Source organism: Mus caroli, unplaced genomic scaffold, assembly GCF_978045245.1.
Source record: "Mus caroli unplaced genomic scaffold, Mus_caroli_1 scaffold_14, whole genome shotgun sequence".
Lineage (NCBI taxonomy): Eukaryota > Metazoa > Chordata > Mammalia > Rodentia > Muridae > Mus > Mus caroli.
The window spans coordinates 8,285,097-8,429,275 of NW_028227269.1; the positions used below are offsets into that span (position 1 = coordinate 8,285,097).

General features: G+C 43.2%; 1 protein-coding gene across 11 annotated transcripts; it reads right to left on the reverse strand.

Annotated features, from left to right (window-relative positions):
• Positions 1 to 34,468: 34,468 nt before the first annotated feature.
• Kcns3 (potassium voltage-gated channel modifier subfamily S member 3) lies at positions 34,469 to 97,415 on the reverse strand. Of its 11 annotated transcripts, none has more exons than XM_085830198.1 (5): positions 96,442 to 96,902; positions 92,091 to 92,240; positions 63,585 to 63,688; positions 61,842 to 62,032; positions 34,469 to 36,485 (listed from the first exon to the last, which is right to left on the reverse strand). In XM_085830198.1, the coding sequence occupies exon 5, from the start codon at positions 36,424 to 36,426 to the stop codon at positions 34,951 to 34,953; it is 1,476 nt and encodes a 491-aa protein (XP_085686324.1). In that variant the 5' UTR covers positions 36,427 to 36,485; positions 61,842 to 62,032; positions 63,585 to 63,688; positions 92,091 to 92,240; positions 96,442 to 96,902; the 3' UTR covers positions 34,469 to 34,950. The 11 variants fall into 11 exon arrangements, with proteins under 11 accessions (XP_085686324.1, XP_085686325.1, XP_085686326.1 ...); XM_085830199.1 differs by lacking the exon at positions 96,442 to 96,902 and adding an exon at positions 95,766 to 95,936; XM_085830200.1 differs by lacking the exon at positions 96,442 to 96,902 and adding an exon at positions 93,421 to 93,440.
• Between the last annotated feature and the right edge of the window lie 46,764 nt (positions 97,416 to 144,179).

A 144,179-nucleotide genomic window follows, 5' to 3' on the forward strand; every position in this document is an offset into this window, starting at 1 on the left:
ACCCCCTGGAGCTCGTGTCTCTAGCTGCATATGTAGCAGAAGATGGTCTAGTCAGCTGTCATTGGGAACAGAGGCCCCTTGGTCTTGCAAACTTTATATGCTCCAGTACAGGGGAACACCATGCCCAAGAAGTGGGAGTTGGTGGGTAGGAGAGTAGGGTGGGGAGGGTATGGGGGACTTTCGGTATAGTATTTGAAATGTAAATGAAGAAAATACTTAATAAAAAATTGGGGGAAAAAATCTTTATTTCCTAATAAGTGTAATGTAATAGAACATCTAATCAAATGACCCACAACAGATGATGTGTTGAAGTATAGAATTACCACCTATGAGCTCTCAGCTTTACGGAATGTGGACTCCAACCTAGAGGACAGAGCATTCTAGTCCTGAGTTGTAGCCTCCCTGAGCCCTGAAGCAGGCTGATCAGACATTGACCTTGCTACCACTGAGAAGGAGATTACCTAGGGTTGGCGTCTAAGACCTAGATGGCTCCTTTGTTCTGCCACCTGCCACTGCTCTCTCCAAGACACTGCTACCCACTGAGAAGCCCCTGAGATATTCCGGAGGAACATCCTGTTGTGCATATCACCTACAGGCTGGCTCCAGAGACCAAGAATGGACTGGCAGGGGATGGGCCTTCCCCTTTTATAAGCACACTCTCTTAGTAAACTTGAACAGAATCATGTCTTGGTCTCCATTAATCTCTCGCCATCTAAGTCTCTTTCAGCCCCAGCCTGCCTCCCTGGTGTAGCAGGTTCAAGTGGCATACAACACTGAGTCACAGGGGAATGTGAGCTAAACATCCTACTGTAACTTCTTCCAACAAACCACTCCTCTTCCCTTTACCATGCCCTCAGTCCACATGCAAGCTCAGGAGTCAGGATCACCATACTACATCTGCTTTTTAATTACAACAGAGAGAGATCTGTGAAGCAAAGGATCATACCAGTGTTTGCCTTCAGGCCTCTAGTCTAGCACTGATGGCATGCAGGTAACAGGTCCTTCATTACACCTGTGGTTTTCACTATCAGCCAACATTCAAATAATCTTTTCTGCAAACTTGTCATTGATTCATTGTGACACTGGCCATGCTCAGGGAGCTGGCTGGTATCCTTGCTAGCTGCTATAAAGCACAAAACACTCTTCAAGAAACTGACAAGCTGATTAAAAGAAAAAAGCTTATAGAAACCCATAAATATATTTTAATAAATATTTACTAAATGCATGTTGATGCTAAATATTGCACATAGTCTGAGGATTAAGGTGTATAAAATAGGATGTCTTATGGTTGATTTTGGTGGGATGGAATACCACAACCAAATCAACATGGGAAAAAAGGGAGTTAAATTGATTTCATAGCATTGTTCATCATTGAAAGAAATCAGAGCAGGAACTCAAACAGAGCAGGAGCTCAAACAGAGCAGGAACTTGGAGGCAGGAACTGATGCAGTAGCCATGGAGGGGTGCTGCTTACTGGCTTGCTCCTCATGATTTGTACATCCTGCTTTCTTAAAGAACCCAGGATCACCAGCCCAAGGGACTTATTTTTTTATTAGATATTTTCTTTATTTACATTTCAAATTTTATCTCATGTCCCCTCCAAAAGCCTCCCTATCCCATCCCATCCCCCTCCCACACACCCAGCTACTAACCCACCCACTCCTGCTTTCCTGTACTGGCATTCCCCTACACTGGAGCCCTTCACAGGACCAAGGTCCTCTCCTCTCACTGATGTCCCACAATACCATCCTCTGCTACATATGCAGCTGGAGCCATGAGTCCCTCCATGTGTGCTCTTTGGTAGGTGGTTTAGTCTCTAGGAGCTCTGTGGGTACTGGTTGGTTCATATTGTTGTTCCTTCTATGGGGCTGCAAACCCCTTCAGCTCCTTGGGTCCTTTCTTTAGCTCCTCCATTGGGGACCCTGTGCTCAGTCCCATGGATGGCTGTGTACATTCACCTCTGTATTTGTCAGGCACTGGCAGAGCCTCTCAGGAGACAGTTTTATCAGGCTCCTGTCAGCAAGCACTTATTGGCATCCACAATAGTGTCTCAGTTTGGTAACTGTATATGGGTTGGATCCCCAGGTGGGACAGTCACTGGATGGCCTTTCCTTCAGTTTCTGCCCCAAACATTGTCTCTGTATCTCCTCCCATGGGTAGTCTGGGTGTTGCTCCCATCAATCACTAATTAAGAAAATTCCCTATAGGCTTGCCTACAGCCCAGTCTTATGGAGTCATTTTCTTAATTGAGGTTCCCTCCTCTCAGATGACTTTAGCTTGTGTCAAATTGACATAAAACCATCCAGCACATAGGGGGAAACTGACACCAACAATATGTGAATAAGATCTGTGTGAATAAAGCACTTGCCTGTGGATATGGTCATGATATTGTCAGGAGTGGTAATAAATTATAACAAAAGTACAAAAGCACTTATTGATTGGTTATGTGCCTTATAGAAAACATACTAATTGTTTTATATCCACAATAACTTTATAAGTGATAATATGATTATCTCATGTTATTGCGAAAACTAGTGCAGAGAGCAATAACTTTCTCAAGGTCACTCATATCAAGTAGAATGGAAAGAATCTAGTAGGTTAGAAATATTTAGGATGTGAAGAAAATGGGAGCAGGGACGCGTCCTTAGAAAAGGTGACATTGCTAATTCTTGCAGAATAGAGGATTGCAGAAGAGGAAGAAGGTAGAAGCTACATCACTGGCAAAGGCTCTGAGGAAGGAGGGGATGTGTAACACTCAAACTGAACTGTCATAGACTGGAATTCAGGGGAAGTGCATGCAAAGGAAAATGTAGAAAGATGTGCAAGAACATAGGGGACAGAGTTCCAAATCTGTATTGCACTTGGGAGTATGGACATTTGATCGCAGAGGGAGAGAAGAAATACCCATTCCACGGACAACTTTTTGTTGTTGTTAAACACTGGTCTCCACTCAAAGATCTCTCCCTACCCTCTTCTCATTTCCATATACCTGATAATGCCATTTTTCATTTGATTAATAAACTCCTCTCCTTGTTCGATCAGGCTTTAAGAGATTCTCGGAAGTGGTCACAATCCCAAATATTTGCTCACTTTAAAGTGAGTTGAGAGCTTGTCATTTTAATTAAAATTCAAAGAGTTTAAAATAATAAAAACTGTACATTGGACAAATACCATATATATAAAGTTAAAGGCTAAATTATGGGATGGAGCTCCCTAAAAGGAATTGCATTTATTGAAAAGATGATGGAAATAAAGATGAAGAAGAGAAAAAAGATGAAGATGAAGACAAAGAAGGTCATAGTATTTGGCTACAAGCACTTTAGAAAAGCAACTCAGAGCTCCCACTAGAGACAATCCATGCAACTGACACACCCAAGATGCTCTGTTTGCAACATGGGGTTTATGTCATTCTAGGTCTCTTTCCCCATCACCAGAAACCATGATATGGAATTGTTCACTGGTCTTACTGGGCATAGGCTCTCTATTGTGCCTAACCTGTGTATCCAACCGATTGCCTTTCTATTGAATTTTCCACATACGCAGTTGGGGGCTGCTACTCACATGGTCACCAAGTATCTTCATATAAGCCCAATCAACTTTGTACACAATTGCTCTTTAATCTATAATAAAAGAAGAGCTAATTAAAGGCCACTGTGTCATCTTGTAAGTAGACCAATTGGGGTGAGAAGAAGAAGCCAGTTTGAGACAGAAGTCTGCACATGGTCTAATCAGTTAAAAGGAAGAGCATTAAAAAAATAAAAATAAAAATAAATAAAAGGAAGAGCATTAAAAAGCATTAATAATAAAAAACAATAATAAAAGCAAGTGATCTGTTAAGCTAAAATTTTCAAATAATTACAGATAAAATCCAGCTCTCTGTATGGTAGAACACTTCTGCTGTAGTCCTGCCCCTTCTGTGTCACTGAGGTGCCCAGCTGATCTCAGTGGGATATAGTGTCTGTCTTTTTCAGTTTGGTAAGCATCACTGACCTAAGACAATTATCAGAAAGCATCCCTGTATGCCATTATCTCCTGAGTAGTGTCCTCCCAAACTCAAGAAATACTCCATACTGATCATTGGGTTTCTGAAGATGTACTCAAGAGCTTCAGAGGACATTCCATATCACTGGAAGGAGAGATTAAACATGGATTGATCCAACTATGTTGTGAGCCATGGAACTCATTTTGTGGGTTGGAAATGGAGCCTCCACTGCAAAAGAATGGGCAGGTAGGAGATGACATGAAGAGGAAAATAATAGTTGTGTGGATTAAAATAAAATAAAGCCAGTGTTCTTCAGTAGTTTATACCCATGATGTCCTAATATTTGTGACTACAGTGTTCATGGCCTATGAAGAACCAAGGCAAACATCAACGTCTGAAAAACATTTCAAATGATTCCACTCTTTTTTTTAAGGGATTGAAGCTAAGCACTCGCATATGCTAGGCAAGATTTCTATCACTGGACTATATCCTCAGCAATATTCTTACTAGGTTGTCCAAGCTGCCTTTGAATTCATATTGTGGTCCACCCTGGCCTTAGAGTTAGGGTACTTCTGCCTCAATCTGTCAAGTACCTGGGATTTCAGACCTGCACTATGAGACCCAATTCAAATAACTCCCAAATATCCAAAATTCTCTCTCTCAGTTTCTCCCTCCCTCCCTCCCTCCCTCCCTCTCCCTCTCCCTCTCCCTCTCCCTCTCCCTCTCCCTCTCCCTCTCCCTCTCCCTCTCCCTCTCCCTCTCTCTCTCCCTCTCCCTCTCCCCCCCCTCTCTCTCTCTCTCCCTCCCTCCCTCTCTCCCTCCCATTTGCAAATTACCTTAAAAAAAATAAGTGTCCCTTCCACCTCTCCTCTCCTGACCACCACTCTCCATTCCTCACTACAGATTTTTAGAGTAAAGAAAAACTTCCAGGCAGCAGATTGGAAGGTGGGTGTCATACTAGGATGCCAACAGCAGATTTTCATCTGCGAGGAAGAGGTCTGAACACTTCTAAGTTAATCACTTCTATCCTTTCCCATCCTTGCTTAATTAAGTACTAACTGAATAGCAGAAGAGTAAGTGCTGTGGGAATTCTAAAAGGAAATATCAGTGGAACTGAAAATGCTCAGTGACTTGTGCTACTAGTTCTACTTCAATCAAAATTTCTCAGCAAGTAAAAATATGGGCCACTGTAGGGGTCCTATGGAAGCCTAATACTACAGAAGCTTCCTAAAATATATCCATATGTGAAGGCTAAAATATATCCATACATGAAGGCTATCTAAGTGAAGTCACCAAAGAACGGAGGAGACAGAATACCCACTGAACAGTTCTCACCAAGAAATGAAGCTCCCAATATAATAAAGTATATCTAACTGAGTTGTTGGCCAAAGAGGTCCCATAGGAATGCTCAAACAACCCAGATTATTGATTACCAAGACTATTGATTGCTTTCCACAAACTGATGGTAAAGCCATATTGCTGAATACAACATCGACATAAATCATTGAACATGAAGTGAAGCTGATGTCTTCCGAGAGCCTTCCTCCCTACAAGCCAGTGCTCATAGTACTAGAAAGTAGTACTGGAAGGTACTCTGCATGATACCAAGGGAGAAAGGCAAACATCAACCCAAACACTTAAATCAATGATGGTAAGATGCCTGCAAGATATGCTGGTATAATAGTGGCACAACTTTTGAAGCACAACCAACCAATATCTTGTTTTCATTAAGCTCTACCTCAGAAGATGGAATCCATACCTGCTACAATTCAGATGTCCAAGACCCTGAGACCAGATAGGCCATAGACTTGAAGAAAAATCAAGTACTATTTTTCTGTTAAAGGAACATAGCAAAAAATTGACTCCTAATGATGTTCTGCTATACTTCTAGGTCAGTATCTTGCTCAGCCATCATCAGGGAAGATCTCCCCTGCAGCATATGAGAATAAATAAAGAGACCTACAGCTAGACAATTCACAGAGAGTGAGAGAACTTGCAACAGTCAGTCCTGAATGGGGCATCTCCAGCAAATCTCACCCCTCAGGGCTCAAGGAAGGGGAAGCAGAAAGAGTATAAGAGTCAGAGGGGATGGATGGAAGGCACCAATGAAACAAGACCTTCTAAACACAGCAAGGCCCATGCACATATGAACTCACAGAAACTGTGACAACATGCACAGGCCTGTACAGGTCAGAACCAGATGGGGTAGAGATGAGAGGAGATGGGAAGCCCCCAACCCTTGTGGGACCGTAAAAGGCAGTCTGTGTTCTGGTCAAGCGAGACTTAATCTGGAGACCCAGTAGAAAATTCTACAAGGGACGGAACAATGAGCTATGTCCCCAGACACCACAAGCCCTCAACTCTATCATCCTATGACTACCAGTCATGTCGACAATGTCCCAAGCCACTGGTATTCTGGCTACAACCAGGTAAGCTCCTCCCCACAGTTACCTGGCAACAGCAAGGTAGCCCTGCCCACTATAAAAGGGGTTGATTGGCCCCTCCTCTCTCTCTTGCTAGCCCTCTTGTTCCCTCTCTTACCCTCCCTTCTCCCCTCTCTCCACGTGGCCATGGCCAGCCTCTACTTCTCTACCTTTTCTCTCTCTGTGTTTTTTACAATAAAGGTCTAAAACCATAGACTGCCTCCTTTCATCTAGACTCGCCATGCTAGAGCAATAGAATAGGCCTTCCCCTAAAGAGCCATGCTAATCTCTCGCAGGAAGGCCTCTCAGTGTTTTTGGCCTCCAGGCTAGACCAAAGACTCTTGTCCGCATGGAAACCGCCCAGCATCTTCTCCCCTGCCCCTTTTCCCTTCAACCTGGGGCAGACCGAGCCATCTCCGGGGCCCCAACCCATTCTCAGCTATTCCACAGTGTCCAGCAACATCCTGTGATGCCCAAGAGCTAGAACCTGTCATCCCTGGCTTCTGTGAGGCCCAGGGACTCCAGACTGCTCCCTCTCCATCCCCACAGACTGGTGTTCCATGGCCAGATGCCCACACAGACAGAGTGGAGAGCATGCAGCTTTCCCCCGCATGGGGCAGTCTCCCACATCGGCCTGCCCAGAGCCCTGGAGCTCTGTCAGGATGCTGGTCATCTCTCCTACTCCCTATATTCCCCCCACAACCGGTGCCCAACCCAGAGACTATCTCCAATTGACAGTTACTTTTTGAATGAAAGATTAGTTTTCGCTAGCGAAGTCTCACTGGGGATATAAACCATTCTTAAGGTTTATACATTCCCAGTAGTAGATGGCCACCACAAAACAAGCTCAATGCATTTTTAGAGGTTTGGGTAGTTTGCTTTTGGTTTTGTTTTTATCTGATAATGTTTTGTCAGGGCATTTTTTTTCTTTTTCCTTCTTTTCTATCTTTTTCTCGCTCTCTTTCTTTTTTTCTTTCATTACACCTTACAGGCTCTTTGCATATATATGATGGCTTTCAGTTTTGTGTTATGGGATTCTTGTTTGTGTGAAGCACATGTCTGTGCATCTATGTGTGTGTGCTATGCTTTCACTTTGACTCTTTTTCTTCTGTTTGTTTTATCCTCTCTCAATTTGTTTGATTTTGTTTTATCTTACTTTTTATTTGTTTGTTTTTGTTTATTCTGTAGATGTCTGCTTGTTTTCTAAGGACAGAAAGGATGTGGACTTAGATGGGAGGGAAAGGAGGGATTTGAAGGATTTGGAGGGACTGTAATCAGAATATAACATGAAAAAAATCTATTTTCAGTAAAAGAAAAGTAGAAAAAAATTCTAGTTAGGAAATATTTTATATTTGAATTATACACATACTCAGGTAAAATCACTTTGTTTCTGATGCTATAAAACCTTGAATATTAAATTGCTTATTTCTTACACTAGATGATACACAATAAAATATCAAACTGTCATAATGACTCCATAAGAAATTACTTTCATGTATTATTTATTTGATTAGCACTAAGACTATATTTACATATATTCTACTGTGTATTATTTTATTTATTACTGACAAGACAAAAAAACCACATTAGAAACACCCCTATCTGAAGATAACTAGTTTAGAGAAACTAGGTCATGGTGCCAGAACTAGAAAAGTAACCCAGTCGTCTGAATGTTAATCTCCAACGTCCTAGTTGGGGGTTCTATAAAACACAATGACCATAAGCAAATTAGGAAGGAAGAGGTTTATGTTGCTTACATATCCACATCACAGTCTATAATCAAAAAAGTCAGGACAGGAACGAAAGCAGAAGCCATGGAAGAGCACTGGTTACCAGCTTGCACAGTCTGATTTCTATATCATGTAGGACCAACTGCCCAGGGATGGCACTTCTTCCAATGAACTGGGACCACACCCATCAGTCTTTAATCACCAAAATGCACAACATCTTTGCCTGCAAGCAAATCTTTATAGAGGCATTTTCTCAGTTAAGAGTCCCATTTCCCAAATGTTTCTAGCTTGTCTGTCAAGTTGAGGTAAAACTAATCAACACATTCAGCTTTGAGGACTCCTAGCTGTTAGATATGGCTTCCTTTATACCACCCACCTAGTTTTGATCCATACACTAGAAAAAATGTTCATGAAGCACCAGGGTCATGACTTCAGCAGCAGTAGGCGTCAAATATGCCTTTCATGAATGGAGCCAGATATATGACCAGGAAATGGTTTACATCAGTTACCTGCTGTAGCTCTCCAAGCACCCTTTTGGCTTCTGTATCAATGGTACCAAGGATATGAACTTTTTTACCAAAAATAAGAAAAGTAGAGTATGGGAGTAGAGAGATGACTCAGTCAGTAAAGTGCTTGGTTTGGAAGCTTGAGGACCTGAATCCAGTCCTAGCACCTACCTAAAAAGCCAAGCATCATGCTGTGAATGTATAACCCCTGTGCTGGGAGCCTTAAGGCTCTCTAGCCAGACAATGCAGCCTAAATAGCAAGTGCCAGGTCTAAGCAGAAAGCCCTGACTTATGAAACAAGATAGACAGCTCCTGGGGAATGGAAGCCAAGCTTGAGCTCCTGCCTTCATGTGCATACATGTCTTCACACCTCCTATGCACAAAAATATACATTTTAAACACACACGCACACAGCAGGAAAGGGGTATTCTGAACACTTTTAAAACTTTACATGATAATTCTAGTAGAGAAGCAAATATGAGCAATCCTCATACCCTCAGAAGGCTTCCAGGAAAAAATATTCCTTGTGGTTCCAAACAGCCAGCTGCAGCCCAGACTTACGAATACCTATTCTTTTATTCAGGCACTTAGAAAAGCGCAGGGGGGGGGAGGTTAATAGAGAGAGCAAGACATTCTGCACTGAAAAGCTCACTTCAGGGCATCTAATGAAGAACAGGCTGCTTCAAATATTTAGAGCTGAGCTAAGACACAAAACCCACAACAAGGAGTCCATCAGATGCATCTTCATTTGTCTGTGGCGAGAAACTGCAGTGAGCAGGAAGTAGTTTTCAATTAGCCAGTGGTGCAATACATGCCTGAGCCCTCAGTAATCATCATTCAGAAGCAAATAGGATTTGCCTTAATGGGCAAGATGTCCGTAAAGCCTGTTTGGAACCAAAGCCACATATATTGATGAAGCCACATTCAAGGTTCTGAGGTCATTTGAATGAGAATGAATGTCCCTGCCCCATAGGTTTATATGTTTGCATGCTTAGTCCCCAGCTGAACTGTTTGCAAGGATTAGGAGGTGTGGCCTTGTTGAAGGAGGTGTTTCACTGAAGGTGGACTTGGAGGTTTTAAAAGTCCACACGAGATCCAGTCTCCCCAGTCCACCCTTCACTTTTGCTGCTACTACTGCAGCAGCAGAGGTGGAGACGGTGGCTGCTGCCTAAGTTCTAGATGTAAAACTCTCAGCTAATAGTATTCTAGCACCATCCTGCCTACATGCCCATGCTCCCTGCTATGATGATAATGGACTGATCCTCTGAAACTGTAAGCACAACCCAATTAAATGCATTCTTTTTATAAAAGTTGCCTTGGTTGCGGTGTTTCCTCTCAGCAATAGAATACTAAGACAGGGCCTCTCTACCATCCTGGGCTGGTGATGTCAGGATGCAGAGTCTAAGTTGAAAAGAGCACTGACTGTGGGAGCTTGCTGGAAGCAAAGATCATGCTGGATTAGAGAAGGGGAACGGTGAGGAAGGAGTCAGAGTTAGAAAAAGAGCAGGTACATTGCCCCAAGGAAGCCTTCCTCATTCCCCAGGAAACATTCAATAGTGGATTAACAGAGGCAGAGAAGTGACACCGAAAACCAAATGTCAACACCACATTGCCTCTGAGCCCTCCTGGCTTCGATCACCAGAGCAGAGAAAACCTTCTAATCCATTACCATCTACCTCTACTCACCGAGTTAATAGGAGTATGTCCAATCAGGATCTCCTTTCTAAAAGCCTAGAGACACATAAACTTCTCGACATGTTGTCATAACATAACCAGTATTTCCATAATAAACATGGCCTGTTGCCTCTGCAGATTTTCCATGGGCAGGACACTTTTTACCAAGGACTACTTCACAGCCAGTTAATGCCTCCTTTTAGGTTCTTCTGTTCACAACTGATTTCTGATTTATGCTTGGGAGGAGGGAGAGAGAAGCGCTTGGCCCACTTGAAGCAATGTTTCTCTATGAGTATAATAAGAATAACTGTAGGAGAAGCCAGTCATCTTTGGCAACAGCATTACAGAGTTAATGACAGTCTTTTCATTTTAGGACCTCATAATAAAATCCTGGGCCAGGGGTTGTCAGTAGTAGAATGTTTACAGTCACAGTAAAGAAAATTAGAGCAAACGAAGAAACTGCCCTCTGCCTGGGTTTTTCGGCCCTGAGCCCTCATCCCTGAGGCCACTACTTTCAGGTCTGAGCCCCTTAATGTATTCTAAGCCACACTTCTGAAGAGCAAGCTCACTATATCCTGACTGCCGTGCTGTTTAGATGTTATCTGCCAGCTTATCGCTAATGAGAATAAAGAGACGAGCAGCAGATGTCTGCACACACATTGTCCAGTTTTCAAATATGTGCTGTCACACTTCCAGTTGACTCATTATTCAGTGTTCACATTATAAGAAATATGAGAATGTTATTCGTAGATCAGATAGGCACCAGGATTTCAACTCATTTCCCTGAGAATTTTATATAATTCCTAGAAAACAATTACTTTAGATTTTCCAAAAATATCTACCATACAGTTTCTCTCGTGCTCCAACCTATTCTTCTCAATATCAGATACATCAAGTAATTTATATGTTCCTTTCATATATGTTCTAATGGAGATTAAACAGGAAATAGTCCCCCAGAAGATGCTGGGTATTTAAGGCTTGCTTTCCAGGTGGAGGTACTGTTCAGTGGTCATTCAATCATAAGGGTGATACACTCACTTATCAATGGCTTAAACTCTTAATGAGTTCATGGTTGAATGAGCTACAAGAGGTGGGGCCTAGTTAGAGGAAGTGGGTCATGGGAGCTTATCATGGAAGGCAATATCTTAGACCCTTTCCAATCTTTCATGTTCTCTCCCTGCCACCCTGAGGTGAGAAGCTTTCTTACCCTCCTAGCAATGACAATCTATTTCACTATAGGCATAACAGCAATAGAGGCAGCCACCATGGACTAACACACATTTCTCAAGCCAAAAGCCAACCCGGCCTTTCTTTCTTTCTTTATGTTGATTTTCCTAGGTATTTCGGCATAGAGGTGAAGAAGCTACAGACACATGTGTCATTGCACACGAGTGAACACACTCTTTGGAGTCTCTTCTGAGGTGCTTGTGTCTTCTTCCGTTCCAACTTGGTGCCCTCTGGCCTATGACCTGAATCACATGCCAAGCTTTCTCTACCAAAACATCACTAGGATCACCCTCCATGTTCTTCCTGAGCAATTCAATTGATTTTGGACTTTAAATTGTCTTTATCTTATCTTTATGATTTACTGACACTTTGACTGGTTGTACAGTGGTGAAGTAAAAATTACTTTTTCTCAAAAAGTTAAAGTTACCTAATGTCACTTTCTGTTTTCCCACTAGTGTTGGAGAAATATGTTTTAGGGCTTAGAAGATGGCTCAGGTAAAGTGTAAAGTGATCACTCTTAAAAGTGTGAAGGCCTGAGTTTGGGTCTCGCCATGTACATAAAAGCTGGATGAGTGTGTGTCCCTTGATTGAGAAGCATAGAATGGATAGCTAAGCCAACCAGATCAGCAAGCTCTGGGTTCGATATGGTGTGGAGTGATCCAGAAAAATACCTGATGCCAGCCTCTGTTCTAAATGCTTGCACATACTCATGAATGTACACGCACATACACAGAAACATCCCAGGTACACACATTTACACACCCTCATGGGAACATGCATTTACTGAGAACAGCACACCACACACACACACACACACACACACTAAGTTTTAATTCTTCCTTTTTTATGTAAACTTTTTTTCTTTGGGGAGAAATTCACAGCACCCTGAGACAGTATTTTGCCTCTTAGAAAACTTACATTTTTAAAATTCACAGATTGGGCACTGTGTGACTCTTTAAATATGAATACATATTTGGTCCATTATTTCTAATCAGTTTTTTTTAATTATGTTCTGTTTTCTCCCATCTTCTTTCCTTGTGGCCATTCCATAACATCTGATAGCAGGGAATATACATTGATTTTTTTTTTTAATGTTTTGCTGTTTTGCAACTTTCTGATCCAGTTCACTAAACATTTATCTAAGTTGATCTTCTAAACCTTCAAATGAATTATTAAAAGTTTGCCCATCATAGTTTAAATTTCTCTATAATAAGATGCTAAATAAAAAGGAAGGAAAGAGGAGAGGGGAACTAGGAGAGGTGGGAGAGGAGGAAGAGGAACTCCAGAACATTCTGCACCACTCCCCAGGCTTCTGTATGAGGAATGCCGGAATTGGGGGAGGGGCAAGTGTTGCTCTCTTGATTTCTAAAAGCTAATTCATTGTCTCATAAGCACTACCTTTCTGTCTCCCAAGGGCATGCTTATATGATTTAATTATTGTATATTCATTATACCTAGAGATGGGTTTTATGGCTACATTTTCATCTTGGAGATCCTGTAATTTGACCAAGTTCATATCCTCACTCCCTTTATTCATAGTCATTACTCCCAGAGAGTCCCACTTCTATTTTCATGTCCTAGATAACATGTATGATTACATGTACCTATATGTAAAAAAAAAAATCTCAGACTCAGAACTGAGACAAAACATACCGTATTTGTCTTTCTGAGTCTCAATTTTCTTAATAAGTTCATCTCTAGTTGTACCAATATTCCTTCAGTGGGCATAGTCTTAGTCTTTATCATGGCTAAATAGAACTCCATTATATAGACAAACCAAATTTTTTTTACTCCATTAATTAATGGACACATAGGCCAATTCCATAACTTGGCTATTGTGCATAATATGCCAGTAGACATAAGTGGGCAATTACCTCTGTGCTATATTGTTAAGAGCCTCTTAGGTGCACATCCAGTGTGCTGGCTAGTTTTATGTCAACCTATCACAAGCTAGAGTCATCTGAGTATAGGGTTCCTCAACTGAGAAAATGTTCCATGAGACTGGGCTGTGGGCATGCTAATGGGGCATTTTCTTGATTAGTAATTGATGTGGGAGGGCCTAACCCAATGGGGGGTGACACTATCCTTAGGCAAGTGGTCCTAAGTTCTATTAAAAAAAAAAAAAAAAAAGCAGGCTAAGGGCTGGAGAGATGGTTCAGCGGTTAAGAACACTGACTGCTCTTCCAGAGGTCCCGAGATCAATTCCCAGCAACCACATGGTGGCTCACAACCATCTGTAATGAGATCTGATGCCCTCTTCTGGTGTGTCTGAAGAGGTCGACAGTGTACTCACCTATATGAAATAAATAAATAAATAAATCTTAAAAAGAAAAGAAAAAGACGTCTCATTTACAAGAAAGAAAGAAGGAAGAAAGAAAGAGAAAGAAAGAAAGAAAGAAAGAAAGAAAGAAAGAAAGAAAGAAAGAAAGAAAGAAAGAAAGAAAGAAAGAAAGGAAAAGAGAGAGAGAGGGAGGGAGAGAGGGAGAGGGAGGGAGAGAGAGAGAGAGAGAGAGAGAGAGAGAGAGAGAGAGAGAGAGAGAGAGAGAGAAAGGATGGTAAGCAAATCTTAAGGAATAAGCCAGTAAGCAGCACTCCTCCATGGTCTTGGCATCAGCTCCTGCCCCCAGGTTCAAGCCTGCTTGAAGTCCTGTCCTGACTTCCATCAATGACAGACTGTGATACAGAAATGTAAGCCAAATAAACCCTTTCCTCCCAAACTTGTTTTAGTCCTGGTATTTCTCCATAGCAGTAATATCCCTAACTATGGCATCCAGAAATAGTATATCTAGGTCATATGGTAATTCTAGCTTCAGATATTTTTGAGAACCTTTCCTGCTGTTGACATTCCCACCAGCAGTGTATAAGGTTCCCTTCCCTTCTCATCCTTGCAAACATTTATTGACACCTCTTAACATTACCACCTGGAAGATCACATTTTCTAACCAAGCGTGGGACCTTGGGACACAACTCTCTCACAGCAATAGCTAACAAACAACAAGGCCAGGAAGCCACCTCAAGCCTGACTTATACCATTGCATGATCTCCAGTTCTTGCAGCTGGTGTTGCTGACTCTGCAATATAACTCATCTGCATATCTGTACAGACTGGGATGACTCAGGAAAATTGAAATGTTTTAAATGCACACCCATCTCCACATCCAATGTGAGCTGTCCAGCCCGTTCTTTTATTGTCTCAGTGTGGAGCCTGTGAGGAATGGCAATTATGAGATTTTGAAAGCTCCGCTGGCACGATTAGAATGAAATTCATCTTCCAAACAAAGAAGACACACTTGGTTATGCATACAAATAAAACCTGCACAAAAGCCTGCACTAGCTACCATTTTTCTCCTTGGTAGAGTGTCTGTCTTTTAGAAGTGAAATTTATTTCAAGAGGTAGCAGGCTTGGAAACTTTGTTCTTTCTTAGAAATAGCCTGAGCTCTGGAAAGGAGCAGATAGGGTGATGTGAGGTTGAGAATTACTCATGCTTGTCAGAATAATTACATCTGTTTACTCAATGCCTACTGTGTGCTGGGTGCATTTTCTGTTATATCACTCAATCCTCCCCTATGTCTATGAAATAGGTATTGCCATCCTCACTTCATTAAAAAAATCACAGAAGCATGAAGAGGTAAATTCACTTATCCAAGAAATGTGACCATGATGCAGAACTCACAGGCTGCTGTGATCCCAAGCTGCGCTTTTTGCTTTTTGCCTTTTTTTCCCCAAACATACACAAAACCTTCCTCTAGCATGAACAAGGAGAAGCCTTGGTTGGCATTCCCCACTGTGGAGTACTAAGCCATGGGTTTCTGAAGTTCACAGATGGTAAAGCTGGGCTCTCAGGATCCCTGCATGGACCAATCTGTAAGATCTAGCAGATGGGGCATCTTTGAGAGTGACTTCTTTACAAAAGAAAGCATTTCTAGCAGATTTGAGCTAAGTTGAGCGAGTTGTTCTCTCTGGGTTATGTGGTAAGCACAGGAAAGAGCTCCCAGGCTTGAAGGCTGACAGTCAGACCCCACCTTCACTGTCTATTAGACTTGTGACCTTGAAGAAGGTATTTAACTTTCTTGAGTCTTAGCAGTGTTATGGGAATGATCAATCAATCAACCTAGCAAACAAATCATCTATCCCCAAAAGAAATCCAGAAAAGGAGAGCTTGTGAGTTATACCCACACCACAGGAAGAATATCTTACCCAGACCTACCTATGTGAGTCCCCTTCACAATAGTCATAAATAATATAAAATACGTTGGTGTGATTCTAACTAATGAAGTATGATAAGAACTTCAAGTCTCTAAAGAAAGAAATTGAAGAAGATATCAGAAGATGGAAAGATCGTCCATGCTTATGGATTGGCAGGATTAATATAGTAAAAATGGCTATCCTGCCGAAAGCAATCTACAGATTCAATGCAATTCCCATCAAAATTCGAACTCAATTTTTCACTGAGATAAAAAGGACAATTTGCAAATTCATCTGTAATAATAAAAAACCTAGGATAGTAAAAACTATTCTCAACAATAAAAGAACCTCTGGTGGAATGACCATGCCTGACATTAAGCTGTACTACAGAGCAATTGAATAGGGAACAAAATACCTATGAAAGGAGTTACAAAGTTTGGAGCTAAGACGAAAGGATGGACTATCCAGAGACTACCCCACCTGGGGATCCATCCCATAATCATCCACCAATCCCAGACACTATTGCATATGCCAGCAAGATTTTGATGAAGGGACCCTGGTATAGCTGTCTCATATGAGGCTATGCCAGTGCCTGGCAAACACAGAAGTGGATGCCCACAGTCATCTATAAGATGGAACACAGGGCCCCCAATGGAGAAGCTAGAGAAAAGCACCCAAGGAGCTGAAGGGGTCTGGAACCCTATAGGTGGAACAACAATATGAACTAACCAGTACCCCCAGAGCTCGTGTCTCTAGCTGCATATTTAGCAGAAGATGGCCTAGTCGGCCATCACTGGGAAGAGAGGCCCGTTGGTATTGGTATCCCCAGTACAGGGGAATACCAGGGCCAAGAAGTGGGAGTGGGTGGGTAGGGAAGCAGGGCGGGGTGGGGGGGGGTACAGGGTATAGGGAACTTTCAGGAAAGCATTTGAAATGTATATAAAGAAAATATCTAATAAAAAAAAGTCCCCACACACTCATTAATTCATTCTATCACCATAGGATCACGGATTTAATGTTTTGGTGAGTTATCTCTGAAATCCAAAGCCCAGCTCTGGCAAAAATAATTCAGAATGGCAGTAAAGGGCGGGTAATCTGTCTTTTCCAATTAGGAATGATAAAAACACCTAAGTCACCCTGACTGAGGACACCCTGACCCACCTGTCAACTACATATATTTAAAACTAAGAGCATTGCATTTTGAACAAATCATGTGGGAGAAAAGAAACCCATATTATTCAAATGAAGTATTTCATAGCTTTTATGTTAGCTGTAGGACTGAAAATGCCACAGAACTAGAGGGATTGCATATTGTTTTGATGGTTCAGGCATTTGAATATATAACACAAATAACCTGTGACTTAGAAAAGGACAAGAAATCTCTCAAACACATAAGATGAGACTTTAAAATAATGGAGCTGCTTCCAAGAACATCCATCTCAGACTTGCTTCGGAACCAGTTGTCTAGACAAGTTTACCGTACAATACGCTACAGCAATGTTATGTCTGATAACTGCCTGCTTCCTCTCCACTCTCCCTTCCCACAGAGGAGACTCCCCAAACTCCACTCCCTGGTAAACCACATTCCTCCCTCCAAAATGCACTAGACCCAATTAAATGAAATTTGGGTAGCTATTTCATTCATGGTTTTCCCAATCCAGAGCATGATCATGCCCCACATCTGGTGAGGGCAAATATGCTTTGTTTTATTATTTAACTTTTTACTTTTGGCATAATGTTAAATTGGCAGAAACACTATAAAGTAAATAAACAATCCTTCACCAAGCTTACCTAAATATTAGCATTTTACTAAAGCACAAAAAATATGACTATATATGTGGGAAATTAGCATTGGTACAATATTATTAATTAAACCAGAGGTCGGTGTCTTACTGCTGAAAACTTTATTATGATTAAAAAAAATCAATGCTCATCTTTCAAGCTGCATTTATGAGTGAGTTTGATTTGTCAAACCATAAATAAAGGTAGATAAAGGAAGACAGCTCTATGGGGAATGTGCTTGTTGTGTAAACACGAGAACCTAAGTTCGGAACCCCAACTCCCACATAAAACCCAGGCACCACAGTATATTCCTGTATCCCCATATCCCCAGGACAGGGATGGGAGAGAGACAGACTGATCCCTGGTGGTCACTGGACAGGGAGTCTACACAAGATAGAAAATGCTAGGTTCAGTGAGAGGTGCTCCCTTAAAAATTAAGGTGAAAAGTGACAGTATAAAACACCTAACATTTTTACCTTTGACCGCCACACAGATGCACAGGAACAAGCAAAGACATGTGCATATGTGCACATGCATACATGTGTTCATGGGTATGCTCTCACATGAGTGTGCATGTGTGCACACACACACAAAGAGAGAGAAAGAGAGGAGAGAGAGAGAACAGATATACAGATAGTTATATGTGGTATTGCCAAGTTCTTCACTTGTGACCTGTTCCAAGTGCATTCTACCAGCAGCACTGTAACTACCCTGCCCTTCCTGCTAACGGGATATAGTGTTCCACTTCTTTTTTTTTTTAAGATATTTTCTTTATATACATTTCAAATGCTTTCAAAAGATCCCTATACCCTCCCCCCGGCCTGCTCCCCTACCCACCCACTCTCACTTCTTGGCCCTGGCATTCCCCTGTACTGGGGCATATAAAGTTTGCAATACCAAGGGGCCTCTCTTCCCAGTGACAGCCGACTAGGCCATCTTCTGCTACATATGCAGCTAGAGACATGAGTCTGGGGGTACTGGTTAGTTCATATTGTTGTTCCACCTATAGGGTTGCAGACCCCTTTAGCTCCTTGGATGCTTTCTCTAGATCCTCCATTGGGGGCCCTCTGTTCCATCTTATAGATGACTGTGAGCATCCAATCGCTGTTCATCTGATACATGAGAAGAAGTATTGTGGGATTTCATTTCCATTTCTCTAATCACGAATGAGTTTGTACATTTTTCATCATCTGAGAACCATCTGTCTCACTTTAATTAACATCCTAAGGAAAAGCACAGAAGAGAAACTTGGTCAAAATATCCACTCTCCCCAGCTGCATGTGGGCAGAAAGTATGGATCACAGGTTCTCTGGTCCAAAAGCAGCCATTGTCTTTCTGGTCCTCTGTCTTTGAGCCCTGGAATGCAATCTATAAGGAGACACCAGGCCCCATCCTCTCTCTCGAGAAACTATAAGCATGGTTTAGACTCAAGCTAACCTGGAGTCTTTAAAGCAAATAACCTTTGGGGGGCTCTCAGTTTCTTTCTTTCTAGAATGAAAACAAGTGAAATCTCTCTACTTCATATAAGAATGAATGAGTTAAAGGGATATGAGGCTTCTCCTCAGTGTCCATCCAGCAAGAGACAGCAATGATGTCCTAACCTTAGCAATCTCAAATATTACATTATGCATGTTGCCTCATAGTTCCATGAAGAATGTAGTCTATCACAGTGTAAAATGGTATGGCAGCAGGAATGGGTGTCTGGTTACGTTCTGCATGTAGCACAGAAGATGAATGAACAGGAAGTCAACCCTGGCTACAAAATATCAAAGCTCACCCTAAGTGATCTACTTCCTTCAGCAAGTCTCACCTGCTGAAGGGTCCACAAACTTCCCAATGGTGCCACCATACACTCAAACACATGAGCCTCTATAATGGACCATTTCACACCTAAGCCACAACAAACATACTCAAAAAATACAGTCATTTAAGGAGATTACGTTTCCCTGGGAAAACACGTGACATTTAGATTTGAATTTTGGATGAGCAATTAACTTGAGGTCATAAATACGGCCCATATTGAGTTATCTGAAACTTAAATTTAACTGGCTTGTACTTTACCTAGAAAGTCAAGTAGCAGGCCTCCTCATCTTTCTGAAATTCCCCTGTCCGTTCCTACATAGAAGGTGAGTGTTCAAATTACTATCCACTCTGCAGACCAGTAGACTGGCTAACATCCAAAGACAAGAGGAAAATGAATTATACAGGTAATTGAACCAATTTTTTTTTTGTTTAGAAAACTGCTTCCATGATAAAATGCTTATCAATTGTACCAGGTAGGACTCTTTCAGATGCAAATAATAAAGCTTAATTCAAAGGAAGGCGTCCATAACCACGGTCTTTGTTGTCCAAGGTAAGTAAAGGAGCTAGAGCTGACTCAGATGTGTCAGAGCAAAAAGGTTTAATGATGTCGCACATGTATAATCTCAGCACTTGGGATGTAGAGATAGAAGGATTAGGAGTTCAAAGTTAGCCTTAGCTACATTGCAAGCCTGAGGCCAGCCTGAAACTACATGAAAATGTATCTCTAAAAACCAGCACCAAACAAAATCTGGGTTTTTTTTTTTTTATCCTCCATCTCCTAGCTGTGCTTTTCTCCATCTTGTTTAATGAAAGTTTGTTACTCAGTGAATCCCCCAGTAACGAGAGAGATTCCCATTCTTTTTTTTTAATAGTTTTTTTTTAAAGATTTATTTATTTATTGTATGTAAGTACACTGTAGCTGTCTTCAGACACTCCAGAAGAGGGCGCCAGATCTCATTACGGGTGGTTGTTAGCCACCATGTGGTTGCTGGGATTTGAACTCTGGACCTTTGGAAGAGCAGTCGGGTGCTCTTACCCACTGAGCCATCTCACCAGCCCGAGATTCCCATTCTTAATGATCCAAGAACAACAGAAGGAAAGCATCAATACAGAGCTGTAATGACTCAGTCACGACTGAACTACAGTCTTCTAAATAAAGCAATCCAACCTTGTATCAGGCCACAGGCATCAGAGGATTGAAACCTACCCTCCTTATTCTATCTTCCCAAACTAATGAGGAAACTACATGGGAAAAGATCTTTATAAATCACTGGGCCTTAACAGAAACAAAATGATCTTAAGATTCTATTACTTCTACTAACTGGACTCCAAAGGAATAATAGAAGGAAATGACTGACATCTGTAAAACTCCAAGAAACGAAGCATATATACGTGTCTAAACTCGAGGAAGACACCCTCGCTTTAACAAACACATAACTCTACCGATGTCAGATTTTTCTAAAGTGGCCTTCTCCTAACCTAGCAGTTATATCCTATGAAGATCTATCTGAATGGAAGAATTCTATAATTAATAAATGCTGCAAGCTTGAAATTACTTGCTTTAATGGAGGAAGGGCAGCAAAAAAAATTTCCAAAGACCAGTCATCCCTGAAATCAAACAAATAGCTCAAAGTGATGGCTAGGAATAGAAGCTAGGATAAAGGGAGAGAGACATGCTTCTCACAAGAAAGATTATTGGGAATCCTCAGTACAATCCAGACAAGTGATTCTGGTTTGATTAATGTTTGATGCACAGACATCCCTCTAAAAGATACAAGGCAAGTACCCAGTGGGTTGTTAGTAGATTGCATTTCATTACACGGCCATGATACACAGTGCAAACATAGGAACTCCTGGATTCACCCTGGATCTAGATGCTCAACTCTCCTCTGTTTCTGTACTGGTGAGAACCTGTCCTCTATAGTGGTGTTTAGGATATATGAGATATAAAGCAGGCAAGAGTTGGTCAAAGTTCCTTACACTGGCTGCTCGGAGACATGGAGTGTAAAACATGTGCTTTATAACGAAAAGCTCAGTGATAGGCTTTTGAAGTTAAATAGAAAAAAAAAACCAAAAACTGGGTGAAATCCCAACTTGAGTTACCTCAGCAAAGCATTTAATAAGCTCTGAGGAGCCCTACATGGGTCAGCTTCTGCATGGAGTTCCATTCAAAGGAAATAGAAGCAGAAGCAGGGTAGCATCAAAGAAAGATGCAAGTCTTTAAAGTGAGAGATGAGCACAGAGTTTCTGTAGAAATCCGTCAGCCTAAATGCTTCCCTGAAGAGTTTGTACTGCCCATGGAGGCTCACAGCACTCTCAGCTGCAAATGCCAACCAGCCAGCCAGAGTAAGGATAGAAAGTTAACCACTCCTTAACTGCAAACTGGTTCTGCTCAGTGATCAGGAATGACGGGAGCTAGTAACAAGTCCCTCAGAAAAATGTGTTGCAACTTCCTGACACCCGTGTCTTCAGTGAGCTTGCAAACCAGCCACTCATGAAGTGACCCTCTCATGTGGCTCATTTCAGACATTAACCCATCATGGGTCTATAGAGAGGTCCAAGATCAAGCTGCTGATAGAATCAGAAGGCCACTTTATTAGGTGTCCTCCCATGCCAAAGAGAAATGCAAAGTTCTCTGTCTTCTTACAGAGACATTAATTCTATCATGAGGTCCCTACTCTCCTGAGTTCCATAGGTCCTATCTGTCTCCGAAAGGCCTCACCAACAGCAACATAGTAGCACTGTGAGTCAGGGCTCAAACAGAGGAATTTTTGTAAGTCACAAATACTACATTCATAGACATTAATTTTAATCACATGGTGGCAGACGTGCTTGTTACCCACAAAAGTCCTAACTTAATTTTGAATAGATAAGAATCATTGTAATAGTTTTCACATTTAATGTGTGTGTGTGTTTTGTGCTGTGTTGTGTTGTGTTGTGTATTGTATTGTGTCTGCAACCCCAAGCCTGTACACACATGTGGAGGTCAGAAGACAACCTTGAGTGGCAATCCTGGCCTTTCACTTTGTTTGAGATGGGTTGTTGTTGTTGTTGTTGTTGTTGTTGTTGACTGCTATCACACACAACAGGCTAGGTGAGCTACTGCTCTCAGCTTCTGAGGATTTGAACTCAGATTCTCAGCTTGGCAAGCACTTTACCTACTGACCCATTAGAGCGCTTTTGATTCTTTAACAAGTTTCAAGTTAACAATTTTTAATAAGAGCAAGAAAATTATTTTTAAAGAACCTCATGAATAAAATAGATCTCAAAACCCCAATAGCTGGAGGCAATCACAACATAGGCCTCCCAGAGCATAGATGCTTAGTCCTGGTCACTCAGGGATCAGGATCTGTCGCCTTCATCTGTGTGATGCCCAGAGTAAATTCTTTAATGAATCCCTCTTGAAGCTTTTGTTAGCTCGAAGCATTTGTTTGTTTGTTGATTGGTTTACAACCAAAAGAATCTCAGCAGATACAGAGTGCTTCCTATTCATCCACTGAGACTCTAGGTCTGAGAATGTGAGCAGAACTCATAAGAAGCACAAAAAGAGAAGATCACTTTGCCCTAGGAATTAAGAATATCAAGATCTTGGTTTTTTTCCAAGAAGTGGTGTGACGTCCTATGATATGCCCTCAGTACGTCTCAGGTTCCTCATCTGTGAAATGCTAAATGATTCTGCAAAGCTTTCCAAGTCTGACAGCTTATAATTTTATTTTGAGCTCAGAAAGGGCTGATGGATGTGTTTATTTAAAATTGCTCTGCTGATGTTCCACTCGTACCCTGCAATCCTAGGAAGCTCTGTGCCAACCCTAAGATCCAGCCAGAAACAAAGCAGAGAAACAATCCAGACATCGGCATAGATTTGGAGAGCAGAGTCTGGGCTTCCTCGAGCTGTGCTTCTGCCTCTCGGCCCATGTAATACATGAAGTCATCTAACTGCAAAGGCAAGATCTCAAACAACTTTGTGGAACTTTGGTAAACTGTAGAAGGAACTTCAAGCAGAATTAGTCTACTGGGCATAGGGAAAGACTCCCCTGAAATCTTCTTTATTGAAACTCTCCCTCTCTTTCCCCACATTTAGAAGCAAAAGCTTCTATCCACACTCATTGTCCTCTCAAATGATCTCCTAATTGCATCCCTTCTCCCTGTGCCACACCTAAGCAGTGCCCACCAAAGTCCTTCCTTAGACATAGGATTTTTTCTGATGGTTCTCAATCCAGTTGCCCTCTCCTGATTCCGCATATTTTTTAAAGGTACGATTTCCTGAAATAAATTACATATTAACTCAACCAAAATTTGCCAAGTGTAGTAGTTCGCTTTGTCAACTTGACACAATCTAGAATCATATTGGAAGCGTTTCAGTGAGGAGACTTGTCACAATCAAGTTGGGCTGTGGGTACATGTGGCTTCAGGGGTTATAAGCATGTTTTGATTAATCTAACCAATGTAGGAGGACACGACCTTAAGTTGTCAGTACCTCTCTCAGGAATAAAGTGAATTAAGGCTCTGAGCTCCTCCCTTATCCAAATAGCTAGAGGAGAAGGGGTGGCACTGGAAAAAATGAGAGATACACTTCACAATCAAGCACTAACTCCATTCCATACTTCAGTTACAGTTTAATGACCATAAATGCACATACTCACTATGCATGTGCATAACCACTAGGCTTGAAGGTAAAAGTGATCTCATATACCCCTGACTGCCTATGACTCCCCAGCTGGACCAGTGGTGTCACAGTCTGAGTGTAAAAGGGACAGCTTCTCATCTTGTGAAAGTCAATGAGGGTAGAGGTATTCTCCAAGAACTGGTGTGATTCAGGATGCCACTCTTGGAGGGCCACTTGGATCCCTTCTGGATACAGATCTGTGGCAGGTTAGTATCTGGCTTTAACTGTTGGCTCAGCAATCTGACTGCTGTGTCATTGCTGGTAGAAAAACTAGAGAAACAGACATATGTGACAGCAATTCCTCAGGAATTCCATGAGGTTCTTTGTTCTGAGGTAGGGAGCTTTTCCACAGAGGACACTTGAGTTAGTGAAGTGAGAGAATACTCCAGACTGACAGATACTCAGGTGAGCCTCAGCCTCTCTGTTCTTGCTGGCTATTACACTGAACCACCATTCCATCTACATATCCAACTGATTTCTGTGTTCTCCACATTTGAAGGCAACATTAAAATCTATTCATGCGACTTCCCAAATACTCACAGGATACAGACCAGAACTCGTGCTCACCCATCAGGCCATTATGCTTCACTCACTCCTATTCCCAGGCAGCCACTCAAGCCTGACTCAGAAATGCACTGGCTTCTCCTGCCCAGGTCCTCTGTGTATGCCACTGTCTCTGCCAAGAACATTCCCATTTAACTACCTTTAACTACCTCTTAACTCATATTCTTCTTTAACATCAATTTGTACCTTGCTTCTTGTGGGAAGAAAGGCCATTGCATGTTCTCATATCAACACTGGTCATAAATGAACCACCTCACTTATATTCACAATTCCTTGATGACAGTCCATCTTTCCTGTGAAAAAATTCACGAGAGTAGAGCATGGGGTTTTATTTTGTTGCATAACTCCATTGTTGCACTAATTAGCTCAAGAGGTAAAAAATACAGAGAGAAGGGGAGGAAGGATTGCAATGCAATGGCTGCTACAGTGATGTGAGGAGATGCAACAGAATAAGGAAAAATAGGCAGGGAAGTAAGACCAGTCAATGCAAAGATGCTAGGAGAGACCACAGTGAAGCAGCAGATAGAACATGAATGGCTCTCAAAGCACAGAGGTGATGGTGAGGGCTCAGAAGATGAGTCAGTCATTAAGGGCTTTCCATGCAAACATGAAGACATGAGTTTGAGCCTAAGAAGCTATGACAAAAAGCTGGGCTTGGAAATGTGTGCTATAATCCCAACACTGAGAAATGGAGGCTCCCTGTGGCTGGCTAGTCAGCCAACCTAGCTGAATCAGGATAACAAGAAATCCTGTCTCAAAAACAAAGAAAATTATAACAAAACAATGACACCTGAAATTGTTTCCTAGTATCCACAAGCATGTCCTGGTACCTAACACGCATGTGCACACACATACACATGTATGCAAGAGAATATCCAGGTGATTATAAGACTAGAGCATGATTATTTTACAAGGTTTAATTATTATTCATTATTGTGGTTTCATGTTTTGACCCACCACTGGGATGAGAGAACACCTTTGAGTGCAGATATGCTAGACTGCGTTTACCCTGCACGGCTGTCAGGTGTTGGGCTTGAGGGAAGCACCAATACATAGCTCAGGGGGTGGGAAAATGCAGCCTAAGATGTAGGAGGCCAAAGCTGACTCCTGGGCATCCAGTCACCACTGCAAACCATGAAGAGGAGTCCGGAGTCATAGTCAGGGGTCCATGGGCTTCAATGAGGAGCCCAGGGCTGGGATATGGGGAATTCGGGCTTAGCTCAGAAGAGTCCAGGAGCACAGAGCCCTGTGGAGAGACTTTGGTGGTAAGGGTTTATAGTTGAAGGCTTTTTCCATGGAGGTTCTTGGTGAAAGAGACAGTCCTTGCTTTGAAACTGTTTATTGATTGCTCATAGTGGAAAATGGGTGCATATCACCTCCTCAGGGTGGCCCAGAGATTAAATACTTTTTGCAGGAAGGAATGTTTGTGAAAGGAAAGCTTATTGGCTAAACCCTCAGGGCTGCTAGATACTACATTAGCATGGAGAACTCAGTCACATCCCTATGTGGGTCATGTGACAGGGTCCTGGTTGGAAGCAGGTGGAGCTCCTACTGTCCTCTCAGAGGTTCCCTCTCAGAGATTCCAGCCTTCCAAACCTCTCAACCTTACCAAGTTTCCTGGCAGGGTCCACTGCCCTACAGATTATGTCATCTGCAAATAGGAATAACTTAATGTCTTCCTTTCCTGTTTGAGTTCTTTTATTTATTTTTCTTGGCTTATTACTCTAGCTGAGTCTTTAAGGACTATTTTGAACTAGATCAGAAATATGGGCGTCCTTAGGCTAATTTAAATGAAACACAACAAAATCAAGCACACAGACACAGTATCATTGCTGTACAACTGCCATTCCATATGAGGCACACTGCAAAAGATCAAAAGTCCCTAAAGACCCCTAAAATACTCATCATATTCACTGTCCAGGGTCAAGAGTTTAAGTACAGCTTATGCAATGAAATCTTAGCTGTAAGTGCATTAGTAATAAAATCAGAAGGAAAGTAGCACATGTTGAGCACTGTTAGTCGGCATTATATCACTTTGACAAAATAACTGAGGGGAAATTATTTTGGCTGAATTTCAGAGACCTCAGAAGACAGTCACTTGGTTCTATCAATTTGGACTTTGGTGAGGCATAGCACCATACCAGGGACCATTTGGTGAAAGTAAGCCACTCACCTTGAAGTTGCCAGGAAGGAGGGGAGAGAGAGAGAGAGAGAGAGAGAGAGAGAGAGAGAGAGAGAGAGAGAGAGAGAGAGAGAGAGAGAGAACAGGAAGGAGGTGGAGAGGACACAAAGAGAGAGGAATGAATAAAGAATAAAGACCAAGATACTCTTCAAAAGTGCTCTCTCTGTGATATACTTCCTCCCAGTAACTCCTACCCACTAGAGTTCCCACAGCGTCTCAATAATCCATTCAATTATGAATGTATCAATGGACCAATGCATGAATATCATTAGAGATTTCTGCTGCCCACCAATTCCAATCAAGCCTTTAACTCTTAGGAGAGAGTTTATATTCAAACATAAGAAGTGCCTATTAAGGACTCTTAATATGAATTGCCTTAACTTTGTGAGATAGACTATGATAGTCCACCTTATGAGGTTGAAAAAAAAGGGAAGCTTCAGAAAAGTTAAGTAAATTGATCTTAGCTATAAATCAAAAGAGTAGGAAAATCAGGTCCTGAACCGCCTGATGCCCAAGGCCTGTGTTGTATTTCTGCTTAAATCATGCACATCAGCCTGATAAGCAGCTATTATAAGCTGCTCTCATCGACAGGAGCTGCTCTTTTTTTCACCATTGTCACAGCATGGTCACACTGTAGCCTGTATCATGTTTCTATTGAACAAAAGAGATACTCAGCACTTTTTATGGGGCTTCAGCAGATTGGGCTCGACCCTGCCAGCTGGAGACTGGAAGTGACATAAGAGACTGCTTAGGGTAGATTCACATAGTAATCTAAACTATGGTCACACATACCCTGTTGATTGAGGGAGTGAATGGGAATAGGAATGAGAGACAGATGACTTGTCAAGGCCCAGGGGTGAATGGTAAACAAAAGTCAGGATCTGGATCACACCCAGATCCAAAGGATCCAAGGGACTAGTGAGGAGAAGTTAGCTTTACTCTGTGAACCTTGTAGAGAGTTCTCTTCTATGTGAAGCTGGCCTAGAGACAATGGGACTAGGTAAACATGAGCCCATTCCCACCAAAGGCAACCTGGAGAACCTGAAAAGAGTCCTGAAATCCTACAGACCCCAGCCATGAGGTAACCCTGTGCCTGTCCTGTCTCTCCAGCTTTCATGTATGAGGCAGGAAAGGGGATAAGGACGAGGATTCTGAGCACTCTGACTCTCATGGGTCTTTTTCTCTGTGACACCATGCTTCCTGCACCAAGACCCTTTGCCTCTGGAATCAGCCAAGTTGGCCCAAAGAAGGAAGGAACCATCCAACTCAGGGCCTTGCATTCTGCCTGGCCCAAGATTAGAACTTCACATGCTAGAATTGCAATCTATAGAGAGACTCCACAGCAACAATAGAGTTGCTGACAGAATTTATGAATCCATCATTAGCTCTTCAGAAACAAGGAAGTTATTTCTTACCAGCTCTCAGTAATGAATGTGTGCGCCACACATGCTGACAAACATCTTTCTGAGTTTATAAATACCAGAGCATGTGTCCCTACTCCAATGGGAATAGAGCCTGTTGGACCGCTACAGACATGGTGCAATTGCATCAGCTAATTGCTCCTGGAGAAATAACTCTGTGTGTGCTTCAGTATATGTGGCTTTCGGTACGGTGAACTTCCCAGTAAGATGCACATTCATGTTGGTGACTGGCAGGATTCACTTAAAAGGAAAGTTGTGTTCAAATGGTACACAATGCTTCAGAAACCAAATGTTCTACTTATTGATAATTTTTGTTTGTTTCTAATGATGTACTTGAGTCCACTGGGAATTCAATGTATAGTTGTTTTTCTGTCCTTAAAAGGAAAAAACACAGTCCTGTTGGAAAAAGCTTACTACTAAGTATTTATAGAATACACTAGAAACATGTTCATATCTTCACAACTATGATTCCTTAAGACACTGAAGCAAAAGCTATTCTGACTCTAAATTAAGTGCTTGTCCCATCTTTCAATCTTTTGCCTTTCTAGCTTTTTTTTCAAAAGAAAATTCATTGCAATTCTTTCTAAAGTTTATATTGTATAATGTTATTTATGCTTCTCCTCTTTAGGATTTTACATTTCATAATTTAAAATTTGCACCAGTGCTTTTTCATACAATTAAGCGTCCTAAATTATCTTTGTTTTGATACTTGTAGAAGTTTTGACAGCTCTTGAGCCAGCAAGAGTGCTCACTAAGATGAGCTGACAGGGGCTCTGAATTATAATATGGAAAGCCATTTATGTATTATTACATACTTATATACTGTATGTCAACCACTACACTAGGCACTATAAACAGGCCACGACATCTAATTTCTATCTTATTTCTATGACATGACTGGTATTATCTCCCTATACAAATCAAAAATGGAAGCTCACAGAGGTTAAAGAACTTGCCCATCATATGTGCCCACCAGTGCAACAGTGGCATGGCTATTATAGAGTTAACCAACTGCTTTCTGATTGGATTTGAGGTCTGCCCAACAGGGGCAAACACACACCTGGTACTACAATCCTGGTGCAAAGCCTATGGCTGAGGATATCACAGCCCCTAGAATGTACTACTCAAGCTTTCCTATTAGACAAGCAATCTAACTGATTCTTAAAGGTTTTGCTCTACCTGCAGAATGGTGCTGCTGAAGCTGGATCAGAGAAGCTTCTTTTTGCTTCTCTTGGCAACAGCTGATGTAAAGAGTCACAATCAGTCAAATGTAGAGGATAAGTGACTATTGAGTGCTCAGTCCTAAACAAGACATCTATCTTACAAGGTTCAGAGGGCATCACAGAAAACAGGTTAGAAAGACTTTAAGAGCCAGAGAATGGAGATGGGCCCTATGAAATGCTACCTTCTAGATATGAAATAACCATTACAATCATGAACACATGGATGTGCTTATCTGCACAAAACCTGTACACACACACACACACACATACACACACACATGACACAAAGGTGAAGAGGAGAAACTAGTAAGGGAGATAGGAGAGAGAAAGAAAAGGTGAATAGGGGTTAAAAAAAAGGTAGTGGGAGTAAATATGATCATAATACATTCTACACATGTATGTAATTACCTAAATAAAAAGTAATCTTGTTTTTAAAACAATTCACCCATGACCAAAGACAAAGCAAGTATTAAAATTCAGATTCTCTGATGTAAATACCTGTTCTTATGCACTGCTCCTACTGTTTGTCATTCCCGACTAGGTAGATACACTGTTAATAGCACACTATTAAAATGAAAGCTGCTTAGTGGCTGTGTAACTACTGGGAGTTGTCCGCATCGATGGATGTGGGAGCCCTCAAAGATATCCAGGTCCCAGTCTCTAGTACCGGTGACTGTCACCTTATATCACAAAATGACTGCATATGTGGATGAGATTTTAATGTAGGAATAGCAGCCAAGGGAACCTGACACAGAAAATGTGGGGGCAATGTGGCCGTGGAAGCAGAGACTAGTATGATATGGTGCAAGCCAAAGATGCCTGAAGCTATTGGAAGCTAGAAAAGGCTTTGTTCTCCTAAAGCCTCCAGAAGAACCAGCTCTATTGGCGACTCCATTTTAGTTCCTAGAACTCGAATTCAAAATCAGAAAACAAATTTTCATTCCTTCAAACCACCACATAAGTGGTAACTTGTTACAGCTGTAATAGAAAACACATACTCTTGGGAAAGGTATCAGGCTCTCAACTGAAAATCTGACCTCACTTGGATGTTTATGAAATGGGTGACCTTAATACTTTCTCCCTCCTTTATGAAAACATCATAAATATACTGGGCATCAACTATGAGGCACCCCACACATGTATAAATATGTGCACACACTAAAGACAGTGTGTGTGTGTGTGTGTGTGTGTGTGTGTGTGTGTTCCCAGAGCTGTCATTATGTTCTAGGATGGATTTAGTCTTTGTATTGCTACATGACCATGAGCAACTCATTCTTCCTCACTGTAAAATTTATAGTGATATGGCCCCTGAAGTCCTCTCCAAGCTGCCCCACGCTGTCAAGTTCTGTGACCTTAAACAGTGCTTAACCATCTAAGAGCTCTTTGTCTTTATCGCCGCCCCCCCAGCTCACCCCTCCTCTCTCCCATTCCCCTAAATGTTCTGGCATCCTGCCTGGGAAGGACGAAGTTAACAGATGCTGCAAATGAGCAAGGTTAATCCACCAGTGATGTGTGAACCAAAAAAGCCATGCACCCACGCTTTCTCAGGAAACCTTTCACCTAACCTGGCTACCAGAACTACAAGTGCCTTCGTTCCTGCCACCAGACACAGAGAGATGAACAACCTTTTACAAGCACATTTGACAACTGAAGCTTCAAGGTAGCAAACTCCCAGGACCCCTACAACAGAAGTCAGACCTCAGTTGCTAGGACTCTGCTGGGTGAGAACAAAAGGAAAATTAGTTGGCAAATTAAAACTGGTTCTTATTGGGCATACTTATAAAATAAACGAAGTTGGAAAGAACTTAGACAGCTTGGAGAGAACATAAATTATCAAGTGTGAGAGCCACAAATCCTAGCAATCACCCACACTCTCCAAAAGAGAACACAGGCTCTGATTGCTTCTCACTTCCTGATCATGCAGCTATGAGCAGTGGGGTTAACAAGAAACCCCAGGCTCCCCGTACTCACTTCTCACTAAGATAGCACACATTTGTCTATCCTAATTGTTTGTCTAACCTAAGAGACATTTTTCCCCTAACAGAAGGCAAGCTCACACCACTAAACTGAACCATATTGAAACTGCTGTTATCCTATATAAAAAATAATAGATATTGACAATTCCATATGGTACAAACCACCCTTTTCTAAATGTTAACAAATATTTCTTAACAGTACCATCAATCAACCCTCAAAAAATCCAGCACCAGTCTCCAAGCCCCAAGGCAATGAATAGCACACTGTAACCTTCCAGATGGGAACAACTACAGTACTCCTCAAAAACTGTTGAGTTAAATAGGAAATTAACACAAGATGCAGTACTGAATCAGTACAAAAGTGTCTGAGACCAAATAGTTCAGACAAAACAAGAAGACCAGGCAATCAAAGTTTTGCCCGTACCTACATAGCTGACCCCTACCAGACAAAAAGTGGGTAGGAGGTCAGAGCACCTCAAGGTGAAAGATACCACCACTAAAATTGGATGAGCAAAAGGGAGAGAGAGAAAATGGGTAGAGGTTAGCAAATAGTGTATACCATGGGAGGCAGAGTCTGAGGGAAAGGGAGCTTGCCCATACCAACGCCTACTTTATCCCTCACTGAACTAAGCCAGGCTCAGGACAGCTCTGGTGTCAACTCCTCCAGGAAGCTGTCCCTCTCCCCTTTCTCCTCTCTCAGCCTCCTGTCCCTTTTCTCTCTGCCCCCAGGGTACAGGACTAGGAAGGTGGAAGTCCTTCAGCACAATTCATGGCCTTCCAAATTCCTACTGGCTACGATAAAAACAAGCATAAGGACGCAGGGTTCACAGAGTAGGAACCCCCCCCAAAAAAATAAAATAAAATAAAGAGCAAGTTACAAGGTAACAATCACTCCCGGAAGCAGTCAGCTGAAATGAAACCCAGAGTCATCAACACAAAATCAGACGTCACAGAGCTTGTCTTTCCCGTGCTCCCTGTTCATGTTCACATCCCCACTAGCTTCCTACAAAGTTGGTGTTTAGCCAGGAAGTCCAACCTTCCATAGAAGAGAGGCCTCTGTCTCTGCATGAAAAAGAGGGATCTCTGAGGCCCTTGGGAAAGCCAGGAGTAGCTGCCTGTCACCAGAGCCTCATTGTGTGATGCAGGCAGGGACCGGCATGAAGAGGTATTGAAGCCACAACAGACACTCTGGTTACAGGGTGGCCTCTGCAGGACCTCCCAGGAACACAGACAGAAGCAGTCTCTACTAAGTGCTGACTCAGAATGTCCCCTGAGCTTCTGCCAATTGAAACCTACTCAAATTCCTGAAGAAAGTAGTTTATTCACTGTGTCTACTACTCAGTGTCCCTCGGAGCCTGTTCCAGCTTCACAGTTGTTCTAGAAAAGTCTGTAAACAATGATGTCTGGTTTCTGGATCAGAAAAGGAGAAATACACAAGCCAGGATGCCCCTTTGACTCAGGCACAGGAAAAAATCAAACTCTGACTGCCCTCACTAGCTCCTCTTCTCTTTGGAGGCAGCTGTTCTGTGGTTGCCTCCAATCTACTCTCCTGTGGCAGTTCAGAGGCCAGCTTTGAAGTCTGTCTTCTAGAGTTCAAAACTCAGCTATGTTAAGCATCTTGTGAAGTTACCAAACCATCCTTCCTGCCAACCTCAGCTTCTGCATCTTCAAATGAAGATGGAAATAAACTAAATTCTGAGGAAGTTGCAAGGGATAAATGAGATTATGTCAACAAGCACTCACTGAGGTTGCTTGCACGGTGGCTGCCACGTTTCCTATTATGACAATGTCTGTACATGCAACCTCCAGTTACTTCACTATTAGCTAGGAAATATTGAATAAAACAGGATGCCAACTCCTACTTTCATGCTATAAACTATGTTTACATTTATGATAACATCAAAAAATCATTTTGGTTGAAAAGGTTTTCCCAAATGAGGAGAATTCTGATGACACACTTATGTAATCTACATCAAGCTTAGAAGCAAACTATTTCTTCGTGTCTCTCTCCGATGTCACAGACATCGGAAGAGGAATGAGAAGTGCTATAGGTACTGACAGCCTATAGATAGACTTTCAATGAGATGCATCTCCACACATTAAATGTTGTGCAATAAATCCCTGTGGTTTCTCCATTCCAAAGAGCTCAGGGACCGAACTGGCAACCAACCTGACAGGACCCATTAGCACCTTGCTACATCTCCAAAATGGAGTCTGAGGCAACATTCCCTCCATATAGGATGGAACTGTCCTTTGGCTCTAGCAGTGATTAACATGTCTCCTTTCACGGCCTCGAGTTTCTGTTTTAAAGCAGCTATCCCTCTATGTATGGCAGTTTGGAAATGCTGGCTCATTGTAGATCTGTTGGCACCTTTGCCTCAGAGATTTAGCACTTGCTGCTCTGCATAATAGTCCACATCTGTGTGTTTGTGTATTCCTCTCCTCCACTCACAAAGTAGCTCTTTGCTTGGGAGTGGGAGGGATTTACCCAGGTGTGCATAATTTTCAAGTTTTATCCTGGAAGAACAAATTATGAAATTCAAAGTGTACTGCAAACACACCTAGATGAGGTATACCACTTGTTCATATGTCTCAAATACCTACATAGCTAATCATTTTAATTATTTTACATGAGCCTGAATGGTTCAATTACAGATATGTTCTTCTACCTGCCAACCATAAGCATATACAACAAAAAAGTATCATATCATTGGGCTTATTTGAAGAGAAAAACTCACATACATGCACATGTGTGTGTGTACAGGAGAACATATGTACATATATGTATGTAGATGTCAGAGGACAGATTACTGGGGTATAATTCTTCAGTACCATCTATCTTTGTAAGACAGGGTCTTTCATTGATCGAGATTCACCAAGTAGCCTAGGCTGGCCATCGAATAAGCCCAACTCTGCAATTACACACATGCAACACCATGCCTGACTTTTGTTTTTCACTGAGTATTAAACTCTGGTCACCTTGGGAGCACATTACCAACTGAACTATCACCTAAGGAGCCATGAAAAACTTGTCGATATTCAGACAGAAGCATGTCCTTCTAAGCCAATTGTGAGCATAATGGGATGTACTTACTTGACATAAGAACATAGAAACAAGGCAGTCTCCATACCAAATTAGAAGTTTATTGGGCTCCTAATTCCCATGTCTGGAACATGAACATGGATTTACATGCATTGTCTCATGTTGTAGATCTTACATGCATGTCGTCATCTTCAGTCAGCTGGGCCTCTGCTCTATCATCAGTAATTTATAGTTAGCTCAATGTGAGTGAATGGCAAATATAGAATGATGCGTAAGCCGTAGCAATAAATCCTTCCCAATATCATTTACTTTTTCCCCAAAAAACCATATTACAACTCTCTCTTGTAAAAAATAAATTTCAGAACAAGGCATTTTAATTGATCTCACTGAGAAAAATAAAGATAATTCTATCATTTCAGAATTCAGCAATGAATGTCCAACTATGGCTAAAAGGTACACCCTGAGAATTAAATGATTTATTTGAACAAACCCATTGAGGTTTATAAAGCTGTGTTAACCTAATGTCAGGAAGGGCCACGAGATATCTGTGCTAATGCCCCTGCTCATTTTCCAGTACAGTTCTCCAGGGATGCAGTGTTGTAAGCATCCTCATTGTCGTCGACGCTCGAAGCATCTGTGGAGTCAGGATCACTGACCACGATGCCAATGGAAGACAGACTGGTGATGAAGGCATGTACTTGCTGTGCATAAACGTCCCTAATGTTAAAGTAAGGTAGCTCATGGCACTTCTCCGGTGGGTCCTCACTGCACTGGTCCACTTCCATGTCCTTCTGCTTCTGGTAGTACTTGGAAAACTTGTTGAAGATGATGGTAATGGGAAGGGCTACCACCAAGATTCCACAGATAATGCATGTGCTTGCGATGATTTTCCCAGCTAAGGTGACTGGGTGGGTGTCTCCATAGCCCACTGTGGTCATACTGATAGTGGCCCACCACCAGCAGATGGGGATGCTGGTGAGACTGGACTTGTGTTCATCTTTCTCCACAGAGTAGATCAGCACAGAGAAGATGGAGATGCCCACAGAAAGGAAGAGAAGCAGTAGCCCCACCTCATGGTAACTGTGCCTCAGTGTGGCCCCAAGAGACCGAAGCCCTACAGAGTGCCGGGCGAGCTTCAGAATTCGGAAAATCCTCATGAGCCGAAGGATCTGGACCACCTTGCCCATATTCTCAATGTCCTCACTCTCTTCTTCCTTGGTGTCCACAGCCAACGTGGCATAGAAGGGAATGATAGAGACAAAGTCAATGATGTTCAGAGGGTTTTTCCAGAACTTCTTTTGTGATGGAGCAGCAACCAGCCTGATGGCTAGCTCACCAGTAAACCATGCAATGCAGGCAATCTCCACACCTTCCAGTACAGGGTCATCCACTTCTCCATCCTCGTTCTGGAATTCCGACATGCTGTGAACACACATGGCCACTATGGAAGCCAGCACCACGCTCAAGGAGGAGATGGCAATGAGCTTGGCCGACAGGCAGTAAGCTGGGTTTTCCATTCGAATCCAGATCTTCTTTCGGAGCTGACCAAATCTCAGCTCATCAAACTTCTCCAGCTCTTTCTCAAACAGAGACGATTCTTCAAAGGAGGAGTCTGTGCTCACATCGTTGCTTTTCTGGTCCCAGTCCTTGTCGTGGCTCTCCTCCTTGCGCTCCTGGTACCGACTGCTACAGCAGGAGTCAATGAAGAGCTCATTGATGCCCCAGTACTCGATCTCCTGGCAGAAGGAGAAGACACACAGTTCCTCCATCACGTGCAGCTTCCCTGTGTAATAAAAGTTCAAGACGTATCTGAACAGGGAGGGGTTCCGATCAAAGTAGTACTCTTTATCTGCCACGCTGTAGTCATCACACAGCTCCAGAATGGCCTCCTCAGAGTGGCAGGTAAGCAGCTTCCCCAGTCGTGTGTGAGGGAACCGCAGGAGTGTACTTTGATCCACAGACTGCTTAAAGCCCCCCACGTTCAAGTTGACAAGTTCCTCATCTTGTCCAGGGCGATGGAAAAACTCACCAAACACCATGATGGATTGAGAAGGCAGAGTACTGGCCTGGAAGGGAGACACAGAAGATCACGCTGAACCTGGAGAGAGGACAAGACAATATTAGCCTATGCCCAGTCTTGCCTCATCAGGCTTATTTTTAATCTGCCCTTTGTGGGAGAATGGCCTGACTGCAGGCAGGACAGGAAATGCAAAGACAAGGAGCAAAGCAAAGCAAAATACATTCAAGGTTGTCTCTGTGTATGTAGAGGGGGAGTGTTAGGGGTCAAAATGTGAGCTTAAAAAGCTAATATTAGAAAAGAAGAAAATGGACAATATAATTTCATGAACTCTAAATCCTATTTCTCTAGAAACACTCAAATTTCATCTTCTGCACCTCCCAGATATACATAAATACCCATACACTTAAAAGAAATGCACTTCTGATCACTTAGTCATAGAATTCAAACATATCTAGTCTCAACCATGATGCTCTCAACAAGTCAGCCACTGTCAGGCTTGTAGTTCACTCTTGTCCATCCCAAACTCAGCCATGTTCCCAGAGAGAAAGCTCTTTCCTCTCCTGCACATTTGATTCACAGAGCCTGAGGGCAGCCCTTAAGGTGATTATGGGCTTCACTTTCTGCTCCAGCACTGGGCTCTTTCAGAAGAGCCCATTATTTATATTTGGACAGCGAAACTCGAGAGGATATGATTACCTCACTGTAATTAAGCACCTTATATCTTACAGATGTCACTACATTTTCCAAGATGGGATTTCAGGGAACTAACCACAGAGAAAGAAACTGGACAGGGAAGACCTTTTCAAGTTAAACATACTCTACTTCCTGACACACAAAGTCTCTTCTCCCGTCCTGCCCTCATCGCAGTCTCCTACATCAGCATCACTGAGGAACATCACTACATCAGTGGCCTACACTGGCTGGGCTCGTGGAGTGCTTTTATTTCTGACACTAACCAGATTATATTAGATCCATTCCTCAGAAAACATGTGGTTTGGGGAAGTAAATGTTTCTTTTTTAATTTTTTATATATGTGTGTCACATGTGTACAGGTGCCCTTGGAAACAAGCAGAGGCTAGCGAGAATATAAGACAGTTGTGAGCTGCTATACTATACGTGAATGCTGGGATCTGAGCCACGGTCCTCAACAAGAGCAATATAGCTAACTGGACAGAATGGGAAAGAGAGCTCTCAGCAAAGGACAGCAGAGGTAGGCAGCAGGTCTGTGAAGGGGTGGCTACATATGTCTGAAGAAACTGGATTAGCCAGACTACCAAGAACTGAGCTCCCATGCAGGTCTGACATTTCAACAGAATGCTATGACCTACCATGTTCATGCTGAAGGATCATGTAACTGAGTTACAAGAAAAAGAGTATCGCAGTGTCAGCTTTAGACCCATTTATAGCTATCTTGAGCTCATGCAGCCAGCCGACTGCAGGTTCAACACGCCTAGAAGTAAAGGGTCTTCTCACATGTATTTGTGACCATGACTTAGACCCATTCAGACTCGGCCCTCCATGCTTCAGCATGACTCTGACAATACAAAGCCCTCAGCACACACATAGACTCTTTAATTTAACCTCCAGAACCATGAGTAAAATTAATGATTTTCTTCAAAATTCAAAAACCAATGATAAAATATCAGTTCCACTAAGAGAATAATAAAAGACCTCTACAGGGAAAGACAACAGGAAAAGGGGGTGCCTAGCATCAGAGCAAAACAGGGACTCAAAATGCATGTGGTGGGGATTCTAATAAAGAGAAAGTGTCAAGTGCAGGAGTACACAATGCAAAACTGACAGGACTTGGCACTTCATTCAAGAGAAAAGAGGAAGGTATAGACACGGTAAGGGAGAAGGTGCTTTCTAATCTGCTCATGCTTGTGAAGAATAGCACCACTAAAAGATACAAGGCAAGAAGGAATTGTTCTTCCCTTATGCTGTGGCCAGCAAAGCCAGCAGCAAGAGAAAAGGATCCCTGAGCTGAAATAGAGAGCTACATGATAGGTCACAACCTTAAAACACAGGCCCTGCCATCTACTCCAGACAAAAGTCTACAGTCATAACTAATCCTTGGGTGTTTGCCTCCAAGACACCATGCTTCATGAAGCCGGAGACCAGAGCATGGCTAATGTATCTTCAGTAGATTTGCTGACCTCTTCCAAAAATTCAATTTGCCTCCCTCTGCTGTCTGCTTTTAATTAGGGTTCTTCTTTGAAAGGTCTAAGTCAGAGCTGCTGCCTTGGTCCAAATATTTATGTAATGTCAGGTCTCTGACGGCCAGAGCAGGCTAATGGCACATAGAGTAGGGAAATGTTCCGGGGAGCTGATTCAGCTAAGCTCACACTAAGACTTTAATGGAAGCTGTCTTCGGTGGATTGTTTTTCATCTCAGATATCCCGGAATCCCAGAATGACATAACGTTTCACGATACTACAAGCAAATAAGGGTCTCATAATCAGGGCCAGTAATCTACATCCCCAATCTCACCATAGTGACCTCTCTAAAGAGTACGCTCATCCATGATACCTGTATCCCCACCATGTCCTTTTGCTTTGTCCTCCTGCATTTTCTTTAGTACGCACTGTGAAGGAGAGGTCATTATGAAGTCCATCCATCTGCTCCACAGAGTCACATCATAAAAGCAACACATGTCATAAAACCAAAGATCCCCTCAAGAGGTTTTCAAAACAGAGACAGAAGAAAGCATTGCATTGCTGGATCAGATCCAACACTACAGCTGGAAAGGTAAGTTGGGATGTACAGAGTCAGGACCGGCTTCCTTGATTGCATCTGGTCCACAGCAGCCCACTTGAGAAAGGGAAGGCAACATTTCTACCTTTATGAATTCCAGTAAGAGTCCCTGTGTGCAGACAGTCTTTTTCCAATTGTGGAACATCCTTATATGGTGTGTTTCTCATTCTGGGTTTGGTAGATGAGGAAACAAGGAATCTGAGTGAAGGAATAGAGGCAGAGCCTAAACTGGGCGCTTGGTACTGTCCGTGCTTCAACACCTCACTCACATGGTCACAATCACACGGATACAGTGCGCTGCTGTGCATCATCACTTCCAAGGATGCTGCATTCAGACCAGAATTTATTAAAAACCATTCATTTGCTCCTTTCAGGAAACATTTAGGGAATCACAGGTATAATTCTGTACCACATGATATGGTTCGTGTTTATATACACATACATTTATATACACTCAGATCTCCAGGTCCATGAGTTCCAGACCAGAGGATTCTACCAACCACAAATCAATAATATTCAGGAAAGAAAGCTAATAAGATGCCTTGGTGGGTAAAAGCACTTGCTGCCAAGACTGGCAATGTTTTTTAAAAACCTTGTGACCTACATGGCAGAGAGACTTGACTCCCACAAAGTTGTGTTCTAGCTTCCATACACAAATGATGGCAACTTTGTGCCCACACACATACGTACAATAAATAAACAAGCCTTTTTGAATTTAGAAAAAAAAAATGTATGTACCGACATAATGGGCACAATGAAATATGTTTGAACTTTAAGATCAATTTAAATATATCAACTTGAACACTGTCCATTGGAACAGAAAATGTCAAGAAATATGTTTGACCATGTTGGATTTGTATTTTATGTCACACTAGTATCATGTTTTCTTAACCATGACAATGTCAGCAAGAGGCTGGATTTCAAGACTAAAGAGATGATTCAACAGGTAAAGCACCTGCCTCAAAACTATGAATCCTTGAGTTCAGGTCCCAGCACGCATGCAGAAGCCAGGTGGGCATGGCAGCCCATCTGTAACCCCAACTGCATGGAAAGTGGACACAGGCCATTCCCAAGAGTAACCTAGGTAGACAGACTATCTGAAACAGTGAGCTCAGGGTTCAGCAAGAGATCCTGACTCAATATATAATGGTAAAGCTCCAGAGAGATAGATACTTAACATTAGCCCTAGGATCCATGCACACGTAAGTACACAAGCACTTCCATGGATGTACCACACACACGAACATACATGCACACACATACAAACATACACACACACACACACACACACACACACAGACACACAAATACATACAAAAAAGAAGAAAAGAAGGGAGAAGGAAGGGAAGGACAAAAGAAAAAGGAAAGGAAGCAAGCAAGCAAACAGCTGGCATATGCGGTTTGGTTTGGTTTGGTTTGGTTTGGTTTGGTTTGGTTTGGTTTGGTTTGGTTTGGTTTGGTTTGGTTTGGTATGGTTTGGTTTGGACTGGATTGGTTTTTGAGACAAGGACTCCCTGGCCTCAACTTGCTGTGTTTAGCAAGCTAACATTGAACTCATTGAGATCCATTTGCCTCTGCCTCCTGACAGCTGAAATGAAAGGTCTTTCCAAGAAGGTAAATTGTAGGACCCTTACTTACTACCACATGGACAGGGAAGAAGATACCCCAGAGGCCCAGGTGCCACTAAATTGAGCAGGTATGTGGTGGAGAGATAGGAGAAAAAGAGAAATGGAACATTATGAGCACAATAAAGAGAGGCAGGCCTGGAGACTGGAGGGTAGTGAGAAACATCCCAATGGGAGCAGCCTATGCCGCTACCTGAGACCATGGTGATGCCCCAGCCCACACTGCCACCAAGTACAAAGTCTGGGTCCAAACCTCACAGCAGAGAAAGTCTGCCAATGTCTTCAGCCCATGGTGACATCCCTGGTCTGGGCTGCCACCTGGGACCATGTTGATGTCTGAGAGATGCACAGAGCTGACTCTACTGCTTACAGGCTATAGCACTAGAGACAACAGACCCACACCATACCCAGACAGCACAGCCCCACCTCATTGGCCATGCAGTGACACAGGTAGAGGAGAAATGCGTGCCTCTTGATCTGTGGCAGGTGGGACAGAAGGCCCCATCCCTTGTCTACGCTGATCCCTGAGGGTATGAGAGTGAGAGAGCTGGCCCTGCCCCTCTCCAATTACAGCATGCAGAAGTGCCAGTCTGCCACTCACCTGGGTAGTAGGAGAGCTAGCCCTAGTGGCTTGGATGCAGAAGAGCTGGCAGCCTGACCAACTCAGCTACCACCCAAGCCCAGATCCAGGGCTTTGAGTTGGCCCACCACAATCTACCCTTTCTATAGACTGCAGGAGTATATGAAGGGGCTATTCTGGTGGAACCAAAGCGGCAGGGCATCCATGATATGGAGCAACAACAGGATATCTGAGAGCAGTCCTAGTGAGGATCCAGTATTGATGGGTGTAGCAGAAGCCAGAGGCCTTGAACCGGACCAATGATTCATTGCAATGATCATCTGCAAGTAAAGCTGTTTGGGCAAAAGAGTATATATACTATGTGACCCACTGTGACACACCACAGCGTCCACAGCGAGATCTTGTTTGGTTTGGTTTGGTTTTCTTGGGTGGTTGCAAGGGCAGAAGGCAGATATGGAGAGATGGTGATGAGTGGGGATGGGGTGCATGATGGGAAATTCACAAAGAAGCAATTAAAGAGCCCAAAGAGAAAAGAAAAAAAAGGTAACTTTTATCATTTAAGGATATACAATTTGCTTAATTCTGGCTAACTATATTATAGGACAGTTTAGATACTAATTAAATCAAGAAACAACAGTACTTAATGTAAAAAAAAAAAAAAGAAGAGTAAGATTATCTAATAACTAGGAAAGTGAATTTTGATGTACGATTGGAAATAAAACATAGACTAAGAAACTTAGGAAATTTGTGCACTGAACAAGTGCCGAGCATTCTCTTCTCATTGTTCTCTCAACAATAGGACAACACTATTGACACCTCGCTGACACTGAGTGTGGTGTCACCGATCATATAAGGACCATTTAAAGCATGCAGGCGAACATGCGTGTTATTTATGCACATACTACACCAATGATAAATTACTGAAAATTTATTTATTAAGCACCTCTCCATTTGCAGGTATCTTAGAAACCAAAGGATGACTGTCATTATACAATGTATATATGCACATGTAGATATATATTGAGTCATCCATCTACTAAATATAAGTATGGGTCAAGCTAATTTATGATCCATAAATGGGGAGATTGTTCTGATTCAAAAATTCTAGTTGTGTAAAAGTAATTTTATATGGGGAGAGATATCATAGCAACATAAAAATGAATTATAGAAAAGACTGCTACATATATCACACAGAGGAGGTTTAGTGCACTTAATATATAAAGTGGCTTTTTTTTTTTAAAAGAAGAAAGTGAGCAATGGAAATGTGAGAAATGGACAAGAGATAAGAACAGAGAGTTCATCAAAGAAAACCACAAAGCAGACCAAAGCCAGAAAAACACCACGTTCAACCTTGCTCATGAGGGCATGCGAAAACCACACTGAGTGACATATCACATGACATCTAATGCACACACTCGCAAAAGACCCCAAAGAACATCTACATGGAGTGCCGGCCAGCCGTGAGGAAACAAACCCCTCCACATTGTGTTAGGAATACATAATGAAGGGGAATCCCCTAGGGAGGAGAACTTGGCAATATTTGATGGATTGACATAGGCTATAAACCCTCAGACTTAGTAATCTCTGTTCTAGAAATTTTTCCCCAAAGTTAGACAAGGGAAGCATGTGTATGTAAATGGAAATGACCCCAATGTCCATCAATAGAAAAACAGCTAAAAAATAAAGTGTGATCTATTTTTCTACAAACACACACACAGAGACACACACAGAGACACACATATACCACACACACACCACACACACCACACCACATACACACATCACAAACACACTACGTATATGTGTATATATCTATGTAATGAGATATATACATATGTGTATATGTATACACACATATACATAGAGAGAGAGACAAGAGACAGAGACAGAGACAGAGACAGAGAGAGAGAGAGAGAGAGAGAGAGAGAGAGAGAGAGAGACAGTAAAGGTTTAGGGATATTTGTCCTAAGTGGGAGAGAAAATGCAAAGCATAGAAAGCTGTCAGGAATATGCAGCAATTTTTCTAAGAAAGGTGAAACTAGGATCAGCCAGGGAAGTCACCTGCCACCAAGCCTTACAGTCTGGCTTTGATCCCTGGACACACCTTGTAGAAGAAGAGATATAACTCCTTCACACTGTCCTCTGACAACTCACACAACATATACATACAATAAGCAAATAAATAATTTTTTAATAAATAAATCTAGGGAGCTCTTCCGGTCAGAACAGCACCGGGGTAGCTAGGGCGCAGGGTCGGCTGACACTCGCCAGCTACCCACAACACCCGCCACAGGATCTTAAGACTTCTGGAGAGTGGAACACAGCTTCTGATCCAATCCAATTGCGCGCGGGATCTGAGACTGCATTAGTTAGGGAAGCAGAAAACCGGCCTGAGTAGGGCCACAGGCCTCTTCTGGCCTGACCAGCACAGGGGTAGCTAGAGCACAGGGTCGGCTGACACCCGCCAGCTACCCACCCGCCACAGGATCTTGAGACTTCTGGTGAGTAGAACACAGCTTCTGCTCCAGTCCAATCGCACGGGAACTGAGACTGCTTTGGTTGGGGAGGCAGAAATCCGGCCTGAGTAGGGCCACAAGCCTCATCCGGTCTGACCAGCACCAGGGTAGCTAGAGCACAGGGTCGGCTGACACCCGCCAGCTACCCACGACACCCGCCACAGGATTTTGAGACTTCGGGTGAGTGGAACACAGAGTCTGCTCCACTCTTTAAACAGTGACAACGATAACAACTAACCCCAGAGATTACCAGATGGCAAAAGGTATATGTAATAATCTTACTAACAGAAACCAAGACCACTCACCATCATCAGACCCCAGCACTCCCACTTCGCCCAGTCCAGGGCACCCCAACACACCGGAAAAGCTAGACACGGATCTAAAAGCATATCTCTGATGATGGTAGAGGACATCAAGAAGGACTTTAATAACTCACTTAAAGAATTACAGGAGAACATGGCTAAAGAGTTACAAGTCCTTAAAGAAAAACAGGATAACACAATCAAACAGGTAGAAGTCCTTAAAGAAAAACAGGATAACACAATCAAACAGGTAGAAGTCCTTAAAGAAAAACAGGATAACACAATCAAACAGGTAGAAGTCCTTAAAGAAAAACAGGATAACACAATCAAACAGGTAGAAGTCCTTAAAGAAAAACAGGAAAACACATCCAAACAGATGATGGAAATGAACAAAACCATACTAGACCTAAAAAGGGAAGTAGACACAATAAAGAAAACCCAAAATGAGGCAACACTGGAGATAGAAACCCTAGGAAAAAAATCTGGAACCATAGATACCAGCATCAGCAACAGAATACAAGAGATGGAAGAGAGAATCTCAGGTGCAGAAGATTCCATAGAGAACATCGGCACAACAATCAAGGAAAATGTAAAACGCAAAAAGATCCTAACTCAAAACATCCAAGAAATACAGGACACAATGAGAAGACCAAGCCTACGGATAATAGGAGTGGATGAGAATGAAGATTTTCAACTCAAAGGACCAGCAAACATCTTCAACAAAATTATAGAAGAAAACTTCCCAAATCTAAAGAAAGAGATGCCCATGAACATACAAGAAGCCTACAAAACTCCAAATAGACTGGACCAGAAAAGAAATACCTCCCGACACATAATAATCAGAACAACAAATGCACTAAATAAAGATAGAATACTAAAAGCAGTAAGAGAAAAAGGCCAAGTAACATAAAGGCAAGCCTATCAGAATTACACCAGATTTTTCACCAGAGACTATGAAAGCCAGAAGATCCTGGACAGATGTTATACAGACACTAAAAGAACACAAATTCCAGCCCAGGCTACTATACCCACCCAAACTCTCAATTAACATAGATGGAGAAACCAAAGTATTCCACGACAAAACCAAATTCACACAATATCTCTCCACGAATCTAGCCCTTCAAAGGATAATAACAGGAAAAAACCAATACAACCACAGGAACCACGCCCTAGAAACAACAAGAAGGTAATCCCTCAACAAACCTTAAAGAAGACAGCCACAAGAACAGAATGCCAACTTTAACAACAAAAATAACAGGAAACAACAATTACTTTTCCTTAATATCTCTTAATATCAATGGACTCAACTCCCCGATAAAAAGACATAGACTAACAAACTGGCTACACAAACAAGACCCAACATTTTGCTGCTTACAGGAAACTCATCTCAGAGAAAAAGATAGACACTACCTCAGAATGAAAGGCTGGAAAACAATTTTCCAAGCAAATGGTATGAAGGAACAAGCTGGAGTAGCCATTCTAATATCTGATAAGATTGACTTCCAACCCAAAGTCATCAAAAAAGACAGGGAGGGGCACTTCATACTCATCAAAGGTAAAATCCTCCAAGAGGAACTATCAATCCTGAATATCTATGCTCCAAATACAAAGGCAGCCACATTCATTAGAGAAACTTTAGTAAATCTCAAAGCACACATTGCACCTCATACAATAATAGTGGGAGACTTCAACACTCCACTTTCACCAATGGACAGATCATGGAAACAGAAACTAAACAGGGACACAGTGAAACTAACAGAAGTTATGAATCAAATGGATCTGGCAGATATCTACAGAACATTCTATCCTAAAACAAAAGGATATACCTTCTTCTCAGCACCTCATGATACCTTCTCCAAAATTGACCACATAATTGGTCACAAAACAGGCCTCAACAGATACAAAAATATTGAAATTGTCCCATGCATCCTATCAGATCACCATGGACTAAGGCTGATCTTCAATAACAAAATAAATAATAGAAAGCCAACCTTCACGTGGAAACTGAACAACACTCTTCTCAATGATACCTTGGTCAAGGAAGGAATAAAGAAAGAAATTAAGGACTTTTTAGAGTTCAATGAAAATGAAGCCACAACATACCCAAACTTATGGGACGCAATGAAAGCATTTCTAAGAGGAAAACTCATAGCTCTGAGTGCCTGAAAAAGGAAACTAGAGAGAGCACACATTAGCAGCTTGACAACACACCTAAAAGCACTAGAACAAAAGGAAGAAAATTCACCCAAGAGAAGTAGACGGCAGGAAATAATCAAACTCAGGGGCGAAATCAACCAAGTGGAAACAAGAAGAACTATTCAAAGAATCAACCAATCAAGGAACTGGTTCTTTGAGAAAATCAACAAGATAGATAAACCCTTAGCCAGACTCACTAGAGGGCACAGGGAAAGCATCCTAATTAACAAAATCAGAAATGAAAAAGGAGACATAACAACAGATCCTGAAGACATCCAAAACACCATCAGATCCTTCTACCAAAGGCTATACTCAACAAAACTGGAGAACCTGGATGAAATGGAGAAGTTCCTAGACAGATACCAGGTACCAAAGTTGAATCAAGATCAGGTTAATGATCTAAACAGCCCTATATCCCCCAAAGAAATAGAAGCAGTCATTAATAGTCTCCCAACTAAAAAAAGCCCAGGACCAGATGGGTTTAGTGCAGAGTTCTATCAGACCTTCAAAGAAGATCTAATCCCAGTTCTTCACAAACTATTCCACAAAATAGAAACAGAAGGTACTCTACCCAACTCATTCTATGAAGCCACAATTACTCTGATACCTAAACCACAAAAAGACCCAACAAAGATAGAAAACTTCAGATCAATATCCCTTATGAATATTGATGCAAAAATCCTCAATAAAGTTCTTGCTAACCAAATCCAAGAACACATCAAAACAATCATCCATCCTGACCAAGTAGGTTTCATCCCAGGGATGCAGGGATGGTTCAATATACGGAAATCCATCAACGTAATCCAGTATATAAACAAACTCAAAGACAAAAACCACATGGTCATCTCGTTAGATGCGGAAAAAGCATTTGACAAGATCCAACACCCATTCATGATAAAAGTCTTGGAAAGATCAGGAATTCAAGGCCCATACCTAAACATGATAAAAGCAATCTACAGCAAACCAGTAGCCAACATCAAAGTAAATGGTGAGAAGCTTGAAGCAATCCCTCTAAAATCAGGGACTAGACAAGGCTGTCCACTTTCTCCATACCTATTCAACATTGTACTTGAAGTCCTAGCCAGAGCAATTCGACAACAAAAGGAGATCAAAGGGATACAAATTGGAAAAGATGAAGTCAAAATATCACTTTTTGCAGATGATATGATAGTATATCTAAGTGACCCTAAAAATTCCACCAGAGAACTCCTAAACCTGATAAACAGCTTCGGTGAAGTAGCTGGATATAAAATTAACTCAAACAAATCAATGGCCTTTCTCTACACAAAGAATAAACAGGCTGAGAAAGAAATTAGGGAAACAACACCCTTCTCAATAGTCACAAATAATATAAAATATCTTGGCGTGACTCTAAATAAGGAAGTGAAAGATCTGTATAATAAAAACTTCAAGTCTCTGAAGAAAGAAATTATAGAAGATCTCAGAAGATGGAAAGATCTCCCATGCTCATGGATTGGCAGGATCAACATTGTAAAAATGGATATCTTGCCAAAAGCAATCTATAGATTCAATGCAATCCCCATCAAAATTCCAACTCAATTCTTCAACGAATTAGAAAGTGCAATCTGGCTGGGCGTGGTGGCGCACGCCTTTAATCCCAGCACTCGGGAGGCAGAGGCAGGTTGATGTCTGAGTTCGAGGCCAGCCTGGTCTACAAAGTGAGTGCCAGGACAGCCAGAGCTACACAGAGAAACCCTGTCTTGAAAAACCAAAAAAAAAAAACAAAAACAAAAACAAAAACAGAAAGTGCAATCTGCAAATTCATCTGGAATAACAAAAAACCTAGGATAGCAAAAACTCTTCTCAAGAATAAAAGAACCTCTGGTGGAATCACCATGCCGGACCTAAAGCTTTACTACAAAGCAATTGTGATAAAAAAATTGTGTGGTACTGGTATAGTGACAGACAAATAGACCAATAAAATAGAATTGAAGACCCAGAAATGAACCCACACACCTACGGTCACTTGATCTTCGACAAGGGAGCTAAAAACATCCAGTGGAAGAAAGACAGCATTTTCAACAAATGGTGCTGGCACAACTGGTTGTTAACATGTAGAAGAATGCGAATCGATCCATTCCTATCTCCTTGTACTAAGGTCAAGTCTAAGTGGATCAAGGAACTTCACATAAAACCAGAGACACTGAAACTTATAGAGGAGAAAGTGGGGAAAAGCCTTGAAGATATGGACACAGGGGAAAAATTCTTGAATAGAACAGCAATGGCTTGTGCTGTAAGATCGAGAATTGACAAGTGGCACCTCATGAAACTGCAAAGCTTCTGCAAGGCAAAAGACACCATCAATAAGACAAAAAAACCACCAACAGATTGGGAAAGGATCTTTACCTATCCTAAATCCGATAAGGGACTAATATCCAATATGTATAAAGAACTCAAGAAGGTGGACTCCAGAAAGTCAAATAACCCCATTAAAAAATGGGGCTCAGAACTGAACAAAGAATTCTCACCTGAGGAATACCGAATGGCAGAGAAGCACCTGAAAAAATGTTCAACATCCTTAATCATCAGGGAAATGCAAATCAAAACAACCCTGAGATTCCACCTCACACCAGTCAGAATGGCTAAGATCAAAAATTCAGGTGACAGCAGATGCTGGCGAGGATGTGGAGAAAGAGGAACACTCCTCCATTGTTGGTGGGATTGCAAGCTTGTACAACCACTCTGGAAATCAGTCTGGCGGTTCCTCAGAAAATTGGACATAGTACTACCAGAGGATCCAGCAATACCTCTCCTGGGCATATATCCAGAAGATGTCCCAACCGGTAAAAAGGACACATGCTCCACTATGTTCATAGCAGCCCTATTTATAATAGTCAGAAGCTGGAAAGAACCCAGATGTCCCTCAACAGAGGAATGGATACAGAAATTATGGTACATTTACACAATGGAGTACTACTCAGCTATTAAAAAGAATGAATTTATGAAATTCCTAGCCAAATGGATGGACCTGGAGGGCATCATCTTAAGTGAGGTAACACAATCACAAAGGAACTCACACAATATGTATTCACTGATAAGTGGATATTAGCCCAAAACTTAGGATACCCAAGATATAAGATACAATTTGCTAAACGCATGAAACTCAAGAAGAATGAAGACCAAAATGTGGACACTGTGCCCCTTCTTAGAATTGGGAACAAAACACCCATGGAAGGAGTTACAGAGACAAAGTTTGGAGCTGTGATGAAAGGATGGACCATCTAGAGACTGCCGTATCCAGGGATCCTTCCCATAAGCAGCTTCTAAACGCTGACACCATGGCATACACTAGCAAGATTTTGCTGAAAGGACCCAAATATAGCTGTCTCTTGTGAGACGATGCCAGGGCCTAGCAAACACATAAGTGGATGCTCACAGTCAGCTATTGGATGGATCACAGGGCTCCCAATGGAGAAGCTAGAGAAAGTACCCAAGGAGCTAAAGGGATCTGCAACCCTATAGTTGGAACAACATGATGAACTAACCAGTACCCCGGAGCTCTTGTCTCTAGCTGCATATGTATCGAAAGATGGCCTAGTCGGCCATCACTGGAAAGAGAGGCCCATTGGACTTGCAAACTTTATATGCCCCAATATAGGGGAATGCCAGGGCCAAAAGAATGGGAATGGGTGGGTAGGGAAGTGGGGGCGCTATGGGGGACTTTTGGGATAGCATTGGAAATGTAATTGAGGAAAATATGTAATAAAAAATATTAAAAATTAAAAAAAATAAATAAATCTAGGGAAATTACAGATATATATATATATATACACATACATATATGCACTTTTAATATAAAAAAGAAACATTAGTAATATAAACAAAAAAACCATAACATATCCATAGGGAACAATGTCAGAAAGTGAACTCAGGAACCATGTTAAATTGCCTAATTATAAAAAGTTAAATTAAAATCAAACAGACATTCCTTAACAATTAAGTATTATTGTATCAACCTGGTGGCTTAACCACATGTGGATGGATTACTTCAATGCACTGACTTATACATCCCACCGCTATGCATCCTAGAACAAAAATAAATAGCAACATTAACATATTTTTAGCAATGATAGTTATACATGTATTCTTTTTTAAACTTGTTATTATTTTATGTGTATAGGTGTTTTGCTTGCATGTATGTCTTTGCACCAAGTATGTGTCTGGTGATCCTAGAAGCCAAGGGTGTTGCTTAAAGTTTTCAAAGGCCTATTTTTAATCATGGTTCTTAAATGCTTTAACCTCCCTTCTAGCTCACCACCCTCCAGAAGTAGTGGAAAAGAAAGGTTATTAGGCTGCAGAGGAAGTGGACTTATTTAGAAATTGTTCTTTGTGCACTGTCAGGAAATCAGCAGGTCAGTTTACAGGTCAGCAGCAGCAGCTCGATCTACTCACAAACACGTCATGGATACACCAGCAGTCCAGTTCAGTAGCATCTGGATACCAGCAGTGGTGGCACAAACTAACAGGAACAGCCAGGCCTTAGCCTAATTGGTATAAGACAACAGGAGGGACCAGGGCCACCATGGATGCCAGGAAAAGTTCTTCACCATGCCTCTCTCAAAGTGGAGATCAGCTAAGACTCGAGACCAAGAAGTTCTGCAAAGCTGGCTATGCAAGCAAGCCAAGTTAAGCCAAGTTAAGCCTCAATCATTGTCCAGTGAGTCCTATTTATACTCCTAACAAACATCATGTGTCCTCCATGGGTCTTGATTCAGCATGTGAATCTGTCGTGTGTGTGTGTGTGTGTGTGTGTGTGTGTGTGTGTGTGTGTGTGTGGTTTTTCGAGACAGGGTTTCTCTGTGTAGCCCTGGCTGTCTTGGAACTCACTTTGTAGACCAGGCTGGCCTCTGCCTCCCAAGTGCTGGGATTAAAGGCGTGCATCACCATGCCCGGCTTGTGAGTCTGTCTTAACAAAACTCCATGTGAGTTTGTCTCAGCTGACATCACTCTAGCAATTAGCCTGAGACCTCAGAAGTGCAAGAAGTTACTACCAGCACACCACTAGACTTTTCTTGGTGTATTTTTTTATGGTTTTTGGTGGGACTCTCTATGGAGTTCTGACAAATGGAGCTCAACAATACATGTAAGGTGAACTAATATATGCATGTCCTTAGCTAAAAATCCTTCATCTCATGACCTTTCACGTGCTTGCTTTAATAAATCATCCTTTCACCTGTATCTGCTTCAGGGAAACATTTCTTCCTATGTCTGCCTTAGCGAAATATCCTCTCACACAACTGACTTTCCAGAGAACCCTTAAGTTTCCCCTTCACAGGAGAGTCTTAGAATGGGAATTTCATGGCTGCCAGGAATGAACCCAAGTCCTCTAGAAAAGTGCCAGTGCCCTTAACCACTGGGTTATCTCTAGCCCATATACTTATTCCTAACCTTTTATGAACACATAGGATCAAGCAAAGGAATTGTTATATTAATGTCCTTAAATGTCCCTAAGAGTTTAGGTTCAAAAGAAAAGAAACATGAATATAAGAAGCAAAGAAATTAAATGAAACTCACTGATGCTGAATTTGAATTGGAAATGGCAATCTAGACATACAACTCATTTTTTGCTCATGGAAAGTCTTATTTCTTAGCTCTGTCTACCAAAACAACAACAAAAAGACAATAAAAAACAAACAAACAAACAAAAACAGCCTGAAACAGACGACCATAGGATGGATGATACTTGACCACATCTCTCTTCTTAGAAGTGAGTTGCTTGTTTGCAACCATGCTAGAAGTTCTAATACCCAAGAGTTCTCAGATAAGTCAGTCCCCACTTGGGAATCATCTTCAGCCAAAGGATAGCTGCTTTTCTGAGGTCAGAAACATAGTCTGACTATTCATAAGAGGCCTGTCATAACCCAGCATCTTTTTATACAAAGGTGGTCTGCCCAGCTTGAGAGCTCTGCTACAGCTAAGTGAGGTCTGTGTTTAAATCCCATCAAAGTTCAACACCTCCTTTTGTGAAGCCTCCTTTCCTAACTTCTCCACAGGTGCTGATCCCAAGGATACACAACAAATGCTTGTATATATCTTCCTCTGTCTATTTTAGAGAGTCCATGTAGAGACACCAACTAGAAGTACCCTATTTTAATGAGACTGAAACAAGTAAATAGAACATCTTCCTAAAAGAGAAAGGGTTCCTCGGATGAACAGCCAATTCCCAGACTGGGACAGAAATACACAAGAGGAGCCTGGAATGTCCTTGTATACCAGAAAACAAGGATGCTGTCAAAGACAAGGAAGAGTCAAAAAAGATTCAAAGAAAACTAGGGAAACTAGGAAACAAACTAGAAACAACTACTGAAGAGAAGAAGCAATATACCTCAAAGGGAAAAGAAAAAAATCTGCAACAGATTGTAACATCCCAAACACAATAAAATTCATATGCTCATATCAATGACTCTATGCCTGTGCCCATGTGTATGTTTTATATGCATGCAACTGCACAAGAGTGTACTAGTCAGAGGACAACCTTAAGGCAGGGTCTGTCACTGTTCCTAGAACTCATAGATTCAGCTAGGCTGGCTAGCCAAAGCTCCAAGGATCTGTCTATGTCTACTGCCAACTCAGTGCTGGGATTACAAGAACACACGGCTGCATATGAGCTTTTAAAATAGGTCTAGGGTTTGAACTCAGGTCCTCCTGTTCGCTGCGCATCCTCTTTATTAATAACAAAGGGGCCACAGTAATAATTTTTGAAAGCCAAAGCAGTGCGTGGGCCACTTTCAGAGACTACTAAAGAACCAACTCATTCTGTGAGAGTGAAGAAAACAATCAACTACGTATCCTGCCTTCCTGTGAAGATTATATTTTAGAAAAATAACACACAAGTTAATGAGGGAAATTTTTCTTTATAAAAATATTCCAATAATTTGAAAACACAGCAGTAGAAATAACTAAGTGGCAAAATAGTAATTATTCACATTTAAAAACAAGCTGATATTTTAAAGGTTGAAAATAATAACTGAAAAGGAGTCAATGTGACTATATTGAATGTCACACAAAATAAAATTTAAGATAAAAATTGTTGCCAGAGCCAAAGAACATTTCTAGTAATAAAAATGTCAATCCATCAAGCAAAAGCATAAGCACTATGAACATGCTTAGCAAGAGAGCCAAAAAATACATGATGTAAAAATAATGGCAGAACTCCAGGGAGAAATCATTGGAATTTCAATATCCCACCTTCGATAACATATGGACCAATTATACAATATCCACAGGGAAATAAAGAAGATCCAAACATCATTATAAACCAAGAAGATCTGACAAAGACAGAGCACTCCAGCTAGTGAGAGCATACTCTCTCAAGTGGACATAGACATTCTCTAGTACAGACCAAAAAAGGCTAAGTCATCAAACAGCCTGGATAGATCTTAAAGTATACCAGCCATCTATCATCACTGTAACAAATTACCTGAGGTAATCAACTTAAAAATAGACAAGGTTTGCATCCTGGCTCACTATTTCAAACACTGCAGTGCACATAGGCCCTGTAGTCTTGGGCCAACCTTAAGGGAACCAGGAAACCAAGTCAGTAAACAGGAGGGGTGCGAATATCCTCATCAGTGCACATCCCCAGTGAACTAACTTCCTACCACTGCCTCACTCCTTAAAGATTACATCATCTTTCAGTCATGCCATAACTGAGGACTCCTCCTCAACCTAATACATGGTCTCTAGGAGACATGCAAGATCCAAATTTCAGTAAGAAAACAAAACAAAATATACTAACGTACACCAGCCACAATGCAATAAAATTATACATCAATAACAAGAGAAAATGTCGGAATTTTTTTAATGTGGAAACTAAACCACACTCCTCAAGGACCAGTGATACAAAGAAGAAATGATTTTTAAAAATGCAATAAATAAAGACAAAATTTCCAACTAACAGGGTGTATACAAGAGTGACTTGGAAGTGGAGTCAGCAGTAAAGAGAACCGGCTGCTATTCCCAAAACCTCAGGGTTCAATTCCAGCACCCACATGGCAGCTCACAACTGTCTTACAAAAGCCTAGGGGATCTGACACCTTCCCACAGATATACATGCAGGCAAGGCACCAATGCACATAAAATAAAAATAAATAAATCATTTTAAAACCGTGACTAGGGAAAAAACATACAGAATTATATACCTATGGTCAAAGGCGGGGGTGGGGGGTAGATCTTAAATTAAGAACTGTCTCCCTCAAAGAGGGCCAGGAAAATGAACAGAAATCGGCAGTGGGAGGGAAGGGGACATTTCAAGGGCGTGCCAGAGGCCTGGGAGGAGGGAGGCTCCAGTCTATGGGGTGACTCTTTCTGAGTCTCCTAGCAGTAGGGTACATGGAGCCTGAAGTGGCTACCTCCTGTAGTCAGGCAGGTCGCCTAGTGGAGAGATAAGAACACCAACTCACCTACAAAACCTTCAATTCAAAATCTGTCCTGCCTACAAGACATGCAGGGACAAAGATAGAGCAGAGACAGAATGAATGGCCAACCAATGATCATCCCAAATTGAAACCCATCCTATGGGCAAGAACAAATCCCTCACACTACTAATAATACTGTTGTGCTTGCAGACAGGAGCCTAGCATAACTGTCCTCTGAGAGGTTCCACCCAAACACTAACTGTAACAGATGCAGAGATCCACAGCTAAACATTAGATGGACCTCGGAGAGTCTTGTGGAAGAGTTAGAGGGGATGGATTGAAGGACCCAGAGTGGATAGGGACTCCACAAAAAGACCAACAGAATCAACTAGCCTGGACCCTTTGGGGCTTCCACACTGAACCACCAACCAAAGAGCATACGCAGGCTAGACCTAGGCCCCCTGCACATATATAGCATATATGTAAGTGTTCATGTAGGTCCCCCAGAAACTGGAGAGGGGCCTCTCTGACTCTTTTGCCCACATATAGACACTATCCCCCTAACTGGGCTGCTTTGTTTGGCCTCAGTTGGAGAGGATGTGCCTAGTCCTGCAGTGACTTGAGGTGCCAGGGTTGGTATGGGGTGACGGGGCTCCCCCTTATCGGAGGAAAAGGGAGTGGGGGAGAGGCTATGTAAGAGGGGAATGGGAGGAAAGGGGCTGTGATCAGGATGTAAAGTACATAAATTAATGAAAGAAAAAAGAAAGCTATTTTCATAACTTAAAAAAAAAAGAATTCTCTCCCTCAGAAGCATAGGAAAAAAGAAAAGTTAAGTCCTAATTCTTCTCAAGTTAGAAAATAATGATTAAAGTTGAAATGAATGAAACAGAAAATATGAATAGGGATACAGAAACTTCAGAAGGCCAAAAACTGGACTTTTAAAAAAAAATCAATAAAACTGATCAATCTTCAGCCACATTAACCAAGAAGGAATGGAAGAAAACCCCAATTAGCAAAATCAGCAGTAGAAGGGGCCATGTCACAGAAGTAGAAAGAATTGTAAGAGCATTCTGTGAACAAATTTATACCCGCACATTAGGTAACCTATAACCTAGATAAAGTAGTCAAATTACTAGAATATACAAGTGACAGGTGATGCAAGATGAGAATGAGACTCTTAGTGAATTTTCAAGATACTTAATTTTATAATAAACTTTAAAACTCTGTGCATAAAAAAGTCAAACATCAACAGCTCCACTGGGAAAGCCATCACTGCTTAGTGAGGATCTTCACAATCCTTTCCAAAACCATGAAGAAGAAGACGCCCTTCCCAATTATGCAAAGCTAGTATTCCCTTCATACCAAAACTACGGACAGAAAAGCAAAACAAAACTAAAGATCATTGACCCCATGAATAAAGATGCAAACATAATCCACAAATCACTAGCAAACCAAATCCAGTAACATGTCTTAGTTAGGATTCTATTATTATAATGAAACACCATGAGCACAAGCAACTTGAGGAAGAGTTTACTTCCATCACACTTCCATATAATAGTTCATGCCAAAGACAATGAGGACAGGAACTCAAGCAGGGCAGGAACCTGGCTGCAGAAGGTATTGCGGCAGCCAGAGAGGGGTACTGCTTACTGGCTTGCTCCTCCTGGCTTGCTCAGCCTGCTTTCTTATGGAACCCCAGATCATCAGCTCAGGGATGACACTACCCACAATGGTCTGGACTCTGCCACATTAATCACTAATGTCCTACAGGCTTGCCTACAGACCAGTCTTACAGAGGCATTTTCTCAACTGAGGCTCCTTCCTCTCTGATAGCTCTAGCTTGAATCACGTTGACTAAGACTAGTCAGGACAACATATAAAAGGGGGTCTATACTTTGACTATTCAGGCTTACCTCAAGATGGCTAGATATAGATACAGATATAGATACAGATATAGAGATAGAGAGAGATAGAGATAGAGATAGAGATAGAGATACAGATACAGATACAGATACAGATACAGATACAGATACAGATACAGATACAGATACAGATACAGATACAGATACAGATACAGATACAGATACAGATACAGATAGATCAGTCAGGACATTAAAACCTGCTGCCATAGATATAGTCCATAGAAATACCATTATACATCACATCATCATATATGAACTATCCCCCAACAAATAACACAGGAAGTGCATTAGTGGTCACTTGGAGCTGGAAGGAGAGAAGAGAATTGGGATTGCTAACGCATACAGATTTCTTTTAAGATATTCTGGAATAAGACAGTTAAACAACCTTTTGAGTATAATAAAAACAGAATTATATACTTTAAAGTATAGGTTTTGTAATATATGAAGTATATCTCAGTAAGACTGTTTTTTACTAAGTTTCACCTAATGAGTGAAGAATTAAGCATTAAAATAGTACTGGTGGATTACCAGCTTATAACAAAAGACCTGAACAAAATGTAAAACGTAGTAAGAAATTATATTGATCCAACAATCTTACCTTTATCTTTAGATGACAGATAAATGTAGCTACTACCCTCTCATCAAAAAAGCCTTTGTTGATGCAAATGGAGATGACCACAGAAAACCACAATTGCACACAAAGCAAAGATCCACAAGTCATGGAGATTGCAGTCCCAAAGTATTACACTCCTGTGTCTATGACTGGGAGAAGACTGTGGAAGGTGGAGTGAAAAGATTGTATGAGCCAGAATACTAGGAGGGCTGCTGTAGAACCGTCTCTCCTAGAAATGGCTCCATAAACAAGACTGGAACAATGGTAAAATCAATAGACATGCTAACATGGGAAGGGGAAAGTTTTATGGGCTCCTTCCCCTAGACAAAGATCTACAGGCAACTAGTGACTGCTGGGAGAAGGATTATCCTCCCCCAGGGATGATCCCCTTGCTAGTCATCCAATAAGAGTGGTCAGCCTTGAAACCATATACACACCAAGAATAAGAACAGATCCAGAAGGATATATGTGTGTATATGTGCTTATATACATATATCTATTATATAACAATAATCAAAGAAAGAGAGGCTATAAACTTGAGAGTGGCAGAGGAAACATGGGAGAGATTCACAGGAGGGAATAATGGGAGGAAAGGAAGGGACCAACGTGACATAATTCGATCTCAAATTTAAAACTTTTAAAGACCTGGACAGTGGTTATCAGTGGCTGCCAGATAACCATCAATGGGGAATTTCCTAGCACATAGATCAGAGTCCTATCACCTGTCTCCTTAGCAATGCCCAATGTAACAAAAGAGACACAATGCAAAACATCTCCTGATGGAAGTATAAGAACCATCCCACAGACCTAAATTTGATTGGAGCTGGTCTAGATCTAACTCTGAATTAAAATAAAATAAGAGATTTCAGAAGAACCCGTTCAATGACATCAAAAGGAATGCAAGCAGCAGAACTGAGAAGCCACACAGAGAAAAATGACACAGATCATTAAGAGACATAGAAAACAGAAGCAGGCTATAGATGTTATGTGGATCTTGATTCTAACAAATCTAACAAATCCTTTCATTATTTGCATATGTATTATATCTGCATTTCACATATATGTAAGAACTGACATCAAATACTAATTAGATGTATGATATAAAAGAGTATTAATTTTTCAACTCTTAATATTCTAATTGGAAATATACACTAAAATATTTATAGATAATATTATATAGTTTGGGACTGATTTCTAAAACCAGACAGGGAAGACAATAACAGTGACCATACAAATTGGCCATAGGCTCATCACTGTCAGAGCTGGGAACAGGCTACCTGGGAATTTAATGTATTATTCTATGTTTGTATATGTTAAAATCTCTACCAATAATGACTTAAGAAACCAAGCATAAAAGGTCCTACCTACAATCCTAGAACTTTTGAGACTGATGCTGAGGCAGGAATACTGCAAGGTCAAGGCCAGCTAAGGCCACGTAGCAAGACCCTTTGAGAAAATTTTACTGAACACATTTTTGATCCAACCCACTGTAGTAAATGCTTTTATTTATGCTATGTTTCAACCTTTTATGCTCTGAAATTGACACAGTACCTGAACACTAGTGAGCAATTGAAAAGCGTAACAGAATAAATAATCTCCTTCGTTTAACTAAACAAAGAGATCCCACTGTGACCCTATGCTGGTTAATATTGACTGTCATTTTGACAGGATCTCGGATCACTAAAGAGACAAGCCTCTGAGTATATATCCATGAAGAAGTGTCTGGATCCAGTTCATTCAGGTGGAAAAACACACCCCACAATGTGGGTGGTATCATTCCATAGACTAGAGGTCAGGCCTGCATAAAAAGAATCTAGATGAATAAGCACCAGAATTGACCTCACTTTACTTCCTGACGGCTGACACACTATGACCAGCCACCTCACACCCCTGCCACCATGCCACCCCCACTATGATAGACCATACCTCAAGCCATGGGCCAGACTAAACATTTCCTTCTTTATGCTGATTTTATCAGATATTTTATTGCAGCTGTGCGCAAAGTATCTCACAAAGTCCCCTACTTCAGGCTGAACTACGGAGGCAACCAGCACGGGGCAGGTAAGGTCTTAGAAAACCTGACTTTACATTGTTTCTCCTCAGCTACAGGACCTTGTGTCGGGAGACTTTTCAAACATAGAATGAGCTGGTACCCTGCCTTGGGGATCAAATAACAAGTGAAAAACAAAAACAAAACAAAACAAAACAGAAAGCAACCTTGGAAACAAAACTTTATTAAGAGATTAATACAGTAATTGCGCTTCCCCTCTCTGGCCCTGTTCCCATCTTTATTCTTTCTCCCTCTGACGAGTACAATTGAGTTTATCAGAGTTGTTCCAGTTCCTGCTCTGTGTTTGTGAGTTCTCAAGGACAGGCCCAGAGCCAACACATAGGTTACTTCATAAAGCCTTGTGGATTTGGGTATTTGTTCCAGGCACTAGTGTGGGTGGCTGCTCCTCTCAGGAACCCCAGAGATTTCTGTACTGTTAAACAGTTCATCTCAAGCAGTGTGTGTTCAGGCTTCGTAAGCCAAGTAGCCAGGAAGCTGTCCCATTTATGAAAAGGCTGAGTATCACAGACCATGTGTTCTCAATGAGGAAGGTATAGTCTTGACCCCAAGAGGGGTTTCTAATACTGTGCACACAGCCCATCTCTTATCCCCCTGAGCAGCCATGGTTTTTGCTTTGTGTTGTTGGGTGTGCTTATTTTAATTTTATAAATTGTATTATAAAAACAACTTGCAAACAAATTAAAATCATCAGACACCAAGATTAACCAGAACCAAAATCTATACAACTCATTGAAACTTCTATGCAATTAAAGCAGGTTTGAAAATGGAAGCTGTGGAGTTTCATATTAAATTTTACCCTTTCAGTGTCAAATACACTTTGTGCTCTTACCCACTCCCAAAACCAAAAACTCTATAACAGAATCAGAACTAGAAAAACAGGTAAGTTCATATACCCTTTCATAACTGCACACATTACCGCATTCCCTATTAGTCTTCCTTGCTCTGTTTTCTTCATGTTACCTTGTGTACCCACATGTACATTTTCTTAGGTATATACTTCATAAAGGTTTCTTATACATTATCCATTATCACCTAGATTCTGCATATGAGGGACAATCACTTTTCCACGTGAGCCATGTTGTATGGAGGGATGCTCATATAGATATCTGTAACAGTAAATCTGGCATTCAGGGGAGGGAGTTTTGGAGAATTTGAATGTACTGAGTCAAGTTCATAACTCCCTCTCCTGAACTCTCCTGCTCTGCTCACCTTCTCCAAGAGCCCCTTGTGCCCACTTTATACCAACATTTGTCACACGGTAGTACTTCTTTGCTTGATCTTTATGCTGCACAAATGTCAAATATCTAGCTCGTCTGTAGCACTCATTCATCATCTCTATAGCTATAGCCTCTTTTGATAACTACTGGTCCTTGTCTGGTAAGACACTGATTTTGAGTTAACAAAAGCTATTGCCATTTGTCAATATATTCATATATATATATACATATGTATATATGTATATATGTGTGTATATATATATATATATATATATATATATATATATATATGAATGAATGAAAGCAGAAAGTTCTAGATCAGACACGGCAAAGTTCAGTGATTTCAAAGGCCAAACAGCAAAGTGAAGGAAATAAAGGGACAGTTTGGGGACCGTAATGCATTCTCCACAGTTTAATAGTGAGAGACTATAGAGCACTCGGTGCTTTGGGGTATTAAAGGATAAACTTATCAGTGTTTGTAGAAAAATGAAATTGATTTCTATGTACGATATGTGGGCTGACCCACCAGATGTTAAACATTGTATGACTCCACTGAAATGTGCTTCAGGCTACACTATGACCTGAGCCAGTCTTCTGACAATTCCAGTTTGGTGGCATCCATATTAAGCTAGACATAAAAGGACTCTTACTGAAAGAGCAGCAGTGTTGCTTCTTCAAGTCTGAGTGGTAAATGTTAAAAAAAAAAAAAAAAGAAAGAAAGAAAGAAAGAAAAGGAAAGGAAAGAAAAGAAAAAGAAAAGAAGAAAAAGAAAGAGAAACATGGAGAGTCAAGGAAAGAATGTACACCACGCGTTTTTTTTTTCTGGTTTAAGCCACTGAGATAGGGCCTCCTATAGCCCAGACTAACCTCCGACTCACTAAGCACCCAAGGATAACAGAGCTTCTATTCTTCTTGCCTCTGCTCTCAGGGGCTCGGAGTGTGCTACCATGCCTGATTTTTATGCTGTGCTTGGGATCAAATCCAAGGCTTCATGGATGATAGGCAGGCAGCCCTGAGCTATATCTCCAACCCCACCCCAAAACTTTCTAAAGCTGCTTGTGACATGAAATGACTCTAATCTAACCCTTCCAGACCTATGCTCTTTTTGTTTCAACTGCTCATCAGGTTTTACGATCAGAAGAACTTCTCCCCAGACTGCCATTGGTGGTTTTCCTCTTTATACCTCTATTGTAAAATAGTTTCCTCTTCCTCTGATAACAATGACTATCAAAGAGACTGACACAGAAAGACAGCTCTTACCCTCGTGGTGGCGATGTCATACAGCCTGCCCTCATCCTGCACAGTGGAACCTCCATTGTCATCCAAGAAGCTCCTCCTGTCTTTCCTTGCTGGAGGGTGGAGTGTGCACCGGCATTTAGTGGCTCAAAGAAGAGAAGAATGTGGCCCTCTCGTTGTCCAAGTCAAAGCAGATGCTGTAAAGTCAAGTTCACCTACAGAAGAAAGCACCAGCCAAGTTGTCACTCCAAGGTAGAAACAAAACCAAGATGTTCTATCACCCACTCAGTGTTCCGGGCATTTTTTATTGAATAGACATCAGCCTTCAAGCTCCATGGAATTTTTGTGGAGGAACTGGTCTCTTCCCAATATGGTACCATCGCTCCACCTGAACTCATGGATAGGATTAAGGACTCATTAAACGACGTCAATGGAACATCTGGAGCATCATGTCTGTCACAGGCCATGAAACATCTGGACACTTAATTTAAACTGATAAACTGAGTACTGGAGTTATGGCTTTACTCAATTCCCACAGAGCTGCTTATGAGAGAGTTATTCTCCTAGCCAATCCACTGAGGATATGCTTATAAACTTCTAAGTGAATAAATCCATTTCAGAGGCAAATTTATAGGGGTTGCTGGCCTAATAGAATTAATTCCACTGCTACAATTTGAGATCAATAGATTTCAAAGGCTGACCAAATTCAATTCCTCTTTATTTGCACATTGCTATATGTCACAGTACAGAGATGATTTCATGTACTAATATAGAGTCCTCGACAACCATGAGGATGTTCATGCAAGGATAGGGAAGGGGGTAAGTTTATGTCAAAACAATCACAAATATAAACCTCTCTCTCCCTCTTTCTCCTCCCCCTTCCCTCCCCCTCCCTTTCCCTTTCCCTCTCCCTACCCCTACCCTCTCCCTCTCTCTCCCTGAATAATTTAAAGAAAGCAAAACTAAAAAAAATCTCAACCAAGTAAGCCTTGCCTCATGTGGGTGTATTCCAATAGGTCTATGCTGGCATCCAAACATCTATCTATTGATGGTTTTCCAATCAACACTAAGTCCAAAAGGAGGAGGGGGTAGTCATGGAGGAAAAAGAAACTATTGATGTTGAGCTAAAGATAAGCAAGAAGTGTCTGTCACTCCATTAGTCATTAAACAAACACTCAGTGTAACTGAAGACCCCGTAAGGCCCTGGGATCTCACATGGCACACAGCAGCTACTCCAACACCCCAAGAGCTCACAGCTCCTAAGCCAATCGAGCATGTGAAAACAAACATGTCTGAACAATATCCTGGGGGCAGTTCAGGCAGAGTCCAGGAGCAAGAAAGTTTACAAGTTGGTTCCAACAGGAGCAGAACACATCCTGACACTCTGTAGGGGTGAATTTCCCCTTCTAACAGACCTGGGTCAAGAACGGAAGTGCAACTCCATCTGAACTTTCCAGGTGGACCCTTGGTGGAAAAGCAGAGAAATCCTTTTATAAGGGTGAATGAATTTAAAGGCTCCTATATCCTCCTCTGGCCTCTCCTTCTTCCTCTTCCTCCTCATCTTCACCGCCTCACAGAAGCACCTTCGACATTTGCCTCCTGAACAAAGGCAGAAATGCTACTGTGCCTAATAGTTCCTCTCAGATACCTTTCAAACTTCAGAATAGTTTAAAAGAAAGTAAGGTTAACCTGGCTGGGAAATAAATACTTAACTCTGGCAGTTTTAGCATCGCTGTATTCAATCAGAAGGAAGAAAATAAAAAGTACCTGGGCTCCTGGTTAGAAGTTCGTTGCTTTGGCTCAGCACAGAGAAGTCAGAACTGACCCAGGGAGACAGTAAGGTTAGCCATGTGTATCCTTTTCACAGAAACCTGTACCCAGGAAGGCCTCAGTCATTGTAATGAATCAGTGACATCCCAAACCAAACAGCTTCCCCACTGCCACCTACACTCAGAATGTGTGCACCTTTAAAAAAAATATTTATTATATGTAAGTATACTGTAGCTGTCTTCAGACACTCCAGAAGAGAGAGTCAGATCTCATTACGGATGGTTGTGAGCCACCATGTGGTTGCTGGGATTTGAACTCGGGACCTTAGGAAGAGCAGTCAGTGCTCTTAACCACTGAGCCATCTCTCTAGCCCAGAATGTGTGCACCTTACTAGATTTTCAATCACTTTGATCACTGTCAAATGATGGGAAGGAACTAGGGAGATGGCTCAGCTGGTAAAGCATTTGCACAAAAAACATGAGGACCTCAGTTTGATCCCTAGAGACCATGTAAACACTGCAGCATGTGGTGTCACACCTTTCTAATCCCAGCAGACTGAGAAAGGAAGCTCCCAAGAGACCAGTGCCCAGCCAGTCTAACCTAATTAGCAAGCTCCTAGCCAATAAGAGACTGCACCTCAAAAGAAGTAGACTGTGTTTCTCTAGATGACACCCAAAGTGCTCTTCTGGTCTCTGTGCATGCACACACACACACCCTAACCCCTGGAGTTTCAAAACAAGTGTAATGCCAGTCAATAGTAATTATGATTTACACCAATCCACACCACTCTATGATCATTTGTGTTCTAAATAATTCAAGAAAAAATGATAGCTACCATTTTCTGAACCCCCCACCCCCATTCTAGGCACATTTGTGTAATGTTTACAAATATCTCCTCAACATTTAACCAGTGCATGTGACTATTATTCTTATTTTAGAGGTGGGACATACAGACCCAAAGATGTTATCTGCCCACAGTTCTACACCCAAGAAGTTCCAGAACCAAGGTTCAAAATGGTCTGCCTGATCTTATTTACTGTGGAAATCGAGATTCCTCACGTCATCCTCAGGAAATGTTGAGGAAGGACTGAGGGAAGTAGGCAAAACATAACCCAAAGCACCAGACTTTGGGGAAGGAAATGTGGGCATCCAAAGGGCTCTCCTCGCCCTGCTTAACAACCCCACTCAAAGTTTCTTTCTATATGGACCTACCAAGGTGATCATGGATGATCTATTCAAGCAAAGGGATCATCGGGAGTGGTTTAGCACTGAATGGTCTCTGACTTTGTGATTCAGCCAATCCTGGCAAAAAACCATCAAGCTCCTTCAAGGCCTGCTTCCTTCTGCAGAATGCATCTCCCCAGGAATTGAATTATCTTTGCTATTTCGTCCAACCTAGCTATATTTCCTGGTGAGTTCAGCATGCAAAATGTACAGAATGACTACCTCCAGTATTGATGGGGAAAGGTGAGGCATGGACGGCATAGTAGACTCTTCCATCACCCAGACACCTGACATACAGAAGCCAGGAGGTTGAAGGAATAAAATGAATTGCAAATCATACACAGGAGTGGCCACAGCTTCCCTAGGCCCTCACCATAGGTATAGGGTGACCTCTAAAACTGTAAACTTGTATCTGGTAAATCAAAGATAATACTCCTGTGGCATTGCAAGACTGGTTACCGTCCTCTGTATCCACACAGAATTCTGGATGTCCCCATCATTGTCATGTTATATTCTTCTGAAGTGTTATCACACCAGAGTGCCAGCACCACCCATTAGACTGAGAAAGCTGCCAGCTAGGTACAGCATCCCACCTTAATCTTCACATTAATTATCCCTGTCATACAGTGGGGCTTCACACATTTTGTTCAAACCAATTCCTCTCTCTCTCAAGTCAACAAAATTAAAGAGTAAATTAGAGAAAAATAATACAGATAATGAAAGGCAGTTGGCCAGAGGCAGAAGAAGAGGAGGAAACTGGAAAGGACAAAATGGCTGCCAGGACCTATCCCGGCACTGGGTAAATGAAATAATCTTATCCCAGAGAGTCATCCCACTCCACCCCAATGGCACAGCATCTCAAAGGCCAGAGTAAAATGTCAAACTGTCGAGGGATCTTCTTAAGCACCCACGAAACCTCCCTGGCACTAACTCCAGGCTCCAAGAGACACTTCCTGGTGGCTAGAGACCCACGTACCCTGCAAACAGGTAACACATGAACTGTGCAGCCAATATATGCTCTGCCCTTGTGATGTGCCAATGTATGGAACCTTAAAAAGTAGAAAGTGGCTTACTTACAGTTTCTTGTGGGTTCTGATATAAGTCAGTATCTTAATTAGGGTGTTTGTTGTTATGATGAAACACTATGACCATGAACAACTTGGAGAGCAAAGGGTTTATTTGGAATACTTCTACATCATAATCCATCACCAAAGAAAGGACAGGAACTCAAACATGGCAGGAATCTGGAGCAGGAGTTGATGCAGAGGCCATGGAGAAGTACTCCTTACTGTTTTCCTCATCTTGGCTGGCTCATCTTGATTTCATATAGAACCAGAACCACTACCCCAGGCATGGTACCACCCACAATGAGCTGGGTCCTCCTCCATCAATCACTAAGGAAGAAAATGCCCTACAGCTGAATCTTACGGATGTATGCTTTCGGATGACTCTAGCTTATGTCAAGTTGACTTAAAACTGGCCCACAGAATTTGATCAGGTTTTTGATACCAGAAAATGAGTTTTTGAAGTTACACAGTGGCCTTTGTCTATGATAAGGACCTGGGAAATGGCACTTATAAGATGACTCCTGATCCAGACAACTTCCCTCGAGACATCTTGACCTCAGAAACTTCCACAGTAGATGTCTTCACCTTGGCACCACTGTTTCTACAGGGCAGGATGACTGTTTCTTTTGGGAGTGCCCCACAGATTATAAAATATTTATCACTATCGATAGGCCCCATTTACTAAATAACAAGGTTATAGTAATCAGAAATCTCTCCAGAGATGGCAAGTTATCTCAACAGCTAAAGGTGTTTGTTATTAAGGCCTGGGAACCCCACGGGAAGGAGAGAACCAATTCCCACAAGTTGTCCTCTGACCACCACAAGCACACCATGACATATGTGCACACATTCGCACACATACACAAATTAAGAAAGCCCAGGAAAACGTTCTTTCAGATGTTTTCAGCCCCATCACGTGTTCTGCTTGAGAAGCAAGATGCTCTCCAGCTAAGACAAGAGCTCTATAAACGAAGTAAACATTCAAACCCCTGGTTGCTACTAGGCATGCAAGAATGCTTCCTTGTGGTCAGGGACCAGGAATTGTCCTCCAATATTTCCTGTTTTAGAATCAGGCCTGGCATTTCATGCCATGGTATCATCCAACAAAAACAATAAAGATGAGAAAAGTTAAAAGCAACTTTAGGGGAGCTGGGAAGAAGGCTTAGGAGGTAATGGACTTGCCACACAAGCACGAGGACCTGAGTTTAGATCCCAAACACTCACATCCAAGCCAGTCATAAATGACATATACCTCTAAGCCCAGCCATGAGGAGGCCTAGATAAGCAGATTCCTGAGGTCCTAGGTCAACCAGTCTAGACAAGTAGGTGAGCTCCAGGTTCGGTGAGAAAGCCGATCTCAAAAAATAAGCTGGAGAATGGTTAAGGATAACATCTAACACTGACTTATATTATACCCTCTACCATGTACTCATACATGGGTATATGCATATACATACACACACAAATGTGTATACATGTGCATACACACATGAACATACACACACATAGCATACATGCACAAAGCAAGTCTAACCTGTTAGCTCTCAAAATATGTTCCATATGAGTTGAATATAAGGATAGCGTTTTGTCTCCATGAGAGTCTGCCTTGTGTTTCCTAGAATGATATAGCTTGCATGTATATTTATGTGGCTTCAAACACATAGCCTGCTTTCTGCAATACTACTGTTCCTGTTGATTATACCCACTCCTAGTCAAAGCTCTCACCTTGTAGAACCTCAGTGAATGTCTTGAAGGTAAAAAAATGCAAATGCATGTCAGTTTCCTGGCCTTGCCACTACTCATCAATCACACACCAGTTCTTAATAAAACCTGAGGGTAATAAAATTATAGACATAATAGTGGAGATGAAATCCTATCCTGTCTGTGTCTTGCTTAACTAATGAGAATTTTCATCCAGTGTTTTGCTCCAATAGTATTAAAATATCACAATCAGGCTTCCATAATTGGATTTACTGCGCTAGAAGAGTTGTACTGATATTTAAATCCTATAATCCAAAGCCATCAGAAGAATCCACCTTCCAGTCGATGCTGACAGTGGATTGCCACCAGTATCCCTGAACTACATTCTTCCTCCAAATTATCAAATTTCAAAAAGTACCTTAATATGAAAAATCCTTACATTCACATGATTTTTTTTTTATTTCAATCGGCCCCAGAAGGAAAATAAAAGCTACTCAGGTTCTAATATATTCAAGGATTAAAAATAAATTTATAGATGTTCTGGTTTTCAATGAGAGTCCTGGTTAGTGCTTTTTAAAGTGAAGTCTCTAAATGATACTGGAAAGTTCTGTTTCTCTCTTGAGTATCTGCGCTGAGTAGATGTAAAAGCATCCCCAGCAATCCCTAAGGCCTGGGCCATTCGTAACCAAACACCACCTCCCTCTCTTCCAGTTCTGTGTTTCCAGACAACCTCCCCCTATGGGATAAGAGAGCAGCAGCTTCACAGCTGAGTCACCTCCCCAAGACAATCTATGACACCAAAGCAGAGACAACCAGGCCAGAAGCTTCCCAGGGAGGTATGCCCCACATAGATAAGAGCATCACACAGCCACTGACCCCAGTAAGTCACCCCTGAGTACTAACTGAGGTCTCAATAGTCCATGTGACTGTCACCTTTCCACTGGGCCTAGGAAGGAACTATCTAACCTTGATGTAATCAACTTTGCCCAGGGTGGATGAAGAAAAAGGTTCCTATTGCAGGCAGGAAGGTAAATTAGCCCATTTGGGAGCCTGAGATCGCACACAGCCTAATTCTAGTCTTATCTCTCTCCCTTTCTGTGATATGAATGACAACCCACTGTGCTAAAGCACTAAAGAAGGGAGGAAGAAAAAGCCAGCGGGTTGCAGGATGCAGACACTTTAACACAAAGGGAACAACAGACTGTAAACCGCCTCTGGGAAAGCGTTTCCAAACACATGGTAGCCAGAAAGCTCACTCACCTTTCACCTTTCCAGTAGTATCCAGAGGAAAGAAATCACAAATGCATTAAAGGAAGATGTGGAGGAAGGTGTCCAGGGCATCATTAATTCCTCATAAGTTTATTCCAAAAGCCACCTAAATGCCCATCGAGGAGGAGACTGGAGATAGCCATGGAGTGGAATCTTCTACTCCAGATACGCTCACTGAGAAGCCTAGTAACTTCTGGAGTCTTGTCAGACCTGGGCCCTGCTCTGTGGTCTTCCATCTCTGAGTTCAGTTATCATGTCCCTGTCTTGGTTTTGAGTTTTAGCTTCTGAATTTCCTGAGACAGGATCTCAGTGTCTAACCTCAGAAGGTCTTCAGCCCACTATGAATTCCAGTCTGGCCTTGAACTTGTAATACTCCTACCTCAGCCTTCCAAATGCTGGCATTACAGGGATGTATGTAACAAGGCCTATGAGGAATGAATGGAGTTTTGCATTCATTTTACAGATGGGGAAACTGGTGAACAATGATGTTACTAATAATAACTACTTTTAAAAAAAGAAATGAGGGCTGGTGAGATGGCTCAGTGGGTAAGAGCACCCGACGGCTCTTCTGAAGGTCCAAAGTTCAAATCTCAGCAACCACATGGTGGCTCACAACCATCCGTAATGAGATCTGACTCCCTCTTCTGGAGTGTCTGAAGACAGCTACAGTGTACTTACTTACATATAATAAAAATAAATAAAGAAGAGAGGAGAGGAGAGGAGAGGAGAGGAGAGGAGAGGAGAGGAGAGGAGAGGAGAGGAGAGGAGAGGAGAGGAGAGGAGAGGAGAGGAGAGGAGAGAAGAGAAGAGACGAGACGAGACGAGACGAGACGAGACGAGACGAGACGAGACGAGACGAGACGAGAAGAGAAGAGAAGAGAAGAGAAGAGAAGAGAAGAGAAGAGAACTCTCTGTGTAGCTTCCAATTTCTGATTCTCCTGGCCTGCACTAGAGTGCTAATGCTACAGACATGCATCACCACACCAGGCTTATCCCATGCTTGGGATTGAAACCAGGCCTGTGCTTGCTGGAGAAGCACTCTACCAATTAAGCTACAAACTCAGGTCAAGAGTCAACAACTATTCTATGAAGGCTCCATAATTTCAACTCAAGCAGTGCCCTAAAGTCATGCTCCTAACCACTAAGACAATAGGTTTAGTGGAAAAGTAAGACAATTACAGTACACTGTATGGCATGGTCCTGCTTTGTAAGATAGGCCTGTGCTGATTGTAGAATGGGAAAAAAAGTCTGTACACTGAAATGATATGTGCATTTTTTCTGGATGGTAGAATTTGGCATGAGTCTCACTTTTGACTTTGAATTTGTCAATGTTGTATAAGTTTCTTGAAGTGTGTTAAGTCTTATAAAATACTTAGGAAAGGGTTACATTGGCAAGGAAATATAAAAATGCACAAAAATCCTGGGTCAGTAGTTGAGCAGGAAGGAAAGAGAGACAGACATGAGGGGGATTTATAACCTGGAGGGAACTTACAGAGTAGCCAGTGATAGACTCTTCATCTGGGTCCCTCTGTGTCCTGACAGAACAGTGAGCTGCTTTAACTCACTGGACACTGTTTTACCCCAAGGGCTACCTGGGAAGACAGAGAGGGAGAGGCAATACAGGGCTTGATCTCAGAGCTTATAGGAATATATTACAGAGCACACAGATAAATAAGAAACTGCCATAGAAGGTGATCACTTCAGAAGAGGGATAGAGGATTCAGAGTCCCTGCAATAGGAGTAGAGAGGTATATGAGTAGAAGCATTACAGACAAACTTTGGAGAGGCACAGCAGTTGTGATCAGGCAAAGGACACAGAGTGGAAGGCAGTTCAAAATGGAGGAAGCTCATGCCAAATAAAAGAAGAGGACAAACCTCTGCTGGGTATGAAGAGTAGGTAAGCATAGAGCTCAGCCAAGATGGAGCTTATGAATTCAAGACACTGGCATACCCTTTCCTCTTAAAATGTCCAAAGAACTCCACCTGGACAGGCCATCCCATATGAGACCTAGGAAGAAGGATGCTCCAGGGGAGGGATCTGGCTTACCTATAACTATACATACCCCCCTGAAAGGAGCAGCCTATACTCCAGACTTCTAAAATTTTCTACTGATAAGAGACCAGTAAGAAATGGCAAAAAATCTCCAGGCGTTGGTGCTGCTCCTTGAAGGTCTAGAATAGAAGGTACCCTTGGGCACCTCAGTGCTCAGGAATTCCTGGGATCTCAGATGGCCAACAGCAAATTCTCAGGGAACCATCAAAAATGCAAGCAAGAACAGAAAAATAAAGTAGTTTCATTAATTCATCCCTCTTTCTTTAGTCCCCTCTCTCCACAAACGGCAGCACAGAGCACTTCAGAATATTCTTAGAAGGGCTATATCTTGACTTTTCTTAACTCCAGCTGATACTGAGTGATTCATTCCATCAGGACTGGTGTGGGGTAGTAATACCAGTAACCACAACAAAAGGTCTGGGTAATCCCTGGCCCCGGTAAGAGTTGCTACAGGGGCCCCAAATGCCTCTTCGACTCGCAACTGCTTTGATTTCACAGTAATCACGTAGCTACTCCTAAGTCTTCTTTAACGATTTAGTAAAGGAATGCATAAATTGCTGAATCACAAGTTGGTTTTAGTATTTTGATAAATGCATTTCAAGATGACAGGAGTCCTTTCTATGCTGTGGCTCTTTTGTTTTGCATTTGGTTTTGTATTTGAAAACACTGTTCTGACAGTGGGGCAGGAGCTGGCCCTGACTCTTTTCCCTACTGTGGGTCCCTTTTCTTTCTACCGGGTTGCTGCCTTGTCCAGCCTTGATGTGATGGTATGTGCCTGGTCTTCTTGTAGCTTCTTATGCTACAATGTTATGTTCTGGGTTTGGTTGGTGTCCTTGGGAGGCCTGCTCTTCTCTGACTTCTTTGATGTCCTTTCAAAGGGAGATGGAGGGAAAGGAATGGGGGGAGGGGAAACTGCAGTCAAAATATCTGAGAGAAGTAAAAAAAAAAAAAAAAAAAAAAAAAACTGTTCTGAAAATGGCCCATAACTACTTTGATTGCCACAAGGACCTCTGGAACCAAAAAAAAAAAAAAAAAAAAGAGGTTGTGAATTTCACATCTAACTGCTATTGTGTCAGTTTCCAGTGCCTTCCATCTTAGAGCCAAAAATCAAAGTTCCCTCTGCTCTTCTTTTTGTTTGCTTTTAGCTCCTCAGGCTCTTACTCACAAGGCTTTTCCAGATCATCCTTATTCCTGCCAGGGAGGTGTGGGCTGCCTCAGGGCCTTTGCAGTAGCAGATCCTCCAAGGGTGCTCTAGTCACAGGATAAGCTGAGAAAGGTCACATCAAGGTCAAACATAGGATATACTTATATCCTACTTAGAATCAAAATTAGATATAGGACATCCTATAAGGAGATATGTGTGTGTGTGTATATACAAAATTATATATAGGATATATTTATATCCTATATATGCATATATATATGCATTTTCTATTTCTTTATCTTGTTTATTAGAATTTGCACTCTACCATACATACAATACTACAAGTGTTTCCAACTCATCTGTCACATAATAGGATCTTAAAATTATTTGCAGATTTAATTGACAAACTTTTTTATTACCTTGTACTTGTCACACAGCTTAGCCATGAGCTACTGCCATTCCACATTAAAGTTCTCTTGCCCATTACACTAACTGAGATAAGGGGGACAATCAGCATCAATGTGCTTTTGAAATTATAGTCACCACTTCAAGTAAAAAAAAATAAATAAAAGACAGTTCACCTGTAAAATATGCATATACATACATAGACACCACATATACACACAAACACCACTGAATCAAGTGTATTATAAAAAATACAAACCAGTAATGAAAACTCAGCATTCTTGGATTTATGGCACTGATAATAAATCACTGCATGGCCAAGACTGCATATAACCCACAGATGATGAAAATATAAGACAGCATTTGAAAGCTCACCACAGTAAACTAGTGTTGCCAAGGGAAGAGCTGACACAGAGGAGCCGGCATCACAGGAACACAAAAGCACCTCGTCCCATTCTGTCGCCATAAAGGGTTAGTTTTAATAGCAACTACTGCTTCTTTTGGAATAATCACTAAAGCTTGCTGAGACTGGACTCCTCCTGTTTCTTACAAACATAGTCAAGGGCTGAGGGAGTGGCTCAGAGGTGGAAAGCTGGCCTAGCACGGAGGTGTACATTTACTTATACACATATTTTATGTATATTTACCAGATACAGATAAAGATATATGATAAGAAGTTAACCTTGGATTGAGTATTTCCATGGTTTGCATATGCTTGACCCAGGGAGTAGCACTATTAGAAGGTGTGGCCCTGTTTGAGTAGGTGTGGCACTATTTTTGAGGTGTGGTCTTTGAGACCCTTATCCTAGCTGCCCCTATTCTGTATTCTGCTAGCAGCCTTCAGATGAAGATGTAGAACTTTCAGCTCCTCCTGTACTATGCCTGTCGGGATGCTGCCATGTTCCTTGATGATAATGGACTGAACCTTGGAACCTGTAAGCCAGCCCCAAGTAAATGGTGTTCTTATAAGAGTTGCCTTGGTCACAGTGTCTGCTCACAGCAGTAAAACCCTAACTAAAACAGGTATCTTCTTCAGTTACTATCCATCTTATTTTTGTTACAGTGTCTTGTATTAAACAAGGAACTGAACAATTCAGCTAGACTTGCTGGCTAGTAGGTCTAAGAATCTGCCCATCTCCAACTCCCTAAGGCTGGAATTACAAGTGTGCACTACCATGCCCATTTATTTTATACATGGGCTCTGGAGTTTGAACTCCTGTTCTCTTGCTTGTTTGCAAACACTTTACGAGCTAAGCCATGCCCCAAGCTCCCAAACACAGCTCTCTGAAGTTACTTTCTACACCCTTCCTTTGCTCCTCTTCTACCACACTACCTGTGTTTTTGCTAAGGGCAGCTCCAAGCAGCAAACCCCAAAGATGCTTCCGAGTCTGCGTGGGGTTTACCAGATAGTGGCATTTCTCTCTCTGGAACTCCCTAGACCCTGCCATTCCCTACCACTAACACCACTTTACTGTTCCTCCCACTTCTCTAACAGCATGTGTAAATCCATAGGAAATCCCACTTCCTCTGCTCAAGTTTTAAATTAAATACCTTCAGGGACCAGGACGATGCCTACAGTGAAAGTAGGAGACGTCCTGGCCCACTATGAGAAGCAAAAGCATGCTAGCTTATCCAAAAAGAGCTGAGCTCACTGCAGCCTCTCACCCTTGGGTCTCAGGAGGCTACATCATCCAATTCATCAGAAACACTCACAAGTCCTTTTGTAGTTTTTTTAAACATTGGAAACTATTGCTACTCATGTTTTTAAGATTCTGAGCCAAGCCAAAGACATTCATGGCCTGGAGACAATCTCCAAGTTACCTCATTGTCTTCTCTACAGCTTAGTCATCCCCAGTTACCCTTTTGTACCCCTGTTCTTCTCCCTAACCTCATCTAAAAACAGAATGTAGACACACACACACACACACACACACACACACACACACACACACACAACCACATTCTGGGCCCCTACAACTGCCCCTACTGGATTTCTCCATTTAAATAATCCACTGAGATCCTAAACACATCCCAGTGTTCCATTTGTTCTCTACTCTCAGCACACCTGAATCTCAAGCTAGACATCCAGAAACCATGCCAGCCAGACACAGATCTTCCCCTCACTCCCACTGATACCACTGACACCAAGCCAGTGCCAACAATAATCTCTCAGCCATGTTCCATGAATCTCTCACATCCTTTCTTTTTCCTTTGGAAGTGCTGTGTTTCCTCTGGTTGGCCACAGTATTCTCTGACTGTCTTCACTCCTTACTAGGATTGGATTGTTACACTACACACACAGGAGGCTCTTCAAGCATTCAGGATAAACACTAGATCCAGTAAAAGCTAATGGAGCTGTCTCAGCCTTGGTTTCCTGACTCTTAAATTACAGACACTGAATGTGGAGGTTTGAATGCCTGGCTCCCAGGGACTGGCATTATTAGGAGGTGTGGCCTTTTTGGCGTAGGTGTGACCTTGTTGAAGGAAGTGTAACACTGGAGCAGGGCAGCTTTGAGTTTATATATGCTCAAGCTACACGCAGTGTGGCACACACTGTGTCTTTCTGCTGCCTGTGAATCAAGATATATACTCTCAGCTCCTTTCCAGCACCATGTCAGCCTGCACATTGCCATGCTTCCTGCCACGATGGAATCTCTGAAACTGTAAGACATCCTCAAACAAATGTTTTCTTTTATAAGAGTTGTGATCATGGTGTCTCTTCACTGTACTAGAGACCCTAACTACAACACTGAATACCAAGCATGTCTTGTGTATAACAGCTAGGAAGGTGAACGAGGAGATAGAGTTCTCTCAACCATCATCCTCAACTACCACAACCCAACTAGGACTTGATGAAGAATGCCTTAAAATTTGCCAAAAGTTCCCAAGCTCCAATTCACAGAGGTCTGCACACCTGCTTCGTCTACTCAGAGTGCCCTAAACGACTCCACTTCGTCCTGCTCTCCCTGAGGATAGGTTACTCCCTACCCCTAACCCATTTCTACTTCACCCCTGCAACCACCAGCCCCTGTGTCTGCCTGGACAATATTTAATTTGCTCTCTGTAACATAGTGATCTGTTTACTGTTGCCACCCGCATTGGAAGTTCCTCAAAGGCAAGGAGTCTCATTTTCCTTAATCATTGTATCATTGATGCCTACTAATAAATCATGAATGTATGAATGAGTTAATGACCTTTGAATTCCCAGACCAATCCAGAGAGGCAGGCATACTCATGGTTCACTACTGATGGACAAGAAAAGGGAAGTTCAAAATGGTTGAGTACAGGACCTGGGATAGAACGCATCACTCAGTAAACTGTTTACCATATAAACATTAGGATCCAAAACTGTTTGCCAGAACCCATGTAAAATTTCCAGGCATTGTGGTAGTGATGGTAGTGTATGCTTGTATCTCAGCACTGTGGAGTTGGAAACAAGTGAATTCAGGGGGCTGTCAGCCAGCCTAACACAGCTTGATGAATTCCAGACAGTGCCTGAGGAACAACACTCAAAGGTGATCTCTAAACACCACACATGTGCACATGCACCCACATACAACTGTGAACCTGTACAAATGTGCATGCACACATATATATGCACATATATGGTTGGGTGCAGAGCAGAGTGAAGCCATAGCATACAAAAGCCAAGACTCAGGAAAAGGAGTGCAAGGAGACACCATTCTGCCTCTTCTGCTGATGGCTTCTCTGAATACACCCGGATCTTGCCCCAAAAACAAACCATCTTTATCTCCCTGAATGAGCAAGGGAATAATCCACAGGCCTTTTTATCCCCACACAACTGTTTGTGTGAGAAGTGACAAAATGTCTACAAAGTACCAGAGATCTCAATAAACGAGTGCAGGTAGCCTTCTAACAGGATCTGTCACTAAACAGTTTTTCTTAGAAGCCTATCTATACATTGCTTACTTTGTGCCAAGCACTGCATCAATTACTTTGCTGAATGTTGTATTATGCCAGACAAATGTTATCATTGTTATTCCCAGTCGCAAATGAGGAAACCAGAACTACATAGGAGTAAAAACATTCCCAACCAGAAAAGGTAGGAATTTGACTCAGAGTCATAGGATCAAGGCCCTGAAACCAGTCCTCTGGCATGCTAATCTCAATCTGCTGCTTTCTAGCAGTATTAGTTATTTTTATAGAGAGATAAATAGACAGAGAGGCATGCAGATGGTTGGTAGATGATCAATGTTAGACAAAGCTAAGATGATAGATAGATAGATAGATAGATAGATAGATAGATAGATAGATAGATAGATAGATGATAGAAGATAGATAGATAGATAGATAGATAGATAGATAGATAGATAGATAGATAGATAGATGATAGAAGATAGATAGATAGATAGACAGATAGACAGATAGATAATCTGTAGACAGATGTAATGTTCGTTACTTCTTTTATGGATGCAATAAGTTACCTAACCAAAGCAACTTAGGGAAAGAAAGGTTTATTTTGCCTTACAGTTTGAAGAGAAATTCTTCATGGTTGGGGAAGACATGGTGGCATGTGTGTGAGATAGCAAACTGAGTCCCCCAGGCAGAAAGCAGGGGGTGATGGATGGTGGTGCTCAGCTCCCTTCCTCCTTTTTATTCAGTCCAAGATGCCAGCCCACTCAATGGTTAAGCATTAAGGTGGGTCTTCCCACCTGAATTAACCTGACCCAAGTAATCCTTTACAGGCCTTCCCAGAGGCTTGTCTCCTAGATCAGTGGTTCTCAACCTTTGGGTTACAACTCCTTTGATACTGAGGCTGGAGAGATGGCTCGGTGGTTAAGAGCACTGACTGCTCTTCCAGAAGACCTGGGTTCAATTCCTAGCACCCGCATGGCATCTTACAACTGTCTGTAACTCCAAGATCTGACACACAAAAACATATATGTAGGCAAAACACCAATATATTTAAAATAAAAATAAATTATTAAAAACAGAAAGAAAACATACATGTTTACATTATAATTCATAACAGTAGCAAAACTACAGTTACAAAGTAGCAACAAAAGTAATTTAGCGGTTGGGGGGGTCACCATAACATGAGGAATGGTATTAAAGGGTCACAGCCTTAGGAAGGTAAAGAACCACTGGCCTAAATCTTGATAAGTTGACAATATTAATCATGACAGAAACATAAATAAGTATATAGGTACACAGATAATATATCAATGATAAAAAAAAAAACATTCCAACACAGATACACAGATGGCTATTGATGGGTAATAAACAAAAAGTGACTATTAAGTAATAGTACCTACAATCAATCATGACTCAATAGGTTAATATAAACATTGCATTTATACCACTGTCTAGTGTGTTATAAGCCTTGCATCAATTTTTATTATTTTTATCCCTAAATTCTACACGAACCCTGAGAATCATCTAACTAACAACTGGAAGTTCTAACAACTTAAGAGTTTCCCCCAAAAGGCTCCAGGAACCCATGAGACGTCCCTGGGGACTGAGCCTGGGGTACAGCAGGGTTAATCCTTGGAGACCTCATTTCTCCGTACATCCCAGGCATCCCTGACTGCATTTCTGCAAATGATGATCTTGAGGTTCATCCTGCTCCCATTTCAACTCAGTGGGAAAAACTATAAAACGAGCCTTTAAGATGGTGTGAAATAGACCTTGGACATCTCTTACATCTCTTGAAGATCTTTGGACATATGTAACAGGAAATTGTTGTGATGAACCAACACAAACATGATTTCCTTTTTCCCAAAAGGTTGTGGGATGTTTCTAGAATCAAAGAAAGTAAGAATAAGAAGGAGCCCTCCTGAAAAAAAAAAAATGGAATTCACTTAGTTGATAGAGCATGGAACTAGCCATTACACCTATCCATCCAGTGCCTGGACTAAAGCTCAGAGAGGAAGCTGGCAGCAGGAACTTCCGGGACATCCTTAGTTGTTGCCTTTTAACCAGATAACATCCAAACAGGAACATATCAAGAGACTTGGTGAAGAGGAAGCAGCTATGCAGCCAAAATTTCCACTCAACCCTCTCTAAGAATCCTCTGGGTGTGTGTGTGTGTGTGTGTGATTATGTCATTTCAGACATGAAGGAACAGGTGCCCTTTTCTAATACCTCTCAAATCACAGCATTAGATAAGCAAATGATGTCTTCATGTCCTCAATACTGTCCATATCCTCTTTTTGGCATATAGTCACAGGGACTTTTCTGTATCCTAAGTACATTTTCAAAAGTAGGCCAGCACCATCAGGGAAGAGCCCAAACTCACTGTCCATCAAGCAATAACATTACTTCCTGCTCATCTGGCTTCAGCATCCATCAGGCTACTTCCTGCCTCCCTGTTGCAGCCCCCAATAGGCCATTTATCTCTCCCAGCCATACCAGGATTTCTCCCATTGGTTCCAAATTGTTGAACCAATTCTTCCTAATGGTTATCTTGCTTCTATGTAATGTTCTGTCTTTAGGAAATCAGCTGAAGGGGCTGGAGAGATGGCTCAGCAATTTTAGAAAGTGCCAGCTGCTTTTCAGAGGACTTAAATTTGATCCCCAGCACCTACAAGGTGGTTCATAACCATCTATAACTCCAGGTCCAGTGGATCTGACATCCTCCCCTGGCATGCAACTGGTGCATAGACATGCAAGCAGGCAAATTAGACACCAAATTTTAAAACCAAACTAATAAAAAGATACCAGCTGAAACATCACCACTTCCCAGGACTTTCATTGTGTTTCCTGTTCCCTTCCTGCATACAGACACAATGCTGAACATATATCCCTACAAATCTGTGTTTGTAGAACCCAGCAATATCCTGGTGTACCATGATATCAATGTCTGATTCAGACAAGTGGGAGAAGTCTATCTGGTGGAAATATGACTAAGTTGATGTTCTACTTCTTTTTTTAAAAAAAGCAATGGGGGTGGAAGTATCTATCTCACAAGCATAAGAAGCAGCATTCAGATCCCAACACCCATATAAAAAGCTGACATGGCAACATGCTCCTGTAGCTACAGCCCATAGTCAGCTCTAGGGTCTAGGATGAGAGACCCTGTCTCAAAATAAGAGGTGGAAAAATAATTGAGAAAGACATCTGTCTTCAATCTGTGCCCCCAAACACACACACACATACACAACACACTCACATACACTCCCAAAAATATAATAAAATTAGGTTTAAAAGGAAGGCTTAACCTAGAGGTCTCATGACAGACCAAGGAGTCATTGCAATAAACATCTGCAAAGAAAGACTTGTGTACAAAAGCATATAAGGTTGAACATACTGTGACACACTACAGCTTCCACAATGAGATTTTTTCCTCTCTCTCTTAGGTGGGGAGGTTACAAGGGTGGAGGGCAGGTAAGAAAGGAAATGGAGGTGAATGGAATTGAAGTGCATGATATAAAATTCACAAAGAACCAATAACGTTTTAAGGGAGTCTCCCTGCTCAAGTAGAGAGAGAGTGCCCCCAGGGAGGAATCTCTCACACCACACCACCTTTCCTGGGGGCTGCAGCTAGTGTGCTGAGAAGAGATTTGATGTGCCAGGGTGGGAGGAAACCCAGGGGGCCCTACACCCTCTCAGAAGAGAAGGGGGAAGGACTGTAGGAGGAGGTGACTAGGAGGGGGGCAGTGAGCAGGATATAAAGTGAATGAGTAAAAACAAAAATAAAAAGTCATAATTGGGTTCAATTCACTGTCTGCTGCTCTCAAGACACCCGAGACTGGGTAATTTATAAAGAACAAAAGTTTCTTTGGCTCGTAGTTCTCGAGTCTGGAAAGTCCAAGAGCATGATGCAGCATCTGATGTAGACCTTCTGGCTACATGCTAACCAGCAGGAGCCAATGCTAACCAGCAGGAACCACATGAAGTGGGGTAGAGTAATCATGCAAGGTCGTGGCTCTCTTTCTCTCCTTACAAAGCCACCAATGCCATCACAGGGGTTCCATCCACAGAACTTCATCTAATCCTAATAACTTTCCAAAGAGCCCCACACCTCCAAATACCACATGTGAATTTCAGTCAGTTTCTCCATGCTCTCAATATCACCACAATTACAATTCCAAGGTTTATTTGAGAGATAAACATAAGCCATATTAGTTCTTGCTTCTCTGTACCCAGTCTGAGCCCTGGCATGTTATGGCATTTCCAGAGGGTTTCAGAAAAATGTTTATTGGTGCTAAACAGAGCTCATTTGTCAAACCATGAATCATCAGTATATTTACAATGAAATTCCCAGAGAGCCAAGTGTCTTTTGCTGTAACATGTTGCCACAGTGACTACTCCATGCAGTGAAAAATCAAGTTTTCCTTAACTTCTTAAAAGATATGATAAAATTAAAATACTATGGCTTGTGTAGTATCCAGGCCATTATATAAAAAGAAAAGGGTGGGGGATGTGTTCGTGCTTCAAAACATCCACAACCAGGTGCTGGGAGCCATCCTGGAGGGATGTTTTCAATGCTTTGCCCAGTCTGCTATGATGAACATTACACTTTATGAATATGAAAAAAATACAAAATAATGAGATCCCCAGGCAATGTAAGTTTAAAAATGCTTTTAATTTGACTTATTAAAATTAATTCTCATACCTCCTCTTATCCACCTCATTTTCTACATGCATCTACCTCTCTCTGGAGTTCCCAGTTCTTGATATGAAGAAGAACAAAACAGAAGAGAGAGTTAGGAGGCAACATAAATCCAAAGAGCACTGTGTTCGTCAGCCAGCAGGGATGTTGGTGTCTCAAGGGCTAAGCTGCAGAAGCCAGTTTTGCCCAGTACCCGTAGGCAGGTGCTCACTTCCCTGCCATCCTATCATATTGCAAGAAAATATTCACCCCACAGTAAACAAGAACAAATACTGAAAACACAAAGCCCCAGGTGTCCCAGAGTAAAATGCAGTGGCTTTCTTAACCTGATTTGCACAAAGGTTCACATCCACAAACTTCCTACTTAAAGTAGGGAAATTCACAACCGCTCAACACTTACCCATTTGAGTAGAGCCTAAAGAAATTCCTAAAGATGGGATGTTAAAAGCCATGTTCATGAAACTAATTTGGATAAAATAGTGCAGTAATCTTTGAGGTTGTCTACTTGTGTCAAATCGGCTAGGCAGTCAACACCCATGAGCACTGTTGTCTCCTAGAAGATCTGTGTTTGTGTGCAGGGATCTGCAGCATGACTATGTATGTGGTCCTCCAATGGTGGTTTCAATGAGAACTGTCTCCCATAGGCTCAGACATTTGAACATTTGGTACACAGTTGGTGGCAATGTTTAGAGAGGTGGTACAGCTTTGCTAAAGGAACCACATTACTGATGTGTGTGCGCACGCGCACGTGTGTGTGTGTGTGTGTGTGTGTGTGTGTGTGTGTGTGTGTGTGTGTGTGAAAATTTCATAGTCTCCTCCCACTTCCAGGTCACTCTCTCTGCATCACATTTATGGCTGAAAGTGTGATCTCTTAGCTTCTGGCTCTGTCTGCTTACAGCCATGCTCCCCCACTCTTATGGACTGTTCCTCTGGAGCCATAAACCAAACGAACTCTTCCTTCTGTAAGCTGCTCTTATCCATGACATTCTATGTATAATATATCCATGGTACTCTATTCACAGCAGGAAAAAATGTAACAAATGCACCATGTTATTTCCTCTTTTCTACAGCACATAGTACAGCTGAACATTCTGAAGCTGGGCCCAGAGATCTAGTACCTGCATAAAAATGGATTCTGAGATGTTCCCACCAAGGGGCAGATGAAGGCTAAAAATGTGTTCCAGAGCTGTTAGCTCTGTTGATAAAAATTCTTGATAAAAGCAGTGGTTCTGTTACTATTTAGGGCCATATAATGCAGCCAGCTGTGCAGTCCATGCCTTTCACTCTATCATTCCATACGAAAGTACTAGCTTCCATATGATGAGGCAACCTGTATAACACCTTACAGAAGGTACATCTAGAAGAGCTGGGAAAAACTCAGTTGCTCACCAAAAAACTGCATAGCACGCTGACATTCACTCTCAAATCTCCATAAGATGCTGATGAGTCTGCTTAAGGACTAAAATTCTCAAGGCTTAGAAAGGAAGTTTCATCAGACTTACCATACTTCCCATCTCAAGACACTCCCTCCCAACAACAAATTACAGTAATCTAGTCCAGCAACTATTCTTAGATTGTTAAAGATCATTTGCATAGATTCTGTACTACACAATAAATTTCAAAAGATGTTGAAAATGGATAAAAGGATTTGAGGAGATGATGAGAGGATTGCAGATATTGGGGGCTTTTTAGTTTTGACAGAGACCAAGGATAAACTAATAGACATGGATGGCTGGAATGATAGATGGATGGATGGGTATAGATACATAATTGAAAATGATAAAAAAAGATATATTACTGATTGGTAGAGATGGAAGATAGATAAGGGATGATAGATAGATAGATAGATAGATAGATAGATAGATAGATAGATAGACAGACAGACAGACAGACATAAATATATACATACATAAATACATATAGATAGATTGGTAGATACATACAGACAGACGGACAGACAGACAGATAGATAGATACATATAGATACATAGATACATAGATACAAAGATACATAGATACATAGATACTAGGTAGATGCCAGAAAATAGATTAGATAGATAGATAGATAGATAGATAGATAGATAGATAGATAGATAGATAGATAGATAGATGATAGAAAATATAATGAATTTATACTGTTTTACATGACACATAGAAAACATAAATTTTGAAAGGAAAAAGATTCAACCCCAGAACACAGTCTCATAGCTGTTGATTACCCAGATAAAATCAAATCACCAAGGTAATCAGAGTCCCTACTACAAATTCATTCATGTCTTCTCACCGCCCTTTGAATTAGCCAGAACATCTTGAACTGGGCTTCAAAGCCACAGCAGGATCTAGCTACTGCCCCACCCTCAGGTCCCTCCCAAACATTCTCCTACAACTTTCTCCTAATACTTGGCACTCAATCCTCTGAAATGTTCTCTTCAGTGGTCTCATGAAATCCTCACACTTATAAAATAGGCATCATATACAGAAAATGTAGTACATTTACACAATGAAGTACTACTCAGCTATTAAAAAGAATGAATTTATGAAATTCCAAGGCAAATGGATGGACCTGGAGGGCATCATCCTAGTGAGGTAACCCAATCACAAAAGAACTCACATGATATGTACTCACTGATAAGTGGATATTAACCCAGAAGCTTAGAATACCCAAGATACAAGATACAATTTGCAAAACACATGAAACTCAAGAAGAACGAAGACCAAAGTGTGGACACTGTGCCTCTTCTTAGAATTAGGAACAAAACACCCATGAAAAGAGTTACAGAGACAAAGTTTGGAGCTGAGACGAAAGGATGGACCATCTAGAGACTGCCATACCCGGAGATCCATCCCATAATCAGCCTCCAAATGCTGACACCATTGCATACACTAGCAAGATTTTGCTGAAAGAACCCTGATATAGCTGTCTCTTGTGAGGCTATGCCGGGGCCTGGCAAACACAGAAGAGGATGCTCACAGTCATCTATTGGATGGAACATAGGACCCCCAATGGAGGAGCTAGAGAAAGTACCCAAGGAGCTAAAGGGGTCTGCAACCCTATAGGTGGAACAACAATATGAACTAACCAGTACCCCCGTAGCTCATGTCTCTAGCTGCATATGTATCAGAAGATGGTCTAGTCGGCCATCATAGGGAAGAGAGGCCCCTTGGTATTGCAAACTTTATATACCTCAGTATGGGGGAATGCCAGGGACAAGAAGTGGGAATGGATGGGGAGGGGAGTGGGGGGGGAAGGGTCTGGGGGACTTTTGGGATAGCACTTGAAATGTAAATGAAGAAAATACCTAATTAAAAAAAATAGGCATCATAAAAACCCACGAGACAGCCACTGCCTAGTATGTGTTATTTATTGACTTCAAAGACTAGAATGTGAAAACATCCTTGCCAGAACCAAAGCATCTTCTCAGGCTAAATGCACAAACCACAGCCTTTAACCACAAAGTCTCCCATCTTTTGGCCAATTATAACTTCTACCTCAAATAAATCATAGGGGATACTTTTACATTTACCTTGGCACAGGAATCAGAGTTAAAGAAAGCCAGACTTCTTTGTAGCAGAAGAAAAGTAAAGAGACATAAGCATATCCAAGCTCCTGGATCCAGTCTGCTGGCTGCCTAATATCTGAAAACACTACTTGCCAGGATTTAAGTCTTCTTAACCAAAAAGAGTCTTTAACTCACTGGGCATGGTAGCTCATGCTAATCGCAGCTCTTGGGAGATAGAGGTGGGTGTATCTCTTTGAGTTTGAGGCCAGCCTGGTTTATGTGTGGAATTCCAGGGCAGCCATGGCTACATAGAGATACCCTGTTGAAGACAAGAAACGGGGGAGAGGGAAGGGGAGGAAGGAAAGGAAATCATAACACAGCAAATGGATTAAATGATTTTGTGAGTCAATTTCAATTCTATGGTCCTAGCTCAGTCTTACTACCTACAGCTTTATCTAGATCACTGAGAATTCTTTCTTTAAGGAAAACAGCATAATTATTGTGAATTGAATATGCTTGGTTCAGGGAGTGGCACTATTGGGTATGGCCAGATACTGGCGAGGATGTGAAGAAGGAGGACCATTCCTCCATTGTTGGTGGGATTGCAAGCTGGTACAACCACTCTGGAAGTCAGTCTGGCAGTTCCTCAGAAAATTGGACATAGTACTACCTGAGGACCCAGCTATACCACTCATGGGCACATACCCAGAAGATGCTCCAACATGTAATAAGGACACATGTTCCACTATGTTCAAAGCAGCCATATTTATAATAGCCAGAATCTGGAAGCAACCCAAATGTCCCTCAACAGAGGAATGGATACAGAAAAGGTGGCACATTTACATGATGGAGTACTCCTCAGCTATTAAAAACAATGACTTCATGAAATTCACAGGCAAATGGATGGAACTTGACAATATCATCCTGAATGAGATGACTCAGTCACAGAGGAGCAAACACAGTATGTACTCACTGATAAGTGGTTATTAACCCAAAAGTTCAGAATACCCCAGATTCAATTCACAGACCATATGAAGCCTAAGAAGGAAGACCAAACTGTGGATGCTTCAGTGCTTTTTAAACGGTTAATCAAAATGCTTACAGGAGGAAATATAGAGACAAAGTGTGGAGCAGAGACTGACGAAAAGGCCATCCAGAGACTGCTCCACCTGGGGATCCATCCCATGTACAGCCATCAAACCCGGACGTTACTATGGATGCCTGGAAGTGCTTATTGATAGACACTTGAAATGGCTCTCTCCTGAGAGGCTCTGCCAGAGTCTGAAAAATACAGAGGAGGAAGCTCACAGCCAACCATTGGACTGTGCTCCTGGGTCCCCGATGGAAGAGATGGAGAAGAGACTGAAGGAGCTAAGGGGGATCTGTAGCCCCATGGAGGGAGCAACAGTGTCAACAGGCCAGACCCTCTGGAGTTCCCAGGGACTGGACCACCAACCAAAGAATACACATGGTGCAACACATGGCTCTGGCCACATATGTGGCAGAAGATGGCCTTGTTAGACATCAGTGGGAGGAGAGGCCCTTGGGCCTGGGGGTGTTCAATGCCCCAGTGTAGCAGAATGCCAGGGCAGGAGAATGGGAGTGGGTGGATGAGGAAACACCATCATAGAGGCAGAAGGAGGCAGGGAAATGGGATAGGTGATTTCCGAAGGGGAGACCTGGAAAGGGGAGAACATTGAAATGTAAATAAAGAAAATATCCAAGAAATAAAAGGAAGAACAGCATAACTATGGGGAATTGAATATGCTTGGCCCAGGGAGTGGCACAATTGGGTGTGGCCTTATTGGAGTAGGTGTGGCCTTGGAGAAAGTATATCACTATGGGGGTGGGCTTTGAGACCCTCCTCCTAGCTGCCTGGAAGATAGCCTCCTTCTGGCTGGCTTTGGATCAACATGTAGAACTCTCAGCTCATCCAGTGTCATGTCTTCCTGCAAGCTTCCATGTTTTCTGCCATGATAATAATGGACTCAACCTCTGAAAGTACATACCAGTCCCAATTAAATGTTGCTCTTTATAAGAGTTGCCTTGGGAGACATATACAGCAGAGGACTGCCTGGTCTGGCCTCAGTGAGAGAAGACATACCTAATCCTTGAGAGACTTGAGGCCCCAGGGAGTGGGGAGGTCTGGTGGGGTTGGGGCATGGGGACATCCTCTTAGAGATGGGGGTGGAGGAATGGGATCAAGAACTATTGAAGGGCAGAATGAGAGGGGGATAGTGACTGGACTATAAAAAAAAAGATTAAAGGATAAAAATAATAAAAATTAAAATAAAGAAAAAAAGAGTTGCCTTGGTCATGGTGTATCTTCACAGCAATGGAAACCCTAATACAATAATGGTGGCATTCATTACTGACCTTCTGGTCAGCATACTTTGCTAAACCTGATCTAATGGTTAGTTTAATTCTGTGTGTCAACTGATCTGGGCAACTGAGTGCCCAGGTATTTAGTCAAACAGTATTTCCAGTGTTTCCATGGGAATTTTGAATAAGAATAACATTCAAGCTGATATCAAATTGCAATCCATTGTGTGTTGGCCTCATTAAATCAGCTACACACACACACACACACACACACACACATGTGACCTCCCTTCCCCCAGCCTGGAACCTGCTTGCTCAAGGGTGGAGCTAACTGCTCATTCGTCCTGCCACGCCTACTGCTGGAACCTGCCTTTGCTGCCTGGAGGCACACACGTGTTCATCCTGCTACTGGACCCTGAGTTACTTGGCGGGAAGTTGGGTTCCCTCCCCCTTCCTTTATAACTGAGTGTCTGAAAATAGTAAAATTGAGCCTTGATCAGAATGTTTGTTGTCTTGGCTCTTGTTTCTTCCGCCCCGTCTAGATTCCTCTCTTTTCAGTTCAAACTGCCATTCTCAGTTGAACCGTTCATGTTGTGGACTGCGGGCAGGCCGCAACAGTTGGCGCCAGAACTGGGACCTGAAGAATGGCAGAGGGATGCTAAGAGAAACGACTGCTGTGTGGAGCTCCACAAGAAAGGAAAGGATCTTCGTATCGGAGGAGCATCGGAGCAACGGACAGGTACACATGCTAGCGCTAGCCTAAAATTTCAGTTTTGTAAAGTGTTGCTGAGGATGCGGTAGGATACGAATCAAGTTTGAATCAGTGCTGACCCAACACTGTTTCTGCTTGGGGTCAGTAGTTCGTTAATCGGAACTAGATACGGAGACAGGTGGTGTGCCGCAGCTTTTTAGAAAGCTGCTTAGGTGGAAGAAGGAAGGGTTCAAAGTCATGGATCTTTTAGATAAGATAGATAGCTGTTGTCCATGGTTCAAAGAAGAAGAAACGATAGATTGTGGAACCTGGGAGAAAGTTGGTGAGGCCCTAAATATCGCTCAGACAGATAATTTTACCCTAGGTCTCTGGGCGCTTGTAAATGATGCTATAAAAGATGCAACTTTTCCAGGGCTAAATCGCCCTCAGGCAGAGCTTGTGGTATCTCAGGAGGAGTGCCTATCAGAGAAGGCCTCCTCAGAAAAAGATCTTCTTAACTCAAAAATTGATAAATGTGGAAACTCTGATGATGGACTGAATTTTAACAAAAATCACTCAGATAGAGGAATTGCCCATTACCTTAATGAGAATTGGTCCTCTTGCGAATCTCCCGCTTCACCTATAGTCACCACTTCGGGAGGTGCTACTCATAGGGACACACGGCTAAGCTAGTTAGAGTTTGAGATTAAGCTTCAGAGGCTGAGTCTCTTAAGATATTTCTAGTTTAGATAATGATTAATGTGGTTCCTATCCTAAATAGTAGAATTTAAGATAAGATATAAAGCAATGCCTCTTTATTAAAGCGTTAAAGCTTGCTTTAATAGGTATTCATAGGTATTAATTGATATCCAAACTTCGTAATATGATAGTAATGCTTCTAATATTGATTTTAACAGTGATAAATTGTTTTAAACATAGGTTTTGCTTTCCCAAAGTTGTAGATATTATCCTAACCTTGCACAAAAACTTAAAAATTATGGTTAAAACTGCCATTGTTCCATTGACTGCAGCTTGCAGTTTGATTGCAAATTTAAGATTAATGCTCAGATTAAAAAGTATTTTACCTTTGAGTCAATACAGGGCTCTGGGCAGCCCCAGAGCGGCTTGTGGCCCTTTCTTTTGTTTTGCAAACAATGCCTAAAAAAGTTTTTCCCTGTGTTCAAGAAAATTTCTTTTTAACAGTGTTACAGATCTATTCAGATGTTTAAAATAATGCTTAAATTCAAAGATTTTTGCTTCTAGTAAACTGGTAATCACTAGAAAATTTTGCCTCTACGTATGGCTAATATAGCTTTACATTATGTAAGAAAAATGTTTATTGTTTCTGCTTCTTTACAAGAAGCCAAAAGTTTTAATCTTTCAGTATATATTGTTTCCTAAGTGGAAAGTATTTTATTAACTAATGCTTCTCAAGGGAAGTTTACCTTAAATCCTTGCTTGTCATTTTTCCAGTTTAGACTAGCTTCTAGCCTTTTAACTTTATGGCAATAGTACATCAGAGACTGTATATTCAGACTTAGTAAAATTAGTCATTTAATAGAGTCATAATGATTTTTCACTCTTCTTCAGTGTGACCAGCCATTCTAACTCAATCTTAGACTGGTCTAATATTCAGTTCAATTATTAGAGATTCCTATATTCTAAATTACCTAGCAAAGTTAATTCAGAGCATTTCCCCCAAAGTCACCAAAGGCTCATCTTGCCTTCACCTTATTTGTCCTAAACTTTTTGCAAACTGACATTAAAGGTCAGTCTGCAGCGGAACGTCACTGGCACCCAGTTACTTCTAATTCTTATGCATTGGTAAAATGGAAGGACGCCCTGACTAATAAATGGAAGGGTCCAGATCCAGTTCTAATCTGGGGAAGAGGCTCGGTTTGTGTTTTTTCATGAGATGAAGATGGAGCACGGTGGCTACCAGAGAGATTAATTCGTCACGTAAACACAGATTCTGTCTCTTCTCGTAAGTATCATTCTAAAGACTAAAATTCCTCTTGTGCTTAGAGTTCAGCTGGGAGTGGAAGCTCTCAGAAAAAAACTGTTTTCCTCTGAGCCAATTCCCCTACAGGAGGCCGGAGATTAGCTTTAGTTTTACAATTTGCATCTAAATAAAGTACCTTGACTTCTCCAAACAGAAAATTTACATTGCTACACTCTCATTGTTTAGAATTCTTCCTTTTCTCAAGCAGGTCAATCTACATTCTCCAGTTCTCCGCCCCTAAGAGCAAACAGGTGGTACTGCTAATCTCCCTTCCAAGGACATCCCAGCATGTGGTTTTCAGTCTAAGATAAGATTTAGATTTACCAGGAGAGCTAGGGAAGTAGAAATTTCATATATATTTACAGAGATTAGTTCTTATTTTGATAGAGATGGGCTTAGTCCCTTAGCTGGCCTCTGGCTTTTCACCCTTGCTGTTACTGCAAGGTGTCCTTAGTTCCTCAGGCTATTAGGAATAACAGGTATGAAGAGGAAAGACTTTCAGCTCCTATTTTAACCAAAATTAGTGATGTTAATACTGACATAATTCTTGTCTAGGCCTTGCTAAATCTGAGGTTGACAAGTCTCATATAGAGACCGCGCATAACTCAGAATTGCGATACTGATTCATAATCATATGAATACAGTATGGGTACCGCTTGGCGCAGGAGATTACTGCGGAGGGAAGGTCCAGCTTGACCGTTTCTGAGTTCCCTGTGCGACACACCTGATTTGAAAGAGGTTGGTATCTGATTCCAGCTAAAAACCAAAAATACTTAAGGCTCTGCCTCCCCTCCCCAAAATATACCAAGAGCCACAGATGTGAGTTGTTATAACACTCACGGGAGGAATCAGGTCAATGTCCACCCAAGTCAAGGTTAAAGGCCCACTCATCTATGGATGAAAAAAAAAAAATCATTTGATCACCTCTGTTAAGCATTGCCTATTTAAACTTAATTAATAGGGGGGAGAGAGGTTGGAGACCTTACTGTCGTAAGGGCAAGCCCTTCACTGCCTCCCACCCAAATAAAAAAGCCAACTGGCCTTGTACTAAAGAGCTGGTCTTACCCCTTCTCACTGTTTCCCCTGCCTGTCACCCAAAATTGCGGAGGATTATCAGCTCAGTGTTATTCTAAATTTGTTTAGTTAAACTCAGCCAGGGTTCCAACGCCCTACTTAAAATGCAAACAGGTAGCTACCTATTCAGCACTAATTAGCATTATAAAGTCAGAGCCTATTCTGTTAAGTGGATTACTAGGATAATAAAGACAGTCTTAGCCAAATACAGTTTACCATTAGAAAAGTTAGGGAATCCCACGGAAACAGGTTTTTTCTTTAGCCCTAAGAACTCAGGCAGAACTATTGAACATAGATAATTTTTCTGCCTCAGGCCACCCCCTTTTTTATTTTTGTTTGTTTTGTTAACTAATGGGAGGAAATGTGGCCTCCCTTCCCCCAGCCTGGAACCTGCTTGCTCAAGGGTGGAGCTAACTGCTCATTCGTCCTGCCACGCCTACTGCTGGAACCTGCCTTTGCTGCCTGGAGGCACACACGTGTTCATCCTGCTACTGGACCCTGAGTTACTTGGCGGGAAGTTGGGTTCCCTCCCCCTTCCTTTATAACTGAGTGTCTGAAAATAGTAAAATTGAGCCTTGATCAGAATGTTTGTTGTCTTGGCTCCATTGTTTCTTCCGCCCCGTCTAGATTCCTCTCTTTTCAGTTCAAACTGCCATTCTCAGTTGAACCGTTCGTGTTGTGGACTGCGGGCAGGCCGCAACACACACACACACATCTTCTCTCTTCAGTATCTGTCACCCTTACCACAGTAGACCCAGCTCCTAGCATAGTATACATCACAAAGCAGGTGCTCAAATTCTTGTAGAGCAAATATCTGACTGCATTCATTAATCATTAGCTTTGATGAGCATCTAGTAGATGTGCTGTTGACAGTAAACAGGACATTTCATTCATTTGGAAGGTCCCCAAGCTCACTGAAGCCAGCTGCTTATAAACACTGATTGCTCAATTGTAGCACTGTTGACTAAAAGCGAGCAGACCATGAGCCTTTATCATGCAACACTTGTGCAATTAAAGACAATATTTATACAGTGTCTCTTACAAGAAAACCATGGTCCAAGGATCTGCAGGGTTCCAAAGCAAGTGAGACAACCCCCAGCCCCAAACAAAGACGACAATATCACAATCTAGGCTAGTAGCTATTTTTAGGTTATTAAAGATTACTTTTATAATGTGCTCATCCTGGGAAGCTTCAAAATATGGTGAGAACAAATAAGAGAGTCAAGCATTGCAGGGTCCAGGTCAGCCTTCGTTTTCATTCCAGGTTCTAAGCATTTTACTGAAGTCAACTCCTATTCCTGCCCTTGCATCCTGCAATAGCAGCCCCATGGAAAGTGAAATAACAACAGAAAAATTCTCATCTTCTTCTCCTATTCACTTCCCTTCCTTTGTGCTCACTTAGCTCCAGACCAATATAGTCAGAATTGAGAAATCAGCATCAGGGCTGGCGATTGGCTCAGCTGGCTGAGTACTTGCCTAGCATTCACAGGGTCCTGAGTTGGAGTCCCAGATCTGCACGTGCCATAGTGGTGTGGGTCTATCATCCCAGCACTCAGGAGAAGGAGGCAGGAAGAGGCTCAGGTCAGCTACTGAGTAGGTTTGAGGTCAGCCTGGAATCTTAAGACCCTGTCTCAGAAAAGAGGAGAAAGAAAAAGAAAGGTTGCTTTCAGAATGAAATTCTAACTCAGCTACCACAAAGGACTCTTCATTGGAAACAAGAAAATGAAGCTAAAAGACAGTGCGTTTGGAGTCAGTCCATGTTTGAAGCTCATCTCTCCATCCTGCTAGCTCTGCCCTGCTGTGACTTATCATAATCAAGGTGCCATGAGGACTCCATGACACAAACCTGGGGACAGTTCCTCCACGCTGGGTTAGGGAATGTGTCACTGTGGCTCTAATCTATGGGTTTTCTAGGTTTCTCAGATATTATCTGAAAACAACCATGATGTTTGTCTAGCTGGTGATTTTTTTCTTTAGATCCTTTATATTCTGCCTGCCCTCTTTCCTTTCTAGTCAGCTGAGCAGAGTCCACTGAGAAGCCGGCTGGAAAAGACAAAACTTTTAAATTCTGTCTTTGGGGGGTGTTTTGTTGTTGTTTTGGTTTTGTTCTTGTTCTTGTTTTTGTTTGGGGGTCGTTTTTTGGTTTTGTGGGTTTGGGGTTTTAGTTTTTGTTTTTTGAGAAAGGGTTTCTCTGTGTAGCCTTGGCTGTCCTGGAACTCACTCTGTAGACCAGGCTTGCCTCAAACTCATAGAGTTCTTCCTCCTTCTGTGTGCTGGGATTAAATGCATGCAGCATGCACTACCACTGCCTGACTCTTGTCTGTTAATCTTGGTATGATTTCACCAGTCTCTATTCTCCTGCTATGACTCAGGTCCTAGTTCTTTTAAGCATTAGCTGAGCTTTTAAATTCTATTCTTCCAGGTTCCTCTTAAGGTTGGGACACAGAACCTAAAGTCACTTGATAACCATGGGTTTCCCTACCAGTCACATGACCAAACTCTGTCTGAGATTTCACTACAGAGAGGGCAAAGCAGGTGAGACACAGAACCAGACATAGGGTGTAGAGCCTCACAGTCGTTCTGCAGGCTGACTGCAAGACTCAGGGTTTTGGCTTTACATTTCTCCTGCTGGACGGTCTTGTCTCCTCCTTCTCCTATACAACAGGGCAATGATTAAGCCTACCTCATGTGGTTATCCTCAGAATGAAATGAGTTAATAGGAGTTTTAAAAAAAAAAAAAAAAAAAAGCTTTTAGCATTTAGATCTTAGTATAAGGTAACAATAATAGCGATCTAAGTCTTTGTACCGAAACAGAAAGAATCCAGAGAAGTGGCCTAAGTCAAAGAGCCACAAAGGACCATTTATTGAGGTTGGTAGTCGGTTCTCTTTGATTGAGATCTCCTTGTAGATATTCCACACAAGAGTGTTGGGTCTGTAGCCTGGTTGTAGAGTACTTGCCCAGCATACAGGAAACTCTGGGTAGATCCCAGCACAGTATAAATCAGGTACGGTAGCATGCATCTGAAATTCCAGTACTCAGGTCAGTCAAGTTCAAGGTCACCTTTGACTATACAATGAGTCTGAGACTAACCTGGACTACATGAGACCTCAATTTTTTTAAAAGGTTTTAGAAAAGCTATGTCTCACTTGTGACACTGTAAGGATCCATCATGCTAGTGCCTGAGAAGTAAACGGGAATAATCCATCTTTCCCTCTGCCTGCACCTACCTTGACAGCTGTCCTTCCTTCCTAGGGAAACCTCAGGCCACCCTCCCGTTGGCCTCCATCATACTCAGGAAGCACTCCATTCATGGCAAGCTTCCACATCAACACTGCAGTGATATAAAGAGTGCAAGCCTTACATCTTCACATGAGACAATCCCCAGAAAAGCACCTAGCAGAGTATCCAGCCAATGCCTTAGGCAGTCAATAAATGTTATCTATTTAAAATGCTCTCTATTTTCAAGGGGAGAGGAGGAAAGTCCTTTGGTACCTGCTTTCTCCAAGCTGACACACATTCCAGTACCAAATGCCACACAAGAGCAGACTGGAATCTGTGGAAGAACAGAGAGATGCCATGCAATATCTGTAAAGAATTACAGTGCAGGGAAGAGTTCCATGGACAGACAATACAGGAATCTCCTTCCCTCCTCTTCCCAAGAAGAAAAGCAGAAGAAGGATGACCCTTAGTTGGGAAATTGCTGGCAAACCCAAATGTGATGTTAATTTTAACTGTCAATTTGACACAGTCTCAAATTACCTGAAGGAAGAGCCTCCAAGAATGTCTGTGAAAGATGATCTCAGTTACATTCATTGATGTGGGATGAACTGCCCACTGTGGGCAGCATTATTCCCTGGGCTTGGAACTAGGGACTGAGTGAAAAACTAGAAAGCTACCAGAGTACTAGCATACATGTGTTAATCCGTCTTTCTTTGCTCTCAACTGTGAACATAATGTGACCAGTACTCTCAAGTTCGGGCGGCCGTGACTTCTCTGCCACAATGAACTGAAATTATAAGTCAAATACACTTTCAAGTTGTTTTGTGAGTAATTTACCACAGCACCAGAGATGAGCTAGGACACCAATTCTGCCCACGGAGTTATTAGTATTTTAACATTTCTGAACAAATCCAAGACAGCTTTAGACTTCCCAACTTGCTCTCCTAGGCAAACCACACAGCTAGGCTGCCTTCATTCATGGCTGTGGGTAGGCACTGTCAGCTCCCACACAAAATCCCATTAGTTCTTTTAGTGTGTTCACAACATGCTTTAGACCCAGAAGTCTTAATCACTTCAGCATGACCTTCTCCCCATCCCAACACCGGCAACGTCTAGTCCTGAAAAGACGGTGTAAGAGGAGACAGAAGCCAATTACTTGGAAGGAAAAGAGCAAAACTAACTCTGGCATCCTTTCCGCTGTGACAGGCCAGAGCACACTGAGTGAATCGGTCACCTCAGAGAGCTAGGAACCCACGGAAATAGTTCAAGTACAGAATCAACAGACATTCTAGCAAACCATTACCTTTAACAGGAGGCAAGGTACTGGGGGAAATGCTTGCTTCCAGTTTACCTGGAAGGGTATTCACAAGAAGTCTAGAGGAGTAAAACCCAGTCCTAAACCGATGGTTATGCAAATTGTATAAACAAATCTATTCAAAGAGTGGGAAGCCTTCTGATCTAGTTTCCTCCCCTCACCTGTCTCTCTGCCTTCAGCAGACAGAGTGGAAGAGAAAACCCAACAGCTTGGAAGAATCACAAATCCACTCTCTTAGTGTGATCAAAAGGAACATCTCGGTTCACCCGGCCCCCCAAATAACTCTTACGGGTTAAGGGAGTTCTTGGCAGATTTCTGTCCTTGCCAAGGGACGCTGAAATTACGCTATCACCGCGTTCTCTCTAGACCAGACAGGTACAAGGAAGAGGGGACCAAGGTCGCAAAGGGTGCTCCTGTCCTAAATCTGACAAGGAGGCAAGGGATACGGAAGAGAGGGGCACAAGGAAACATAAGCTCTGCAATGCGAAAGGAGTCCGGGCCAGGCTAGCCGCGGCCCCTGCCGGCAGGTCTAGCTCCTTCCAGGCACCTCCTGAGGTCTGATTGGAGCCACCAGCGAGGATGAAAGAAATTAGAGTTCCTGATCCTACGGACCCACCTCGCGCCACTACCGCAGATTCAAATGAGACTCTGGGGACCGTTCCACGTGGGCCCAGTGAGCCCCAAGTCGCCCCATCTAAAGCGCGCTGACTGTTCCCGGGCTCAGCGCCGCACCAAGGGCCCTGGGAACGCTCTTGCCTGCAACTGTCGCGGGGCGCCTTGCAACACTGCAGGGCAGAGGGGAGGGGGAGAAATGGCAGAGAAGGCGGAGCAGGCGCCCCGGGAAACACTAACATTTGCCAGGAAAGCGCCTCCTCCCGAGAAAGGAAAGGAAGGGCTTCCCAGCTTAGGAAACGCCCCGGGGATGCCCCCACAGGAGGTGCCGCCTTTCCCTGGCTCACCCATGCTCCAGTCTCCAGTCAGTCCTCCACTTAACCTCCTACTCCCAAAAGCTGGCCCTAGCTCCCTTCCCCAGGCATCCAAAGAGACCCACGCTCGCTTTGGGCAGTCCGCAGCTCGCGCAACAGGCAGAGCTCGAGCTCCAGCGACGGCGGGCTCTGGCTCCGGGACTGGAGGATGAGGAGGAAGCCAGGCACCCTTAGCAGCATTTACTCCCACGACCTGAGAGCCATTGGGGACTGAAAGAGCAAAGGTGGAGGAAGGTACAATAAAGTTGAAGGGTCGCACGGAGAAGTGTCACGGGCGCGCGGGGAGGTGGAGACCCGATCAGGTACCTGCAGGAGTAGGGAGTCTCGGTGCGTCTGGCTGGCTGGGTTCTGCGACGCCGCCTGTCCGTGCTGCAGGGATCCGGCCTCGCCGCGCAGCCCCGCGCCCGCCGCCGCAGCGGCAGGAGAGCGGGCTAGCCCGCACGGGTCGCTGAGTCCGCGGATCCCGCCCGGCCGGAGCTGGGTGCCTCGGGAGGCGGGCGGGACCGGGCGGGGCCAGTCTCTCAGTCAACGCCCTGCTGCTCTCTGCTCCTCCCGCCGCCTGGCGTGCAGCTCTCCGCCAGGGTTCCCCCCGGCCCAGGGCGCGGCGCTCGCGCACGGACCGCCGCAAACTGAGGGGGGTCCCACGGTGAGCCCCACGCACCGATGGTTGCACCCAGACACAGCAGTGCGGGACTTGCATCCCGGCCCAGGCCCAAGTGCAGAGTCACCTCCTCAGGAGTGTCCCGCCCTGCCCCAGAGGGATATCAAGGTCATGTCCCACACCTCCCACCCTGCGCACTCCCCGGAGAGAACCTCAATCCAGAAGAAGAAAAATGACCTTTCTCGTGGCCTAAGAAAAATGCCTCTTGAAAGTCGTGTCCAAAGCAACACTTCGCAAAATTGCCAGGGTTTTCTTGAGCTGTCTTCTTGAGCTGTCACGAGGCCCCAACTTGTTTTACAACAAAGTACGAAGGAGGAAACGCCCCTGATTCTGCCGCTGTTTACCACCGCCCGCTCCCTGAAGACTCACACATAGTGAGGAACAAGATGTTTTGTTCCTTTCCTCGACTTACCAAGTCTGAAGAGATGGTTGGACTTATGCACCAAGCATATGCACCTCATATGGAGAAAGGAAAAAGGAACTGAGTGGAAAGCTGGGAATGGGAGAGGGAGTCACCGAGAAATGGCTCCAGCTAAGGTTGAATTAACAACCAAGGACCTATGCAAGGGCAGCGTGTGGTCCTGAAGACACGCCTGGCCTCCCTGCACTGGCACTGAGCGAAAACACAACCAACAGCCCGGAAGAGAAATGGAACGCGTGGGAACCCACCCCCGCGCTCCCCCTCCCGCCCCCAAACTGCAGATTTTTAAGTTGTGCAGGCATGCAACCATTCCTCAAAGCCAGCTGCTCAGAATTGTAGGCGCCCAGTGTTCTCAGGGTTCCCACCAGACAGACACTACAAGCTCTGCTGGCTGCTCCCGGCCCCTAACCCAGACTTGGTGACAATCACCACAGACATGCACCTAGCAAAACTAGGGACGTTTATGATGGTGACAAGAGGCATCTATACAAGGAGAAAGATGCTTTTCTGGACTCATGGAAGTGCCCTGTGATGTCTGTGGGCTTCATAAGGGTTCTTCCTCCATCAAAACCTACACTGAGTCAGAGGGTAAAGAGCACCAGGTTTCAAAGAGATGAAGCTTGCATTTATTTATTTTTATTACATTTAATTTTTCTGTATGTATCTGTGTGGGTGCATCCACACATTGGCATGTGGAAAAAGGGCTCAGAGGACAACTATCAGGGATTGGTCCCCTGCTTCCATCAGGCAGGTCCTGTGGATTGAACTCAGAAGGTCAGGCTTGGTGACAAGTGCCTTTATGCAGTGAGCCATTTCACTAGCCCATGAAACCTGTATCTTCAAAAGAGGTCTGCCCCAGAGGAGAGAGTTCTCAGTAGTGGGCAGAAGACCCTGCCTCAAAATGAGGGTGTGGGCCACTGTAGAGCCTATTTGGACTTTCTGTCCCTTATGTCTTCATTATTTGGTCCCCTCAGGCCTGCCCCTCTCAGGTCACAGAAGACCCAAGGCAAATGTCTACTCTGGTGTCTGACGAGTCGTGGAAGGTAGTTTTCATGAGCAATTCATCATCTTTAACCTAAGATTTAATTATTCTAAACATTTACATTTTATCAGCATCACAGAATCGATGCTTCTGGGTCTCCCCAGCAGTTAGGTAGCCACTTGAGCATTTCAAAAGCACCAAGTCCTGTCTCCTTTGACTAAGAAGAACAAGGACAAATGGCCTTGTCTGTGGCCTGCAGGAGGTATCTGCAGTGCAGAGAGAGCAGTAAGTCCTTCTCATGACGTCTGGGTGGCACAGGTGAATAGAAGAGGAGAGGAGGCACAACCCCAGGCTGTCAGGAACTATCCCTTCAGGAGGCAGGAACAGACAGTATAGCCTGCATACTATATCCTGTGTACAGAGGGCCTCTGGTCTGAGGTAGCAGGTCAGCCATTTGCATGCATCCTGAATCATGCCTTCAGTTGTGGTGTGTCACCTAAAAGGGAAACTCCTTCCTCACCTGGGGACCAAGCAACACACATGACACAATAAACAGGAAAGCACATCTGCTCCTGAAACCTTAATCTTCTCTCTCCTCCCCAGTCCCCACCCCTCCACACATACCATGAACTCACAGAATCATATTCTTCCTCTGCCTACCCAGACTGGTCCTTGATTTTTTTTTTTCATTCTCAAAGTCCAAATGACAGAAAACCAGCTTGACACTAGTGGTAAAACAGCACAGGTTCATCTCTGCTCATCTCTTAAACGGGGACAGGCCTGCAGGAGAGAATGAAGATGGGCTCGCTTCAGGCTGCAGGACAGGGGTGAGTGTACACTGGTAACAACGTTCAGCGTTTGTCCAGTTGGTGCCTTAGTCATCTCTACTCTTTACCCTTCAATATGAATGTCACTATCACTGAGTGCATAAAACCCCTCCCCCTAAACCACCAGGCTATTCAGGACTGCCTGCTTCACAGTGAGTCTCTATTCCCAATCACTCGGTCCTTCTTTGCTGCACAGATGGTTAGCTGGACTCCATTAACAATTAAGATCCTCTGGGAGGCTCCCTCCCTCATGGGTCGTGAATCTCCCCTCCACCCCACCTTAGCACCCTGTGTTTCCCCACTGCACAGCCCCCAGCATGCTGGCTTTTAACTGTTTATCTCCCACTAGTTAAGGGACTCCCTGGCAGCCACATTTCAGGGACCTTCTTCGGGATCTTCATGGTTATGCAGTGAATGACTGAAGGCTGTCACGGAGCCCACAGGTTCCATCTGTGCCTCGTGGGTACTTAAAGCTTTTGTTTCTATGCTGCCTTTTGCCAGGTAGAAAGAAAACATGAGGCATCAAATTCTCATACTGCTTGCTTGCTGGGAAGCTCAGAACTAAATTTATATAAATCAGATTTAGCTCTTAATTAGCTGAAGCGTTCTTGTTCCAGATTATTTCAGTGATGATCATGCCTCTTTCATGAAACTACAGTACATTTACCTATCACCTTATGGTGTAGTCTGTTGTTGTTGTTACTGTTTCATTGTACATACCTTAATGTTTTATGTTCTTAAAGGTCCAAAGACTTGAATTCCAATTCTACTCTGCCTCTAACAAACTCAGCAGTATTTCTTCCCTGGCTAGCTTTGGCTTTGGACCATATGATATTCATGGTCTTTGCCAGCTCTAAAAGCTTTATACTTCTATAGATAAAAGGAGACAGTTTATAAATTATTAATGAAAGAATCCTGTGACAGAACATGGCTCAAGTCTCTAGGCACAAAGGAATACACCCTTCGGGTAACTGGAAACACCCTTCAGGGGCCCCAGAAAGCCAGCCAAGGTGAGCCCTACAGAGCTGTGCCTGGGCAGAAGGCCTTGGTTAAGTATACTGCATTCCCTGGTGAGTATTTTTACCCACTTAGCCAAACAAAAACTTTGACAAGTTAGGCCACAAAAATACCCTCAGGGGGTGGCCTTTCAGTGGCTGCTGTTTGACTTCTCACCACCCCTCCAGCTTTTCACAACTTTCTGTCTGCAATGCTCAGACCCTCATCAACCTTCCTACTTTGCTTCCTGACCTCTGAGTCTTGGCCTTGTTTGGGCCCTGTTCCTTAATGCTTCCTTTCTATTCTTAAACAAACAAACAACAACAACAGCATACTTTACCTGTATAGCAAAGCTCAGAGTCACTCACCAGAAACAGCTTTCTCTCACTCACTGCTGCGGTGTAGATGTGACCTGTAGATGTGAACCCCCACGGTTTTGTATGCTAAATAATGGATCTCAAAAGCTGCAAGGAGGTGATGTATCTTACAGGATGAGTTCAAAGTCTTGGGTAGGAGGATGTCCCCAATCCCTCCTTCTCTTTTTTTCTGTTTCCTGCTCCTATCCACACTCCCACCACCTTGTCCTTCCTCCTTATCACAAACCCAGAAACAGTGTGACCCAGAATAATGAAGTGTGAGCTAAAATCATTTGTCCCCTTCGACTCATTTGTGCCAAGGTCTCCCCCCCCCCCCACACACACACACACACACACACAGAAATTACAGAAGTACCAACTTCCATGAAATTAGTACCAGGACTAAGGCTATGGCTGTGAGTAACCCTGACCATACAGTTCTTAGGACTCTGTAAATGGTTTGTGGAGGGGAGAATTTGGGAGAGTTTAGAGATAGGAGCTTAAAAATGTTCAAGACCATTGTAAATGTGGCTTAATGTGACATTTTGTGGAGATCTGAAAGTAGTTCAAAGATGAATAAAATAGTAAAATATGAGTGGAAAGACCAGGCTCATGGGTAGCTGCTTTTGTAAGCAGACTGTCACAGTGATCAGGTAATAGAAGTATCCACCGAGGTATCAAGGATCAGCCGGTTAAGGGACCAAGCAATGCATGGCAGAATCAGAGTCTCCACAGGGCATCCACTGACGGGACAATGTAGAAAGGATGAAGAATAAGATGTGCACCTGCAATAGAGATACCAGGATGCTGAAGATGCATGCCAAGGACAGACGTAGCAGAGACAGCTCAATGGAAGCCCATGTGGGCCATAGGTATCTAGACCACAGAGGTGGGGCTTTCCTAAGTGCTCAGGGGCTCACATCATGACTCCATAGATGCTGGATGCTAGACGTGGAGCTGCAGGGTTTAGTGTTTGCCACGCTGGCTTTCTGTCTTGCCTTGATCTGATCCTTTGTTGGTATTTTCTTATTCCTTCACCTTGAAATAAGTACCCTTACTCTGTTGCTGTGTGTCTTGGAATCGAAACTTCCCTCTTACTTTACAAAGAATCACAGGTAAAGGTTGTCCTTGGGTCTCAGAAGACTAATACTGCAACTCTTAAGACTCTGGGGACTCTAGGAGGCAAACTCAATACATTTTGCATTATGAAAAGCAGTAATCCTTTGGGGGCCAGTGGTAGAGTGTTACAGTCTGAATGTGAAATGTCTCCTGGGGGCCATGGTTTTAACACTAGGTCTCCAGCTTAGGGTGCTATTTTAAGAAGTGGTTAAGAAATCAAAGATAGTTCCTAGACAGATAAAGTAAGTCACTGTGGGCACTGAATTGAAGGCTGCACCTGATCCCTGGGACTTTCATTACTCCATGTGTCCCGTTCTCCATGAGATGAACAACCTGATCCTTTGCAGGCTCCAGCCACCATGATAGTCAGCCTCACTATGGGTCCAGAATCAAAGAAGCCAAAGGCTGTGGAGTGAGACCTTTGAAACCATTAAGCTAAGATAAATCATTCCCAAGCTGGATAAATGATTCAGCAATAAGAACATTTACTGCTCTTGCAGAGGACCCAGGGGTTTTTGTTTTTGTTTTTGGTTTGGTTTAGTTTGGTTTTATGTTGTTTTTCCCAGCACCTTGTTCAGGTGACACACAACTGTTTATAACTCCAGTTCCATCAGATTCAACACCCTCTGGCTTCAAGGACACTTCCACCCATGTGACCCACACAAACTCTACAGGTGTAGGCACGCACACATGACCCACACAAACTCTACAGGCATAAGCACACACATAAATAAAAGTTTTAAATTTTAAAGATCAATCTTTCCCCTTTGTGTTGTTTATGACAGTATTCTGTCCCATCCGTGAGAAAAGTAATTGATATCCTTATGGAACAACTGTAGTTGTTTTCTCTAGTTCTCCCCATTATACTTCATACAAACCTCATTAGAGTTACATTCTGGTACTACTGCACATTTTGCATTTGAACTGAGTCTCTTGTGTTGATTTGTGAGTGCCCTGAGGGCAAGAACTGTGTGATACCATTAATGTCAGTACCTTCAGAATCCATTACAGATGTTTAATAGACTAAGAATAAGGCAGATGAAGGATGATGGATGCGTGGATAGATAAATAGATGGATGTTTCTGAGACTGTACAGAAAGGTGCAGAAAATTGCATATATGCTATAGTTGTTAGCTTTGTGTTTTTGTGGGACTCCTAACATGGAAATGGGGTGTCTCTGACTCTTCTGCCTGCTCTTGGAACCCTTTTGCTCCTACCACATTGCCTCACCCAGACTCGATATGAGGGTTTGTGCTTAGTCTTACTGTATCCTGTTGCCGTGTTCAGTTGATATCTCTGGGATATCTGCTCATTTCTGAAGGGAAATAGAGGAGGAGGAGATCTTGGGAAAAGGGTGTGGGTGGGGGCGTACTGAGGGGAGGAAGGAAGAGATAACTGTGGTCAGGATGTATCATATGAGAGAATAAAAATGCAGGAAGTCAAGCCAGGAGTATCAAAGACCAGCAATGTAGTCATAATTTTTTCTCGAAGGGGAGTTCTGTACCTGTAATAGTTTTTCAGTTGTGGGCCAGAACTTAGGATCTACCTTGTATTTGCAACTAGAAGAGTGAAGGGTATGCCTAGGACAGAAGCTGCTGAATACATTCAATGTGGTTTTCTGCTTCCTCGGTAGTAGCATCTACAGTCATTGCCTAAGGGACTGATTCTTCCCTTTTGTCTGGAAAGATTCCAGTTTTAAACTGAAAGTCCAGCATCCCAGGAACACCATCAGTGCAGGGCAAACCGGGACAGTTGCCCGTCCTCTTGGCGTATTTCTGTGGAAGATAAAATTTTCATATCCTGGCATTGCATGAGCTGCAGGAAAGCATATAACTGAAGGCTTCACAGTGGGGCACCAGTGGAAATAGTGCATTCAGTTTCTCGAATGTATCCTCAAAGGAAGTGGGGAGAGAACCCGCTCCTTTTCTGCCTTTAGGCTCTTTGAAATGCAGAAAAGACAGCTGGACACAGACTTGATATCTAGACGCACACAAAGTCGCCATGCAATAAGGAAGGCAGAGCAAGGTCACGAGCAGGAAGTGGGTCATCTGAGCCCTGAACTTCCTTCACTTATTCAAGGGAAATACATTTATATCTTATTTAAACTATTTCTACTTGAAGTTTTATACAGCTTAAGGCTGACTCCCATGGGCTCCTCTATGTATACATGTTCATGTGTGTACATGTGCATGTGTGCACACATCTTATGTGAAGGTCAGAGGTCAATATCAGGTGTCTTCCTATAGTGCTCTACCTCATTTCTTGAAACAGATTCTATCACTGAAGCTAAAGCTCACTGATTAAGCTAGACTAACTGGCCTATGAGACACAGGGATCCCCCTGTCTCTGGATTGTTATATATGAGTGCTGGCATTTAAACTCAAGGTCCTTATGCCTACATGACAAACATTTTACATACTGAGCCATCTCCTCACCCCCTGAAAATGAATATACTTTTACTTAACCTATGTGCCAATCTGTCATTCATCTTACTCTTCTTTTACATTCCATCCAACATGGTGAGGTGCTTTAATTCCATCCCTAAAGCTCCGTGTATGATTGCTCAATTTCTTTATTACCATGCGCGTCTTCTACATCTTTTCCTAGCAATGGATATCGAAAAATCCTTAAATTCCCCACCACAAGCAACCCTGGAACAGCCTTGGACCCATGACCTTGTAGACCTGTAGACGAATCTGAGGGAAATATATATCCCTCAAGATCAGTGGTCATAGAGTAAGAGTGGGGTTGATGCGGGCACTAAACCACTTCTACACTGATTTATCGATAGCCATAGCCTTTGTCCTCCTAAGGGTCCTCCAGAATTTTCTACCTTGTAGAAACCATGAGGCCAATATCTACACCAGCTAACAGTGAAGGTCCAGCTAACAGTGAAGGTCCTGTGTTTAATATCTTGATTTTCAAGATAGACACACTATTAGTGTGACCCTCTTGGACCTTTAGTTTGACATACAACAACTCAAAGTGAAAACTTCCCTGAAGAGTTCGGTCCAGGACCTGTCTTATATTTTAGAAAGTGTCAGAAATCTAAAGGCCCACTGGTATTTCTGTCTATATGATTAAGCTGTATCCTGCTCCATCCTACCCAGCTATGGGAGCCAGTGGGTTGATGGTACTCTTCTGATGGTGTCAACACAGAGACAGGTATCCTGGCATGTAAAGAGCTCTGAGATAAGCACCTTAAGGTTCCATTTATGTGGAGGTTTGAAAACTCATAGACTTACGTGTGTGAACAGTTAGCCTATAAGGAGTGGCACTACTAGGAGGTATGGCCCTGTTGGAGTTGGTGTGATCTTTTTGGAGGAAATGTGCCAGTATGAGTGGACTTTGAGGTCTTAGATGCTCAAGGTAGCCTAGTGTGGCAGTCTCCTGTGAATCTGCTTCCTGTGGATAAACACATAGTACTCTCAGCTACTTCATCAGCACCATGTCTTCTTGAAAGTTGCCACATTTCCCACCACAATGATAATGGACTAAGTCTCCCAAACTGTAAGCCAGCCCCAAAAAAATGTTTTCCTTTATAAGTGTTGCCGTAACCCCACAGGAAGATGAACAGTGTCAACTCACCTGGACCCCTCAGAGCTCCCAAAGACTAAGACACCAACCAAAGAGCATACATGGGCTGGTCCGACTCCCCGCCCCTGCACATATGTAGCAGAGGGCTGCATTGTCATCCTCTGTGGGAGAGGGTGAGCCTAATCCTGTAGAGACTTGATGCCCAAGGGAAGAGAAATACTGTGGGGTGGGGATAAGGAGGGGAAGGAAGCACCCTCTCAGAGGCAAAGAGGAGGGGGGATGGGGTGAAGATTCTGGGAGGGAGTCTGGGAAGGAGTCCTGGAATCAACATTTGGGATATAAATAAAATAATTAATTAAAAAATAAAATAACATATAAGAGTTGTCACAGTCACAGTGTCTCTTCACAGCAATAAACTCCTTACTAAGACAACTTAGTTCTGTTCCTGTCCAGTTCTCTCTCTCCCTCCCTCCCTCCCTCCCTCCCTCCCTCCCTCCCTCCCTCTCTTCCTCCCTCCCTCTCCACCAATCACCTTATCTAAAGACATTCTTCCATGGAGTAAAAATGGAACTTTAACCCATCCCATAGACAAGCACCAATCCCTAATGGAAGAATAGGAGGAAGGATTGCAGGGCCCCAAAGGGGATAGGAATTCTACAGAAGACCAACAGAGTAAACCAACCTGGACCCTTAGAACTCTCAGAGACTGAACCACCAACCAGAGAGCATACATAGGCCGGACCTAGGCCCCCTGCACATATGCAGCAGATGTGTAGCTTCATCTTCATATGCGTCCCAACAATGGGAGCGGGGGCTATCCCAAAAGCTGTTTCCCATCCGTAGGGGTATGTTTTTCTAGCTGGGATGCCTTCTCTGGCCTCAATGGGAGAGGATATGCCTTGCCCTGCAGAGACTTGATGTGCCAAGATGAGGGGGAGATGGCCCAATCCCCTTAGAGGAGAAGGGGAGGGGGAAGGATTATGGGAAGGGATGACCAGGATGGGGGCAGTGAGTGGGATGTAAAGTGAATAAACAAACCAAATTACATTAAATTAAATTTTAAACAAATGTGACTCAAATAAGATCATGATGTGTTGCAGAGAAATTCAGAACCATAAAATGTCTTTTGATGTCCAACTTCACATCACACCAGTGTAGCCTTAGCACTTTCTTGTCTCATTTCTTCTGATGTAAAAGGAAGATGATGGCCTTATACTATAACATCTGAAATCTATATGCTGCATTGACATTTTTGAGCCCCACAGGAACTTAACTGTAGATCCTTCACCTTATAAATTCTTCCCAGTTAATGGGAAAGGTAGTCCCCCTGGCTAGTTTTGCTGCCAGCTGGGACAACTGTGCTTCACTTTATCCTAAACCTAATAGATTTCCCATCTCTGACAGACCACAGAAGTACTCAACCAGTAAATCACAACTTCCTCAAAGACAATAGAAAGGAGCCTACTTCTAATCACTCTAATGCCTGCTTCCCACGTCCCTGTAGGCCCAGGCTTCATCTGAGGGTCACCCTGTGCAGACCGGTGCAAAATGTAGCCTCCTCCTCCCTGGGACTGTTCATATAAATGACTAGCTAGCTGCCACCAGTATCACATGTCTGAAGTCCAGTGTTCTGTGCTCCTGCATCTCATACTATTAAGGCAGAGGAGCCTTAACTGGTAGAGTAGGTGGGAGTCATTCAGAGCACATACTGTGGTGGTTAGCCTTGGTTGTCAACTTGATGGGATGGAGATGTTTAGAACTGCTGAAATGGACCTGCATGTATCTGTCAGGTGTTTCCAGATTGGATTAGCATCAGAGACAGGGAGTAGCAGAAAAGGAATGTAGACATCACCCTCTAATGGGTTGGGGGCCCAGATGGAAGAAACTTGGAGGAAGTAGCTGACATGCACAAGGCAACCTCCATTTACTTCCTTAAGGAGTGTAGATAACAACTGCTGCCATTGCCCTCAGACATCCAACTCTCAGACTGCAGCTTCTCTAGCCTTTCAATGGTAAATGCAGCACCAGTGGTACCCAAAGAACATCTGTCTTCACCATTAGATTGGAACTTTAGAGGTAACCAGCTTCTTGGATTGAGAACATCTACCATGTTCTCTGCCTCTCTGGCAGATAGATGGCTACTATTGGCAACCCAGCCTTGTGTGGTGTAACAGTCTTTCCTCTTGAGATCTCTAATAAAGAGACATACCTCAAATGTATTGTAAAGTTACAGGAGTAGATACGATAAAGATCTAAGCTCTAGCTGAAGCTCATGCAAACCAAGGCAGAATGTGCGTGCTAGTGAGAGGGTAAGGAGTGCTGGACTCTAGCTGGGAATCTACCAGGAACTTTCTTAAGTGGGGAGAAAATCCCACTTCCAGTGTTGTTGTACACCTTTTATCAGCATTCAGAAAGTAGAGGCGGGAAGATCAGAGTTCAAGGTCATCCTTAATAGTACAGTGAGCTTGAGGCCAGCCTGGAATAGGTAAGATGCCACCTAAAACAAACAACTAAATAACTTTCCATTTTCCATGCCATGTAAGAAATGGATTTCTCTTTTTCTTGGCACAATGAGAAAATGCTGTTGTTCATAACTGAAATAGTAACTACTCCGACAGACTACATGACTACATTTCCAGAACCTGAAACATGTCCGTCTAAAATAATGGCTGCTTTCTGCCCCACAGTCCCCACAACCTGAAGACAATGCTGGGTCTCTGGAAGTCATGGCAGCTTTGGAAGATAAATGGTCAGGGGCTGGTTGGGTGATGAGCTCACACCTTTCAATTCTAGTATTAATCTCCACCGTAAGTCACCTCATGGCTCTTTGCTTCCTTTGACTTAAAAATGTGGGTTTGGACTTACTGACATACCAGATACTAAGCTGGAAATGGGAGCTCAAGACTCAGGAGTCAGATGGTGGCAGATTCCTTCCCACAAATAGCTCAGGATTCAAAAAGCTGAAATCACATGGCACCTCTCGGAGCCAGAGATCCCAGGAGGTCTTCAGGGCTACAGTGTTGAGAGATAATGGCACTGTGTAATGTGACTGCATATGACATTCGAATTCTACTTTCAGCTGTAAAAAGCAGATGTGGCCTCACTGGCTGGGGTTAATGTGTTTAGTTAAATATGTGATTACCCATAAATACCTGCAACCAGTGTGGTCACATCTGCTTTTCCAGTCAGATGTAATCTTTCATTCTTTCTGATGCTTCCCAAGGAGCCTCTTTTAAGAGGAAAGGTATACTCTTCCTCCAACTACCTCCATAGAATGTGATGAGCCAGTTAGCATTCTAGCTGCTGTTGGGGGCCATGAGAACAAAGGGCACATGAGGATAACATAGTATGAACTAGAGGAACCTTCCCCATCACAAGACTATTACATGAATTATTACACCAATGCTGCATGCTTCTTTAAATAGGGAGCAAACTGCTGATGCAAATGGGACTCTCAGTCTCTCTCTCTCTCTCTCTCTCTCTCTCTCTCTCTCTCTCTCTCTCTCTCTCTCTCTCTCTCTCCCTCCCTCCCTCCCTCCCTCCCTCCCTCCCTCCTTCCCTCCCTTCCCCCTCTGTCATGTGTGTACCCATGTTCATGCCCATAAATCATTGATCCCAAACTCAACTGATACAGGCAATATTTAACATTAGCATTACAACTAGTCACTATTTTAGGTTCTAATGTTAAGGAAATTTAAAGGAAAGATACTTTGAGATTTGTTTTATTTTTAATTATGTGTCTGTGTGTGCATCCATGTGTGGCTATAGCGAGTAAGTACAGGTGCCTGAAGAGCCCAAGAGAGGGCTTTGGATGCCCTGAAGCTAAGTTAGTTACAGGCCGTGGTGAGCCCCCCAACATGGGTGTTGGGAGCATGGAAACTGAACTAGAAGTTCAGATCATATTATGACAGAGAAATCTGGAACTCTACTTTCTCCTGAAATAGCAGGCAAATTTCTAGAACAGCAAACCAGCCACATTAGGGCCATATACAGCCTCCTTGATACCCGTGGTATATGCTCTTCAACTTATAATGGGTTGCAGTTCAGATGAGGAAATTACACATTGAAAATGTCATGTTAAAACAGCATTTACAAGCCAGTGAGATGGCCCCATAAGGAAAAGCACTCACTGCACATTTCTAATGATCTGAGTCTGACCCCGGAACCCATGTGACAGGGGAAGGGGCAAACCAGCTCCAAAGTTGTTGTCTGGCCTGCACACATGTGCTTGGAATGCATGCACCTGAGTACATGATACTAATAAATAATAATTTTTGGTTGGTTTGTTTGTTCTTTGAGACCCCATTTTTCTATGTAGCCCTGGCTGTCCTGAAACTCACTCTGTAGACCAGCTGCCCTCAAATTTCCATAAGTCTCCCTGCCTCTGCCTCCTGAGTGCTGGGGTTAAAAGTGTGCATCACCCTGCCCAGCAATGACCCACTAAATGTCAATGTTTCACCTTGCTTTACTTAAGCATTTACTGAAGTCATTTGCACTTGCCTACAGTTGGGCAAAACCACCACACACACAGCCTAAGTTAGAATGTTGAATAGCTCTTGTAACTGATTGACTACGCAGGAGGCTTGGATAAAACAGGTTCATATAGATATACCCTACATCATCATAAAGTAAGCAAGAAGTCATAAGATGAGTGCTCTTAGATAGCTACACATACACATGCACATGCACACACACATACACTGCCACATCCTTGTGTCCATACTGAGGAGAAAGCTCTGGTGGATTTCCCACAATGACAAAGGCCCCAGATTTTTCTTTCATCCAAACACTAGGTTCTGTTGAGTTCTTATTTTCAATAATAACTTGTATATAAGTCTGTAGTCATTAGAGCAAGAGCAAGAGAGCTTGGTAGTTGATTTTGACTAGAGAGGTGAATATGTAGAGATGAACTCACAGCACGAACACAAACAAAAAGCAGGAAGAAGATGGTGCCCTTCCCAGCCCCAACACACGCATAGGACTTCTCAAGTCCTTGGAGGATTTGAACTTCGTGAGACCTCATCATTTTTTATTATCTATCTATCTATCTATCTATCTATCTATCTATCTATCTATCTATCTTCACTCCAGATTTTATTCCCCTACCCCGGTCCACCCTCCGACTGTCCCACTTCCCATACTTCCTCTCTGCCCCCATCTCCACAAGGATGTCCCCAACACCCACTCCACCAAACCTCTAAACTCCCTAGGGCCTCCAGTCTCTTGAGGGTTAGGTGCATCTTCTCTGACTGAACCCACACCCAGCAGTCCTCTGCTGTATGTTTTGGGGGCCTCATATCAGCTGGTGAGGCCTCATCTTTACAGTGAAGACTTTCATAAGGATAAATTAAGCTCCTACCTGAGTCTGTGCTCTCGCCAGGTCTCCCCCTTCAGAGAGCTCAGAGGTGAGTTTGTTTACTACTTCTGTATCTTGACACCTCCTTAAACCCAGGTTCCAAGTGTAAACCAGTCTTCTGAGAACCCATCTGGGCAGCACATTGTGCTAAGATCTTGGGGAAACATGAAGAAACCGTGGCCTCCGCTCTTAAGAGTGAATCCTAATGAATAATTTATTGAGAAATAAATATTAAGAGCTAACTTTCTTAACAATGTTCAGGATGATTACTAGAACTGATACAAATCTAAACTGCCATACTGCATACATCTCAGTTTTCTCATCCAGTATTTGGAAATAATTCTTTCTATCCAAAGTACTTATGAGCAGAGAATCCTTAATGCTATTTTGGAGTATTAAGAGAATAATAAGGATATACTAAGTAACTATTTGTATCTTTACATTCTTGAATAGAATCAGGCCCCTTATAAAAGAGTTTAAATGAGTGGGCTTTTTCTTGTCTACTCTTCCACCATGATATTGTATAGAAGACACCATCTTAGAAGCAGAAACAGGTCTCACTGGGACCTTGATCTTTCCAACCTCCAGAACTGCAAAAACAGATCCATATTACTGTAAGTTGAACAGAGTAGTATATTTTGTTAAATCCAAAGAAATGATCTGACACAGTCACCAAGAAATTTACAATTGTAACATGCTCTTCATAGAACAGCAGAAATCCTTAGGCTTAGGATCATGTTCCAGCTCTATCACTGTGAGCATATGATTCAGCATTCATTCATTCCTTCATTCATTCAACCAGTATCAGAAAGTCTATTGAGCAGTAAGTGAACCAATTGGAGCTACAATTTAGCCCTGACAAAATGGAGGGATGTTAATTCTAACTTACAAGTTTTCCTTAAAGCTTCATTGGTCCAGCTGAACCCAACGGGGAGCAATAAAGAAGTATTATCTTGCACTTTCCTTCCTGACCCTCATAATCTAACTCCTTTTCTGTATATAAAGAGTAATTTCTCATAAACAAAACAAATTCCAACTTGGAAAATGAAAATCATCAATATAAAACCTAAATAAACTTCAAGGCATACCCTTCCGCTTCTGTAATGAAGTCCTAAGATCTGAGCAGCCTTGTTCAACTACATTTTCATTGTGTATAAACTGTTCTGGGGCATACTTGGAAAATGCTGTCATATGATAACAAACAGACAGAGGAGCGACATTTTCATTAAAGTCCTCCCCCAGCCAACAAGTGTTTTCTGATGTAAGCACAGTATCATCGCTGAGTATATAAACCTGGAGCCTTGGCTGTGAATTTCAGGGTACAAGTTTGTGATTGCTTTTTTTTCCTATCGGTCGTCTTATAGCAACAGAGAGCAACTGTGGTAACTCCAGGCAAAACTAGTGACTATATTATAGAGTTAAATTCTGTGAATTTACAACCTTCATCTCTCCCCACCTTCTGTTGCCTTTCCTTTAAACTGTGTATGCCCCAAGGAGAACTGTCTGTCACTCTGACACAATGGGTCTCTCTGTGTCCACTGTGGCCTGTGCTGGGGTGGGCTTCTCAGTGCATGCCCCTCAGCCTGCACCACTGGTGAACACTGATCTCCACATACCCTCTGGACCCTCAGAAGAAACTTTCTGTTCATTCACAAGTCTGACTTCTCTGTTCTTCATCTACCAACACACAAATGCCACTGCTAGATTCAGAAACTCTCAGCTCCTCCCTGCTATGAATGGGGCACAGAGCATGCCACGAGGGAGCTACATTCATCATCAGGATCTAGTGCTGGACTCAACTCAGCTTCCCAGGAAAGATGATCTCCTTGGAAAAACGAGACACACAAAACGTAGTGGACAAAGGAGGTTAAGTCTATTGCAGAGAAGGGGCATGCGCAGACTCAAGGGCAAGGGTGAACAACAGGCCAAGAGACAGTCCATGGATCTACCTTTCAGATCAGCTTCATATTAGTTTAGGGCCTCTTGAGCAGACAGCTTATGCTAGGTGTGTTTTCCTATCCTGTGATTGACAGGACCGATTGAATTGTCACTGTTAAGGGGACTATGGTAGATCCCAGTTCTTTACCAGCCTCCAGTTGGACCTCAATCTCCTAACCCTCCAGACAATTCAGAATATTAGAGACAGAGATATTGCTAGTGATGTAGATTTGAGCCCCAGAGCAGCTGCAGAGGTTTTCCAGGTTCATGTGTCTCTTAGTAAATTGTACAAATATACATAGTGACTGGAAAGGAGGCAGTTGATTTTTTTAAAGTAGGGGGGGGTGTTAAAAACAAATGTGAAGAAATAAGAATGGCAGAAGACTAATGAGCTGAGGGAAAGGTGACTCCCTTCCCAACACACAAAGCACTTACTTATGGTAGAATGGAACACATGGCACCTATTCCTTCCACATTTGTGATCCTGGGCTTTTCAAAAGCACACCCTGTTTGTTTATGAACTCCAGGTGAAGAATGGTTTCCAGTCTATCTGTCAACTGATGTCTTTTGTATATTAATTTTATTTGTTTGTTTTTTGAGATCAGGTTTCTCGGTGCAGCCTCACTCTATAGACCAAGCTGACCTCAAACTCTGAGATCTGCCTGCCTCTGTCTCCTAAGTACTGCAATTAAAGGTGTGCACTACCATGTCCCACTTTGTATGTTAATCTTGGTGTGTTGTCTTCAGTCTCTACTCTCCTGCCATAATATGACTCAGGTCCCAGTTCTTTTAAGAACTTTTAGTCAGAGTCTCAAAGTTTTCAGTTCCTGGTGGTTTCTGTTTTTGTTTTAATATTGTTTATTTTATGTGTATATGTGTTTGCCTGCATTTAGGCCTATGCACACCTTGCATGCCTAGTGCTTCCTGAGGCCAGAAGAGGGTACCAGTCAGAGTCTATAAAACTGGAGTTACAGACAGTGATCAGCCAGCATGTGGGTGCTGGGAATTGAACCCAAGTCCGTTGGAATACTGGTCTTCACCCCTGGGCCATCTCTCCAGCCCCACAGTTCCTTGCTTTACCTTTGCTGATAATGAAGAAGGAGTCCATCCCCAGTGCCTTCCAAGCCTGTTTCTATCTAGCCAATACTCTCGGTCTCCCATTCCAGAAAATTCACTCAGCCACTCTTCATGTCAAATGCTGTGCTAGGAGCAGCATCTCCCCAAGTAGAGATGGAATCTGTACTCCCTCAGCACCCTTCCAACCCTACCTGGGTGGAGATGCCTCTCTTCCTCCCCTTCTGATCAGTTCTCTCAGGACCGAAAGCCGCTTTTCTCCGTATCAAGCTCTATGAACTCTGTGTGGGGAAGTCACACAGAGAAAGTCGTTCTTTTACCCATCTGTCATTTGTCTCTGCACTTTGGCTCTTGTAAATCTCTTTCTATTAGAGTCATTTTTGTGGGCTTAGGTTATATCAAGAATGTATTTTACAAGTCAAAGTGAAACTTGGGCTTTTTTCCTCTTTGCTTTCCTCTGAAAACACCCCCAGTCCTCCCTAAGGCCACAATAGACCACTGACTAAATAAATAAACGGATAATTGCATTTAAAAAAAACTTTAAAAAAATGCTTGAAAATATTATCTCGGGCTGAAGTTGTAGCATAGTTAGTAGAGTGTTTGCTTACCATACCAAAGCCCCAGGTTCCATCCTTAGCACCATGTGACACCAGGAATGGCTGCGTTCATATGTAACCCCAGGATTTGGGAAGTAAAGGCAGGAAAAGCAGAAGTTCCAGGTATACCTGAAACCCTGTCTCAAAATGCAAAGAAAGAAGGGAAGAATGAAAGAAAGAAAGAAAGAAAGAAAGAAAGAAAGAAAGAAAGAAAGAAAGAAAGAAAGAAGAAAGGAAGGAAGGAAGGAAGGAAGAAAGAAAGAAAGAAAGGAAGAAGAAAGAAAGAAAGAAAGAAAGGAAGGAAGAAGAAAGAAAGAAAAAAGAAAGAAAGAAAGGAAGAAGAAAGAAAGAAAGAAAGAAAGAAAGGAAGGAAGAAAGGAAGAAGAAAGAAAGAAAGAAAGAAAGAAAGAAAGAAAGAAAGAACGAGAGGGGGAGGGAGAGAGGGAGAGAGAGAGAGAGAGAGAGAGAGAGAGAGAGAAGATGGAGAGAAGGAGGAGGAGGAGGAGGGAGGAGGGGGAGGATTGAACTCCTCATAGACAACTCATGGTCCCTACCTTGAAAAGCTCACAATCAGTGGACATAGTTTATCAAATGGTGACTTAAGAAAATAGAGCAGACCTAGTACAAGTCAGTCACAAATTCAGATGTGCTTAGTAAAACGGGCTGAGAAAGTAGCTCATAGACTCAGTTCCATCTCAACGATTGGTCAAGAGCACACAGAGAGGTTCATAACCACTTAGACCAGCCTGTTGCCTCTGATTCTGCTCCTTCACAGCAGCATGAGGGATCCTCCTCCTCCGCCTCAACCCCCTCAGAAGACACTGTGTTGGAAGGGCACGTTGTAGGACCCAAGGACTTTTTCATTTTATTAGATGTGTTGCCTTTAGTATTTTGGATTTTATTTTGACTTAGAAGTTCTATAGGTAGAAGAATGTATAAATATAAACACCTCATTGTGAAAATAGAACAAAATTATTCTATCAGAGTACTAACTAAAAGTTTTTACTAGAGATAAATTAAGTAATTACATTTTTAAAAAATTTACTAGAGCCGGGCAGTGGTGGTGCACGCCTATAATCCCAGCACTTGGGAGGCAGAGGCAGGCAGATTTCTGAGTTCGAGGCCAGCCTGGTCTACAGAGTGAGTTCCAGGACAGCCAGAGCTACACAGAAAAACCCTGTCTCAAAACAAAAAAAAAAATTTTACTAGAATAAACTCAAGTCAATATACCAGCAATTAGGGGCTGGAGAGATGGTTCAGGGGTTAAGAGCACTGACTGCTCTACTGAAGGTCATGAGTTCAAATCCCAGCAACCACATGGCGACTCACAAACATCCATAATGAGATCTGATGCCCTCTTCTGGAGTGTCTGAAGACAGATACATATAATAAATGAATAAATAAATAAATATTTAAAATATATATGTCTTAGTCAGGGTTTCTATTCCTGCACAAACATCATGACCAAAAAACAGTTGGGGAGGAAAGGGTTTATTCAGCTTACATTTCCATGTTGCTGTACATCACTCAAGCAGGTCAGGAAGCAGGAGCTGATGTAGAGGCCACGGAGGGATGTTCTTTACTGGCTTGCTTCCCCTGGCTTGCTCAGCCTGCTCTCTTATAGAACCAAGACTACCAGCCCAAAGATGGTCCCACCCACAAGGAGCCCCTCCCCCTTGATCACTAATTGAGAAAATGCCTTACAGTTGGATCTCGTGGAGGCATTTCCTCAACTGAAGCTCCTTTCTCTGTGATAACTCCAGCTGTGTCAAGTTGACACAAAACCAGCAAGTACAATGTATATATACCTGCAGTTATTGTGGAGAAATAGAGAATGAAACTTTAGTGAATGTTACCATACTATGGAAAAGAAACCATAAAGGAGATCTATGGCCCCAAGTCTGAGCTTGAGGTTTAAGAAGACTCCGTTCTGAGAGTGAAAAGTTTGTATCAGTAAGCAGTCGTGGTCAGTAATTACCTCAGTCCCAGCTCTGAACAGTGATCCAAGAAGCCCTGACTGAGGAGAGACAGTCCAGTTCCCATGACATGATTACTCCTTCTGAGGGCTGAGCCCATCATGCAATGATCTATCTGTGAAGCCCTGCTGTTCCTGGAAGTCAAGATTAGACTCATGTGCCTTTGGAGAAAGCCTGCAAGAAAACTGTAAAAGCCAACTGTTGTGACATCTGTTATTCTGTCTGTGGGTCTTTTGCCTTGAAGCAAGAGGAGATGGGTTAGAAATCCCTAGTATCTAGGTAGATATTTACCAGCAGCATAAAGCAAGTGGTTGACCTAAAGCAAATTATATAAGTTGAAACCGAGGGCAGAGATACCAGCCTTTTATCCTGATTTCAAGCTCCTGGTTTGCCCCAAAGAAGTCAGAACTGTCCAGCAGAAGAGTTTCTAAATGCCTGTTAGAACCGGACAGGGGTTAGTCTGTTGCCAGCTCTTTCTCTAAATAATTCGTCCAAGCTTTCGGTAACCGTGGTGACCGGGCCGGTGAGCCGACTTGGTAGGTACTGACACTTGTCCCAAGCGTAATGGCTGGCGTTCCGTCCCAGGGATGAATGTTGTGAAATGAGAGAACCCCCTTCTGTATGTGAACCTCTGTCCTGACTCTGCAGAGCATGACATGTGCACACGTACTAAAGTAAGTACAGGAAAAGAGAGAGTGGGTGGTAATTACTTTCATAGTCATTGAGTCTCTAAGGTTGGTCAAAACAAAACAAAGTAAAAGCTGAGGCTGGAGAATGAAAAAGGAGCAGTTTAACAGATAAGGATGGACGCACAGATTTAGATCATCAGCCATTTTCTCCCAGGCAGGGCTTTGTGTTACAAAAAAGATACAAACATGGGCATGTAATGGTCAATGATGTTCAGAATAACAGTGGTGACATCCAGGGACCTGTTGTCATCTTTACTTTCTGACCATCCAAACTGCCGTTGATTCCTGTGAACTCTGTCAGCTCCCAAGAAGTTACCCTCTGATTAAATTAGCCACTTATTTTTCAGTTACTTGCAGTCAGGAAATTGGTCAAATTAGACAGCAGAGAGAGACCTGTTTCTTTCTTCACACAGCTCCCCACTTCCCCGAGTCCAGCAGACTCTTCAGCAAGCTTTATTCCCTCTCTGTCTTGGCAGGTTGGAACAAAATGTGAGGGTTTCAAGTCTAACTTCCTGGTCTGTCATTCCTCGGGTTCCAGCTTCTTTGTTTTGTTTTGTTTGCTTGCTTGTCTTGGTTTGGGTTTGGTTTGGTTGTCTGTCTGTGTGTTTGTTTGAAACAGTATCTCTCCCTGGCCTGGATCTCACCTCCTAGGCTAGGTTACCTAGCCATTAAGCCCCAAGTACCTGCCTACCTGCCTGTCTCTGCTTCCCACTGCTGAACCTACAGGATCATGCTACCACACCCACATTCTTTTTTGTGTAGGTTTTGAGGAACAAAATCAGGCCCTCGGTTTTTTTGAGACAAGCACTCTACTAATTGAGCAGTTTCCCCACCCTGCCTCCATCCGGGTTCGGTTTCTGTTGCTGTGATAACAACACGGGGAAAGCAACGTGGGAGGGAAGGGTTATGTTTCACAGGTTAGAGCTGGTCTTCCAAGGAAGTCAGAGCAAAACACTGAAGGCAGGGACTGACACCGAAATCACAGAAGAATACTGCTTACTCATTCACAACCCAAATACCTACGGATGGCACAACCCACAGTGGGTTAGGTCTTGCTATATCAATGAGTAATTCAGAAATTGTCCCACAGGCTAATGTGGTAGAGGTAATTCCTTGATTGAGGTTCCCTCTACCCAGGTAACTCTGGTCTGTGTCAAGTTGACAAAAAATAAAATAAAATAAAATAATTACCATACCACTCTTCCCAAAACACTTTTCCATATCTTTCTCTGGATAAATTGCCCTGCCCAGGCCTTTGAAATTGGTGTTAATATATCATATGAAAAGCATTATTTATTGATTGGTGGGTTGGTTGGTTAGTTGGTTGGTTGGTTGGTTTTCCAACATAGGGTTTCTCTGGGTAGCCCTGGTCCGGAAGTGCTGAGATTAAAGGCATGAGCCACCACTACCAGGTATAAGAAAGGCTTTTTAAAGGCAACTAACATCAAGGGAGAATCCTTTACTAGCCATCCTGTCAAAGTTTATACTGCTGGGCGAGAAAAGTGGTATCTCAGCTGTTACAAGCACTTGCTGCTCTTGATATAGTCTCTAGCACCCACATGGAAGCTCATGGCCATCTGTAATCCCACTTCCTAGAGATCTAATGCCTTATTCTGGCTTCTACAAGCAGAAGGCACGTGCACACACACACACACACACACACTGCACATGAATACATGCAAGCACTCACACATACACATAAAATAGAAATAAATTAAAAATAAAAATAGCTGTGCATGGTAGGCCCACCTTTAATCCCAGCAACAGAGAGGCAGAGGCAGGCAGTGTTCTGTGGGTTTGAGGCTAGCCTTGTCTACATAGTGAGTTCTAGGCTGGCCAGGACTACAACAGTGAGATCTGAATCAAAATAAATCAATTAAAAATCCAGATACTTCTTAACAGGTCTGAGTTTCTCTCTCTCCAAAGTGAACATCCCTCAAAATAAAAATAAATAAATAAATAAATAAATAAATAAATACAAAGTAAATAAGTAAGTAAATAAATAAACCAAATGGCCAATGCTTCCACCCACTCATGTATACACCCATCTCCCCAGCCATTCACCCACTTACCCACTATCCCTCTCAACACCTGACCAGTGTGACCTGGAGAAAAGTCTACAAATGCATGTTTATGTAGATAGTCATCTGGATTTTGATCCTGTTCATTTGCTGAGGGAGAAAACCTTCCAGATCAAGACTTTCTCGTACCCCAGAGGTATCTGCCATTGATTTGTTGGCAGGCTGTTGAACCCTTGCTTGTCAGAGGAGCACCAGCCCTGCCTCCTGGGAAGACTAGCACGCAGAAAATGATGTCTAATAGGCTTCCAACTTCTTCTCCATAAAATAAAATATACAAGCACTTCGTATTCTCAAGCTTTCCCTCAGCCAGATGTTAGAACAAGGCTGGCTTTCTGAAGAAGACCAGAATAACAGAGCCTGGAAGTATAGCGTTCCTGCTCTTCTTCTTCTGCAGATTTATCTAGTAATACATCTAAAATCAAACCATGAGTCACAGCTAAGCAGATCAACTAATGTCCATTTGGTATCCACTTTCTAATTGACAGGTATTTTTAACCTTTTGCATCCCAATTTATATGGGGATATCAATTCATAAGTATAGAACATCTATAATGCCACTCATTGTTATTACCCTTCCTTTAAAATTTTTTCAGTCTTGTTTATATGTGTGTGTCTCTGTTGTGTGTTTGTATATTAGCGTGCAGTCACCCAAGAAGGCCGTAGTTACTCCTAGAACCGGAGTTACATGAGATTATGAACCACCTGCTCTGGGTGCTGGGAACTGAACTAAGGCTCCCGGGAAGAACAGACCATGTTCTTAGGTTCTCAGTCGTCTATCTAGCTCCATTATCTTCCCGTGAATCATTGCTCTGAACATTCATTTTCAAAGCATTCTCCAAACATTGTATTGTATATACTTACACTAAAATTTTTAACTATGCATCATATACACAGACACATAAGTGTACACATACATGTATTATATACCTTATACATACACAAATATATACATATTTTTGTACATACATGTACATATATATATTTGGCAACTTATGTTTTGCCTGTGCATATATTTATAGCCCTGTCCTCCATCACCACCATATGCCCATGAATATAGCCTTATGTAGTTGCTAACAGACTACACTGTTGTTTGGGGACCTACCCAGGATGCCTGTGCAACTCTAGCCACTGAATCCCAGCAGAGCTCATACATATCCTTCCACTAATTCTGCCATGAGGCTAAACATCTCTCATCTTTCCTAAACAAATCCAACTATCTGTACAGATCCCACATGGAAGAGTGCCCACTTGTAAAAGCATTCCTGTATAAGTCATCTCCCCCATAGACACTGTGGGCAGGTAGCTGCCAGATAATTCACACAGGAAAACCAAAGTCCAGAATCCTAATTGAAACATCCATTTTCAACAAGGCTCTAAAGCTGAGATGTGAGCCTTCCTCATGGTGAGGTCCGGCTTCTCAGCCTCTTGGGTATCACCCGGCTAGGGGCTATCACAAAAGCCTTTCTACACTGAAGTTGTACAGTGTCCTTGCATCCAAGGATCTGGGGACACTGCCAGCCTTTCAGCAGTCACTAGTAAGCTCCTAAACACTGTAGGCTTTTAGCTTTAGAAAGGCTTTTTACAGTTCAGCATGAAAAGAAAAATACCTCCAATAGATCAAAGATACAGGCTCCTGGGGAAAGCAAGAAGAAACAGGAACACAATGATGGGCATAACAGCTTCTACCCTTGGTGTGTTCTCCTTGTGTCGCAGAGAGACAAATAGGTTTTAGATATGCAATATGACACTCTTCCCACTTCCCAAGTCCCCTTCTTGAGATGTGTTATATGAACAACCCCTCCTGGGGAAAGGTCAGACACACTTAAAATTGGTATAGCTGAAAGAGGGTTTTGTAATAACAATAGTAACTAACTTCATGGAGCACTTAGTACACTAGATTGTTTTTTCAGTGTCTGATAGCTTTTAGGCACCATCATTAGCCAGGGGCAATGCGGCAGAGTCTCAAGAGTAAAGGCATGCTCAAGACCTGCTCCTAAGATGAAAACCCTAGTAAGTAGTCCTCGGCTACCTATGTGCTGGGGGCCACAGACCAGGCCATGTGTGTTCTTTGGCTGATGGCATAGTCTCTGGGAGCTCCCAGGGGTCCAGGTTAGTTGATACTGTTGGTCTTCCTGTGGGGTTACCAGCCCCTCCAGCTCCTCCAGTCCTTCCCCTAACACTGCCATTGGAATCCCCAGGCTCAGTTCAATGGTTGGCTGTGAGTATCCACATCTGTCTCAGTCAGCTGCTGGTAGAGCCTCTCTGTCTAGGACCAGCCATTCTAGGCTCCTCTCTGCAAGCACAACATGACATCAGTAATAGTATCAGGGTTTGGTGCCCTCCCATGGGATAGATCCCAAGTTGGGACTCCCTGAATGACCTTCCCTTCATCCTCTGCTCCACTGTAGTTCCTGCATTTCTTTTAGAACTATTCTGGGTCAAAACTTTTGAAGGTAGGTTGATGAGTCCATACCCCCACATCAGTGGGAGAGGATGCACCTAATCCTATAGAAACTTGATGCCCCAAAGAAGGAGGATGTGTGAGTTGGGGGATGAGGTGGGGTTGGGGGAGTGGTGGAGGGGTAGCACCCTTTCAGAGGTAAAGGGGAGGGGCTGAAGAACTCCTGAAGGGGGGGACTGATAATGGGGGCAACATTTGGAATGTAAATAAATAAATTTTTAAAAGACAATGTCAAATTACTGTTGAAAATGATGCTATGTTATTGTTTAATACATTTACATTCCTTTATTTTCATGCTCAATAAAACTTTTTGCATTCCTACTTTAAAAAAAAAGACTGAGTAGTTTGTTTACAGGTGACTCTGATCTTCCGACCACCACACTCCATCAGTCGGTATGTGTGTAGCCTAAGCTGACCTTGACCTTGACATATAGCAGCTGATGACCATAATCCTCTTGCATCCACCTCCCAAGCTCGAGGATTACAGACACATGCCACCATGCCTCACACTGAGGATAGAGCCCAGGGTTCCCTGCATGCTAGGCAGACACTCTACTAAATGAGCTACATCTCCACCAACATCCCTCCCCACACCTTCCCTTACCCAGGAGCACCTCGAGGAAACAGAATAGTAGCTTCTTTCCTGGCTAGGCTTCCACTGACAAACCAGATTTATTGGCCTATGTCAGGGCTTATCTACAGGTGTAGAAGGCTTGTTTTAGTCCAATGACTGCTATGACAAACTACCATGAGCTGGAGAGTTCATAAACAAGACAAACTCATTTCCCCAGTGCTTGGAAAGTCCAAGATTAAGGTCCTGAATGATTCGGTGTTGGATGAGATCCCACTTCTCAATTCACAGATGACTCCATTTCACTCTTTACATAGGGCAGAAAAGGCACAGCAGCTCCCTGGGTCCTTTCGTAAGACACCAATACAGCATGACCTCGCCACTCTCCACAGTGTTGCTTCTTTATGTCCCATTGGTTCCAATTTCAACTAGCAGTTTCAGAAAGAGATGAGCACTTTTAGCTGAACCAGGCAGTCTTGTATTGTTGACCATTTTACAAATACACCTGTACCATGTCCCCTGCTGGAGGAAACGCTATGCTGGGGAAGGCAAGCAGAGGAGGAGACCCAGACAGGGTGCAGAACCTGCTCACTAAATTATCTTTAAACCCTCTCTCTTGGAGCACTAGCGACTGAGAAGAGCAGTTCTGGATCACATATGAGGGTGGCATTATGCACAGCAGAGTTGAGCTGATTTGAATAAACATGTGAAGTCTGCATGGCTACGGACAGCAATTGGCTGTGTCCCTGCTAAGGACAATAAGGATTCCTTGTTACACACAATGAATAGGAGCCTTGGGATGCTTTCTCTGTCTTCCCAGTAGGACCTGGCAGGAAGCTGAGCCAAGGGCTCCTGAAGGTAAGCTTGTTCCCACCATTACACCCTGTCCTTGCATAGGCTTTTGCATTGCTTTGGCTAATGACATCTGCCCCTCGCAGCTGTCTTCCCCTACTGCATGGTGATTGGTTCGCATGAGCTTTTCTCACACCCTCTTGTGAAACCTGTGTGACTTTCACAGCAAGTCCTTTCAGGACCGCACCATTAGCTGTTAGTAAGCTCACAGTCTCTGTACTCTGAGAATTGCACAGCAGAGAAGGACAAAGCAGAGAGCAAATGCTCGGTGGGGGAAGGGAATATTTACCCCAGCCCCCAGCTTCAACCTCGCTCTGTCAAATGACCCCTTTTTGCCCTTTGGGTTGTACTGGAAAAACTTTGCAACCTCTCCAGGAAACTGGCTGTTGGGTCACTGACAAAGTGGAAATTCTCCCAGCTTCTCCTTTCTCCTTGTGGTGGCCGACCACAAGCTGGGAGACTGGTGTGGTGTTAACCTATGGGCCTCCTTTGTACCACCCTGGGGTGTCTGAGGTCACTTGTGCTTTCCTGTCCTCAGGTCCTTTCTCTCTCTAGGACCCAGCCCTCCAACATGCTGTGGCTCCAACATGGAGAAGGGAAAGTAAACACAAGCATCCGTGATAGGGGTAGGAGATGCTTTACTCTGGCCTTTCTTAGCTTTTACTGAATCGGTCAGTCCTCTCTGGGCTCCACCTAGAGGTCATCTTTATTTCTGTGTGACAAGAATCTTCTGCAGAGCTAACGTGTGAAAGTAGGAAAGTCCCTGGCTTCCAGCTGGTGCAAACGTTTGGGGATGGGAGGAGCCAACTGTCCCTATCATTCCCTTTGACTGTGGTGGGAACTTCAGGTCTAGATTCTCTGCTCTCTCCTCCCTATTTTCCCTTTCCTCTTACTAGCCTCCTGACTCCCCACAAGTCCCCTTGGGGGAAGCCTACATGTCAAGGGTCCTCTGCAGTTCCAAGCATGCCTTGGAAAAGTCATCATTGTCCTCTCCCCAAGGGTAGAGGTGGACCATCCGTCCCTGTTTCCTCCACTCTGACAGATCCCGCCAGAACTCTTGCTACTTTCTCTAAGACTGGGCTCTGGGGACAGTTCTGCAATCACAGGCTGGCAGCTGCATACAATTGTTAGCAGGTGCCCATCTCACCGTCCTATAACTGGCTGCGTTAGAGACAGTGAAAGCACCTTTCTTCCACCGCGTCATTTCCCCTCACTCTTACTTTTAGAGTGCACACAGCAAAGGAAAAGCCCTGATCACTCAAGAAGGTAAGCCAGAGGCTGGGTGGCTTGCACCTGAGACACACTCCAAGGTGGAGGAGACTCCCATCTAACCCTAAATGAGGCCATATCATATTAGAAAGGTGGGCTCCAGAGCTTTTCCGATCTCAAGCCTACTCACTCCAGCAGCCTGAGCATAGAGCGGCTGTGGGGCAGCCTCTGTGAGGGGACTGCTAAATCCCATTCGAGAGCCACATGCGCCACCTTGTGGTCAGACTCTGCCATTTGTATCTGTGCTGGACTGCAGTATTGGGGTAAGTCACGCTGTCATATTTACTTCCAGGAGGTTTCCGTGAGCATCCTCACAGAAAATATCAGTATGCTGTTTTGAACGCGACCTTAAACTTCAAGGTGGCTCTCAGGTAGACTCACTACCTATTCCAATGGTCATAGTCCTTTCTGCTAGGAAAAAAACAAACAAACAAACAAAACAAACAAAGCAACAACTCTTTTTTAAACGTAAATTGCTGCCAATGGAGCGCTTCAGCAAGCAAGGCTTGTCTGATTAGACTGCGCAGATTCAAGGCAGACGGAGGTCCCAGTACTGAGACTGGAACCTCCAAAAGGGTATCTGCAACTGATACCTGCTAGTAAAGGAAAAACCAGCTTTTGCTAATGAGCTCTTAGGAAAGGCACCATACCCGTGGCCAGCACAAAGGGAACTCAGTGGTATTTTTGTAGACTTTCTGTTTCATTTTGCTTTGTATGGGCAAATGGGTTTTGGTTATTTTGTTTTGTTTTGTTTGTTTTGTGTTGTTTGTTTGTCTGTTTGTCTGTTTGTTTGTTGCCTTATTCGCCGTTTGCTGGTTTCTTTTGATCTAGACTTTGTAGCTTCTGTGGAGAGTTGTGTGGAGGTTCTGTGGAGAGTTGTGTGGAGGTTCTGTGGAGAGTTGTGTGGAGGTTCTGTGGAGAGTTGTGTGGAGGTTCTGTGGAGAGTTGTGTGGAGGTTCTGTGGAGAGTTGTGTGGAGGTTCTGTGGAGAGTTGTGTGGAGGTTCTGTGGAGAGTTGTGTGGAGGTTCTGTGGAGTTTGAGGGAGATGTTGATTAGTTTGTTTCACTTTTGTTTGTTCTTTAAAGAGAAATTGGGGTAAGGAAGAAATCAGCATCAAAATGTACCTTATGAAAAATGCTTTCTATAAAAAAGAAAAGAAGCTGGGGGCGGGGAGCACATGCCTTTAATCCCAGCACTTGGGAGGCAGATGCAGGTGGATCTCTGTGAGTTTGAGGCCAGCCTGGTCTACAGAGTGAGTTCCAAAACAGCCAAGGCTACACAGAGAAACCCTGTCTTGAAAAACATAAGGAGGGAGAGAAAAGGAAAAGGAAGGGGAGGAGAGAAGAGGAGAGGAGAGGAGAGGAGAGGAGAGGAGAGGAGAGGAGAGGAGAGGAGAGGAGAGGAGAGGAGAGGAGAGGAGAGGAGAGGAGAGGAGAGGAGAGGAGAGGACAACAGGACAGGAAAAAAAAAATGACAACAGGAAAATCGTAGCCAACACAGCTCTCAGGCTAGGGTTGCCCAAGGCTGATGGACACTGAGATTGTTATGGATGGTTGAGAGCTAACATAGGGATACTGGAAAAACAAACCCAGATCCTCTGCAAGAGCAGCAAGTGCCCCTAATCACTGAACCACCTCTTCAGCCCAAAGACGACTGTTTTGTTTTTTTTTTTTTAAATTGGGAGTAGGGGATGACAGAGAGACAGAGAGACGACAGAGAGACAGACAGCCTACAGAGGCCAGCAGAGGCTGTTGAACACCCTGGAGCTGCAGTTAAAAGTGATTATGAATGACCTCAGCATGAGGGCAAGGAATGGAACTCGGATCCTCTGCAAGAACAAGATACAGTCTTAACCACTAAGCTGTCTCTCCAGCCCCAGACTCATTTCCATGGAAGGTGTCTCACACGTCAGACTTCACCAAATCCCATACATTGAGCACAGAATACCAAGTACCAGGAAGAAAGCTATGACCAAAACAGAGAATGCCCTCAGTGCTAGCTTTTATGTAGACCACTGGTTCTCAACCTTCCTAATGCTACAACTCCTTAATACAGTTCCTCATGTTGTGGTGACACTAAACATAAAATTATTTTCATTGCTACTTCATATCTAATTTTGATACTGTTATGAATTATAATGTAAATATCTGATATGCAAGGATATCTGATATTCAACCCCTATAACAGGGTCATTTGACCCCCCCAAAGGGGTCACAACCCACAGGTTGAGAACCACTGATTTAGAGACAGCAAGCACAAGTACTGTGTGGGACTGTGTTAGGCAGCCTATTTTTGTTGAATGGGGCTTGCTCTGGCGACCCAGTAGAGAGCTCTACAAGGAACAGAAAAGTGAGCCACATTCCCAGAATCAGGTGCCTGACACCACAGAGCCCCCAACTCCATAATTCTATGACTACCAGTCACACAGACAATATCCCAAGCTTCTGGCATTCTGACTAGACTCCACCCCCACAGTTACCTGACTATAGCCAGGTATGCTCTTCCCCACAGTTACCTGGCAACCGCAAGATAGCTCAGCCCTCTATAAGAGGGGCTTCTTGGCCCCTCCTCACTCTCTTTAATCTCTCACCCTTCTTACTCTTTAGCCCTCCTTCTTCTCTCTCCTTTACCCCCCTCTCTCTATGTGGCCATGGCCAGCCTCTCTCCTTCTACCTTCTCTCCTTCCCCCTGCCTTTCTACAATAAAGCTCTTAAAACCATAGACTTTCTCTGATCATCAAGGCCTGCTGTGCTTGAACAATGGGATAGGCTTTCTTCTAACTCCTAAGGAGCCACATCTAAACTCCAGCCAGAAGGCCTCTCTGTGCTGCAGCCTCGGACCAGACCAAGGATTCTCACCCTACCAAGACCAAGGATTCTCACCTGAATGGGAACCATAAAGGACCCTCTCCCCATGCCCTCCCCTCCCTTCGGCCCCGGGGCTGATGAGTCACTTGGGGAGGGGCAGGCATTTGTTCTCAGCTCCTCCAAGGTAGCTTCCTCCCCGAGGTATCCAGCATGGGATGCTGGAGGCTGGGAACCTGGTGCCTAGGACGGCCCCTTGTCCACCCTACCCCCACCCCTCCCACCCGCTCGAGCTGGGATTTCGTGACTTCACACAGCCAGACACCCACCCGGGATCTCATGGAAAGTGTGCAGCAGTCCTCCCATGTCTGCCCACCCAGAGCACTGGAACTCTGGCAGGATGTGGGTTCTCTCCCCTCTTACCCCAGACCCATGGCCCCACGGTAGAGTTATTCTCGAAGAACAGGAAGCTTAGTGAAGGGTTGCAGTGATGGGCAAGTCCTGTGACAGATGGGACAGATGCCAAGGAGGCTACATTTGGGCAGAGACCTGAGAAGAGAAGCTGGTCATGGAATTGTCTATGCTGACTTTCTCAAAAAGCCAAGAATTTTAAAATTCTGACGTTAAAACTTTCAGCTTCAGTCAGAAACTTAGTCAATGGAACTAATTGCTGGGGCTATGATGTCCTTAAGGTAAATTCTATCGTGTCCTTGATTCCCACTGAGAGTGAGGGTAAAACATGGCATCTCTGCATCTTCTGAAACTTGATCTTGAAGATGTCAAAATATATAGCCGATTGGCCTTTGTAAGACCAGTTCTGTCATGGCCACCGAAGGCCACCGAAGGCCACCGTGTCTCCTCTGAATTTTGTCCTCATTGTTTCTTCTGCATGGTTGTCAGGATGCGTGGAAGTGAACGTCTCATCTGCCCGTGATTTAATCTCTGCCTCCCTTCTCTCCATTTTTTTTTTCATTTTTACATCAGTTGCTTTTTTATTCTTCAGGGTTCATAAATATTTATAAGTGTTTTTTTAATTCCAGAGTTACCCTTAATATCCACTTCCACAGAAAAACTAAGATTTCCATGCTCTGCAATTCCTGTAGTGTATGAAGGACCTGCTGTCTGAGCAATGAGAACACCAGGCAACCGGAGAGCTAAGGTTGTGCACCTTGAACTGATGTCTAGACTTTACCTGTGGATGGTCATGGATGATCTCTAACACTGAAGTCTAAAGAGCTCGACTTTTCCCACCAATTTTTTTTTTTTTGGTGCTTTAAACAAAACAAATATTTCAACTGACCCCAAAGGCTTGACATACTCCATCTTGCTTCTTAAAACATTCACCAACTTTGTACCAAAAGAGTTAGAAGATATTTCTTTATGTTACTTACAAGAAGCTAGCAAATCATATATAAAGTAGAAATTAATTTCAACACAGCATCAAAATGATAGTCCTTGGAGAGGGAAAGGAGATAGGCCTAGAAATGAGAATGGAAATCGGGACAAGGGGGGCATCTCTGGTGACTAGCTGAGGCCTGGGATGGGAGAGGATGTAGTGTGTCTATGGAGGTGACCCTAGCTGAGATTCCTACCAGAAGGGGATATAGAGACTGAAATGGCCACCTCCTGTAGCCAGGCAGGACTTCCAGTGAAGGGCAAGAAACATCAATCCACTCACAAAAACCTTCAACCCAAAATTTGTCTTGCCTACAAGATGTGCAGAAATAAAGCTGAAGCAGCAACTGAGGAAAAAGCCAACCAATGACTGGCCCAGCTTGAGGCCCATCCCATGGGAGAGAGCCAACCTCTGACACTAGTAATGATACTCTGCTATGCATGTATCAGGAACTAGCCTGTGTCCTGAGAGGCTTCATCCAGCAGTGAATAGAGGCAGATACAGAGAAATATTAGGAGGAGCCTAGAGAGTCTTGTGGAAGAGTGGGGAGTAGAACTGAAGGAACTAGAGGGGTCAAGAATACTATAAGAAGACCCACTAACCTGGAACCATGGGGGTTCACATAATCTGGGCCATCAACCAAGGAGCATGCAGGAGCTGGGCGTAGACTCCCTACATATTTAAAGCAAATGTGCAGTTTGGTCTTCATGTGTATTCCCTAACAAGTGGAGCAGGGGTGTCTCAAGGTCTCTGTTCCCTGCCATAGGATCCCCTTCCCCTCTACTTGGACTACTTTGGTTGAGCCTCATTGGGAGAGGATGTGTGTGGATCTTCTGGGACTACCAGGGTGGGGCAGTACCCAAGGGACTGTCCTTCACTGAGAAGAAGCGGTGGAGGCAATGGGAGAAGAAAATTGTAAGGGTGGGACTGGGAGGAGAAGAGGGAGGGGGACTATGATCAGGATGTAAAATGAATAAAAAATAAAATTTTTTTTAAAAAAGATAGTCATTTGGTCCTAATGTTTCCCTTTCTAGGAAATCAACACTTCTGCTATGGAAAGGAAGACTTGTAAAATTACTGTTTCCAGGTGACACCATGTCTTAACAACAACAACAAAAAAAAAAAAAAAAAAAGGAAGCAAAGAAATTGCTGCCAATCACTAGGGGTGTATCCAGGTGAGTTGCTTTGATGAAGACCTGAAACCCATGTATTCTGTTTCCAAGGCAGTTTATTCAGGCATTTGAGATCCTACCTGCTACATCGATGATCAATATTAAACATCACAGACACTGTCTAACCACCATCTATCAGTTTAGAAATTGGTGGTCATCCTGTCCAAAATGTGGCTGTCTGTCTTGCAATAAATAGCTCCATTCAGTTCTGCCATTCACTCTACTTCCTGGGCTGAAGGCACACAGTTGCACTCTGGACTTTCCAGCAAGCTCAGGTGACCCTGAAGAGCCTGCCTTCCCCTTTGCATCTTCTCTTGGAGTTTGGGCTTCATGTCCTACTGGAGGAAACCCAAAGCAAATTCCAAGTCCAGAAATGGAATCCCCAGAAAAACATTACTCACTCATTTTTCCCCCCAAGTTCATGTGATGTGGTTTGGAAGTAATGCTTTCCAATACAGGTATCGGGACAATGGCTGGTAGCTGAGCTAATCTTGTGACTTGTGGGGTTATTTTTATGTTTTATTACAACCAAGGAACAGATTGGTCAGCCGGCTACATCTGAGAGACACATTGTTCAGTAAATACATCCCTCTTCTCGACTGCTGTTTTGTCCTGCCATTTATGAGCAAGCTTGCTCAGTGCTCTAATGACAATGGAGTGCAGAGCAGTCCACAGTCCTTCTTCCAATCCATGACCAGTCTAGTGTCTCATGACTAGTCTAGTGTCTCATGATTAGTCTAGTGTCTCATGACTAGTCTAGTGTCTCTGGGAGCTGTTGTCTGTCGCACAGACGAAGACATGGAGGCACTGCTTGGCTGGCTGGATCACTCAGAACCGTAACAATCAGAAAGCAATAAAGTCTGCTTTGAAACACCAGTCCCTTTATTCCAGGCAGCTTCTACCTACCCTTGCATTCATCTCTCCTCTTGAAGGAAAATCCCCATTTCGAGTCTTCTATGGCTGTGAGGAGGCTTCTTCCCACCCCACCCCCAGCATGCCCCCCCCAACAAGGGTGCAAGGAACTGAACTCAGGGTCCTCTGGAAGACCAGCAAGTGTTCTTAACCTCTGAGCCATCTCTCCACCTCCATTTATTATCCTTTTACTTCAAATACTTCATGACAGTTTATGCCTACCACATGAAGTCTTTTTCTTTATAATTATATAAATGGTTATATATATTTCAATATATGTAAACATTTGCACATCAAACTATACAACATCTTTTAAATGGTTACCATCTTCTAAAACTTTAGAGCCACTAGACTTTATACATTGCTTTAATCTCATATCATCTCATTTCAGACTTTTATCTGACTCCAGTGTTGCTTAGCCAGTACTATAGAAGGTGAGTGACTTAGTAAGCAAGTGTGTTAACATAGCCGCAACATGGGCTGAGGAATTAGCTCAGTTGCCACCTAGATTGTGTGAGGCTCTGGGTTCAATGGTCAATAAATAAAAACAAACAAATGAATGAAGAAACAAATAAATAAATTCAGTGTCCTACATTTAACACTGTAGAAGCAACCCATGGGAAATACAATAATTACCAAATAAAGCATGGTGGCACTGTAGTGCCAGGGAAGTGTTAGTGATCCCAAAAAACACAGACAGCCAGTCTGATGTAACTCACAGCAGGGTCTTTATTCTATTAGAGCTAGCTTGCTCCCCCCCCCACCCCCGCAAAACACCACCATCACGCAGGATGGTTTTGGGAGCCCCAATTGTCTATTGGGGCAAGACTTTATAGTAAGCAGCAAGCAGGAAATACGTGTGCAAGCATCTAATTGGAAAGCTGCTATGACCTTTAACATAATTGGCTGGTGCTGGGAGTCAGTCATATCATAAACGTAACTTCTGCTGCCCTCTGTATTCGTGGTTGTGGAGAGCCGTGCAGCGAGCAATCGCTGTGGAGAGCCGTGGAGAGCCGTGCGCGTGCCGCGAGCAATCACCATTATAAGATGGCGCTGGCCTCCGCTGTGACTAACTAGTAAACAAGCCTTGTGCACAAGTGCGAGAGTGAACTCACTCCTAGTCACTGCCCATTCTCGGGGTGTAATAGTGGTGTGATGGGCGAGCAACGAATCAAGAGCTGTCACGCCACATCAGGTGCTGAAACGTCATGGCTGAGCGCTATATAAGGGACTCCATTTTCTGGGGTCGGGATCTTCCTGAGAAGTAAGCAATAAAGCTTTGCCGCAGAAGATTCCGGTTGTCCTGAGTGTGTTCTTGCCGGCGGGGACAAAAGCGTGGTCATTAGGCAGAGGGTGGGCTTGTAACCTGGGGGTGCAGGTTTGTTGGGGGAATAACCTGGAGGTGCTGGTCTTGTTGCAGATTAGCCTAGAGACTGGAGCTAGACTCTGGTTTTGTTGGGGAGCAACTTGGAAACTAATTTACCTGAGTTCAGACTTAGGTCAGGTTCTCTAAAATGGAGTCTGAACTTAAAAGATTTGACATCTCAAGCAAAGAAAACACATGGTGGTACTCATTGCTCTAGCTGCATATGTAGTAGAGAATGGCCTAGTCGGTCATCAATGGGAGGAGAGGTCCTTGGTCCTGTGAAGGTTCTATGCCCCAGTGTGGGGGAATGGCAGGGCCAGGAAGCAGGAGTGGGTGGGTTAGTGAGCATGGGGTAGGAGAAAGGGATAGGGGATTTTCAGAGAGAAAACTAGGAAAGGGGATAACATTTGAAATGTAAATAAAGAAAATATCTAATAAAATTAAAAAATAAATAAATTTGGCATCTCATCTACTCTTTCTCCTGTGACTAGAAGTCCCAATTGTGGGACTTCCTGAAGCTCCATGAAAATAGTAACAGGGCTATGGCTTTGTGGTATCCCTGGGGCATGGGTAAGGGGCCCATCAGTGGGAGACAGGAGGGAGTCTTTAGGCTGAATTCTCCTCCTGATGGCCAGGGTCTTCTTCAACTGCAAACAGATGTGTGATAGATCCACCCTGCAACTATGTAGCACATGGACCCTTTCAGTGAAGCTTTAGTGACCCCTGGCAGTGTCTCTTCACTAAGGCTCAATCTCTAAGCTAAAGTTGGTGGGGCTCCAGAGGTGGATTTATGATTTATGAAAAGCACAAAGTTTAAGCCAAACACATTTGTGTACCCAGAAACAGACGGTTGCTAATTGTTACACAATTTCAAGGCTGACACACTTCTGTCAGTAGGTGAACCAAACATAACTTCAAAGGGGGTTAATTCCCATCTGGTGTGGGGAGTTCTGTGCTCTATAAAGGACTAAGGGGAGAAGAGTCACCCAGTCACCATAAGTCTCTAAGATCAATTTAGTTAAAGTCTCTTTCAGGATTCTGTTTATCTTTTTTACATATTCTGAACTCTGGGATCTGTAAGCACAATGACGTTTCCAGTCAACCCCCAGAAAATCAGCTAATCTCTAACTTACCTGGGACACAAATATAAGTCTATTGTCTGACCTTATAAGCTTAGAAAACCCATACCTTGGAGTTAGTAGTTTCTTTGTTACTGTCTCCACAGTCTCATTAGTTGGGAAAGTCTTAATCCATCCTACAAATGTATCTATAAATACCAGCAAATATTTGTATCAGATTTCCCTGTTCTTACCTCTGTGAAGTCTGTTTCCTGACAGACTCCTGGCTTACTGCTCTGGTATTCAGTACTGGGGTTCTTCTCATTGACAACCACATTGCTCAACTGACAGGCCTTATAGTTTTTAACAATTTCAGCTGTTTTCAAATTGGCATCTCTAATTCTGATGTGGGACTAGCAGACTAAGTATTGCATTCTCCAGTGTCCTGTGTGTGAAGAACAATGGATCATTTTCAGTACACTTATACCCATTTTCTCTCGTACAATTAGTTTATAGTCAGCTATCCTCTGTCATCGCTTATGACACCGAGACATGGGCAGGATTTTGGCCCAGATTACATCTTCTGTCTGGTCAGAGAGTGTAGGGTCTCCTGGGTCTAAGGCAATCAAAGATATGAGGGGCCAAACTTTTAGGGCCACCCACTGGGCTGTCTTGCTGCCCTCTGGGATGGAGTTTAGTCCTTCCTTCTGCCATCAGAAGGCCTCTCTCCCTATAAATAGCCCCACAGATATGAGCAGTAACAAAGGCACATCAGCCATCTGTGTCTCTTGTCTCTTCTCAGCTCTATCGCCTTGGTCAGAGCTGCCAGTTCAGCTTTCTGGGCTGACATTCCTGCCAGGAGTAGCACTGTCCATATGATCTCAGTGTTTGATACCACTGCTGTCCCAGCACACCTCTGTCCATTCTGAATGAGGCTGTTGCCATTGGTGAACTATGTTACCTCTGCATCCATCCAAGCAGTCATGTAGAGGCCCATAGATCGAGGTCAGGGTCCAGCAGCAGGGCAGCTAAGAAGTTATCCTGGGGGTATTCAAGAAGAGAGGCTGGTGATGGGTCATTTTGGTATCATCTTTAACCAGGAGGTTATTGCTGCACTGATGTGTAAACAGGATGGAGGTCAGTTTCTACCAACTGGTGACACATTGGCCATTGTCTGATGCTAGGGCCCCGAGTCCACTGGGCCTAGGAAGGTCACCTGTAGTTGGCAGAGTAAGGCCTTCTTAGTGGAGACTCAATAGTTCAAAATTTTTAGGGTCTCTAAGAGGTCCTAAGAGGGTTTTTATTTTGTTTCTGTTGCCACTGGGAAGTCATTTATAAACTAATAAAGGGACCTAATCTTCAGATTTTAGCAAGATCAATGTTGAACTTTGTTAATTGTCAACAAAAGAGCTGGCGAGTTTCCCTTGTACTTTTTGGGTTACCCTGGGCTTAGGGAGGGGGCACTTTTGATCTTCAGGGCTCCTCTTGTGGTCTCAAGCATTTAGGATGGAGAGGTGGGGGCATTGGGAGTATTTCAAGCCTGAGGTCAACCTATGCAAGGCCCTATTTTTTTTTCTTTTCCTTTAAAAAGGAGTAGAATTAAGTAGGAGGTGAGGTAGAATGTTTATGAAGGGATACATGAGAATTCATGTTTCCTATCATTTCAAATCGCAAGTGATGAGGGTGCTGTCTAGAGGTCAGCTGCTGTCTTAAGCTATTCTGAGACTCACAAACAAAGCTGTCATTGCTCACAGCAGACTGAGCTCAGAGCAAGGCCAGGGTTGCATCATAGCAGGACCACTCCTGAGAATGAAAGTTAAGCCTGAGAAACCCCAGCTGCAATTGCTCCTGGAGGCAGTGACACTGGAACTCTCTGCCCCTGAAGAAATCCTCATTAAAACTGTCTCTGGGATACCTCTGTGCTGACATTTTCCCTCCACTGCCTTGCCTGCTACTCCTGTGGACGCTGTTTCTAATATACTCCCAACTCTTACCTTTTCCTCTCTTAGAAAAAGAATTCACCACGTTACTGCCTCCCTCCAAGGCAGTAACCTGTAGAAGGAGTAACATATGGTGCTGTCCAGGTGAGGGTGAGGTGGAAAGTGGGGATTTATTTTCAGTTGGTTTATTTTCAGTTTTTCCATAAATTTGAAACTTCTCTCTTTCTTCATGTATAATCCATTGAATACAGTTTTAATTGATTTCATAATCTCTACACTGAAGAAATAACAGCTTCTTTTGCCATTGAGGCTGAGTCTCTCTCTCTCTCTCTCTCTCTCTCTCTCTCTCTCTCTCTCTCTCTCTTCTTACAGTGACCCATCCTCAACATCTTGGCATTTCCCTGCACACCCCACTGGGTAAGACACCATAAGCTATCCACTAACCTCTGCTAAGCATGCTGACCAAACTTTTGGAGGAAAAACTAAACTAAGATCATTTGTGAGAGCCTCCTACTTGAACGCAAGAAAATTTCATTTACTCCATCAGTCCACAAGCAAGGAGCCTAATGTTCACACCCTGCCAGGTAGAAGTCAAGCTTTGTTTCTATTCTGAAGAAATTAACCTGGACTTTATAAAGTATGCGGAGTTTGGAGACTTGTTAAGGAGCTACAACACTGCACTTGTCCCGTAAACATGCTACTTGTCATTGTCTTGGTTTCTCTATGAGGGCCTTGAAGCTGATCCTTGAACTCTGATACATATATTTTTCACCCTTTGACAGGCAGGATGCAACCCGCCCTTCCTTCCCTCCAACATGTCAACTGAGCCCAGGAACGCCAGGAACTCGAGGATGATGCAGGCGGCGCCCTCCGCATCATTTCACGATCTGCTCTTTGCTTTCCATAGTCCTGGAGAATCAACTGCCGAGAAGGTTCCTTGAGCTTTACCTCCCATTCAGACCACCCTGGCAGCTCACTCTTTCTCGGGGACTGGGCTCTGCAGTTCTGGTGCTGCTCGAGAGGGGGCGCACGAGCCGCGCGAGCCAAGCAGTGAACTGAGGCTTCCAGAAGTAGGGTTAAGGCTTCTGCCTCCAGGAGCTCTGCTGCTGAAGAAAACACATGGACAGGGCGGCTGGGGAAGGGGGACGGTGGGGGCCTGGGGGGAGCATACAGAGCAAACACCTCACGCTCTCACTAGCAAGGGGTCCCGGGTTTGTCCAACCAACCTGGAGCTGAGAAGTCAGGGTCTCGGTTATTCCTCCCCTCTTTTTAAGACACATAGCAAACAAAAACCAAGCCCCCCCCCCCCCGCCTTAATTCCCTGACACCTTTTGTTCCTTTTAAGTAGTCAACTCCAAGGACGCGCTCTTTGACTTCCACAACACCTTTAACAGGGAGAAAGGCTGACCGTGGGGACCTCACTTGTGACAGAGAAAGGTGAGGGATGTTAAGATACACTCCAAGGGCCTCTTTTGTGAGAGTGGAGCCTCTGGAAGTCTCGAGCATTTTTTTTTTTTTTTGAATCAAGTAAATGGCTATGGCATCTATATTTAAAGGGTCACCAATGGAGATAAGGAAGGTGTGGGCACGCATTATGAGAGCTGGACACAGACACACATCCCTCCCCTGCCGCAGAGCTCACGACAGGAAGTACCTCCTACAGGGCACCAGACTGCTGTTCTGCTTGGAGGCCTTCATCTAAGTTAGGGGTACTCTTTCTGGTAAAGAAGCTGCGTAAGCAGTTTTTGTTTTCTTTTTTAAAGTGAAGATATGTGTTTTACTCCCTTCCCCCACCCCCAGCCCCACTCCACAGGGTTTCTCCGTGTGGCCCCTGGCTGTTCTGGAATTCCCTCTATAAACTAGGCTAGCCTCAAACAAAGAGCTCTTCCTGGCTCTGCCTCCCTCGTGCTGGGATTAAAGGCGTGCGCCACCACTGCGCAGGGTGTTTGATGATGGTGATGATGTATATATTTTATGCCTTGAAAACTTCATACATTTATGAATGAATACTGTATTTTGATCATATCCCTTTAGCACTACTTTCCTCCAACTCCTCCTAGCTCTCCTGGTCTCCCTCCTTATTTCATCACATAAAACACACACACACACACACACACACACACACACACACACACACACACACACACGCACATGCGCACGCACCTACATAGCCACCCACTGGAGAATGGGCCACTTATGGCCACATCCCCAAAGGAAAGTGGCTGCTGGGCCCTGGAGTGAACATCGCAGAGCACACAGAATTACTGCAGCTTTTGTACTGGCTTCCCCAAAGCACTCAAAACCGAGTGCACCCTTCTGGGCTGACCATTCCTCAGGCTTTCTCACCTTGTTCTCTGGTGCTAGCATTGGAGTAGGAAAACCAAAAGCCAAAAAAGCAAACAAACAAAACCCAAAACAAAACAAAACAAAAAACTAAACTTCAGGTCAGAAGAACAGACTCTCAGGCTTGAGGAAGACATCACACCCCAGTGGAACTGGTTCAATTGATACCTAAGCATCCACCCCAGGCTTCCTGGGGTGGTTCACTTTAAGCCATGACAAATAGATAGGCCAGATAATTCATTCTTTAATGAGATAGTGTACTTTTCCTGCCTAGAATCCCTTCCCCTAGTGCAGAAGATAACTGGCTGTAATCAACAAAAAGTCTGTCTACTTTTGTAAATTATTCAGAAAAGCAGAGCTTTTCCGGTTCTTCTATGTCTTTTCTAAGCATACTTTTCACACACACACACACACACACACACACACACACACACACACACACACTGTTTGGGCTTCCTTAATCTTTCTCTAAAGCCTCCCTCCCTCCCTGCCTGCCCTGTGGCTGCTTGTTAAAATGGCATGGGTTGTCCCTTCTCTCTTCCACTCTTCTTGTCTGAGTGACAGCTAACATTTCAGCTCGCCCACCATGGGTTTTCTTTAAACCCTAATAAAATTGTCCTTGTGCTCCCACATGTATAATAATCTTAAGCTATTTTATTAATGAGACTAAGGAGCTCCATTCCCCCTGGTATCACAAAGAAATGTTCTCTGTGTGACTGCAACCGCTCCTTAAGTCCCAGCCCTCTCATTTTGGCACCCAAAACCATTACTGTGTTTCTGAGCCCAAAGCTGTCCCTCCAGTACGAGCTTCTGCCTGACTCACTCTCAGGGAGACACTCTTCAATTACAGAATAGAATTCCTTGACACTAGTTGATCAGTGCCCTGAGTCTGGGGACTCTATTTCTCCTGAGGATTTCGGGGTATCAGTTTATGAATTTGTGTTCAGTTAATAAACGTGTCATCTTCACTAAATCTCAGAAATGAGTGTGACTCCCTGAGCTTGAATCTCAGCCCTGACTTCAGCCCCAGTTCGAGCGCCTGCCACAGCAGGCCTCCTGCTGACTCCAGAAGCTGCTCCTTTGTCCTCAGTATCTCACCCGATTGCTCCTCTCCCCAACCCCCTAACCTCCCACCCCCTACCCCAGCAGGGTGGCACCTACCGCTCTAGATTCAAGGACTGTTCATTCAGAAAGCAGGTGACCCATGGAACAAAACTGTCTCCTTCTGTCTTAGTCTGTTCCAGCTGCTGTAAAAATACCAGACTGAGCAATTTGTAAACGGCATAAATTGTTGCTCATAATTGTAGAGGCCCGCCATTCAAGATTCCATCACAGCAGGACAAGTTGTTGGTGAAAGACCATCTCTGCCTCTAAGATGGCGCTTTGAAAGCTACCTCTTCAGGCTGAGTGTGGTGATCTTCACTGCTTCTTTCAGGACTTGGGAGGCAGAGGCAGGAGGATCCCCTGTGAGTTCGAGAACAGCCTGGTCTTCATATGGAATTCCAGGACAGCCAGGGCTACAGAGAAGACTGTCACAAAGAAAACAAAAAACAAAACAGCCCCCTCCTCAGGAAAAAAGAAATGAGAAAAAAAGATTACCTCATCCTTCAGAGTGAACAGTGTCTTCATATGGTGGAAGGGGCAGGAGAGGAGAAATGTTGTTGTGTCCCTTCTGTGTGTGGTCCTTAACATATCCATGAGAGTTGTACCTTCATAACTTAATGACCTCTCACAAGCCCCAGCCCTTAACTTATTACAGATGCATTTGGGGAGGCACATGCATGCTAACCAGAGCCCAGCCTTGATGCTCATTGGGTTTTAGATGCTTTTTAAAATTTTTGTACAGCTCTGTTTTAGGCCTGTATTATTACTAGATGTCTCTAACTCCACACTCCATAGCTGGACTTAAACATTTTATTGTTGTTTTGTTCTTGAGACAGGGTTTCTCTGTGTAGCCCTGTCTGTCCTGGAACTCACTTGGATCTAGACTTCTTGAGAAGAGAGCTGCACTTTGCCTCACAGTAACCCGCTGTGTTTATATAAACACAGTCCTTACTGTGTTTGTAAGGACTGAATGAGATCACATAGATTAAAAAAAAAAAAAAAAAAACACGGGGCTGGAGAGATGGCTCAGTGGTTAAGAGCACTGACTGCTCTTCTGAAAGTCCTGAGTTCAAATCCCAGCAACCACATGGTGGCTTACAATCATCTGTAATGACATCTGATGCCCTCTGGTGTGTCTGAAGACAGCTACAGTGTACTTACATAAAATAATAAATAAATCTTTAAAAACAACAACAGCAACACATGATACAACTTGCAATTTAAACTTACATCATCTTGATCATTCCTGCCCTTTTGTCGCTCAGTAACCTCGTGTGGAGCTAACTCTATATGTAGCTGATAATCTGTGTTATGTGGACAGTTTAAGGAAAGGAAGAAGATCTGACACCATGGCACTGCTGCTCATAGTAAATGTTAGGATAAACCTTGCATGCGTATGTATACCATGCTAACCAACAAAGATTCCAGCTCTGTGTGCTTAGCTCCTCTCTTGAAGACATTCAGTGCTGGGCAAATTATGAATGTATCCCAAAAATGTGTAGGTATAAACTTAGGCCAGGTATGGCACGTGCCTTTGATGCCAGCACTTGGCAGGCAGAGGCAGGTGGATATCTGTGAGTTTGAGGACAGCCAAAGCTACACAATGAGACCCTGTTTCATAAATAACAAACAAACGAATGTATAGGTAGAAGCCTAATCTTCAATGCAGTAGTATAAAAGATAAGTATGTTAGAAGAAGACTAAGCCAAAAGGACTCTGCCCTAGTGTGTGGGGTTAGTACTTGGCAGGAGAGACTTCGTTCAGCTTTCTCTCCTTCTTATCCTTTCCCTTGTACAATGTAAAGAGACAAATAGGGCCTTCAGCAGCTTCTTGAATGCTGGTGCCTCGATCTTGGCTTTCTTAGCATCCAGAACTGGGAGAAGTAAACTATCATTTACCCATTACCCAGTCTCCAGTGTTTTGTTGTAGAAATAGCCCAAGCCCCAGGTGCGGCACAGAAGAGGAAGGATAAGTGTAAAGACTGCAAGAAGTGAGACTACAAAAACAGTTCCTCGCGATTACACCACGTGGACCACAATGTCAACGCTCACGACGCATGTGTTGCTGTGTCTTTTGCCAAGTGCTTTGGTAGAGCATCAGTTAATAACTACTTGAGTTAACCAGTGGGTGGGGCTTTGCGCAGGCCAAGGGTTGGCTGCCCCACAGCTCGATGTTGCTCAGGCCTCACCCGGTCCATTCTTGCTTGCTCGTGCTTTTTCTGTTCTCTACCCCTTCAATCTCACTCATTGCTTCAGCCAAACCAACCCAGGTGATTCCTCTCAAGTGATTCCTCCCTTTAAGCACTGGAGATGGACTCCCCAGCTGAGGATGCTTGTGGTTCCATCAGACACCCAGACACAACCTCAAGAGCCTCTTGCTTTGTGTAGCCTTCCCTGTGTCCTGCAAAGAATACTGGCCCTGTAGTGTCTTGTCCTGTCTCTCTCTGGCAGTTGTAAGCACCCCTCTCTGCATGCCCTTTATCAAGCACAATGCTGGGCCCAGTGGCAGGGATGAGGCTGGCATCTGATTCCTTCTCCCCTTTTCTCTTTCCTGGTCCCCCAGCTCATGCTTGACATCCAACAGTCTGTGACTGGATTCTGAGCCCTCCCTCCAAACACAGGCCCTTTGGTACCTGCTGGTATCCTGGAAGCTTCATCTGCTCTCATGTTTGCTCTTTGTGCTAGAAAGTGATCTGGCATATAGCAAAGGTGGAGTCTTTAGAGTGTAAATTTTTTCATTATGAAAAAGAATAAATTCTATTCAAGAGTTTGGAATTCCCCCACATCTAAGTCCTTACAAATAGTAGCAATTGACTTATTTATGTGTGTCAATTAGTGTCTTAGTCAGGGTTTCTATTCCTGCACAAACATCATGACCAAGAAGCAAGTTGGGGAGGAAAGGGTTCATTCGGCTTACACTTCCATGCTGCTGTTCATCACCAAAGGAAGTCAGGACTGGAACTCAAACAGGTCAGGGAGCAGGAGCTGATGCAGAGGCCATGGAGGGATGTTCTTTACTGGCTTGCCTCCCCTGGCTTGCTCAGCCTACTCTCTTATAGAACCCAAGACTACCAGCCCAGAGATGGTCCCACCCACAAGGGGCCTTTCCCCCTTGATCACTAATTGAGAAAATGCCTTACAGTTGGATCTCATGGAGGCATTTCCTCAACTGAAGCTCCTTTCTCTGTGATAACTCCAGCTGTGTCAAGTTGACACAAAAATAGCCAGTACAATTAGATTAAAAATTCAGAGACAGGCGGTGGTGGAGCACACCTTTAATTTCAGCAAGGAGACAGAGGCAGTTGGATCTCTGAGTTTGAGGCCAGCCTGGTCTACAGGGCAAGTTCCAGAACTGCCAAGGCTATACAGAGAAACCCTGTCTCAAAAAGACCAATAAATCAACCAATATAAAAATTCAGAAAGGATGCAAAATCCACTTTAAACTAGTACACCGTGGAACACATTCTGAGGGTGCTTTTGGGGTCAGTTTAGGCTATACAGAATGTCTCACTTAGACAGGCTGGGGTGGATGCTGCTTACTGAGTTGCTCACCATGGTTTGTGCAGCCTTTCTTATAAAACCCAGAATCACCAGCCCAGGGATGGCACCACCCACAATGAGTCAGGCTGCCCTCCATCTAGTTAAGAAAATGCCCTACAGCCAGATCTTATGGAGACATTTTCTCAATTGTTGTTCCTTCCTTTCACTTAACTCTACCTTAAGTAGACATAAAACTAGCCAGGACACATGCCTGTAATCCCAGTACTGAGGGATGAGAAAACAGGACACACATGCAATTGGCCACCAGCCTAGTTCCAAATTCAGTGAGAAGGCTTGTCTCAAAGGAATAAAGTGGAGAATGACCTCACAGAAACACAAATGTGTGTATCCATGTGTACGCGCGCGCGCGCACACACACACACACACACACAATCATACACAAAAAATAACAAAATAAAATATGCATATACACATACATGAATAGTAACAAGATAAAATATGCTGTAATAAGTTTGGGCACCAACTCCAAAGTTTCACCAAGTGAAGGCATCACTTGGGAAGGGTGAATGTCACAATCTGTCTATGCCGGGTTTGTTCACTACTGCATAGTTTGGCAGCATATACTTAGGACCGCTGAGTAAGTGGGTCGTGCAGACCTGGGTGGAACTTGATCTGCACCGGCTATGTGACTCTTGGCAAGGTTGCTTATGTTGTGGGTAACTGCTTCCTAATGCTAGCCATAGAAATGAAAAGAAAGATCCAGTAAAGGATCTTGTGGTCAGTGGACCTGACACTTCAGAGAGTGGATCTACACTGCTCTCTTGGGCTAGAACAGAATAACCCATTCAGTGCTTTCAAAACTCCTCCTGTGCAAAGTTCCCAATCCCTTCCCGTGTCAGATCTTGACGAAAAGAAACAGAAATCAGTAAAGTTACTATGAAGACAGTAATTGACAGGAGGGAAGGTCACCAGACTCCACACCATAGTGTTAGAGGTACAGATCTGCGTTATGGGGCATCTGCTGCAGTGCCCAGGTTCTCGTGTTCCAAGGCAAAGAATTAGACCAGGGACACATGGTTACAAATAAGAATAGAGACCGCTTATTAAGAATGGGAAAACACCCCTGAGAATGGGGGGGGGGGGCTTGTGAGGTGAGGGTGAGCCTCCAAAGCCCTGGACCATAATGTCCTAGGAAGGTCATTTAAATAGCACATCACCTTCCAAAATCTGGAGAGAAAGGACTTCCAGTCTCGTTCTCCTGCCATACCAGGTGGCAAATAATTGTCCGCAAGCTTCCATCTTAGCTATCTCATGAAATTTTTGTGCTTTCTTCTTCCTTGGAGTTCAAGGTTCTGTCTGGGACCAAAATATCAAGATCAAGTCCTTCCTGGTAGGGACACAGGTGCTGTTTAGTGTCCACATTGCATTGGCAGGGACAGGCATCTTCTCAGGTTTCCAGCAGAGGTATTGGGTCGGGGAGGGGAGGAGAGGGCAGGCTAGCCAGACTTTGCTAGCTTTCAAGCCATCATGTGCTGAGCCCAAAGGGATCAAGACCCAAGCCTAGCAGAGATCCACATCCCCACCTCCAGGAACTTAAGAGTTTGTATGCAAAGCCCTTGCAGTAGGATTGCAGGAGCGCAAGCCACATTTGCGCATGTCTTCTTTTGCTGTCTCCGTGGTTGGGGATGTGTGTTTGTTGCAGTACCCAGGATAGACCCCAGCAAACATTCTATCATTAAATTGCATCTTCAGCCCTTATTTTTTTTTTCTTTAAAATGTTTTAGGAAAATAGTAATTCTGCCAATGTGTCAGTTTGCAAGCTGCCCCCCCCCCCCCACACACACACACAATCCCATTCCACCCCACCCTCCCACACACTCACACCCAGCTCTGGCTCCTCTGCTGTTCAGCTCCAGTGGCAGAAGTCCAAACAGAGCAGAAGATCTCAGTATGGAACACTTTACTGGACACAAGTGAAGATTTCATTTTTTTGATTAATACTCTAAGCACCAGTGAAGGAAATTCTGCGGAAACAATAAAAGAGAGGGGTGGAAGTTCAAAGAGAAATAATTCAGAGCAGGAGATGAAATTCTTCGTGTGGTGAGAGGGATGAGGGCCCCAAAGGAAGGAAAGCGAAAGGATGTAGCGAGCCTTTGCTGGGGAACGCTTTCTGAGCCAAGCCAGAGCCAAACAGAGCTCACACAGCTGGGAAGGAAGGCAGCAAGACAACAGAGCTCTGAGATCTGGAGAGCAGAGTCAGGAGCTAGGCGTGAAGTGTTCTGCTGCTACCTAACCATGGAGCTGTGCATCACTTTAGCCATCCTAAACCTCAGATTTCATGCTATCAAAGTAGGAAACTCGGTGTCTGCCTCGAGGCCTGTTACGGGAATCATATGAAGGAGTCAGCAAGGAAATACGGCCCATAGCCAGACACGTGGAGAATGTTTCCACAGCCCTGCAGTGCTTTCTTTCTCCAATCACCAAAAATAGCTCACCCCTGAAGCTTCGCCTGAGCCAAGTGCTTTAAGCCACTCCCTGGAGGGATCGGGGACCTGTTCCAATTCTGCTCCCTACCAGGGATCTAGCTTCTCAGGGAAGGCCTGGGGCAGGATCAAGTGTCCCCAGACCTTTACCTCTCCAGAAAGGCATTGTGCTGCAAGTAGGCAGTCTGAGGAGAGCGACAACGG

Excerpts from the sequence above, each read along its gene's own strand:
- Kcns3 (XM_029484339.2), bottom strand. The coding sequence starts at position 36,426 with ATGGTGTTTGGTGAGTTTTTCCATCGCCCTGGACAAGATGAGGAACTT.